This window comes from Triturus cristatus, chromosome 1_2 (assembly GCF_964204655.1).
Source record: "Triturus cristatus chromosome 1_2, aTriCri1.1, whole genome shotgun sequence".
Lineage (NCBI taxonomy): Eukaryota > Metazoa > Chordata > Amphibia > Caudata > Salamandridae > Triturus > Triturus cristatus.
The window spans coordinates 353,397,106-353,541,284 of NC_140580.1; the positions used below are offsets into that span (position 1 = coordinate 353,397,106).

At 45.8% G+C, this 144,179-nt stretch overlaps 5 protein-coding genes across 5 annotated transcripts; all 5 read left to right on the forward strand.

Annotated features, from left to right (window-relative positions):
• The first annotated feature begins 16,015 nt into the window (after window positions 1-16,015).
• On the forward strand, window positions 16,016-19,112 carry LOC146867332 (transcription factor HES-5-like). The gene is made up of 3 exons (XM_085614937.1): window positions 16,016-16,120; window positions 16,392-16,572; window positions 16,897-19,112. Exons 1-3 carry the CDS (start codon window positions 16,061-16,063, stop codon window positions 17,109-17,111), a joined length of 456 nt encoding a protein of 151 aa, XP_085471063.1. The 5' UTR covers window positions 16,016-16,060; the 3' UTR covers window positions 17,112-19,112.
• A 33,992-nt stretch (window positions 19,113-53,104) lies between these two features.
• On the forward strand, window positions 53,105-56,245 carry LOC146867333 (transcription factor HES-5-like). The gene is made up of 3 exons (XM_085614938.1): window positions 53,105-53,209; window positions 53,482-53,662; window positions 54,003-56,245. Exons 1-3 carry the CDS (start codon window positions 53,147-53,149, stop codon window positions 54,221-54,223), a joined length of 465 nt encoding a protein of 154 aa, XP_085471064.1. The 5' UTR covers window positions 53,105-53,146; the 3' UTR covers window positions 54,224-56,245.
• An 11,666-nt stretch (window positions 56,246-67,911) lies between these two features.
• LOC146867334 (transcription factor HES-5-like) lies at window positions 67,912-71,074 on the forward strand. The gene is made up of 3 exons (XM_085614942.1): window positions 67,912-68,003; window positions 68,276-68,456; window positions 68,799-71,074. The coding sequence occupies exons 1-3, from the start codon at window positions 67,941-67,943 to the stop codon at window positions 69,017-69,019; spliced, it is 465 nt and encodes a 154-aa protein (XP_085471068.1). The 5' UTR covers window positions 67,912-67,940; the 3' UTR covers window positions 69,020-71,074.
• Window positions 71,075-97,459: 26,385 nt separating this feature from the next.
• On the forward strand, window positions 97,460-100,569 carry LOC146867335 (transcription factor HES-5-like). The gene is made up of 3 exons (XM_085604240.1): window positions 97,460-97,564; window positions 97,837-98,017; window positions 98,358-100,569. Exons 1-3 carry the CDS (start codon window positions 97,502-97,504, stop codon window positions 98,576-98,578), a joined length of 465 nt encoding a protein of 154 aa, XP_085460366.1. The 5' UTR covers window positions 97,460-97,501; the 3' UTR covers window positions 98,579-100,569.
• An 18,295-nt stretch (window positions 100,570-118,864) lies between these two features.
• Window positions 118,865-120,099, forward strand: LOC146867336 (transcription factor HES-5-like). Its single transcript, XM_085614944.1, has 3 exons — window positions 118,865-118,928; window positions 119,201-119,381; window positions 119,722-120,099. Exons 1-3 carry the CDS (start codon window positions 118,866-118,868, stop codon window positions 119,940-119,942), a joined length of 465 nt encoding a protein of 154 aa, XP_085471070.1. The 5' UTR covers window position 118,865; the 3' UTR covers window positions 119,943-120,099.
• The last annotated feature ends 24,080 nt before the right edge of the window (window positions 120,100-144,179 follow it).

Below are 144,179 nucleotides of genomic sequence, written 5' to 3' on the forward strand. Positions count from 1 at the left end.
GTTACCACATACATCCCCTCTCAAACTGTAAACTCACCTTTAAAATTAGTTAGTTGTGAAAGAAATGTGTCACTCAAACAGCAGATTATCAGAGCCAGGATCTCTGTTCTGTACACCTCTCTCCTCTCAGCAGAACCAGATAATGGCAAACTTTCCCTCTATTTTTCCACACATATACATGTAAGTTTCAAATCTCAGTGCTTCCCCCTTTTTTTCAAATGTAATGACACATTTCTATTGGTTGAAAACCAACCCTTTTCCAAAAGTACCCTGCCCCCAACTTGACTTCTGCCTAGTACCCTTCCCCCAACTTGACTTCTGCCTGCTACCATAGCAACAGCTCATGGAACACTGCTGTGTGCAGTTAGGTCAGAAGTTCGACACACAATGTTTCAATTCCACAGAGCAAGAGTGCTTGACTTTTCAATCCTAACTGCAAATCCATAGTACTGTTCTTTGGTTACACATTTTTTTGTACCAATACAAAACATGCTTCTATTAATTTTCACATACAGCCTAGTTTTTTTTCTAGAATGGTATGAAACAGCCAATCAGTTCTTTTTGTTTTGTAAAAAATATGTATGCCTCCATTTCCAAACTGTCTTTCTTTTCATATTGCCATTCTACTGAAAGACACCTCCTGAGTGCATCCAGTTCTCCTTTGAAGATGTTCACAGTGTGGATTGTAGGGCACAGCTATGTCTTCTGGAGTGAAAAGTTTGCAGAGAAAACAGATATGGTGAGAGACCTTGCTTTGCCAAATGTAGACATTAAATGGATTGGTCAGAGAGGGTTAAAGTGGCACCAATTGATGCCATTGGTGAAATCCTTCATGCAAATCCAACACCCTGACCTCATAATAGTGCACTGTGGTGGCAATGACCTAGGCACTTTGACTGGGGTAGGTCTGGAAATGCTTATGAAGGACACCTTTGCACAACTGTTTACACTTTTCCCTAAAACTGCCTTTGTGTTTTCCAACATATGCCAAAGGCAAAAATGGAACTGGTCCAATCATTTCTGTCCACAGATTGACAAAGCAAGAAAGCACGTCAACAAATCTGTTTCTGCTTTCCTCCGTGACTATGGTATGGGTGCCATTTACCACAACAACTTGCGTTACGACATGCAAGACATTTATAGAGGAGATGGTGTGCACTTCAATGATGAAGGGAACAGAGTCTTCCTCTTGAACGTTAGACTCTGCATCGGTACTTACTTGTAGGTACCACTAAAAAAATGACTCCATAAACACAACAGCTCTTTTTAGAGCTCCCTAATTTCTAAACTCTTAAATCTGATTTTCATTTATTTATTTTTATTTTTTTTACCGTACGCTTACCGTGAGCTTACCGTACGCGTACCCCGTGATTTTTTTTAAAATCAATAAATGTTTTTTTTGTACTTTTCTGTCCTTCTTTGACCCCCTTACAATTGTTAGGGGGTCTGTAACTCTCCTCATTGCCCCCTTTCCTTGTTTTCACTCTTTTTTTTCAGAGTGAAATACACAAAATGGCGGCCGCCGCTTCCTGGTTTCGGCCGATTCGAATGTTTACTAAGATCTAAGAGCCAATCAGAATCGCGCTCGCGCACGCCACCGTACGCTTACCGTAAGCGTACGGTAAGCGTACCGTAAGCTGGCTCAGATATATATATTGATTTAAAGGCTATTTTCTCAAAATCTACTGAACTGATTTACACCAAACCTACAAAAGGCACTTCCTTGACCTACGGACTACCTCTCTGCCAAATTTCTAGTAATTCTGTTCAGCCGTTCGGGCTGTAGGTCGTTCTAAAGGTCCTATGGAAAAATGCATGGGAAAAACGCGTTTTGGGACCCCCCTTTTATCTCAGCCCCCGCTTGACGGATCCCCCCGAGACTTTCAGGGTAGGAGCGGAGCGTAGCGCCCCACCTATTTTGAGAAATTCGCGAGGATTCGTCGACCGGCGCCAAAGTTATTCAAAATAGAATGTTGAGGTTTTCCTATGGAAACGTGGTCCTAACTATAACTACCTACTGGCGACCGCCAGTAGGTAATATATATATATATATATATATATATATACACACACACACACATTTCCTTAAAACCCAACAACCCATACCCACCCTAAAATCAAAATTTACCCTTGCCACCCCAACACCTCTACCTACCATTAACCCTAAATGACCCTTGGCACCCCAGACCACCCTGAACCCTAAAATTAGACTTGGTACCCCAAAACCCATACCTGCCCTGAACCTTAATATTACACATGACACCCCAAAACCATTACCCACCTTGAATCCTAAAATTACCCTTGCCACACCAAAACCCATACCCACTCTGAACCCTAAAATTACCATTGCCACCCTAAAACCCCAAACCCATATCCACCCTGAACCCTAGAATTACCCCTGGCACCCCAAAACCCATACTCACCCTGTACCCTAAAATTACACTTGGTACCACAAAACCCATACCAACTCTGAATCCTAAAATTACCCCTGGCACCTTGCAACCCATACCAACCCTGAACCCTAAAATTACCCTTGGCACCCCAAAACCCCTACACACCCCGTACCCTAAAATTACCATTGGCACCCCAAAACCGATACCCATCCTGAACCCTAAAATTACCCCTGGCATGCCAAAACCCATACCCACCCTAAACCCTGAAAACCAAACCCATACTTACCTAATACATTTGAAACACATATCCCTTTACTATTCATGTCTTTACAACAAAATGTGTTGTAAAGGCATGCGTTGATAAGGCATATGCGTGGTCAAAATTTGTGTTGTGATGGTCATCCTTTATAACAGCATTTGTGTTGTTACAACTGGATTGTAATGATAACGTGTTATAGTGGTTGAATCCCCCAGGAATAAAGTGTATGTACACAAAACTGACATTTAAAAAATACTGTTTATCTGGTCGTATGATTTTCGTAGGTTACTCGCAAGAAAATATAACCACTATAAAATATGAAATACCATTGCAATCAGTTCAGAAATTTACATGTTACATATTACACTTCATGAGGCTACACTTGTCCCTTCGTGGAAACTCACTGCACATTTTTTGCCAGATGTAACCACCTTAATGCTTCATCCAGATGCATTCATAGGGAACATTACCTAGTTTTGCACCTATGTGGCCACACTGCCCTTAAGCATGAACTACTCTGCTAGATGGTTCCAGCCAATCAGCTCTAGACCTCCCAGCTTACACCCGGCCAAACTTTATTCTGTGGACCTCTAGGATTAGTTAGCGGGGGATCGGAAGCATACGCTTTTGTTCTGGGCCCAAAAAATATCAAGCCCAAAGCCCAACCCCAGCCTACACTGAAGCAAAAAGTTCTTCTGAAAGGCCTTTATCTTGACAAAATTTGACATGTGAAGTTCCCCAAGCAACTATTTAATATGAAATATTCTCACGCTACCATAGCTTTTTCAACCTAAAACTGCCCTGCCCATCAGAGACAAATCAAACTAGCAACTATCTAACTCTCCAACACACAAGTAATACAATCTCACTAAGAGAACAAGCACTAGTAAACTCATTAGGGCTGGTGTTGGCTGTCAACCTTTTGGCTTTGCCAGTGATTGATTTTTTTTTGCCATCGCTTTTGAAAAACTATAATGTTAGGGAGATCTCTGGCGATCCCCACCAAAATAAACAATAAACATTTACTCAAACCAAAAGTATCTTCCAGTCTCAAAAAGCACGTATAGTCATAATTCCTGGAACTGAGAGAAACTACTTTTTGTGCAACTATGGTCCATGTGAAAGCGCAGAATGCCACCACTCACAGTGAAGTTAGCTAGTGGCTGAACTGGGCTGACCCACTGCCTGTTGTAGTGAGTAAATAAAATATGTAAATGGCACTGCTGCAGACCAATGGATGAAGAGCGATGGCTAAAAGCCCCATGCATATGTATATTGCATATGTAATTTTAGTAAGATAAAAAGGTCTTGTCTAACGCCATACCTTAAGAAAAGGTAGGGTTGGTGGGAAACCATCTTTTGGTGTTGTGTATAAGGTGGGTTTAGATTGTCCATGAGTAAAAGAGGACCCTGCGTCAATACTAAATTTCAAATACTTGACAGCCCAACCGTCTCAGTTTCACACCTGTGAATGGGCGTCATATTGGGGTTGCAAGGAGCCACAGCTGTGGCCCCAGCTTGCCCCATGGTGACTCCTAGCACTGAGTCTTCGACCCCTGGTCTTAGAGGTACCAGAATCATTGCCAAGAACTCAGTAACAAAGGACTCATTCTTATGATCACCAGGGCTCCCTCTCCTTGCTAGCTGCCCATTTTTGTTATTACACTAATGGTGAATCATTATCTGTTATTCACTATTAGTGTGATAAAAAAATGGAGCAGAAGGAAGTTCAACAACCTTCTCTGGCAGCTGAGGTAGCTAAAATGCTTTTAAATATATGATGTATGTGTCCTTGCAGGTGAGCGTGCTTGTATGAATGACAGTGTGCATATGTGTGAGTGTGAATAAGTGAGTGCATGTAAGTATGAGTCAGTGAAAGTAAGACTGAATGTGAGTGATTTTGAATAAATGAGTCAGAGTGAGTGAGAATAAGTGAGAGTGAGTGAGAATGACAAGGGGGCAGTAAGAATGAATGTAATCGACTATGAGGAAAGAACATGGAAGGAGGGTGGGAGCACACTGCCTCACATCCCAAAACTCAATTTGCTCTAATGCATTATGGTAAATGCAGTGCATGAAAACTATCACTTCAGTAGTAGTCTTTAATGTTTCATCCTTGTTGGTGCAGCCTGTGCTGTGTAACTCTAGACCAGAGGTCTTCAAACAGGGGGGCGCTGCCCCCTGGGGGGGGGAACAGCTCTGGGGGGGGGGGGGGAGCAAGCTCCACAGAAAGATTTCCCCTTTTAATTGTTCATTCCATGTCTTTAGTATGTTTACTTCCGTTTCTTCTACAGAATCATGGTCATCACAAACAGGACTCTCTCTGATTGGAGGCAGCAGTCAGAGGAGCTGTAGTATGGGGCATTCGGTATCGCGCGCCGGGTATAGTGTTAGGCGCGCGATGCCGCTAGGTGATGTTGGTAAAGTATTGGTGTTCTTTTGAATACAGCTCGGGGCATGGCGTTCGACTCACGGGCGTTCCGATGGTATTAGGTCAGTTGCCGTCTGGACGTCTAAGTGAGCGGGCGCTCATGCTACGGGTGGAGTGTTTCTGTGAACTTAATAAACCTTAATAAGCTTACCGCGATACTGTGCTGCTTATTACATCTGGCGACGATCGGGATTTGCTCCACCCGCCGGACCACGCAGATTTTGGGGCGTCCTTCAGGAAACTCGACTTCGGAAGTTTGAGGACTGTTGAGATCACTGCCATCAATCCTACCTTCGACGTTTGCTGTGCCTTCGACGATTGCTGTGTCTTCAAAGGTTGCTGTGGTGAGGTACAGGCATACGGAGGTAAAGTGTTTGAGCGCTCCTCGCGCATGGCTGAGTGGGAGTATTTGAGTCCCCACGCATGCGCATAACTGTTCGCCGGACTTCTCATCCTCAAGGTGACGTCAGCGCGTGATTAACGCGATGCCATCTTTGTTTGGGATTGAAAGGCTTGCAACTCTACCGGTACAAAGGGTAAACCGGTCATTTACTGCCTGCGTGTCGGATTCGACGACACGCACGTCATTTTAAATATTGGTTTTGAAGATTCCTACTTACTTCGACGATACACACGTCATTTAATCCTCCCATACTGTGTGTTTCGGAGCCAGTCTGCGACGATACACACGTCATAGCTGGTAATATTGATTTAAAATCACTGCACATTCAGGGAGACTGTACTATTTTCATTTTACAACGATTTCGAGAATACTGGAAAGGCATACATTTATTTATTTATTTTTTTATTATTTAAAAAAAGAATATGTCTGCAAGCAACCAACAAAGTAATCTCAGCTTTACTCAACCACCACCCTTCCTAAGCAAACCTGGTAGCCCACCCATCATCTGGTTGGAATGGTTTAGACTTTTCGAAAACCATTTGGTAGCCATAGATGCCGACAGTTATTCCCCTGCACGCAAATTTGCTATACTTTTTGGTTGCCTGGGTCAAGCGGCACAAATAATTTTCATAGCATTGTTCCTATTCCTCCACCAGCCGCTCAATCTGGGGATAACCGTTGGAATGTATACGTGGAGGCTGTCGCTAGACTTAAAAAACAATTTGATGACGAGCCTAATATTATGCTGGAGCGACATAACTTTTATGCACGTAAACAAAAGGAAGAAGAAAAGGTGGAGGAGTACGTCTCCGCTCTCAGGGTGTTGGCTACCACCTGTGGTTTCGGACCGCTGTCCGATGATTATATAAGAGATCAATTTGTTTTTAATTGTGTATCTCATAAAATTAGACAAAGGATTTTGAGTTGTAAAAATCCTCCTTTGTCTGAGGTTATTGAGCTAGCCCTTAGCATTGAACGGTCAACAATCACAAGTAAGGTTATGCAGGCTGACGCCAAACTAGGTATCAACGCTATGGACTCGATCGAACCTGATCAAGAAAATTCTTTAGCGTTAGTCAATGTTAAGCCTAAGGGAACAAAATTTGTACAGAAAAAACAAAACATATTTTGTTACAGGTGTGGATCTAGAAACCACATCGGTAATTTTTCAGGATGCCCAGCAGTCTCAAGACGTTGTGTGATTTGCAAAAAAGTAGGCCATTTTCAAGGGGTTTGCAGAAATGTTAAGAAACCGATTAACATTCGATATTTACAGGCTGAAGTTGATGAGTGTACAAGTTCTTTGAACAATGTTATTGTAACTTTAGAATGTGGAACGTGTTGTATCAAAGGTCCTTTATGTTCAGCGGAAATTGATAATGTTTCCTTACAGGTCATGGCGGATTCAGGGTCGCCGATAACAACTTTTAGAGATACAACTTTTTATGAATGTTGGAAGAACAAAGATCTGCTTACGTCTGATGTACACCCCAAAGCCTTCGGGGAAAAGGATATAGATATGTTGGGGTACTTCACGGGCACGGTACAATGTCTAGGTAGAGAAACCATGACAAAAATGTATGTGGCAATAAAGGGCAAGAATCTAATCGGGTGGAAGGATTTAGCCCGAATGGGGTTGTATTTGGTTCCGGGCGATGAGAACCCGATTAAACTTGGAAAGATGCCCATTTGTGATATCAAAAAGGATAGAGACAGATAATGACAATGAGGTACAAGAGTTGCTCAAGGAATTCAAACTTGTTTTTAGAGAGATGGTAGGGAAAGTTAAGGGGGTGGAACACCACATTAAGCTTGTTCCGGGCTCACAACCCGTTTCCCATAAGGTTCGCTCGGTACCTATGAGCGTTCGTGAGGACCTTAAACTTATGTTGAAAAACTTATGTGAGCAGAATATTATAACCCCGACGGATTCTTCTCAGTGGCTGGCCCCCATCGTGGTCGCTCGAAAAAAATCGGGCGAAATTAGGCTTTGCGCTGACTTGCGCACCCTTAAAAAAAATATTGTGGTGGACTGCCACCCGCTGCCCAGAATTCACGAGTTACTGGCAAATCTAGGTGGTGCAAAGTGGTTTTCATTGATCGATCTTAGATCTGCGTACCACCAAGTGCCATTGTCAAAGGAATCTCAAGAGCTTACCACCTTTGTGACACCATTTGGGGCGTATAAATTCCTTCGTCTCCCGTTTGGGTTGGCATCTGCAGGGAGCGTTTTCCAAAAGTTAATGGATACCCTGTTCGAGGGGATTGTGGGGGTCCAGGCATACTTGGACGACATCTTAATTTATGCCAAGTCTCGTGTTGAGCACGATAAAATTTTGAGGGAGGTCCTGACCGTTCTTGAGTCCAGAGAAATGACCGTAAGGGCGGACAAATGCAAGTTCGCGGTACAAGAATTGGAATATTTAGGACACTTGGTATCTGAGAATGGAATTAAACCCAAGTTCTCTGTGATTAGGGCAATTGAGGAAGCAAGAGCTCCAAGCGACAAGGACGCTTTGCGTTCGTTTCTGGGGTTGGCAGAATACTACGCTAGGTTTGTGCCTAATTATGCGCAGTCGGTAGAGCCGATGCGTGAGTTGCTTAAAAAAGGGCGCAGTTTTAAATGGAATGATGACCTGGAATCAGCGTTTAAAAACGTTAAAAAGCTGATTGTATCTGCTCAGGCTTTGTTTGCTTTTAGGGACGATTGCGTGTCCCTTATAACCGTAGATGCCAGTATGTCTGGGTTAGGAGCAGTGCTGAGTCAGAGGGTAAACGGGCGTGAACAGACTGTGGCATTTGCTTCCCGGTCTTTGAAACAATGTGAAAGATTGTACAGCACAATAGAGAGGGAAGCGCTAGCGTGGGCCATACATAAGTTCAGAATGTATATTTGGGGACGGAAGTTCGAATTGATAACGGACCATAAGCCTTTGGTGTATATTTTTAACAATATCAATTCGTCCAGCATGTCTGCTAGGTTGATGCGTTTGGTTTCCAAAGTCCAAGAATTTAATTTCTCGGTTAAACATATCCCTGGTGGGAAGAATTTTAGAGCTGACTGTTTGTCTAGGCTGCCAATGGAGAGGGATGATGAAGATGTTGTGATGTTGGATGATGTGGAATGTGTGGCGGTGGTGGATGCGATTCAGGTGTGTGATTCGGTTTTGTCAGAGAGTGCGTGGAAAGACGCATGTGGCTCGGACGCAACACTTAGGAAGGTGGTTGAGTATTCATCAAGTACATGGCCTGACTCTAGGAGTTTAGTCGGAGATCTTAGGATTTTCGCTCAGGTGGCGAGTGAATTGTCAGTTGAAAATGGGGTTGTTCTGCGGGGTGACAAGTTTGTTCCTCCATGCGATTTGCGTCCTACGATTATAAGTAACGCCCATTCTGGTCATTTAGGGTCCACTAAAACTGCTATGAAGATTAAGCAGCATTATTGGTGGCCCGCAATAGACGCACAGGTGAAATCTACTATCGACAACTGCCCTGAGTGCTTATTGTCAGATAAGCATTGGCGTACGTTGAAAACCCCACTCCATCCTACTGAATTCCCGGGTGCCCCTTGGGAAAAAATTGGTCTGGATTTTTCTGGACCATACTCTGTGCTTAATCAAGATAAAAAATTCATTTTATTGGCAGTGGATTATTTTTCAAAATGGATGTATTATAGTTTCATTGAATCTCCAGATATGGAGTCAACTCTGACGTTTTTAAGGAACATTTTTTCGATCGAGGGTGCTCCAAAGGTTATTGTCACCGACAATGGCACACATTTTGTGTCGGAAAAGATGTGTAAATTTTTGAAACAGCTTGATGTAAAACATCTTAGGGTGGCACTGTATTCTCCAACTTCCAACGGATTGGTTGAAAGGGGGAATAAAATTGTAAAAGAGGGCATTCAGACTGCCCTGGCGGCAGGTTTGGATGTGAATGCATTTCTAGTGGAAAAATTGTGGAGCTATAATACCTCCCCTCACTGTACAACCGGAGTATCACCTTTTTCGTTGTTAAGAGGTAGAGAAGCTCACACATCTCTATTTCCGTTTTGGTTAAAAGAGAGGTCAGTTGAAAAAAGGATAGATATTAAGGATGTTGCCAAGAGGGTTTACTCTAAGCAGTTACTGATGAAGGAAAATTTTGAAAAAAGGGGACACCCAACCATAGAAGATGTAGTTGTGGGGGATTGGGTCCTAATCAGGAAACCAACTAGAGTGAAGAAAGGGGAATCAAGGTTTTTAAGACCAGAAAGAGTGTGCAATGTAAGTAAGGGGGCCGCTTTTGTAGGAAATAAAGGGTGGTGGAACAAAAGGCAGCTCGTTAAGATTTCTGACATACAAGCCAATATCTTGTTGAAAAGACAGGATAACGAGGGTGATGAACTTCACTGGGGGCATTGGTTAGAGCTGAATGAGCCCCAGTCTGGTACATGCGCTCTGTCTGATGAAGTTCAAAGTTCTCATGACATGGGTACGGGATCCATTGGGCAGGATTTGCGTTCTAGTGGGTATAAGAGTTCAGCGCAGTCTTATGGGGGCATGAGCAGTGTCCACACTTCTAGGGGACGCGTTTCTAGGATTCCCAGGAGACTTATGGATTTTGTCAAGTAATGTGGAAAGTTTGTTATTTTAGATATGAGTTGTCAAGTATTGTTTTAAGAGAGAAAAATTAGATATTTGAAATGATATTTGTACTGTAGAGATATTGTTTTTTGTAAGTTTTATTTTTCTTCGTTTTGTAAAAGGGGGAAGGTGATGTAGTATGGGGCATTCGGTATCGCGCGCCGGGTAGAGTGTTAGGCGCGCGATGCCGCTAGGTGATGTTGGTAAAGTATTGGTGTTCTTTTGAATACAGCTCGGGGCATGGCGTTCGACTCACGGGCGTTCCGATGGTATTAGGTCAGTTGCCGTCTGGACGTCTAAGTGAGCGGGCGCTCATGCTACGGGTGGAGTGTTTCTGTGAACTTAATAAACCTTAATAAGCTTACCGTGATACTGTGCTGCTTATTACAGGAGCCAATCACTATATGGAAGCGTCAACTCTGACATTCCTCCAATCAGAGGCAGAGCAGCATACAGGCAGAGCCACAGTTAGAAGAATGCATAGTGCCTTGGCTTATTGATTCAGACGAAATGTTTGTAGATCTACAGGAGAGGGGATACCCCCTGATTTAAGGACTGTTAAAACATACCACATTTTGAAATGAACAATGATGTCTGTTCTGAGCCTAAACATATTTTCACTGCCCCGTTTGCTGTGCTTGGAGTCCACTCCCGAAACTGAAGCTAATGCCGATGCTGCTCACAGGTCAGAGAGTGACATGAGGTGTACACCGTGTATCACTGGAATTTTAATGGGAGGCTAACTTACTATGAGTATGACTGTGTTTACAAGCAACAGTGACAATACTTGAGAGGCCGAGCAGCTGTACTCAGACATTTTACGGTGATCTGAGCCTAATAGCCCTATGCATATGTATATTACATATGGAATACTTACTATTGGCAATGGTTTCCTACCAAAGCTCTCTGATTGAGTGGGTGTTCTCTTTGTTGAATCCACTAATATTGCATGATTGCTCAGTGTGCTGAGGTAAGGGTAAAAAAACTACAGCTGCGGTCTGATTGTGAGGAAGGGGTGCTACTTTCCAGAGTCATGCATGGGTACTTTTCTCTGTCCCAGCACTGGGCCTGGCTTAAGTGCTGTACCACGCGCACAAACTACATAAAACCAGGAAAAAAATAGGTTTCTGATTGACCCTACCACTCTCTTTCTCTTTTGGACTTCTTATAGTACTGTTTCCAGTGCTATTTCCAGTACTTAATTTGAAAGCAAGTAAATAAATAAGTGTTGGGGCGCAATGGTTTTCTTAGAAGCAGCCACCAGTATTGCTGAATACCAGGGTGGCCAAATGCCAAAGCTGCTTACTCTTGATTACACCTCATGCATCTTCTTTTCACATCTGTGCACTTATCTCTCTTTCTCAGAATCTTGCACATTCTTTTTCATCCCTGCCTAATGAACCCAGTTCATAAGTGTGGCCACTTTTATGTTGGAGTCCAGGCCTATTTTCTAATCCAGTCTGACACTGAGTCTCCCAACACTTCTCCCTCTCCTTAACTCCCCTCTACTCTGAAACCTCCATTAAGCATTAGGTTTTGTTTCTCCCTTGTCAGTTAAAAAATGAGATCTGTTGTCTAGATGCTTTCAGTACTGCAGTTATGGTAAGTTGACACTCACTTGGGCCATGTGCCATAAAGTCCACTGTAGAACTGCAGGCTGGATGGCACTAGTCATGCTGGCCGAAGAGGCAGCAGTAGATGGGCTTGCTAAACAGATTTGTGTAGCATGAGCCAGTCATGTTTATTTCTTCTTGAACAGCTTCCTGGTTATCTGCACCCTGTATCTCAGCGTGATCTTCAGTGGTATGGTCACTCAGGTCCTTGAGAAGGTGTGCGTGGTCAGATTGGGCTCACACATATATTTAGGGCACCACACTCATGCTCCAGAATCTATTTATAGATGTTAAATCATGCCAACAACCACTATATGGTGGCAGATACTTGAGGGGCCTGCATTCTCTTCCATAAAGGCCATTTTATTAATTTACAAACAGGTGCTTCTGCGTCACCTCTGTTGCTCAAGGTCCAGGTGACACTGTTTTTGCTGAAAATATTTTCAAAAGGCAGAGGAACACCCGGATAACCAGACACAAAGGAACAATTAAATGAAAACAAGCTGAAAAAACAGAGCACTATGAGGTCCTACACAGGGCATAACTGTGCAGTGCAAATGCTGATGACCTAGTGTCCTTGCGCTTTGCTATCAAGTGGCCCCAGTTGAGAGTCTTATCTCTGAGAGTCCTGCCATTTTAGGAAACAGAAGTTTGGATTCTGCAAATCTGCTGTGATGCAGGTTTTTTTAGAACCTTAGCAAAATTACATTTTACCGTTTGTCATAGTATTTCCCTGTTATATTCCATATAGGTACCATAATATAGGCCTCGGTAACTTCATCACCCTTCACCTATATCCTTCCCTACATTATTACGCTTGTCACGGTTTACAGGGACTGACCTTTTACCTAGATACGACACTGCATTCAGAATGCAGGTTTTCCCTAGTTTGAAATCTCATACATTATGCATGAGGATTCTTGGAAGCACAGCAGGACTACTATCTACTGCATAATATCTATGTATAAAGTTCATACCCGACATCATCCTTAGGTCAACACAGTAATACAGCAAGGTAGGACCCCTGGGGAGGCCTATGGGTATATATACATCACTTCTTGCTAAGATAGTTAGAGGAGACCGAGACTTCCCGGCCGACACACTGACCAGAGACGCTGAGGTTCCTGCATGCAGACACTCCAGCTTGCAATGGTCTAAAAACATCCCTTGTGGGGTGTAAACTCGAGACCACGACGGGGTCTTACAGTCTCTCACTTCAGGTAATGGGGTTGACTAAATCCTAGAGGGATTCATGGCTTAACACCTACACCCAGGCTAGATACATTTAGGTACACCTAGTAAGGGATACATCATAGGAGTATGCATCTTTTATCATGTGTTTTATATACTCTAATGTATTCATGATTATTGTAAGATGGTAGAACTATACCATCTATTAACCTTTACAATACTGCTAATCATTTATATCTTCTACTGTCTAATAGTTATTGCAACTCATTTAATTTCCACCAGAATAACAACTGTTCAATAAATGCTTATTAAAAACGCCCAGCCTGTTTATTCTGTGTATATCTCTGAGACAAAGTAAGCACGAGTGACTGTGCGAAAGGTAGTATATTGTTTCCACAGTCCTGAGGGATCAGGGTTGTCATGTCCGATGGTTGCCAAGAACTATCCTCTCCTTGATAAGAGGAGATTCTAGTGGCACTGTGAGCTAGTTGGTACAAAAGGCTAACATACTCGGTAGGGGTGTTCAGAGTTAGTCTGACACCAATCCTACAGTGTATGTTGTCTAAACGCAGAGATGCTGTATACTTTCTATAGGAACTACACGACATCCCATAATAGCAAGGCGTTTTTAGGCCATTGATTGCAGTTTTGCACCACCTCCTGTTCATTTGAGCTAGTGGTGTCAAGTAACTGCCTGTAACAGCCTTAATTTAGATCTGGCTCATTAAACCCTGATAGTTGCTTTGTATGCAGTAGCGGTCCGTGGTGAGAGTGCTGCCGGGCGCTGACGTGGGGCGGGGGAGGGGCAGGGTGGGGGGTAGTAAACTACAGATTACGGCCGATTAGAGGTAAGTAAACATATAAATAAATAATCAAATTTTGTTGCGCGCGTTGCATTGCCAAATGCGATGCAGCGCGCGCAACAAAATTTGTTTTATTTATTTATATGTTTACTTACCTTCAATCGGACGTAATCCGTAGTTTACTACCCCCCACCCTGCCCCTCCCCCACCCCCGCCCCACGTCAGCGCCCGGCACCACTTCCACCAAGGGCCGCTATTGTTTGTATTCCAATCCTAGCTTTAGTCAAGAAGGTTAATTTTCATAGCTTGCACCATGGCCCATGGCATCTATAATTCTTTCGCGGGATAATACAAAAACATATATGGCAGTGGGAATTTCCATAGATTGAGTTGTATCTTCAGAGAAAAGACCTTGCCCACAGAATGATGTGGTTGGCAGGTCTGCCAACATTCTGATTGTTTGCTGGATCGGGCTGCACGGTACTAGATGGGGTCCTAAAAGGTGGGGGTGCATGAACTGACCTTGTGACAGTTTTCAATCAAAAGAAAGTGTCCCATCAAACGGTGTTGCATGAGTTCTGTGGTTTTGGCCCAGATTCACAATTGCTAAATCTTACATTTACAAAACACTGGTCATGTGTTTTGCTGTTGCGCAAATTAGTTGTCAGATAACACCTCTGGGTTAAAATGGTTGTCAAAGATGCTAAATTCCAACTTCCAGAAATGTTAGCGATAAAATACTGTTAGGGGGAAGGTGCTTGACCTAAAAAGGTTTGAAAACCTCTGCTCTAGATGTTAGTTTTCGGATCCATTCCTTCATCAGTAGAGAGCAACAAGCCATTTTGGGGGCGCTGGAAATGCTGCCCTAAGTCTTCTTAGGTCTCTGTACACTCACTGGGTGCAGCTGCATTGAAACAAGCTTTTCAACTCAATAGCTCAAGGGAACCTTTTCAAAACAGGAGGGTGGGAGCACGCTGCCTTTTACCCCAAATGCACTATGGTAACCTCGACTCGTGGTCTGCTTGAAGGGCTGTGATTCTAAGGCTGGACCTGGGGCCGGAGACTCCCAGAGGTTCCCACACTGAGGCCCATTCATCCCATTCAGAGGGTACAATAGAAGCGTGTCACAGCAGAGGCCTCCGGCTCCAGGGAATCCGACCCTCCCCTGGGTTAATCTGCAGCCGCCATCTGGGGAGCGGCCTGTGGCAGCGGTGAGGCCTCATGGCCGGTCTTGTCCGGACCCGAGAACTGGGCCAGGTTATTACTGGAGGGGGCTGCCACAGGGGTCCTATAATACCACACTGGGCTATAAACAACCACACACACACCCACGGGGCTCAATATATCACAAATGAAAATTTTAAATGCAGAATCCCGTGGGTAAATCTTCAAATACTTAGGCAAAGCGAAGCCGGGTGCGGAGGGCCTCTTAATGCAAAATTAGAAATTGAGACTTTACACAACGATGTGTTTACACATTAGTATCACACCTGGGGTGCACGTGAGGCTTTGTAGCAAAAGAACCAGGGCACGTGGAGATGGAAACCCAGGCTGAAGACCCATAATACATTAATCACAGTATTTTACCAACACTAGAAGTGCCTGGCATGGACTGGACGAGAAGTTTCTACAGTACTTCAACAAAAAATTCACCATATCGGGGCAGAGCTTTACCTACCTGCCTGAATCTAGTGCTGCGGCCAGTGTGGGCGCTTTCAGCACTGGACAGTTCCAAGCCGGTGCTGGTGCAGTGCGGGTGGTACACAAGTTTATTTCACCTCACCATCATGTACGCGAAACACTGAACTTTCACTGAACGCAGCATTCTCTTTTACTTTTACTAGTGACTGGTGGTAAATATTTTACAAAGCAAGGAAGACGTAATTGTGGGTGCTCTCCATAGCGCACCTCGACAGAATTGAGTAAAAATATATTTTCACTAAAACGATAGACATTAACGTGTTGAGTCATGGGCCCGTTTATTCAATCGTTCTCAGCGCAACGGCCACACCCGCCTGTATTTAGTATTATTGACACTGCTTAGCTCCTGGCAGATGTCAGCATTCAGATAACTTTAATGGGCAGCTCTTTCCCACACTCTGATCCTTTGTATCCGGCCCCTGATGTCCCCCACCCCTCCCGCCCTGTAATGTGCCACACTTCCATTGTCTCTGCTGCTCTCTGATTGGCTGCTGAGTGTGGGAACCTCTCTCCAGCCCCAGAACCACACATTACCCTGCAGGCGGAGGGGGATAAATAGGGCAGGAGGGCGCGAGCTCTTCAGACACCGATCACTGAGGGTTCACTGCAGAGACCCCGCTCTTCACCCCACACCGGGCAAGATGGCGCCTTTCAGCACCGAGAGGAAATATGAAGAGCGCGAAGAGAGAGACATTAGAAAGGTAAGAGCCAGGAAAATAATTTTTAAGCTATACTTATTCATAATTTTCATATAGACGTAATACCGGGTTTAAATGTGCCTATTACACTTTATACAGTACTTCAGCGCGGGATTTGGTTATTATTTTGTAAACGTTTCCATAGCTCTATATTAGCACTGTTAAGTTGAACTGTTGTATCATAAAGTTATACATATAAACGCTGCTATTGCCTTTTAAACACGTTCCCAATTTTTTTCCGATAAAATAACTAATCCACATTTTGTCCCTGCAGCTGAGGAAGCCAGCGGTGGAGAAGCTGAGGAGAGATCGCATCAACAGCAGCATCGAGCAGCTGAGGATGTTACTGCAGAGAGAGTTTGATGGACATGAACTTCCACCCACAGCAGAGAAAGCGGATATCCTGGAAATGGCCGTGACGTACCTGGCCCGGCGCGTGAAGACACCGGCACCAGGTGAGAGGCAGTAAACTAAAGGGTTAAAACTTCCTTGGCTGTTCTCTGCAGTTTTGTGTTTGTCTGCGTGTGGGGTTGACAGGGGGTTAGATAGTGCAGAGACGTAACTGGTAATAGTCGCATCGAGATGGTACTCGGGGCAAGCCTATTATGACTTTTAAATATTTAACTTAAACTCGTGCTTTGAGAGTATCAGAACTACCTGTAAACCAATTGCAGCAACCAGAGGAGAGCAATCTAGAGGGCTTGAATTGAATTTTTTAATGTGTGTTCACTTCCTGTTCTGTAAATGTACAAGCATTAACCCCTCGTCTCTCCCTGCAGCCGCGGCCTCCAGTGAAGGTTACTCCAGGTGCCTCCAGGACTCTCTGCACTTCCTCTCCCTCCACGGAGCCCCCACAGAGACCCGGATGAAGCTGCTGCGGGCCCTCCATAGACCTCCAGCAGAGGCGGTGTGTCCTTCTCGGCCTCCGTTCTGTCCCAGCAGCACTAAAGAGCCCGCCCAGGACAGCCCCAGAGCCCCGTGGAGACCCTGGTAATGCGGGGAGCGCGGCCTGGACTTCTCTTCGGACTTCTTTCGAGGCCTCGGTCCCCTCTGAGGGAGAATATTCATTCTCGTGTCTGGAGCGCGCCCTGCTGTGCAGGGGGGGGGGGGGGTTACTGCACTTCAACGAGCAGAGTGACAAGGGAGTGTATATCCTCATAGGATGGACAGTATGTGAATATTGTATCCTCCTGAGGAGGACACTATGTGACTGTATATCCTCACAAGATGGGCAAAGCGAATATTATATGCTCACAGGATCGACAATGAGTGAACATTCATCCCCACAGAAGGGACAGTGTGAATATTACATCCTCATAGGATAGACAGTCTGTATATTATACCCTTGCAGGAGGGACAGTGTGTGAATGTGATATCTTCATGTTATGGCCAATGTGTGACTATTATATCCTCATAGGATGAAGAGTGTGACAATGCTATTTCCTCATAAAATAGCGTGTGAGTATTATATCCACACAGCAGGGTGAGCAGTGGATTGATTACATCCTTACAGGATGGACAATGAGTAAAATTATATCCATGTAGGATGGACAGTGTATGAATGTTTAATCCACACACACGATGGACAGTGTGAATATTATATCCCTGTAGGATGGGCAGTGTATGAATTTTATATCCCAACGGGATGGGCAGTGCAGCTGTTACATCCTTAGAGGATGGACAGTGTGAATTTTATATCCGTTTAGGGTAAACGCTGGATGAATACTGTGTTGATTTCACAGTATATATTGTATGAACATAGATTTGTTGAGCATTGGATCTAGGTGTAAGCATCTATAATATAATACATTAATAAAGAGAATTAACTGAAGCAATTAATAGGATGTGCCTTCAGTTTCAGAATGTCTTAAACTGTTTCTTTACAAGAAATTCATACCTCATGTATAGTTCTTGCCTACAATAGGACCTACTTTTGTGAATTTTGATGCATATTTTGGAATATGGTATTCTCATTCCTGAGTTCTAGCGACGCTCTGGGATTTAACAATTTTACTTCATTTTAAGAAGTTGATTGACGTACAAATATGTTAATATCCCGAACGGATGGATATAGTGCACCTGTGATTCTGCAGATGAATGTGTCTGTGAGAATAATAGATGTGCTGTAATATGAGGGGTTCTGACTAGAGCCTTGTGCACGCTCAGTGTGTGTTTACCTTCTGTGTTTCTATGAAGTTACAAATTACGTAATTATCACTCATTGGCTGAAGTGAGTGATAAGGGGCTCCGGGCCTCCCTTGTATCAATTTTGATATGTAGTATTTTCTATTGAAAATGTGTCATAAAGTGCTGTGTAGACAAAGTGTTTCTGTACTTTCAGAAATTCTGGATTGTCTCTGAAAATTGAATGTGATGTATTTTATACATTCTCCAAGAGGCACATTAAATGCCTTTTAACTATCAGTGAGGATATATCTTTATTTTCAATTGGAAATTCATGAGTTAAAAGCCCTACCTTCTGTGAAGGTAAAGTGTGATTCACTTCTTTGAGAGGTTTGTGTATTATCCCTGCAAAGTGTATGTGACGAAGTGCACACATATTGTGTATTCTCCAAAGTGTAACATTCATTGTTGTTGATTGGAAGGAAGTAACAGTTTTCACTAGTGCCAAGTCTTCATTTTAGAAGCAGTCTTGGCGCTATTTGTGTGAGTTACACAATGCAGTGTTTCTCTTTTATAAAGAGAGTCTATGTAGTGAACTCCCTGCCATGGATTTGTATCTCAGTGACTGAGTATGTACTACTTCCGGGTCTTCTACAATGTTTGTAGGGCTGTGATTATCAGTGGGAACTCATTCATTTACAGAATGAAACCCAGGATTTAGGTCCTGTGATGAAGACATTCACTTTATTGGATGCAAGAATGTCTTGTGTTATCCTCTAGTCTCAGCTGTGACATTTCGGTGACATTGTGTATCTGTCACGTGATTATTCACTGTTGCAACCTATTGACCTGTGAACATGATTAAATAAAGATGCAGATCTGAATAAAATGAAATGTTCTCTGTTTTCCTTTCGATGGCTGAATTTTGCACTGAATAAATATGTTCCCCTCGTGGACTGCAAGGGGTGGGGACACTGTCAGCCATTTCTCTTAACCGCAATTCGAACTGAAACAGTGACTTTGCAGCTGACACAGGAACTGTCGAAAGGTGTGCCAATTGTGTTATTTCTGTCGGAATTATAAACAAGAATAATAAACTAAAGTTTTGGAAAGTAATCACTGGCGTCCAGATTACCATGGGGTCTAAACAGAGCACTCTGTAGTCAATATTTAAAATCTGTCCTTCTGTGAGGGGCAGAGCTGCCCGGGACATTACACCTGACGGCATGTGCAGGTGTGCTTCTAGGCACTAGAATGAAAGAGGGAGCTGTGTCACGTAAGTAGATCGCTATGACAAAATGTGAAATATGGCTTCACTCACTCGGTAGAGAGGGCGGGCTTAGACTTGTAGGTGTATAATGTGATAGAAAGTGTGTTTCACACACTCTGGGAGGTCTCACACATACCTGCTCCTTTCCGTGCTACTCTGAACCCAGCTTTCAAACACCATTAAATTCTGGCACCAAAGGAGGTGGGGCAGTGAGGATGAACAGAGCTGCCAGAAGAGTGGGTGGCACAAGACATACAGAGGAGTTTGTCATAGGCAGTGGGCCCAGCCATATAGTGTCGCAGCCATCTAGGAATAGGGACACAAAAACGACATTTTACAACAACAACAAAATCTGAGGTGTTTATTTCAGGGAATACTCACGTTAAATAGAAAGCAGAACCACCATCAATGAAAACATACTTAGGAACAGTTAACAAAAGTATTTATTACATGGTACAATCGAAAGGTAATCATTTCCCCAATTCGGTGCCCCATTGTCATGTGTCATTAACTAACCGCTCAACCTACATGCGTTCAAAGAAAAAATAAGTTTCCTTTTGTGGTAAGTGATCCGATGCCCTTAGGTCTCAATTCCCCTGGTAGATGGTTACAGGCAACCATTCCTGGTCGTCTTGGCTTACGCCTGCCCACCACTCATATTCATCTCCAGAACTGCGTGAACAGAAACTGCCAGCAGCCCCATGCCCGAGTTGCATTACCAGAGCCGTGTGACTACAAAGTGCCAGCAGCCCCGGGGGTGAGGTGCATCATCAGAGCTGTGTGAATATAAAGTGCCGGCAGCCCCGTGGATGAGGTGCATCACGAGAGTTGTGTCAAGTTAGATGGTTGGCGGCCCTGGGATGCCTGTACTTCATAAGAGCTGTGTGAACACAAAGTGCTGGCAGCCCCATACCCGAGATGCATCATCAAAGCAATGTGAATACAAAGTGCCGGCAGCCTTGTGCCTGAGGTGCATCGTCAGTGCTGAGAGAAAGGAAACTGCAGACAGTCCCATGGGTGAGGTGCATCGTCAGAGCTGTGTGAATACAAAACGCCGGCAGCCCTGTGCCTGAGGTGCATCACCAGAACTGTGACAATACAAAGTGTTGGCAGCCCCGTGCCCGAGGTGCATCATCAGAGCTGTGTGAATACAATGTGCCGGTAGCCCTGTGGGTGAGGTGCATCGTCAGAGCTGTGTGAATACAAAGTGCCGGCAGCCCCATGCCTGAGGTGCATCACCATCGCTGTGTGAATACAAAGTGTTGGCAGCCCCGTGCCTGAGGTGCATCATCAGAGCTGAGTGAATACAAAGTGCCGGCAGCCCTGTGCCTGAGGTGCATCACCAGAACTGTGACAATACAAAGTGTTGGCAGCCCCGTGCCCGAGGTGCATCATCAGAGCTGTGTGAATACAATGTTCCTGCAGCCCCGTGGGTGAGGTGCATCGTCAGAGCTGTGTGAATACAAAGTGTCAGTAGCCCTGTGCCTGAGGAGCATCACAAGAGCTGTGTCAAGGTAGATGGCTGTTGGCCTTGGCATGCAGGTACTTCATCAGAGCTGGGCGAATGCAAAGTGCTGGCAGCGCTATAATGAGGTTTAAAAGTAGACTGAGGAGCATCATCAGCTGGTGTGAATCTAGAGTGCTGCCAGCCCAGTGACTGAGGAGCATCATCAGCTGGTGTGAATCTAGAGTGCTACCAGCCAAGTGACTGAGGAGCATCATCAGCTGGTGTGAATCTGCAGTTCTGTCAGCCCAGTGACTGAGGAGCATCATCAGCTGGTGTGAATCTAGAGTGCTGCCAGCCCAGTGACTGAGGAGCATCATCAGCTGGTGTGAATCTACAGTGCTGTCAGCCCAGTGACTGAGGAACATCATCAGCTGGTGTGAATCTAGAGTGCTACCAGCCCAGTGACTGAGGAGCATCATCAGCTGGTGTGAATCTAGAGTGCTACCAGCCCAGTGACTGAGGAACATCATCAGCTGGTGTGAATCTACAGTGCTGTCAGCCCAGTGATTGAGGAGCATAATCAGCTGGTGTGAATCTACAGTTCTGGCAGCCCAGTGACTGAGGAGCATCATCAGAGCTGGTGTAATTGTGTACACTGCTGCAGCACACTGACCGGGCACCCGCAGGGCTGCTGTGGAGATGGAACAGTGGCAGAGTTGGGACTCGGGAGCCTCATCAGAGGAGCTAATGATAAGTGGGCTTCAGGGACACAATTAGACCCAAAATTGGGGGGGTAACATGTCAACTCTTGGGGCCAGGCTAACACTTCACAATGGGGCAGAGCTATCATAAGAACCAATTCAAGAAAATAAAGTGCTAAACTGCACATTTTAAACAAATTGGTCAAATCTTATAGATAACAATAAACATATTGTAGTGGATTTGAAAATGTTTATATTCTTCTAAAAAAGATCTTTAAAAAGGGCAATGAGTGATTTGACCACTAAAAAGCAGTTTTCATAGATTTCAATACGAAACACTTAAGAACCAGTTTTATCCAGGTTATTTAAAGGCATTGGCTCTTTCTGTGCAAGATTTTCTGAAAACGCCTTCTGCGAAATGACAGTTAGTCCACAAAGTATTTTTCATTCAATCCTCAGAAAGATCTCCATGTTGGACTGTTACCCAAAGGAATATTTTCAGTAATGTTGCAAGATATACTCATCTTAGGCCCACACATGTACAAGTATCAGAAAATTGAGTTTAGTGGGTTGAGGCACCTGATTTTAGGGTCTGTGAGTGGCCAGTCTCAGGTTTTATTCCTAATGAATTTACCATTTGCCTGGGATTGAATAAGTGAGTGACAATCAGATGGCAATATTAACCCCGGAAACTTCACTATTCTAAATCACAAGAAAATAGTACTTGTAGCACTCCACGTTGAGCTGGTCTCATATGAGATGAAGGACCTACAGCCACCAGGACTAAAGAAAAGGCAAAAGAGGTTGTACGTTGAAATAACTTAGCAACAAATGGTGTTCTTGCATGCAAAGGATGCAAATGTTCCTTCAAGATTCAAACACATATAATGTGTGACTGATGGGCACTGCTCTTAAAAAAAAAGTCCCTCCAACAAAAATCATGCTTCTTCATAGAATATGTTATAATAAAAATAACCATGCTTTTAATTTAGTTCTGAATCCTGCAGCACATTATGGGCCTCGTTAGATGTCCGTCAGACTCGCGTCCGCCCGACACCGTTGCGGACTCGGGACCAACCTACCTCCAGTCAGCGGTCCAGTCACTGCTATTACAATACGACCACACATGGTGCGGTCACATACTCCTATTTCTCTATGGGAGCTTGTACTGCGGCTGTAAACCATCTGCAGCACAAGCTCCCATAGAGAAATGGGAGTTTCTGTTAATCCCTGCACCGCTTGGCAAGCACCTCACTGGGCCTGCCACGCAGTGCAGGGATTAACAGGGGGATACCATAGGTGCCCCCTTGCACCCCTTTCAGTGGCTACAGGGAGAAGGGGGCCTTGCTAGGGGACCCCAAAATCACTTTCTGACAGGCTTTTAATGTTGGAAAGCTCAACATGGAAAGCCTGTGGGAAACTGACATCACAAACCCGACTGCGGAAACACCGTCTTGAAGGGATTACATGCCAGTTACGACAGGCCGACGGGCTCCTTGAGCCTGTCGGAAGCTTGCCGGAATGACCGGCTGGTTTCACTTCAGACCGCCGTCATTGTAATACAGCGGTCAAAAGTGAAACCTATGTTGTCGGAGCCTTTCCGACCGACATCAGAATAGGGCCCTAAGTGTCAAATCCACTAAAGAATCAATGTTGTTTTTAAATCCTGCAGCTGTAAAGTACCCTTTCTGTCCTCAGTCATAAAAACTCCCCTATATTTCTGAGCAGGCATTTGAGAGCAGAGTTAGTTACTACCCCTGGGGCACACAAGTTGAGGTATTCTGCCAGGCCAATCTGCACTGTCCTGGGATAGCTGGAGAGATTCACTGCCTCAATCTGGAGATCACTGAAGCTGGTTACTGGTGATATCTTCAAACTTCCTAGTTCCTGCAGATGTCTCCTTCAAAATGCAGATGACTCACACACAGCAATGATTTGAGACTTCGGTGCTTCTTCACGGATATACTTTCAAGTTTGCGGGTTTCATGCATGATTTCAAAGTATGTAAAAACAGAATTGTCTTGGTATGAGAATAGCAAAGCCAGAATATTGACGGGTCACAATATTGTGATCAGAATATCAAGAGACAAAATATTGAAAGGTACGTTTGTATAGATTTTTTGTATGTAACTCCATATAAATGTACGTTGGTGATATATGTGTAGATATTTCACACCTCCATTGACTCCCATGGGTGTCTAGTTTTCAGAAATGCCTGGGTTTCATATGTTTCCATAGATGGCTGCCGAGCCTGGGACCAAAAACACATGAGCACCCCTTGCATAACCAGGTTGTTTTGTGATAGATAATTTTGTTGTCTCCACAATACGTTTTGGGCCCTTCCCTGTTTTGGCCACTTGGCCCACTCACACAAAAGAGGCACCATTTTTCTAAGGAGACTTGGGGGAATGCTGGGTGGTAGGAATGTTTTGGCACCCTGTAGATTCCAGGACTTTTCCTCACAGAAATTGGAGGAAAATATGTTTTTTTAGGCAAAGTTTGAGCTTTGCAGGGTATTCTGGGTAAAATACCTGGCGAGAGCCACTCAAGTCACCCCACCCAGGACTTCCCTGGGTGTCTAGTTTACAAAAATGTGCTGGTTTTGTACGTTTCCCCAGGTGCCGGCGGAGCTAAGGTCCAAAATCCACAGCTACCCACATTGCAAAAAGCTCATCATTTTTCAATGGAAAAATGTGATGTGTCTACACTGCATTGGCACCCTTTCATGTCACGGGCACTTGGCCTACCGAAACACGTAAGGCATCATGTTTTTAAGAGACTTGGGAAAAACCTGGGTGGTAGTAAATTTGTGGCTGCTTGCAGATTCCAGGACTTTTCCTCACAGATTTAAATAGAAGGAAATGTGTTTTTTAGACAAGGTGTGAGCTTTGCAGGGGATTCTGAATGAATGAATGAATGAAAAAAATATTTAATAAAGCGCACTGCGGCCAAGCGGCTTCCTGGCACTGGGGACCTGGTCAGAGCTCACGGAAGGAATCCGAGGGACTTATGGGGAAAAAGCCTGAGTGAAAAGAAAAGTTTTAAGGGCTTTTCGAAAGTGGGTATAAATGGGGATGGAGCGAATATGAAGTGGAAGGCTGTTCCAGAATTGGGGGGCCAAAACGGAGAGGCGAGTGCCACCAGTTCTGAGTTTGCGAAAACGGGGGATGTGCAGAAGAGAAAGAGAAGAAGAACGGAGGGTTCGACTAGTGACGTGGGATGAAATAAGGGAGGTGATGTAGGGAGGGGCAGAGCGGGAGTGAGCTCGAAAAGCGAAGCAGGATAGTTTGAAAAGAGATCTGAAACGAATAGGGAGCCAGTGAAGAGATTTAAGAACAGGAGTAATGTGAGAGAATTTGGGAAGGGAGAAAATTAGGCCGGCAGCTTGATTTTGAATGGCCTGTAAACGTCGAGACTCGTAGGCAGGAATGCCCACGTACAGGCCATTCCCATAGTCGAGGCGAGAGATGACTAAAGCCAGGACTATGGTTTTAAGTGCATCAGTGGTGAAAAAGCGTGAGATTTTCCGGATGAGACGGAGGGAAAGAAAGCAGGAAGACACAACAGAGCTAATCTGACTATGCATTGTTAAGTCAGAACTAACTTTGATGCCGAGGGTGCGAACAGAGGGAGAGGGCGTAGGAGGGGGACCGAAAGAGAGGGGCCAGTGTGCTGGGGACCAGGGGTTAGATGAACCACCCGTGAGAACAAGTTCCGTCTTATCGGGGTTGAGCTTAAGATGGTTAGCGCTCATCCACTCGGAAATGAAGATTAAGGTGGAACTGAACTTAGGAAGAGAGTCAGGAGAAGAGGAAAGATCAAAGACGAGCTGGAAGTCATCTGCGTAGTTATACACAGAGACCCCCAGCTCAAGAAGAGAGGTGACAAGGGCACAGATGTAAAGATTAAAGAGAAGAGGGGAAAGAGAAGAACCCTGGGGAACACCACAGGTGACCGGACGGGGGGGGCAGAGAAGCCGGAAAGATGAACCGCCTGGTACCTATCCCGGAGGAAGGATGCCAGCCAGGAGAGGGCCGCACCCCGAATGCCCGCTGCGCTGACACGGGCGAGAAGAATGGAATGGTCAACCGTGTCAAACGCAGCGGACAGATCGAGAAGGACCAGGGCTTGGGGGAGGTTGGAATCATGAAGTAAAAAATTGTTTTCCTTTTCGAATGGAATATTTGCTAATTCATTCACACATTCTATTAATTACAACTACCAAAGTCAGGTATTCACAAAATCACTCATTGTAATGGAACACTTAAATGCAAGGCAACCTCAGTTTATATAAAATCAATCAAATGGTTTATTCGATTCACAAAGTTTCTTTCACCACAATATAATCATTATAAAAAATGCATTAAATTTTTAATAAAAACAAAAACACATTTAAATAGCAAATTGAATAAAAAAATACAGAGTAAGACAAAAAACAAATCAACAAGGAGATTTTTAAAAAAGACAGTCAATTTGTCATGAAACAGTTAATTCGGAAACCTTGTGGGCAACAATTGAATAAGGGTTGACTTCCTCATTTAACAAAGGTTTTGTATGCCCCTTCCAAATTTAACACAACGGTATTGCGTCGACGCGTTTCGGAGGCTATTCGTGGTTTATGACCTCCTTCTTCAGGACTATTAGAAATGGTATCTCCTTATCCATGAACGGTTGCCTAAGGCACAAATGGAAAACAATTTTTACTATCAGTGTACATAGTGTTTTCTTTCCTTTTTTTTAACAGAAGTCTAAATAACATCATGTCCTATGTTACTGGGACAGCTTCGGTTTCTAACTGTTCATTCTTTCATAGAGACAAAAAATACCCCCTCGAGAATATATAGCTATAATCCTATTGTCTCAATTCTTTGGTTTTATAAAACAACGTGACCCGCATCAAAAGTGTTTCCATTTAGTCACTCCATCAGTTACTCATCATTCATACTCTAACTACACACTAGTAGGAAGACTTAGTGATGTAATCTCATTGGGTTTTTGAGAAACTCACCTGTGCGACCAACGCACTAGGCTTGCTCATTGGTTTTGCTGCGCTCCTGCGGGAGTGATTTTTTCAATTCTGCACTTCCCTGGGCTGTCAAAGAAATGGTAAAAATAGCTTTTTTTATCTCCTTCATTAAGTTTCGAGAATACTCCATCCGTTCTTTTCCTATCGATATGAAGCTCCAAATGGAGTTCAAAAGTGGAGAGTTCTAACGCTAATTTCCCTCTTCAAATGCCCCCTCACTCAGTATAAAAATGTATAAAAATACCTTTCAAGGTTCTTCGTGGGTGTGGGCAAAGAACATCTTATTTAATCTCCTCACTGCGTGCTTCTTTGTTAATCACTTCGTTCCTACAAACAAGGGAACTCCATTTAATCCCGCTAGGGTTTAATAGGGAAAAAAACACTATGGCTAATCGGGGTAGTGTGCCCAATATTAGTCGCATCTTTTTTATATTTGTACAGTGGATTTGATTTATGGCTCACCTTTTGTTAAACGATTCTGAGCTGTAAGGAATTATTTTACTGCTCCGGGTACGATTAGTTCGTGGCTGTATACAAAAACGAGTATGAGGAAAGTGTATACACGTGTGTCTTAAATCTCTCGCTTTTAGCAATAATTAACCTAAAATGTTTTTAAACAAAGGAAAGAACATAGGCAAAAGAACCTAGCGGCATAGTTGCAGCCCTACTAGTAGAAGTTTAAACATAAACCACACTTGGGTGCATAGCGTTTTGTTTAAATGTAACGTGCCGGCCCGATATTTCGTTTTAAATCCACGAGATGTACTTAGGACGTGAATTAATCAAACTACTGGCAGCGTGTCTATGGCGCCTATTTATTAAGGTGAATTATTTCGGCGTGTTGCTCCCTGGTCGGTTTAAAACGTACCTGTTGAAGTCCGACGATCTACGTTCCCGGGCAGCTACTTCCGCGTCTTCCGATCGCGGGCAACATCAATAACGGACTATGTGGCTGGAACTGCCTTTTATTGGACGTCAGAGATAGACGTCATCGTGAAGAGCCGGCGAAAAATACCCGGCTCGATCTTTTTTTATTTTATTGTTTAGCATAGATCTTTATAAAGAGTCTTATTGAGCTATGTTAGACAACAGCGCATTATCGCTGGGTATCCTATTCTGTTCGTTTATTGTTTTTAAGATTACTGTTCGTTTTAGCCACAACATATATCGGTTGGCTTATATTAAAGACTACTCTATACTAGAAAGCATAACGTTATGATGTGCAAGCACCTCATGATCTTAAAGTCTCAAAAAAGGTTGAATCTGATAGGAACAAAGACATTATTGTATATATGCATATCAAGACCAGTGGGTCAAAAGGCTATATGAATCACACAGTGTTTAGTTAAATAGAAACCTTAGTATAATTCAGAAGAATTGAAGACGGACGTTTCTATGAACGGACTATCATCCACATATTAATTTGATTCTGAAAAAGAGGTATATTATTTGGTCGGATTTATCCCAACTGGACAGATACCGAGTGCATAAATCCTCCAGATTTACGGCTGTCAATTCATCGCGACAGTGCCAAGTTTTCACGGCATAATCATTCGTTTTGTGAGGAAATATAATCGGTAAATTTGTTTCAGTCGTTGTGTATTCAATCTCTATTTGAGCCACTGACCTTGTTATTAACTAATAAATCGTAACTCTTAGATCTGGTCTGTTAATCATTTAATCACGTTACTATTTTCATCCAATCCTCCTTAGTATTGAGGCCTTTATTGACTGTGTCTAAAACGGAAATGTACCATTGTTCTCTATTTTTACGTTTTATTTCAATATTGCCACCTCGTTTTGAGCAGCTAATCCTTTCAATAATGTACCATGAAAAGTCAGTATGTTTATGTTTGTATTTAGTGAAATGCTCAACCATGGGAGCATTATTTTTGTTGGTCTTGAGTGCAGATCTGTGTTCTAGCAGACGTGTTCTAAGTTCCCTGCCTGTTTCCCCCACATATGCTAGCCCGCAAGGACATAGGAGGAGGTAAACTAGGTTGCTGCTCCTGCAGTTGTTAAGCGTTTTGGCAGTCATGGTGTAGTTGTTGTAAGTGAAGGTTTTGGTTACAATGCAGTTATCGCAAATTGAGCAACTGCTGCATTTGTAGTTTCCTATTGCTTTGTTCCCTGTGAGCGTGATCTGATTGTTGTCATTGGTTTCTCTATATGTATGAACCAAATTGTGTCTGATGTTCTCATTACGTCGGAAGGCAAAAATTGGTTTAGGGATTTTGTCGAGTTTCCCGTCGTTTAAAATGTGCCAATTTGAATAAATCACATTCTTCAGTCTATTACTGATATTTGAAAACTGGCTTACAAATACCAGTTTGGAGTCAGTTGCTGATTGGGTTTCGGTGACTTTAGGTTCTGGATGTATCATACATTCCCTATTGTAAAATCGTGCTCTTTTGCAGGAATTTTTGATTAACTTCTTGGGGTATCCTCTGTTTATTAGTTTTTCAGTTAGGTTCCCTGCATGTTTAAGAAAGTCCTGCACATTGGAACAGTTTCTCCTGAGACGGAGAAATTGTCCAAAAGGGATATTATCCCGCTGCGATTTAGGGTGATAGCTATTGTAATGCAGGAGTGTGTTTTTGTCTGTGGGTTTGACATAAAGCTCTACTCCTAATGCTCCTTCCATATTTTTAATGGAGATGTCCAAGAAATTCACTACATTTTTGTCAAAGGCTGCTGTAAACTTGAGGTTCTCATCTCCCAAGTTGAGCCATTCGAGAAATTCTTCAAGAGTTTCAACCGTACCTTCCCAAATGAAGAAGATGTCATCAATGAAGCGGCGCCACAACTTGACATTCTCAAAGAAGGGCGCCGCCTCATTGAACACATGTCTATCCTCGAAGTGGGCCACATAAAGGCATGCCAGGCTCGGCGCACAGGTTGCGCCCATGCTCGTACCTTTGCACTGAAGGAAAAGGTCATTTTTGAACAGAAACATGTTGTTTTTTAAGACTAAAGTGATGCATTGTTTGACGAAATCTTTATTAGCCCCTCTCAGATCTGCGTTGTCAAGGATGTCACCAATAACCTCAATGGTGTTATCTTGAGGTATATTGGTGTACAGAGCCTCTATATCTAAGGTCACTAATATCTGTTCATTTTCATTGTAAGGCATGCCTTCTATCATTGAGATGATGTGGGCCGAATCGCGAACATACGATTTTTGTTTGCATACCAAAGGTTTCAAAAAGGTGTCAGCGTATTGACTTAAGGGTTCCAATAAAGAGCCAATGCAACTGACTATGGGTCTCATCGGAGGGTTTTTTAAACTTTTGTGTATTTTGGGTAGGCCGTATATTGCAGGTGTTCTAGCATTTTTATTGATTAAAAACTTGTGTTCAGCTTGACAAATCCAACCCTCCTCTAGGGCTGTATTAACAAGATTAGTGACTTGTAGGTTCAAGGCATTGAGCTTGGTGAAAGATGATTTTTGGTAGTGTTCTTGGATTTCTAACAATTCAAGCATCCTTCTGTCATAGTCGTCTGTATCAAAGACGACTACCCCTCCACCCTTATCAGCGGGCTTGATGGTGAGCTGTAGATTGTTTTTTAAATTGGTCATGGCTTTCCTTAGTTCTTTGCTCATATTATTTTTGTCAGGGTGAGAATCATTCATAATTTGTTTGACTTTAGATTCAACAGTTTTCTCGAAGGCTTCTATATTTTTGCCTACTTGTGTAATCGTGGGGGTAAAAGTGGATTTTTCCCGAAGACCGGAAATATTCGTGGGGCGGTTATATTCTTTATTTTCGAAAAACTCTCTCAGTCTGATTTTGCGAAAAAATGCCTTAAGATCTTTTTCTATGTTAAATTTATTGACATTTGCAGTTGGAGCAAAAGTAAAACCTCTTTCTAAAACCTCTATTTCTAACTTGGTGAGATTGTAGCTAGAGAGGTTAATTATGGGAAATTTGGAGCTTTTGGATCCTTCTAATGGCGATATCTTTGGCTCCTCGTGTTGGGATAATCTTGAGGGGCCTGGTTGTGATAAGTTGTTATCTGATCTCCCTGATGTTGTTGGTGCTGATTTCTCTGATATTGCCCTCTGTATTGATATGGGTTTCGATCTATCCTGCCACCTCTCTTTTGGCGGATTTCTAAAAAAGAGTGACCTCTGTTGGGTCCATCTATTTGTCCCATATTATCATTGGTATTGTCTTCTTCACCACTTGAACCCGAGGTGTCAGAGAAAGTAACACCTTTGTTGGGTCCTCTTTTGTAGATCGGTCTTGGTTCAAAGTTCCTCTCTTCCCTTGGTTGTTGGAAATAATCTTTCTTAGTGTACGGGTAAACCATCTCTAGACTAAATTTGTTAATGTCTTTTCTCAACTTTATAGTTTTTTTATTTATGAGATATTCTCTGTATTTATCAATGTCTAAATTTAAATCCTCCAAGCGTTTTTTTGCATCTTCTAGGCCTGACATTTCTAAGAGCGCTTTTTCAAGTTTTTCTATTTCTTGTTTTTCTATAATTACCCTTTCTTGTGCAGTCTCTATAATGAGTAAAATCCAATCTCTACTGCACCTGTTCGCAATATGGGTCCAGATTTCTAAAAAAATTTTATTGTCAATGAATAGACCTGGTTCATTTCGAACCTGGAGACCGATTGGTATGACCCCTGATTTAGCGTATTGGACCAGAAACTCCGCATGGAGTTCTGTCCGGATGGATTTCTTTTTTAAGTTCATAATATTGCCCCATTTATCGTTATTTCCTGAGATGACTACAATTTTATTGGAACTGTGAGACGAGGACCCAATTATCTTATTAAATTGGTCCTCAGTAAACCCAAAGGTCTTAAATTGGTCCATGATTCTAAGAGTTATACGGGAAAGTCACTAAAAAGTGATCAAGGTACCTCTCCAGCCACTTGGCTGTACTGTGTATTTAAAACAAGGTAAGAGAGGGGCTCTGTATTTTCAAAAAGGAAATAGAGCACCGACAAACTATGAAGTAAAAAATTGTTTTCCTTTTCGAATGGAATATTTGCTAATTCATTCACACATTCTATTAATTACAACTACCAAAGTCAGGTAGGAATCAGCCTTCCCCTTGAGTTCATCCAGAACCGCGAGAACCACTGCCTCCGTTGAGTGACCTGAGCGAAAGCCCGCCTGATGGGAAGCGAGAAGGCCGTTATCCTCGATATATGAGGAGAGGCAAGAGGTGACATGGGTCTCGAGGATTTTAGCTAAATAGGGGAGAAGGGAGATGGGTCGGAAATGAGCAGGGAGGGAGGGATCCAGACCAGGTTTTTTTAGAATGGGGAGAACAACGGCGGATTTAAATGATAAAGGAACAGAACCAGAGGCCAAAGAAGAATTACGTAGAGTGAGCGGGGGGACAGGAGAGTCAGTAAAAAGAGTTTTAAGGATGCGCGCCGGGGCACAGTCTGCCGGGGAACCAGATTTAACCTTGAGCAGGTAATTGTAGAATAGCTCAAGAGAAATAGGAGGGAAAGTGGCGAGGGAAGAAAGCGGGGAGGTAGCAAACCACATAGGGGTGGGTTGGGGTACAGTCGGAATGTTAGCTTTAATCTTCACAATCTTGTCTATAAAAAAGTCATTGAGTGACAAACAGAGGGACTGAGAGGGGACCAAACCGAGGGAAGAACGATCAGAGGTGGCAAGATTGTGAACCAGAGAAAAGATTTCACAGGATTTGTTTGCAGAGAGAGCTACTCTCTCAGTGAAATAGGAGGTTTTGGCAGCAAGGATAGCATGTTTGTAATCAGTGAGGAGTGATTTATATTTAGCGCGCAAAGGGGGAGAGTACTGCCGTCTCCAGAGACGTTCCGACCGCCTGAGCTCGAGTTTTAAAGCTTTAAGCTCTGGAGAAAACCATTTGTGTGCATCGTAAGGGCGAGCCGCCTTGATCTTTTTTAGCGGGGCCACTCGATCGCACGAGGAGGAAAGCCATGTACTGATGGCGTTGGCCTGGGACTCAAGGGGGAGGTTAGTAAGATCAGGAGCAGAGGAAACCAAAGAAAGTGAAAGAGAATCAAGGTCGGTCTGATTCCAATTACGGGCAAGGAGATTTTTGGGAAGAGAGGGCTTATCAACCACACCCAAGTGAATAGAAAAAGAAATAATATGGTGATCCGACCAAACACAAGGAGAAATAGAGGGAGGTGAAGCAAGGGGACGAGAAGACCAGATTTGGTCAAGGATATGACCTTGTACATGGGTAGATGCTGTGGCATGGGAAGTGAGATTCAAGCAGTGGAGAGTGGCTGAGAAGTCTTTGGAAGGGAGATCTTCCTTTGGATCTCCCGGCCAGAAGTTGAAATCTCCGAGAAATAGAACGGAGGAGTTGTTAACCACCAAGGTGGCTAGAAGATCCTGAATAGAAGCTACAAAGGAAGGCATTGATTGGGGGGGACGGTAAACAAGAACAACAGTGAGAGGAGAGGGGAGATTAAGGGAGCGGGCCACAAGGTAGTCCACGTTGGATATGAGGGAGTGAGAGAGGAGTTGAAATTTAAGTGTCGACCGGACGATCATCGCCACCCCTCCACCGGCCCTACCATCCGAGCGATCAGCTCGGAGGGCATAGTAGGTGTCGGGGAGGATGGCTAAAAGATCAGGGAGAGAATCGGCAGTGAACCAAGTTTCAGTCAGAAATAAAAAGTTAGGAGAGTCAGTAGTCAAAAGATTAAAGAGTGCTGTCTGGTGTTTGACTGCAGACCGGGTATTAAGTAAATAGGCAGATGCTACAGTGGGAACAGGGGGAGGACGAGAAACCGGAGATAGTGTAGTGGGACAAAAAGGAGAGTTGACAGAGGGTGGTAACGAGTGAGGCAAAGGGGAGGAAAGAATACCAAGTGAGTGTAGATGATGTAAGGGAAAAAAGGGGGGAGAAGGAGAGGCTGATAGTGCTATAAGCTGAGCGGAGGAATAGACCAAGTGAGGAGCAGGGTGTGTGGCCCCTGGTCCCGGCCCGTCGCGGACGGGCGCAGACGGGCTTAACTTAGGCGCAACTTCGGCGCGCCTTCGTCGCGCCCGCTGCGCTCGTCCGCTGCGCTGCCGGAAGACAGGAGCCGTTATATAGGGATGACACATGGGAAAGGAGGGTCAAAGGGGCGTGGCGGGGGGGGAGGAGCCAAAGAGCTGCAGTGCCGAGGCCAGACCCGCCCAAGATGTAGGAGCCGCCCGTCCCTCTCCGAGCGTCAGGCGAGGAGGGGGCGATCAGCGGAGGCGGTCTGGTCGCGTGCAGGAGAGAGGGCAGCCAGTGAGGATCAGGGCACCGGATCCGAGGCGCTTTGAGGCAGTGCAGGTAGGCGGCAAGTAAAAAGTCTAGAGACACGAGTCAAGAGCTCTTAATAAAAATCACGTTGCTCCCGGAGAAGCCTCGGGAGATCTGGCGACAGGTCAGGTAGTATGAGCAGGTGTGCGCCTTAAGTGTCAGCCGGGGGGGGAGGAGCCAAAGAGCTGCAGCGCCGAGGCCAGACCCGCCCAAGATGGAGGAGCCGCCCGTCCCTCTCCGAGCGTCAGGCGAGGAGGGGGCGATCAGCGGAGGCGGTCTGGTCGCGTGCAGGAGAGAGGGCAGCCAGGGAGGATCAGGGCGCCGGATCCGAGGCGCTTTGAGGCAGTGCAGGTAGGCGGCAAGTAAAAAGTCTAGAGACAAGAGTCAAGAGCTCTTAATAAAAATCACGTTGCTCCATGAGAGCCATGCAAGTCACCTCACCCTGGAATCCCCTGGATTTCTAGTTTTCAAACATGTGCTAGTTTTTGTGGGTTTCTCTAGGTGTCGGTTAAGCTGGGGCCCAAAATCCACAGCTACCCACATTGCAAAAAAAACCATATTGTTTTCAGGGGGAAAATGTGATGCCTCTAAGTTGCAAGTTCCTTTTGTTTCACGGGGACTCGGCCTACCCACACACATGAGGCGCCATTTTTATCTGGAGACTTCAGGGAATGCTGGGTGGTAGGAAATTTGTGGCTACCTGCTGATTCCAGGACTTTTCCTCACAGAAATACAAGGGAATGTGTTTTTTGTGGGCAAAGTTTGAGCTTTGCATGGGATTCTGTGTAACAAAACCTGGTGAAAGCCATGCAAGTCACCCCACCCTGGACTCCCCCAGGTGTCTAGTTTTCAAAGATGTGCTGGTTTGGAAGGATTCTTGTTGGAAGCTTGATTATTAGTAGTGGTAAGAATGCACCTACCACTAGCAACAAGGCCACCAACTCAATATAAGCAGGGCCGACTGGGAACCCAAAGTAGCCCTGGCAAATTCAGTCAGACGAGCTCCCATACAGTGCATAGCAAGCGAGCCTGACCACTGCTAAGGGTCGTTTAGGGGAGTTCTCCCCCCAAGAAACGTTTGGAGAAAGACAAACCAAAATGGTGCATTTTACATTTTACATTTTTCATTACATATATAATTGTAGTAACGTTTAAGGTTTTTATGCAGTTTAACGAAGACACTTTAGTCAATCCTGGTTTTTCCAATCCAATCCAATCCAAAAACAGCTTTATTCGACATTTGCCATAAAAGCAATAGAACGAGTACGAAAACAACATGAATACAAGTCATAATCATTAAAAATCCCTAAAAACAACTTGATTAACATTTAAGTTTAAAAAAGCAATCCTTAAAATATATACATGGGTTAAAAAATTTACATTACAACAAACTTACAGTAAATACTACTTCATATCCAGGGACCGCTAACACATTAGTCACAGATGCTGCATTTTCTTATAATCCAGGCCCATCCTAGAAACTTTGCCACAGCTACAACAATAACCGATGATGTGCTAGTACATAGGATCCTCCTTGCCTCACCACTTAACCTAGTGCCCAATTGCTTGCAGATTGGTCTCAACCACACCCTCCTAGGAGATAAATATGCGGGACATACAAAAAGCATATGGCTTATTGTTTCATCTTGAGTCATGCACAATGGGCATAAGTTAACTTGGCTCATGGGGGCTTTAGACCACCGAGCAGTAAAAGAGTTTAAGGGCAAAGATCCCACCCGCATCTGAAAATTAACCCCGGGCGTAGCACTACGCTTCGCCCACGTAGTGTACGTAGCGCTGCCTGCTTCGCACTTTCCGAAGTAGGCGAAGCAGGGCAGCGCTACGCACACGCCGAGGGCGAAGCGTAGCTGCTTGCCACCCGCCACCCACCTCCCGCCCGCCCTTCTTTTAAATAATATAAGCATTGAAAAATAAATTAAAATAAGTCGACTTACCCGTAAGCGCGGCGTCTCCGGGGCTCCTTCTTTCTGTTTCTAATTTCTTCTGGCAAATGCGCATGCGCGGACACCCGCGCATGCGCATTTCTCGCGAGAAATGCGCATGCGCGGGCGTCCGCGCATGCGCATTTGCCAGAAGAAATTAGAAACAGAAAGAGGGAGCCCCGGAGACGCCGCGCTTACGGGTAAGTCGACTTATTTTAATTTATTTTTCAATGCTTATATTATTTAAAAGAAGGGCGGGCGGGAGGTGGGTGGCACGTAGTGGGGCTACGCGAAGCGCGTAGTGTGCGTAGATTTGGGCACACTACGTGCTGCTTCACGTAGCCCCACTACGCCCACTACGCCCACCCTTACTGAAAATACAACTTTCTGTCTAATACTTTGGTAACAAAGTCCCAAAAGTTCTCCAGCCCTGGGACAGATTTTATATTCAGAAAGTCATCAGTTAAAGAAGGGGTTTTACAATCGATCATTATCTTTGTATTAATCATCTCCCAGTATTTTTCTTTCAAAAAAAGATTTTGACGGAAAAGAAACAACCAAGGGCTTTTTCCATAGATCACTCATACCCAGCGCCTCGAGGGTTTTTCGAAGATCCTTAAACCACCCAATATTACGAGTTCCAACCATGGACAGAACATCCATAAAACCCGCTGCATACTGGGATACTGCCGGGGTAGTCCACAGTCTACGCCAGTATAAAATTGGTCTTAATCTAGCTACATCAGCAATAGAACTCTTTCCAAAATCATGTCTTAGAGGGACCAGAGGCGTACTCTGGGGAAGTGATGTAATGCCTCGAAAGAATCTGTTCTCCGAGATGGTTAACGAGGACAGACCCTCGAAGCCCCACAATTCAGCTCCGTATAATGATGCGCTAACTGCTTTAGCACTATAAACCTGGAGTACAGGCTTGATTGGTTTAGTTAATGATTTCTTAAATTCGCCACTTATTACTCCAGTGAGCTGTCTATGTTTTAGAGCTGCCAATTCCTTCTGTTTGGTCCACTTCAGATTATTTTGGATATTAACCCCTAGATAAGTAAAAGTCTGTGATTGGTTAAATAATGAAAACAAATTTTTAAAATGCCGGTGAGGATTAAAAGCCATGAACTTGGTTTTCTTGACATTTACTTCAAGTCCCCGTTCCTCACAAAAACTCTCAAAAATACCTAACGCTCGCTGTAGACCGCTTGGAGACTTAGCAATTAAAAGCGTGTCATCCGCGAACATTAGAATCGGGATTTTATCACCTGCAAGAGAAGGAGCATCAATATTTTCTGCTAAAAGACGATCGGCGATGCCATTAATGTATAGAGAAAATAAAGCAGGAGCCATTGCACACCCTTGACGAACCCCCCTTTCTACCGGGAAAGCCTCCGTTATCTCGCCCTGCCCTCCCCACCTTATTCTAGCGGAATTATCCACGTGGAGCCTCTGTATTAAAGATAGCAGTCCTGGATGAAGTCCCAGATCTTTCAAAACCTTCCATAATTTAAGGCGAGGGACTAAATCGAAGGCTGCCCTTAGGTCCACAAAGACCGCATAAAGACTCCCCTTACCCATAATCACAATCTTCCAGTATAGGAGGACAAAGCGAAATACCTGGTCAACTGTACTTATATGCTCACGAAAACCCGCTTGAAATGGAGACAAAATATTGTTTGAGGCTACCCACAGATGGACACGGTTTAAAATCAGCCTGCCTACAATCTTCTGGGTAGCATCAATCAGGCTAATTGGCCTGTAATTTTCCGGCAGCGATCGATCCCCCTTTTTGAAGACCGGAATTATGTCTGTCAATTTCGACGCACTGGGAATGGGAGCACCATACACCAAGGCATTTACAACCAATTGGATATATCTCCCCCACTTAACTTTATCACTCAAGAGGAGGTCTGCAGGAACCCCCTCTGGACCAGGGGCTTTTCCTGGAGCTACACCTGCAAGAGCCAGAGTCACTTCCGCAGTACTAAATTCAGGTATTAAGGAAATCACAGCAGCAGTGTCTACACTAGCTGCTATAACCTGGTGGGAAGCATATTGAGGTTTAAAATACTCTACCCACTGCTCCGGAGCAACATTGTTCTGCGGTCTCTCTGGTTGGCCACCATAACCCCACTTCACAATACCCCAAAACAATTTACTATTATTCTTAGTGCTTGCTTCCAATAAATCCAACCACTTGAGTTCATCCCATTGACGTTTAGCTCTAATAATACTGACTTTATAGTTATTTCTACTAACGCGCACAGCGCCTACATCGCCTTCCTTTAAAGCTTACCCCAGCAGTAGTCGTGACTGTCTGCAGTCCTCATTATACCAATTGACTCGCATCAAGGGCGCTTTTGGGCCAGGAATCCTTTTCTTTATAAAATAAGATCTTAAGGAAGCAAAAAGACTTGTATGAATAATTGTTATGTCCCCTATCTCCCCATTTAAGGAAAAAATCTGTTCCATTTCTTGAATAGAACTATTAACCTCTCTAGAAATGCTCTGGAGAGTAATAGAATTCTCGAGTATACAAGACCACCTCAGGCGTCGCACATCATTAGATAGCACGATATTCGAGGCGGACAACTCTCCAGCCGCCCGAGCAGCAGAATCTCCCTTCCACCACTTATGGGATAGACAAAGGGGGTTATGGTCACTTTCGTGCATTTCAAAACCTTCATGTCAACAAGAGTATGCCATAAACTCACAGCCGCAAGTATATAATCAATTCGACTCCTATTTTGTCCATTATTAAATGTGTATGCTCCATCACGATCACTAGGCATCCTGCCATTCAGTGCCCTCAAACTCTTTTCCATACAGAAAGAGTTGATCTGAATTATTATTTCCGTCCATCTTTTTACAGGAGGCAATTCTAATGTGGGGATTCCCCAAAATGCGTCTTCGTTCTCAAAATCGTCTCCCGCAATCAAAGGTAACATTAAAATCACCTACTACTATCACCTGGGAACCAGTTGAATAAAGATCAAGCAACCGCAATAGCTCATCAAAAACTGGGGATCTTGCCCCACCCAAACCCCTAGCATAGATATTATAAATATCAATTGTACCCTCAGTTGCTAGTTCTAATCTAAGCAATTGTATATCAGAGCACCCAGTAGGGATAGACTTACTCTTTAAATTTAGAGCTTGTCGAAGCCATATCGTTAAACCCCCCGATGGACGGCCATGGGCCCCTTTTATAGCTGGAATATGGTAGTTTATATAACCTACACAAAACCTAGGTTCCAGCAACCAAGTCTCCTGGAATAAGCAAATATCCATATTATTAACAAATGCAACCCATTCTTCAATGGACAATTTAGCATTTAATCCCGCTATATTCCAGGATAATAATGAACCATCCTCCACTGATAAAAATGTATTAATAGGAGTAGAGGGTGGGGGGGCAAATCTAGCAGTATTCGTCGGAAAAATAAGGTCCAAGGTCTGGTCTGGAACCATAGTTGGGGAGCAGATATTAGAACCTGAAACTATATCTGGGGCAGAGAAATTGCAAGACCCAGTACCAGAGCTATTAGTACTGTGCCAAAGTGTCCCATCCACTAATTCCCATGGGGTAGGGCAACAAGAATCTGTATCTCCCAAGGCATTCAGTCAATCAACACTGTCCAGTGCAGACCCAGCCTCTCTGTTATGGCTACTCTGTTGATCCCACTTTGCCCAACCTGAGCCATACGGAATAGATTTCCTTAACTGGATAGGAGAGCCATTAGGGGGACACGTCCTAAACTCAAGGGTAAAAAGATTCTCCACAAGGTCGGTAGTGTTTAACCTTAATTCAATACAATCAGTAGAAGACACTGGGGAGGACAATCTAGTTGCTCTAATAATATGGTCTCTAATAACAGAGCGGCAACCTCTGACGTGCCTGAGCCAATGGATCGCCTTGTTTTTCAACGAGTCAGCATTCTCATAGCCCTGATTATGACACAATTTCGGGACATTGGTCATAAAAATGTTATTGTTTGTACAGCTGCTATCAGTAATCGTGGGCTGCTCGTCACACAACTCTCTTTCTACAGCGGTCTCTGGGGGTTATTATTAGGGACCCCTCTCATGTCTGCATTTTTCATATGATTCGAATTAAACTGTGGAGCATCAGCAAGCCTACCCTCAGGGCGACGTGCATTCCCCCCCCCCTAACCACATCACTGTACAATACCTCCTTTCTCCCTTGATTGCCTGTATTTAACAATCCCAAGGAAGTACCCGGGGGGTGAAACCTGGCATCCCCGGTTGGCCTAAAAACTTTCTTAGGGATAGAAGGAAGAGGAGGTTGCTCTAAAGTACATTTCCCCACAGCAACAGTCAGAGTATTAATCACAACTTTGAAGGCGCTCACTTCCTCCTGAAGTGAATAGACTAACTGCACAAGAGTTTGAAGCGGATCATCATACACTTTAACATTGTTACATGAGGGGCTAGGTAATGCGGATAAAGAAGAGGCAATAGGATCAACATTAATCTCCCCTAGCTCATTTAGTAATGGTGCAAACCTATTGGAGCACAACACCGCAGGAACAGCATCCACAGAATAGATAGAGACCCCAGAAGGGGGATCTACCACTTCACCAGTTACGACACCCTCTTCAGCACAACTTTGAGCCCTGGTAAAATTTTTCGGTTTAATGCGAAACATAGCCGGTATAGATGGGGTTAAGCTGGGATTAGTATGCACCGGAGCATCTACAGACTCTCCAGGTAGAGCTCCAGCTATTTCCTCATCTGACCCCAGGATATTTTCACACTCCCTCACCAACGAGCTAATTCGATCCAATGCCCCCTCAGGATCGGGGGCTTTAGCAGCCCGCCTGGCTCTCTTCCTTTTGCGAACTTTTGATGCAGTGCTACCCTCACTCCCCCCTCCATGGCTCTCAACAATCTTCCGTTTTGCCATAACAACAAGTAGTGGAACAATAAGCACAAAATGAGATAACCACAAGGGACAACACTCCTATGGTTTAAAGCACCAACTCGGCTCACAAGTCAAAAAGAAAGGGGGTGGTCCAGTCCAGCCTCCTTCTGCCCCCGATGGCCACAGACGGCCCGCCCTTTGTCCGGGCTTCATCCGGCGCGCCCACTCGCGTCCCGCGTAGCTGGGCGTGCTACGTAATATATAACGTTATGGGCGGTGTTTCAATCAGCATCCAGGTGAGTGAGCCCCTCTGACCTCTGGGAGAGTGAGTCCAGCGATATTCAGCCCCCTGCTTGCGACGCGTTTCCCGCGAAGCAGGAAGCGCTAGGTTCTTTAGAAGGGGATATGGGCGGTGTTTCAAACAGCATCCAGGTGAGTGAGCCCCTCTGACCTCTGGGAGAGTGAGTCCAGCGATATTCAGCCCCCTGCTTGCGACGTGTTTCCAGCGAAGCGGGAAGCGCTAGGTTCTTTAGAAGGCGATATGGGCGGTGTTTCAAACAGCATCCACGTGAGTGAGCCCCTCTGACCTCTGGGAGAGTGAGTCCAGCGATATTCAGCCCCCTGCTTGCGACGCGTTTCCCGCGAAGCGGGAAGTGCTAGGTTCTTTAGAAGGCGATATGGGCGGTGTTTCAAACAGCATCCAGGTGAGTGAGCCCCTCTGACCTCTGGGAGAGTGAGTCCAGCGATATTCAGCCCCCTGCTTGCGACGCGTTTCCTGGTTTTTCAGAAAACAGCATTTTTCAGGAAACGACTTTTAATCTCCTACTTACATTGCTTAAATATTGAATTTCCAATCCAAATCAGCTTATGAAGTTATAATGTCACAAATTGCCATGGCCCCTGGCAGCTATGATCAATGATGGAAGGGGTCACAGCTGAGTGTGAATAAGAGCAGACCAGCACATGCACAACAGGAAACAAAAGGCACAGGCTAGTGTGAATAACTGAAGTGGAGGGCTCACTTGTAGGAGGATACTGCCTGTTACAGAGATGGCACAAGAGAAGTATTCATTTTGACGTGCAGCCGGGGTCTGCACCAGCTCATATTCACATCAAGTCCTAGATATGCGTTGAGTTGAATGCACTGGGATTTTCTCTGCTTCCCCTCGCCTACCTATGCACACACATAAATACAGGCTTAACAAATATATTAGGCAAAATCCTACAATGCCCCAGAGATAACACCTTTTTGTACTCATCCGCTGTCCTGTGCCAGACCTGATGCTACTTTTGGTGGGTGTGCCAAGATGCCAACTTTTTAAAGCTTTAATGTTCTATTCAAAACACAGCCGTATTGTTTTTTCTTTGCAACATTATACATAATTGCCATTTTATAGGGTCACAAGGAAAAGGTTAACATTTTATGAAAATAAATAGGAAAACAAGACCAAACTGAAGGTTGAGCGCCTAATATTTCAGTTTTAGCTCCTTTGGGAGCTGCCAATGGGATGACTGTGGTAGAGCTGCTCTCTATGCCATCTGTGCACGAGCACCACAAGCCGGTTATTTATTTTTTACAAGTCTCTCACTACACAGGGCCTGCCAACCACAAACTAAAATGTGGGCTACAGCTGAGAAGGAGTTGGGATGCTATGGCTCTGAGAACCTACACCAGCAAGTTCACGCAGCACGAGCACGACAGCTCCCATTCTGAACGTGCAAGGAGATTCCCAAACTAAGTTGTGAATAAGTAAGACACAGGGAGAAGAAGATGGGGTTCAACAAGTCCATTTCACACACCTCATAAACCGGGTTCAAGCAGTTGTTCGGGCCATTGTCCGTTTGAAATCCTGCTCCATGTTTCCTGGAAGCTGTGGGCCGGTGTAGGAGGAGACGGAGGGCTTTCAGAGTGTTTTTCTTGCTTAGATAGCCAATCAGATCATTCCCGGAGGTGCGCTGAAGGGCCGAGTGCAACCAGGCTTGCACTACTGCTTCTGTCACATGTAAAGCGTGCAGGCTGCAACAATGTGCTGGCGTGGCCGGGAGGGAGAGGCTGGCACCATTGGCTTAGTGCAGACTGTCACCGTGGGCTTCTGATTTTGATACTTGGGGCCGGTTTTGCTCCAACAAATTGCTCCCAAGCAACAAAACCAGCCCCCTGTGGAAAAAAAGGTTCCACACCTTCCAGCTTCTTGCGGAATCACACGGAATCACCAGCCTGGCCCTTGCTAAAACCCTGGTTGCTGGTGACAAGCAGGCAGGCTTAGCTTAGGAGACAGTTGTGCAAAGCATTTAAAAACATCAATACATCAGTAAGTATGACACAACACAAAATAAAAATCCGACACTAATTTATAAACATAGGAAATATTTGCAAAATTAAAATGACACCAAACCACCAAAAAGCTAAAGCAGGGAACCGGAGATATGATTTTTTAAAGAATAAACACTTTACAGTGCTAAAGAACCAATAGCCCCAAATTGAGACATCTGGTCGCGTTTGACCGGGACAAAGTCCAAGTTTGAGGCTGACTGTGATGGAGCATTGGCTGGATTAACTAAGTAGGAGGACTCTGTTAAAAGGTTACTTTCGCACTTAGAAACTTTTCTGGAGGATTTTCCCTCGACGTGGATCGGGCCTCTCTAGGCTGGATTCGCAGCATCCATGCCAGCTTAGTTCTGCGGGAGCCCCCGGTCAACTCCTTGACGTTTTGAGCTACGGAGCTTTCAGCAGGATGAACCATAAATTCAGGCCAAGTCGCGGTGCGAGGTAGTCGGCTAACTCTCGCCATAGGGTCGGTCACTTATGGAGTTTTTTCCAAAAGTTGCTCCAACATTTCAGGAACTTCATCCTGAAATTCCTCTTGTGGCTTCAACGTGTCAAAAACACTTATCCAAGGTTCCAGACTCTCTGGGTGGCTCCTTGGAAGTTGAAACTACAGTTTCCAACATGCACCTGGCCAAATCCTTTAAATCCAGCTGAAGTTGCTCAGTTGGCTTCCTCTTGCCTTGCTAAAGATGATGCAGGTGAAGCTCTTTTAACCTGCTGCTTACAGTGATACCACTCCTTCTCTTTTTGAAGCAAGGCAAAGTCCTTAGAACTGTAGTTCCTTGGTGTGCAGCAGGTATAGTCATTTGGAGTGCAGTCCTCTTAGTGCAGGCCAGGGTTCCAACAGAGCAGTCCTTCTTCTTCTTGTAGTTTCAGACAGTAGCTCTGAGTTACTAGGCAGCTTTCACATATTTATCCAGTGTTTTTGGGGCAACAAGTAGGGGGTACCCCTGTCAAATGGGGTGCAGGGCACCACCCAAAAGCATGACCTCTTGCTCTAAAGTGTGGTATACTGTTGTCCCACTAAGCACTGCACTTTCAAATTCAAAATGGAGTGTTTTTCACCATGGACCTTCTGCCAATTCTATTCCTGATGGCCCCATCATGCTGGGGGTACAAGACGAGGGGCTAGGCCTGGCTTGCATTCTTAATGCCCTACTCTCTTTCAAGATCCGTTTGACTAGCCAGCCCACTTCCTGGCCTGTTCTGTGCACCTGCAGATCTCCCCCACCAGATAACCTCTGTCTCTATGCAGGTCGCTTATGACCTCATCAAAGCAGTTTGGCTAAGCCTGGTATGGGTTGGCCAATCAGGAGAGGTTACTATAAAGCTGGATTTTGGCTTAGAGAAAATAAAGTTTCATAACCTCTTTTCTGTACTAGTTATGATAAATTAAATCATGGTAAGTTGTTGGATTTATCATTACTAAAAATGTATGTCCTTGAAATATGGCTTTACCTCCCTTCTATCAGTTACACTTTATTAAAGTATTCCCATGTTAGCCTACGGAGCTAAAAGGCTACATTGGGAAAAATGAAATTGGTTGTTTATTTCTTCACCAGGGCATATAAAACATCTTTTAAAATGTCCCTGATTGTTTTTACAAGGCACACTACCCTAGGGACACCTGGGGTAGACCTCAGGGGTGACTTACATGCCAAAATGATGTTGTTTTATACTTTGGTAGTACCTTTAAATCCAAAGTTGAATTTTCATATAATTTCAGCTTAAAGCAGCTTGCAAAGAAGGGCTGACTTTTAAAAATAAAAAGCAAAAACAACAGATGATGGACAGAATGCTGAACAATGCAAACATTCACTCTCAGTCAACAGATCTTGGCTCAATCCATCATTGTTTTGCCCCAGTTTGGACCCAGCCTTATGCAAATCAGTCTTGAACCTGCTCCTCATGGGAACAGTCCAGCCCGAACTGCCAAGCCAGGTCGTCTCTGGAGCAGAAACAAGCATCCTGACACCGGTTTCAGGGTATCACCAATCATCAGCTAGGCTAGCTTGAATCAAGTGGAGAAGTTAGCACTGGACCCATGTCTGGGCATACCCTTACCACTTAGGTCGAAAAAAGCAAAAAGAACAGATAATGGATGGAATGCTGAACAATGCAAACATTCACCCCCAGTCAAATGGTCTGGATTTAATCCAGCGTGACTTTTAAAAATGACAGCAGGCTACACAGCAGGGCACACTTGAGTGCCGGAGATCTGATGGACCTCTAAATATACATGCCCTATCATACACTAGAGACTCACAGGTAGGTAGTAAGTGCCAATTGTAATTATACCTAATTACCATATACCTTTTTAATCTGAGCACTGGGCCAGGTTAGCAGAGCCCAAAGCGCAGTCAGAGTCAGTTACCACCAGTAGCAGTCAAATATGGGGGTAATCATGGCAAAAAGGGTGACTTTCTCACATTTCCTTAGGTGCCTGCTGAGATGAGGCTGAAAAGCCACAGCTAGCCACCTTATAAAAAAAACATGCATTCTGCTGGATGAAACAGGACGTCGCCTAGATCACATTTTTAGGTGTTTAGTGTTGCAGGCGCAAGGCCCAGTCACACAAGTGTGCTACCATTTTTATGAGGAGACATGTGGGAATACTGCATAGTAGAACATTTTCTATTACCAATTGAATGTCTCTATGATTGTGCCTTTCAAAAGTAGACAAGTGTGTATCACAGAAGACATTTCACAAATGACCTCTACAACACAAGCCAGTATGGGTATCGATAAACTCAGAGATGTGCAAACAAACACTCCTCCTAAACTCAGCATCTGGTGTACATTTGAGAAATATTGAGTTTTTCTTCAGAACCTTTCTCTATGTGTTACAATGTTGCCATATGAATTACTGTATAGTCGATCCGCAATGAACAAGCATTGGCAAAGCCAGTAGGTCTCGCTTTTGGGACCTTATAAGTATTTAGTTATGCAGCACAATATCCTATAACTGTTGCAGGCGGGTGCCCATGCAATGGGGAGCCAGAGTAGATGTCAGAGCATGGGGTGCGCTGAGAGGGGCCATCAGTTAAATACAATAGGTACCTTGAGGATTTATTTAGTAACAAATTAATTATTTATTCAGGAAGTCACAAAGTGATCTTAATTTCCTAGGACTCAAGCAAAGACGGGGAGAACTCATATAGTGCATTAATACAAAAAATGACCCCAGTTCATTCAAAGTTTTTTTACCAAAAATAAATTTATATTTTCAGTTTCTGAAGTCGTGAAACAATACACTTTACATTTCATGTATGGCAACATAAAACTACTGTCTTATTTGCAATCTAATTAGCAGTAGTTACTGACATTTCTTACATATACAACAGAGCCAACCAATTGTTTGGCCAGGCGATGAACTAAATTCATACAAACTTAAAGAATTTTCTAGGCTACCAATGCCTCTTAGTTATGTAAGAAAATGTCGCAGCGTCGACGTTTCGGTCTCACTCTTGAAGAACAATCACAGAGACCATCCTCAGGACCGAAGTTGCACCATGAATCTATTAAAATATATACATACAATCTATTAATATACTTGAGTTCACAAATTTGTAGTGAATATACACAGAAGGAAAACAGGTGTGATCTGTTTAAACCACCTATAGTGTGGTTGTAATTATGAATTGGAAGTGGTAGTAGAACAGAGCCCAACACCTATGCACCACACCAGCCTAGTCTCCAAAGAGAAGTGCAAACCATAACCACCATAAGTCCGCTAGTGACAAAATCAAAATCCAAAACACTCACTGCAATATGAAAATCAGCCTGTTCTAGAGCTTTAGAGCAGCGTATGTACAGTGTTCCTTGAGAAACAATCCTATCATCAAAAAAGTCATCAGGCCCTGGCTCTGGTTTAGATTGGAGAGATTCCGGTGAGGGCCGGTAGAGACGAGATTGGAGCGATGGGCCCCTCTTCTGGGACTGCTTTGGAGTCTGTTTTTGGGTCTGCCGAGAACTGGTGAGGAATTATGACACTAATTTTAATTCAAAGAGCCAAGAAAACGGAGAGCGCTACCATGAATCACAGCAATCATGAAAAACACAATTAAATTTGCACACTGACCAAAGTTTACATAATGTGCTCAGGAGCCGACATTTAAATGTTAAGGTGAAGCCCATAAATTTGCACGGGGAACAAATTCGCATTGTAACTACTGCACTGGAAAAAAAACTGCACGTTTAATGAGAGAGGATCTGTTTATGAAAAACAAATGCGTCATGATAAAGATTCGAACACACAAGGTGTGGTGAACTCTGAACTTAGATCTACATTGTGAGAAACGGAATCAACGTCAGGAAAGGGGAAAGAAGAAGAGAAGAAGCGAAAAGATGCGTGCAAAATAAATACTGGGACGCGGTACTATGAATACACCCTAGTCATCAAAGAAAGAAAACTCAAGGGCAAAAAGTATGGAAAACAGGTCAAGAAACACGCAAGGGGACACAGATTGAGAACAGGCAGTTTAAAGAGAAGGAAAACAAGACAAGCAGGAAGTGGGATAAGGGAGGGGGTGGCAAATGGCGTGTACATTTCGCGGGCGCTTTGATGTTTGCAGTGGCCGCGCGGCTCACTGAGAACATCAAAGCGCCCGCGAAATGTACACGCAGGCTGCCAAATGGTGCGCGCGCCCGGCGCACATCCACTGTGTGAAAGTGATCGCGATCAAACATCAAAGCGGCCGTGCGGCCCGCGAAAGTGAAAGCAAAGGGTGTGCAGGCTGCCAAATGGTGCGCGCGCCTGGCGCACATGCACTGTATTTGGAGGCCTGAAAGCACTCGTGTGCACTTCCAGATCCCCCATTTACAAAAGCTCTCGCGAGTGCAGCGCTATAGCGCTGTCTCAGGCGAGACCTAAAAACCATTGTACGGTGCAGCTCGGCTGTTGCCTCTGAGTATCCCAGGTTCTTGGAAAACCTACAAGTCCTATATGTCCCCAAGACTAGAAGGGTCTAGCGGTCACAATGGTATATTGCTTTGGAAAATGTGCCATAGTAAGAAGAAGTTACAAAGGAAAACTTAGGCACAAATTTCTGTTTTTTTCAACTCAATTTCAATATTTTTTTATTTTAGCTGTTACTTTTTATAGGAAAAACCATGATGGATCCACACAAATGACCATTTGTTGAATTAACAATTTTGACTAGTTTTCAGAAATATATGGCTTTCCAGGATCCACCATGGGTTTCACGCTCATTTCCACCACAAACCGGAAGGAGGTGGAAAGCACAAAAATAGGAAAAATGGGCCCAGTAAAATGCTGAAACTGTGTTAAAAAATGTGGTTTTCTAAATCAAGTCTGCCAGTTCCTGAAAGCTGGGAGGATGGTGAGTTTTGCACCATAAACCTTTTGCTGATGCCATTTCCAGGAATATAAACAAACTCTTTCCCCTGCAGCACTCCCCCACCCTCCAAGAATCAACATTTCACCATATTTTGACAAATTTCTCAGTCCCCTCCATGGAAATCCCCAAAGCCTGAGTACCTTTAGAATCCCCAGGATGATGTAAAAAAAAACGGGCAAATTTGGTGTGCATGCCTTATGTGGAAAAAAAAGTTATGGAGCCCTAAGAGTGAACTACCCCAAATTGCCAAAAAAAGACTCAGCACTGGGGGTGTCCAGCAGCTAAGGGGTTAACAACATTTATGTAGAGCTCTATCCTGAGGGGAGTCTTGTTGCTGCTTCCACCCACCCCATGAGTGTTGCAGGTAACCACCTCTCTATCCCCTGGAGAAGTGTAGCTCACTGGTTAGAGGAGGCATACCCTGAAGCAGAGATCAGACCCGGGACCTGGGTTCGATTCCCGACGCGGCAGGGTCCAGAACCCAATTGTCCACGGACTTGATAATTCTCGCTTCGGTGCCCACTCTAAGCACGAGTTCACACTATGCAGCTCTGGGCAACAAGCCTGCTTAATCTCCACAACGGCCCCCCGCGGCGGGATGCCTGGCTTTCACCTTGGGGATGCCCAGTACGGGTTATCTTACAGGGAAAAACCAGGACGGGTTCCCAATGCAAGCGCCAAGATGCCCGTAGGGTGATAGCTGCGCTCTATAAGTACCTCAATCAATCAATCAATCAATCTATCCCCCCATCCTCTCGAGCTCTGTCAGCAGTCACCTGCAGCAAGAGGCAGTTGAGGTGTGACGGGCAGAGGTTGATCCTCTCTCGGCTCAAAGCCCCCGCGCCCCCACCACCCGCCCCTCACATGTATTCTAGACCCTTGGTCTGCTGGAGGGACTGTGATTCTGGGGCCAGAGACTCGCGGAGGTTCCCACACTGTCGCCCATTCATCCCATTCAGAGGGTACAATAGAAGCGTGTCACACCAGAGGCCTCCGGCTCCAGGGAATCCGACCCTCCCCTTGGTTAATCTGCAGCCGCCATCTGGGGAGCAGCCTGTGGCAGCGGTGAGGCCTCAATGCGCCGGTCCTGCCGGGACCCGAGAACTGGGCCCGGTTATTACTACCAGAGGGGCTGGCACTGGGGCTATTTAATGTCACACTGGGGCATAAACAACCACAAAAAACCCCAGAGCTCCAAAATATTAAAAACGGGTGTTAGATCTGGGGGTCTCTAGTTGGCAGGGTAGGTACCACTGTCCAAGTAGGGACCCTTGCTTCTAGTCAGGGAAAGGGGGATACACTGTTAAGATAACCCCTGCTCACCCTCTAGGTAGCTTGGCCTGAGCAGTCTAGGCTATCAAAGGCAATGTGTAAAGTATTTGTACCAACACTCACAGTAACACAGTGAAAACACCACAGATTTACTCCACACCAGTTTTAGAAAAATAATGTATCTTTACTAAAAACTTCACAAGACCAAATATTACAGACAAACCAACATATAATTCAAAAAGGTTACTTTAAGGATAGTTCAAGAGTTTGCAGAAAGTACTCCAGGATGTCAAAGTCAGTGTCCTGCACAATGCGACTCTCAATGCACAAAATGCGACACTTTCGTGCCCAACAGTACCTGTAGTTGCGATAAGGTTCCCAAAAGCTATGACAAGGAAGATGGCAAAGGCGATGCGATGCTCCTGAGATCCTGGGGAGGCTTTGCAGCAGCCCTGCTTCACGCAGCAGAGGTGGATGCGCCGGCTCCGATCTGTAGGGGGAGGATGCGATACCTTTGGCTTTCGTTGCGTAGGTTTCTTAGGGGGAAGCTTCACGCACAGGTTTGATGCGACACTCTTCGATGTGGTGCGATGCGTGGCGCAGCGTTGCCTTCCGGCGCCGCAACTCTCGATGCGCCACGGAACGGGACTCTGCGTCGACGCACGCAGCGATTGGAGACTTTTCACGCACCGGCAGTGGTGCGGCCCGCAAACTGGTTCTGCGACAACCCTCGCAATGGCAGGAAGCTTCACGCTTCGGGACGATGCTCGACGCACTCGGCGATGCGGAGACCCTGCGTGTTGCGATGGTGCCGCGATGAAATTTTCCACGCACTCTCGTCTTGCGACACGCAATCGGATGATGCGTTGGGTACCAGTCACTCTTGTTCACGCTTCTGCTTCCCAGCTCCCTCAACACAGCAAAACGACCTCCTGAAGCCCCAAGACTGGGCAAGCACTCCAAGGCAGGTCAGAACTCTCTCAGCAGAGTTCCAGGGGTGCTGGTGGGGAAGTCCTTTTGTTCCTGGGACTTCTTAACAGGGAGCCAGCTCTTCTCAGGCCCTTGGAGATCAGAATCAAAAGAAGGGGACACAGCAAAGTCCTTCCCCTCTCCTTGGCAGCAAAGCAAAACAGCAAGCAGGCAGTCTTCTCCTCTTCAGTTTCTTCCAGCTTTCTCCTTGGCAGAGGTTTCTTCTTAGTTCCAAAGTGATCTAAAGTTTTAGGTGTCTGGGGTCCTCTTCTTATACCCCTCCAAGTCTTTGTCTCTTGTGTTTCAGTGGGGGATTCCCCTGCTCAAACCGGTTCCTGGGTGTGCTCTGCTCTGGAGCACCTGGTTCCTTTCAGAGTGAGGGGCAGGGTCGTTAGACGCTCAGCAGGAGGTGGAGCCTTCTTTGTGCCAGCAGAGGCAGAGTCCTCAGCCTGGCCAGCAGGGGGTGGAGCCAGCTTTGTGTTTGTCAGGGGCAGCCCTATTCAGACCCAGGGACTACTCCTCCCACCCATCTAAAGCAGATCTCCCTATTCACCCTGCTGCTGACTCATCCAGGCTCCTGGAGCCACCTAGCACATCACCTGACACCAGTCAGCCAACCAGCACACAGGCACACAGGAAGGTTAAACAGGAGAATAGCTACTTTCTAAAAAGTGCTATTCCCACACAGTGAATTTAAAAACCATCTTGCTAAAAAGATGTATAATTAAATTCTGAACACAGAGATACCAAACTTGGATTTTCTATCTTGCCCCTATGGGAAGATAGGCATGTAAACAGCCTTCCCCATTCTATCCTATGGGCAAGATAGCCTCTCAGCAGTGAAAAACGAAAATGGCTGTAATTCACTACCAGGGCATGTTACACACCTCAGTACATGCCCTACCTTTCAGATACACTGCACCCAGCCCAGGGGGGTACCTAGGGCCACCATAGGGATGCCTGACATGTACAGAAAGGGAAGGATAAGGCCTGGTCAGTAGGTGCACTGGCCAGGTCGACATGGCAGTCCTGGACTGCACATAGGCACTGCAAGCAGGCCTAAGACATCATCTTAGCGCTACTCCTGTGGGTGGCACAATCAGTGCTGCAGCCCACTAGTAGCATTTGAATCACCAGCCCTGGCACACGCAGTGCACTTTACTAGGGGCTAACAGGTGAAACAAATATACCAATCATGGATAACCAATCAATACAACAATTTACCAAGGGAGCACTTGCACTTTGACACTGATCAGCAGTGGCAAAGTGCCCAAAGCATCTAAACCAGCAAAATCGAAATCCAGCATAGCATCAAAAAACACAGGAGGTAGAGGCAAAAAGTCAGGGGTAACCACGCCAAAGATGCCAGGTCTAACAACGGGAATTTAAAAAACACAGTTCCATGGTTCAGTCTTCAGATACTTTAGCAAAGTGACGACTGGTGCGGAAAATCTCTCAATCCCAAATTAGAAATGGAGACATTACACAAAAAGGTGTTTGTTTACACGTGTGGATCACACCTAGGGTGCACGTGAAGCTTTGTAGAAAAAGAACCAAGGCACGTGGGAAGGGAAACCCAGTCGGAAGACCAACAAAATATGAATCTCATTATTTCACACACAACGTAAGAGGTGACTGCCATGGACCAGACAACGGAGCTACTACACTACATCCCCGAAAAATACACCACATCAATGCAGTGCTTTACCTGCCTGTCTGAATCTAGTGCTGCGGCCAGGGTGGGCGCTTTCAGCACTGGACAGCTCCGCGCAGGTGCTGGAGCAGACGGGTGTTACCCACGTCATTGGCTGACGCATGGTTTATTTTACTCACGCTCAGAATACGCTCCACATTGAACTTTCCTTTCCAGCCACCGGGGGAGTCAAATTCAAGTTTTGAAAGCGGGGTTTCGTTTCCTTAGACTAAACCTAATGATTGTTGGTAAATGTTTTACAAAATAGAAAAACATTCCCCTCTGCTTGCTATAGTGCACATCGATAAAATTGAATAGAAATAAACTTTCACTAAACTAAATGATGGGCATTAATGAGATCCTTCATGGGCCCGCCCATTCATACTTTTTCAGCGCTGCGGACACACCCGCCCGTATTTAATGCTATTGACACTGTTCAGCTCCTGGCAGATGTCAGGACTCATATCACTTTATTAGACAGGTCTTTCCCACACGCTGATCCTTTGTGTCCGGGTCCCAGATGTCCCCCCACCCTCCCATCTTGTAATGTGCCACACTTCCATTGTCCCTGCTGCTCTCTGATTGGCTGCTGAGTGTGGGAACCTCTCTCCAGCCCCAGACCCACACATTACCCTGCAGGCGGAGGGGGATAAATAGGGCAGGAGGGAGCGAGCTCTTTAGATACCGATCACTGAGGGTTCACTGCAGAGACTCCCGCTGTTCACCCAACACCGGGCAAGATGGCGCCTTTCAGCACCGAGAGGAAATATGAAGAGGAGCGCGAGGAGAGACACATTAGAAAGGTAAGTGTCTGGACATTAATATTTAAGAAGCATATTTAGGTTTTTCGAATATACAAAAAGTACACGTGTAAAATGAACTCCCAATATATTTTATCAACAGTGGCTGTATTTATTGATCTTTTAATATCACCCTAGTTCTAAATTAACATTATTTAATTGAGCTGTTTATCACACTGGAGTAACTATAAGTTTTGCTATTACCTTTTATGGACTTTAGACACCTTTATACGTTTGTTTCAATACAATAACAAATCCATATTTTGTCTCTGCAGCTGAGGAAGCCAGCGGTGGAGAAGCTGAGGAGGGATCGCATCAACAGCAGCATCGACCAGCTCAGGATGTTACTACAGAGAGAGTTTGAGGAACATGAACTTCCGCCCAAAGCTGAGAAAGCGGATATCCTGGAAATGGCCGTGACGTACCTGGCCCGGCGCGTGCAGACACCGGCACCAGGTGAGAGGCAGTACTTTGAAGGGTTAAAACTTCATTGGGTGTTCTCTGCAGTTTTGTGTTTGTCCGCGTGTGGGGGTGGCTGGGGTTAGATAGTGCAGAGACGTAACTGGTAATAGTCGCATCGAGATGGTACTCGGGGCAAGCTTATTATGACTTAAATATGTCAATTTCCAGCGCCATTTAACTTAAACCCGTGTTTTAAGAGTATCAGAACTACCTGTAAACTAATTGTAGCAACCAGAGGAAAGCATTCTAGAGAGCTGTAACTGGATTTTTTTTATGTGTGTTTACTCCCTGGTGTGTAAATGTACAGATATTAACCCCTCGTCTCTCCCTGCAGCCGCGGCCTCCAGTGAAGGTTACTCCAGGTGCCTCCAGGACTCTCTGCACTTCCTCTCCCTCCACGAAGCCCCCACAGAGACCCGGATGAAGCTGCTGCGGGCCCTCCATAGACCTGCGGCTGCAGCAGAGGCGGTGTGTCCTTCTCGGCCTCCGTCCTGTCCCAGCAGCACTAAAGAGCCCGCCCGGGACAGTCCCAGAGCCCCGTGGAGACCCTGGTAATGCGGGGGCCGCGGCCTGGACTTTTCTTCGGACTTCTTTCGAGGCCTCGGTCCTCTCTGAGGGAGAATATTCATTCTCGTGTCTGGAGCACCGCCCCCTGCTGTGCAGGGGGGAGTTTACTGCACTTCAAGGAGCGGAGTGAAGAGTGACTGTATATCCTCATAGGATGAACAGTATGTGAATATTATATCCTGCTGAGGAGGACAGTACGTGACTGTATATCCTCACATGATGGACAAAGCGAATATTATATGCTCACAGGATCGACAGTGAGTGAACATTCATCCCCACAGAAGGGACAGTGTGAATATTACATCCTCATAGGATAGACAGTCTGTATATTATACCCTTGCAGGAGGGACAGTGTGTGAATGTGATATCTTCATGTTATGGCCAATGTGTGACTATTGTATCCTCATAGGATGAAGAGTGTGAGAATGCTATTTCCTCATAAAACAACGTGCGAGTATTATATCCACACAGCAGGGTGGGCAGTGGATCGATGACATGGACAATGAGTAAAATTATATCCATTTAGGATTGACAGTGCTTGAATGTTTAATCCACACACACGATGGACAGTGTGAATATTATATCCCTGTAGGATGGGCAGTGTATGAATTTTATATCCCCACAGGATGGGCAGTGCAGCTATTACATCCTTAGAGGATGGACAGTGTGAATTGTACATCCCCACAGGATGGGCAGTGCAGCTATTACATCCTTAGAGGATGGACAGTGTGAATTTTATATCCGTTTAGGGTAAACGCTGGATGAATACTGTGGTGATTTCACAGTATATATTGTATGAATATAGATTTGTTGAGCACTGGATCTAGGTGTAAGCATCTATAATATAATACATTAATGAAGAGAATGAACTAAAGCAATTAATAGGATGTGCCTTCAGTTTCAGAATGTTTTAAACTGTTTCTTTACAAGAAATTCATACGTCATGTAGAGTTCTTGCCTCCAATAGGACCGACTTTTGTGAATTTTGATGCATATTTTGGAATACGTTATTTTCATTCCTGAGTTCTAGCGGCGCTCTGGAATTTTCCAATTTTACTTCATTTTAAGAAGTTGATTGACGTACAAATATGTTAATATCCTGAAAGGATGGATATAGTGCACCGTGTGATTCTGCACATGAATGTGTCTGTGAGAATAATAGATGTGCTTGCAATCTGAGGGATTCGGATTAGAGCCTTGTGCACGTGCAGTGTGTGTTTACCTTCTGTGTTTCTATGAAGTTACAAATTACGTAATTATCACTCATTGGCTGAAGTGAGTGATGAGGGGCTCCGGGCCTCCCTTGTATCAATTTTGATATTTAGTATTTTCTATTGAAAATGAATCATAAAGTGCTGTGTAGACAAAGTGTTTCTGTACTTTCAGAAATTCCGAATTGTCTCTGAAAATTGAATGTGATGTATTTTATACATTCCCCAAGAGGCACATTAAATGCCTTTTAACTATTAGTGATGATATATCTGTATTTTCAAATGGAAATTCATGATTTAAAAGCCCTGCCTTCTGTGAAGGTAAAGTGTGTTTCTCTTCTTTGAGAGGTTTGTGTATTATCCCTGCAAAGTGTATGTGATGATGTGCACACATATTGTGTATTCTCCAAAGTGTAACATTCATTGTTGTTGATTGGAAGGGAGTAACAGTTATCGTTAGTGCCAAGTCTTCATTTTAGAAGTAGTCTTGGCGCTATTTGTGTGAGTTCCACAATGCAGTGTTTCTCTTTTATAAAGAGAGTCTATGTAGTGAACTCCCTGCCATGGATTTGTATCTCAGTGACTGAGTATGTACTACTTCCGGGTCTTCTACAATGTTTGTAGGGCTGTGATTATCAGTGGGAACTCATTCATTTACAGAATGAAACCCAGGATTTAGGTCCTGTGATGAAGACATTCACTTTATTGGATGCAAGAATGTCTTGTGTTATCCTCTAGTCTCAGCTGTGACATTTCGGTGACATTGTGTATCTGTCACGTGATTCTTCACTGTTGCAACCTATTGACCTGTGAACATGATTAAATAAAGATGCAGATCTGAATAAAATGAAATGTTCTCTGTTTTCGATGTCTGAATTTTGCACTGAATAAATATGTTCCCCTCGTGGACTGCAAGGGGTGGGGACACTGTCAGCCATTTCCATTAACCGCAATTCGAACTGAAACAGTGACTTTGCAGCTGACACAGGAACTGTCGAAAGGTGTGCCAATTGTGTTATTTCTGTCGGAATTATAAACAAGAATAATAAACTAAAGTTTTAGAAAGTAATCACTGGCGTCCAGATTACCATGGGGTCTAAACAGAGCACTCTGTAGTCAATATTTAAAATCTGTCCTTCTGTGAGGGGCAGAGCTGCCCGGGACATTACACCTGACGGCATGTGCAGGCGTGCTTCTAGGCACTAGAATGAAAGAGGGAGCTGTGTCACGTAAGTAGATCTCTATGACAAAATGTGAAATATGGCTTCACTCACTCGGTAGAGAGGGCGGGCTTAGACTTGTAGGTGTATAATGTGATAGAGAGAAAGTGTGTTTCACACAATCTGGGAGGTCTCACACATACCTGCTCCTTTCCGTGCTACTCTGAACCCAGCTTTAAACACCATTACATTCTGGCACCAGAGGAGGAGGGGCAGTGCGGATGAACAGAGCTGCCAGAAGAGTGAGAGGCACAAGACATACAGAGGAGTTTGTCATAGGCAGTGGGCCCAGCGATATAGTGACGCAGCCATATAGGAATAGGGACACAAAAACAACATTTTACAACAACAAATTCAGAGGAGTTTATTGCAGGGAATACTCACGTTAAAATATAAAGCAGAACCACCATCAATGAAAAAATTATTAGGATCAGTTAACAAAAGTATTTATTACATAGTACAATCGAAAATGTAATCATTTCCCCAATACGGTGTCCCATTGTCATGTGTCATTAACTAACCGCTCAACCTACATGTGTTCAAATAAAAAATGAGTTTATTTCTGTGACAATTGATCACACTGCCCATAAGTATCAATTCCCTTGGGAGATGGTCGCCTTGGCTTACGCCTGCCCATCACTCATTTTCATCACCAGAACTGCATGAACAGAAACTGCCGGCAGCCCCATGCCCGAGCTGCATTACCAGAGCTGTGTGAGTACAAAGTGCGGGCAGCCCCGGGGGTGAGGTACATCATCAAAGCTGTGTGAATACAAAGTGCCGGCAACCCATGGGTGATGTGCATCATCAGAGCTGAGTGAAAGGAAACTGCCGACAGCCACATGGGGGAGGAGCATCGTCAGAGCTGCGTGAATAGAAAGTGCCGGCAGCCCTGTGCCTGAGGTGCATCGTCAGAGCTGTGTGAATACAAAGTGCCGACAGCCCCATGCCTGAGGTGCATCACCGGCGCTGTGTGAATACAAAGTGCTGGCAGCCCTGTGCCCTAGGTGCATCATCAGAGATGTGTAAATACAAAGTGCTGGTAGCCCCGTGGGTGAGGTGCATCGTCAGAGCAGTGTGAACACTTAGTGCCTGCAGCCCCGTGGGTGAGGTGCATCATCAGAGCTGTGTGAATACAAAGTGCCAGCAGCCCCATGGGTGAGATGCCTCACCAGAGCTGTGTGAATACAAAGTGCTGGTAGCCCCGTGTCCGAGGTGCATCGTCAGAGCTGTGTGAATACAAAGTGCCGACAGCCCCATGCCTGAGGTGCATCACCGGCGCTGTGTGAATACAAAGTGCTGGCAGCCCTGTGCCCTAGGTGCATCATCAGAGATGTGTAAATACAAAGTGCTGGTAGCCCCGTGGGTGAGGTGCATCGTCAGAGCAGTGTGAACACTTAGTGCCTGCAGCCCCGTGGGTGAGGTGCATCATCAGAGCTGTGTGAATACAAAGTGCCAGCAGCCCCATGGGTGAGATGCCTCACCAGAGCTGTGTGAATACAAAGTGCTGGTAGCCCCGTGTCCGAGGTGCATCGTCAGAGCTGTGTGAATACAAAGTGCCGACAGCCCCATGCCTGAGGTGCATCACCGGCGCTGTGTGAATACAAAGTGCTGGCAGCCCTGTGCCCTAGGTGCATCATCAGAGATGTGTAAATACAAAGTGCCTGCAGCCCCGTGGGTGAGGTGCATCATCAGAGCTGTGTGAATACAAAGTGCCAGCAGCCCAGAGGGTGAGGTGCATCGTCAGAGCTGTGTGAATACAAAGTGTCAGCAGACCAGTGGCTGAGGTGCATCACCAGCGCTGTGTGAATAAAACGTGCCGGCAGCCCCGTGCCTGAGGTGCATCATTAGAGCTGTGTGAATAAAAAGTGCCGGCAGCCCTGTGCCTGAGGTGCATCATCAGAGCTGTGTGAATACAAAGTGCCGGCAACCCCGTGGGTGAGGTGCATCATCAGAGCTGTGTGAATACAAAGTGCCGGCAGCCCCATGGGTGAGATGCCTCACCAGAGCTGTGTGAATACAAAGTGCTGGTAGCCCAGTGTCCGAGGTGCATCATCAGAGCTGTGTGAATACAAAGTACCGGCAGCCCCGTGCCTGAGGTGCATCACCAGCGCTGTGTGAATACAAAGTGCAGGCAGCCCTGTGCCCAAGGTGCATCATCAGAGCTGTGTGAATACAAAGTGCCAGCAGCCCCATGCCCGAGGTGCATCATCAGAGCTGTGTGAATACGACGTGCCGGCAGCCTGGGCCTGAGGTGCATCATCAGACCTGTGAGAATACAAAGTGCTGGCAGCCCCATGCCTGAGGTGCATCATCAGAGCTGAGTGAATACAAAGTGCCGGCAGCCCCATGCCTGAGGTGCATCACCAGTGCTGTGTGAATACACAGTGCCGGCAGCCCCGTGCCCGAGCTGCATCATCAAAGCTGTGTGAATACAAAGTGCTGGCAGCCCCGTGGGTGAGGTGCATCATCAGAGGTGTGTGAATACAAAGTGCTGGCAGCCCCGTGGGTGAGGTGCATCATCAGAGCTGTGTGAATACAAAGTGCTGGCACCCCCATTGGTGAGGTGCTGTAGGAAGGTGGAATCTGACTAATGGTTGCCCCCAACTTTTTGCCTGGTATTTGAGTGGTTTTTGACTAGTCTGGCTGGGATCCTGCTATCCAGGACCCCAGCCTATCTGCTTTCTCCCTAAAACTAATGTGAAGTACCCTAGGTACAAACTAATTGGATGCTGAGGATGCCCTGACAGTCCCTTGTAGATGGTACCCTAGGTACCCAGGGCATGGGTCCCTCAGTAGGCCTACCAGGGCTGCAGCACTTATTGTGCCACCCTGGGACAGCCATACAAACTGACACCACCAGACCACTACTGTAGTCTGGGTTAGGTGGTGCTAGCACCCCTTACAGGAATATAGGTACCCTATATCCCACCCCATTATTACAACACAGATACTCTCATAGGTCACCCCTAGAGCAGGCCTTGGTAATCCTACAAGGCAGGGTGCTGAGGTATTTCTGAGGGGGGACCCCTACATGAGTAGGGCCTCTCTGCAACCTTCGTAAAATCATTGCTGGGTTGTTTGTAGTGTAGCCATACCATATACTCTTAGCCGCATTATAAGTCTATCGCGATAGCGTGATAACTTGAGAATGGCTACACAGAACCATATCGTGTTTGGTGTTTTTTATACTCATCCGCTGTCCTGTGCCAGACCTGATACTACTTTTGATGGATGTGCCAATATGCCAACTATTTAAAGCTTTAATGTTCTATTTAAAATACAGCCGTATTGTTTTTTGTGTGCAACATTATACATAATTGCCATTTTATAGGGTCACAAGGAAAAGGTTAACATTTTATGAAAATAAATAGGAAAACAAGACCAAAATGAAGATTGAGCACCTAATATTTCAGTTTTAGCTCCTATGGGAGCTGCCAATGGGATGACTGTGGTAGAGCTGCTCTCTATGCCATCTGTGGACTTTACTGGATTGATGATGGCTTCAGTTGTGGACCCAGTTGTCGATGCACGAGCACCACAAGCCGTTTATTTATTTTTTACAAGCATCTCACTACTCAGGGCCCACCATGCACAAACTAAAATGTGGGCTACAGCTGAGAAGGAGTTGGGATGCTATGGCTCTGAGAACCTACACCAGCAAGTTCACGCAGCACGAGCACGACAGCTCCCATTCTGAACGTGCAAGGAGATTCCCAAACTAAGTTGTGAATAAGTAAGACACAGGGAGAAGAAGATGGGGTTCAACAAGTCCATTTCACACACCTCATAAAACCGGGTTCAAGCAGTTGTCCGGGCTATTATCTTTTTGAAATCCTGCTCCATGGTTCCCGGAGGCTGTGGGCCGGTGTAGGAGGAGACAGAGGGCTTTCAGAGTGTTTTTCATGCTTAGATAGCCAATCAGATCATTCCCGGAGGTGAGCTGAAGGGCCGGGTGCAACCAGCCTCGCACTACTGCTTCTGTCACAAGTAAAGCGTGCAGCCTGCAACAATGTGCGGGCGTGGCCGGGAGGGAGAGGCTGGTACCATTGGCTTAGTGCAGATTGTCACCGTGGGCTTCTGATTTTGATACTTGGGGCCGGTTTTGCTCCAAAAAATTGCTCCCAAGCAACAAAACCAGCCTCCTGTGGAAGAAAAGGTCCCCAACCTTCCAGCTTCCTGCGGAATCACCCGGTATCACCAGTCTGGCCCTTGCTAAAACCCTGGGTGCTGGTGACAAGCAGGCAGGCTTAACTTAGGAGACAGTTTTGTAAAGCATTTAAAAACATCATTACATTCGTAAGTATGACACAACACAAAATAAAAATCCAACACTAATTTATAAACATAGGAAATATTTGTATATTTAAAATGACACCAAACCGACAAAAAGCCAATGCAGGGAACCAGAGATATGAGTTTTTTAAAGAATAAACACTTTACAGTACTTAAGAACAAATATCCCCAAATTGGGACATCTGGTCGCGCTTGACCGGGACAAAGTCCTAGGTTGAGGCTGACTGTGATGGAGCATTGGCTGGATAAACTAAGTAGGAGGACTCTGTTAAAAGGTTACTTTCGCACTTAGAAACTTTTCTGGAGGATTTTCTCTCGACGTTGATCGAGTCTCTCTAGGCTGGATTCGCAGCATCTTTGCCGGCTTAATTCTACGGGAGCCCCCAGTCAACTCATTGACGTTTTGAGCTATGGAGCTTTCAGCAGGATGAACCATAAATTCAAGCCAAGTCGCGGTGCGAGGTAGTCGGCTAACTCTCGCCATAGGGTCGGTCACTTATGGAGTTTTTTCCAAAAGTTGCTCCAACATTTCAGGAACTTCATCCTGAAATTCCTCTTGTGGCTTCAACGTGTCAAAAACACTAATCCAAGGTTCCAGACTCTCTGGGTGGCTCCTTGGAAGTTGAAACTACAGTTTCCAACATGCACCTGGCCAAATCCTTTAATTCCAGCTGAAGTTGCTCAGTTGGCTTCCTCTTGCCTTGCTAAAGATGATGCAGGTGAAGCTCTTTTAACCTGCTGCTTACAGTGAGTCCACTCCTTCTCTTTTTGAAGCAAGGCAAAGTCCTTAGAACTGTAGTTCCTTGGTGTGCAGCAGGTATAGTCATTTGGAGTGCAGTCCTCTTAGTGCAGGCCAGGGTTCCAACAGGGCAGTCCTTCTTCTTCTTGTAGCTTCAGACAGTAGCTCTGAGTTACTAGGCAGCTTTCACATATTTATCCAGTGTTTTTGGGGCAACAAGTAGGGGGTACCCCTGTCAAATGGGGTGCAGGGCACCACCCAAAAGCATGACCTCTTCCTCTAAAGTGTGGTATACTGTTGTCCCACTAAGCACTGCACTTTCAAATTCAAAATGGAGTGTTTTTCACCATGGACCTTCTGCCAATTCTATTCCTGATGGCCCCATCATGCTGGGGGTACAAGACGAGGGGGTAGGCCTGGCTTGCATTCTTACTGCCCTACTCTCTTTCAAGATCAGTTTGACTAGCCAGCCCACTTCCTGGCATTTTCTCTGCACCTGCAGATCTCCCCCACCAGATAACCTCTGTCTCTATGCAGGTCGCTTATGACCTCATCAAAGCAGTTTGGCTAAGCCTGTTATGGGTTGGCCAATCAGGAGAGGCTACTATAAAGCTGGATTTTGGCTTAGAGAAAATAAAGTTTCATAACCTCTTTTCTGTACTAGTTATGATAAATTAAATCATGGTAAGTTGTTGGATTTATCATTACTAAAAATGTATGTCCTTGAAATATGGCTTTACCTCCCTTCTATCAGTTACACTTTATTAAAGTATTACCATGTTAGCCTACAGAGCTAAAAGGCTACATTGGGAAAAATGAAATTGGTTGTTTATTTCTTCACCAGGGCATATAAAACATCTTTTAAAATGTCCATGATTGTTTTTACAAGGCACACTACCCTGGGGACACCTGGGGTAGACCTCAGGGGTGACTTACATGTCAAAATGATGTTGTTTTATACTTTGGTAGTACCTTTAAATCCAAAGTTGAATTTTCATATAATTTCAGCTTAAAGCAGTTTGCAAAGAAGGGCTGACTTTTAAAAATAAAAAGCAAAAACAACAGATGATGGACAGAATGCTGAACAATGCAAACATTCACTCTCAGTCAACAGATCTTGGCTCAATCCATCATTGTTTTGCCCCAGTTTGGACCCAGCCTTATGCAAATCAGTCTTGAACCTGCTCCTCATGGGAACAGTCCAGCCCGAACTGCCAAGCCAGGTCCTCTCTGGAGCAGAAACAAGCATCCTGACACCGGTTTCAGGGTATCACCAATCATCAGCTAGGCTAGCTTGAATCAAGTGGAGAAGTTAGCACTGGACCCATGTCTGGGCATACCCTTACCACTTAGGTCGACAAAAGCAAAAAGAACAGATAATGGATGGAATGCTGAACAATGCAAACATTCACCCCCAGTCAAATGGTCTGGGTTTAATCCAGCGTGACTTTTAAAAATGACAGCAGGCTACATAGCAGCGCACACTTGAGTGCTGGAGATCTGATGGGCTCCTAAATATACATGCCCTATCATACACTAGAGACTCACAGGTAGGTAGTAAGGACCAATTGCAATTATACCTAATTACCATATACCTTTTTAATCTGAGCACTGGGCCAGGTTAGCAGAGCCCCAAAGCGCAGTCAGAGTCAGTTACCACCAGTAGCAGTCAAATATGGGGGTAATCATGGCAAAAAGGGTGACTTTCTCACATTTCCTTAGGTGCCTGCTGAGATGGGGCTGAAAAGCCACAGCTAGCCACCTTATAAAAAAAACATGTGAAACAGGACGTCGCCTTGATCACATTTTTAGGTGTTTAGTGTTGCAGGCGCAAGGCCCAGTCACACAAGTGTGCTACCATTTTTATGAGGAGACATGTGGGAATACTGCATAGTAGAACATTTTCTATTACCAATTGAATGTCTCTATGATTGTGCCTTTCAAAGGTAGACAAGTGTGTATCACAGAAGACATTTCACAAATGACCTCTAAAACACATGTCAGTATGGGTATCGATAAACTCAGAGATGTGCAAACAAACACTCCTCCTAAACTTAGCATCTGGTGTACATTTGAGAAATATTGAGTTTTTCTTCAGAACCTTTCTCTATGTGTTACAATGTTGCCATATGAATTACTGTATAGTCGATCCGCAATGAACAAGCATTGGCAAAGCCAGTAGGTCTGGCTTTTGGGACCTTATAAGTATTTAGTTATGCAGCACAATATCCTATAACTGTTGCAGGCGGGTGGCCATGCAATGGGGAGCCAGAGTAGATGTCAGAGCATGGGGTGCGCTGAGAGGGGCCATCAGGCCCTGGCTCTGGTGTAGATCGGAGAGATTCCGGTGAGGGCCAGTAGAGACGAGATTGGAGCGATGGGCCCCTCTTCTGGGACTGCTTTGGAGTCTGTTTTTGGGTCTGCCGCGAACTGGTGAGGGTTGTCGTGCTGCGGACTGTGTTTGTGACCACCCACAGCCAGCCCTGAATAGAGCGAGTCTGAAAGCCCCAGAAGGCCTGAGTGTTGAGGGGGTCTGATGGGCGGCTGAGTTTGGCCTTTGCCCCGTGTCTGTATGACTACTGTAGTTGTGGTAAAAGCTAGAGCAGGATGGAGTCCCTCCTGTCCAGGTGCTGAGACTGGAGGCTCTGGCTGCTCTAAACTGCGATCGCGCGCCGTGAGGCAGAAATGTACGGTGCTAGGTCGGCTCGATGTTCTGTCTGCTGTGCAGTCTGGAGTTGATTGCATAGGGGTGTTCCTGTTCCCTATGCTATGCCAACATTGAAAGCGGTAAAGGTCCCTGAGTGAAGACCGATTAATGCTCCCGGGAACACACACCTTGAATGAATTTTCTAATTTGACCCCATTGTACTTACAAAATTACGAGACAGCAATTGTGCTTTTTACTACGATGCAAATCACCACTCTTGTCATTTCTCCCACTGTTCAGGAATTATGACACTAATTTTAATTCAAAGAGCCAAGAAAACGGAGAGCGCTACCATGAATCACAGCAATCATGAAAAACACAATTAAATTTGCACACTGACCAAAGTTTACATAACGTGCTCAGGAGCCGACATTTAAATGTTAAGGTGAAGCCCATGAATTTGCACGGGAACAAATTCGCATTGTAACTACTGCACTGGAAAAAGAACTGCACGTTTAATGAGAGAGGATCTGTTTATGAAAAACAAATGCGTCATGATAAAGATTCGAACACACAAGGTGTGGTGAACTCTGAACTTAGATCTACATTGTGAGAAACGGAATCAACGTCAGGAAAGGGGAAAGAAGAAGAGAAGAAGCGAAAAGATGCGTGCGAAATAAATACTGGGACGCGGTACTATGAATACACCCTAGTCATCAAAGAAAGAAAACTCACGGGCAAAAAGTATGGAAAACAGGTCAAGAAACACGCAAGGGGACACAGATTGAGAACAGGCAGTTTAAAGAGAAGGAAAACAAGACAAGCAGCAAGTGGGATGAGGGAGGGGGTGGCAAATGGCGTGTACATTTCGCGGGCGCTTTGATGTTTGCAGTGGCCGCGCGGCTCACTGAGAACATCAAAGCGCCCGCGAAATGTACACGCAGGCTGCCAAATGGTGCGAGCGCCCGGCGCACATCCACTGTGTGAAAGTGATCGCGATCAAACATCAAAGCGGCCGTGCGGCCCGCGAAAGTGAAAGCAAAGGGTGTGCAGGCTGCCAAATGGTGCGCACGCCTGGCGCACATGCACTGTATTTGGAGGCCTGAAAGCACTCGTGTGCACTTCCAGATCCCCCATTTACAAAAGCTCTCGCGAGGGCAGCGCTATAGCGCTGTCTCAGGCGAGACCTAAAAACCATTGTACGGTGCAGCTCGGCTGTTGCCTCTGAGTATCCCAGGTTCTTGGAAAACCTACAAGTCCTATATGTCCCCAAGACTAGAAGGGTCTAGCGGTCACAATGGTATATTGCTTTGGAAAATGTGCCATAGTAAGAAGAGGTTACAAAGGAAAACTTAGGCACAAATTTCTGTTTTTTTCAACTCAATTTCAATATTTTTTTATTTTAGCTGTTACTTTTTATAGGAAAAACCATGAAGGATCCACACAAATGACCATTTGTTGAATTAACAATTTTGACTAGTTTTCAGAAATATATGGCTTTCCAGGATCCACCATGGGTTTCACGCTCATTTCCACCACAAACCGGAAGGAGGTGGAAAGCACAAAAATAGGAAAAATGGGCCCAGTAAAATGCTGAAACTGTGTTAAAAAATGTGGTTTTCTAAATCAAGTCTGCCAGTTCCTGAAAGCTGGGAGGATGGTGAGTTTTGCACCATAAACCTTTTGCTGATGCCATTTCCAGGAATATAAACAAACTCTTTCCTCTTCAGCACTCCCCCACCCTCCAAGAATCAACATTTCACCATATTTTGACAAATTTCTCAGTCCCCTCCATGGAAATCCCCAAAGCCTGAGTACCTTTAGAATCCCCAGGATGATGTAAAAAAAAACGGGCAAATTTGGTGTGCATGCCTTATGTGGAAAAAAAAGTTATGGAGCCCTAAGAGTGAACTACCCCAAATTGCCAAAAAAAGACTCAGCACTGGGGGTGTCCAGCAGCTAAGGGGTTAACAACATTTATGTAGAGCTCTATCCTGAGGGGAGTCTTGTTGCTGCTTCCACCCACCCCGTGTGTGTTGCAGGTAACCACCTCTATATCCACCCGTCCTCTCGAGCTCTCTCAGGATTCACCTGCAGCAAGAGGCAGGTGAGGTGTGGGGCAGAGGTTGATCCTCTCTCGGCTCCAAGCCCCCGCGCCCCCACCACCCGCCCCTCACATGTATTCTAGACCCTTGGTCTGCTGGAGGGCTGTGATTCTGAGGCTGGGGCCGGAGACTCGCGGAGGTTCCCACACTGAGGCCCATTCATCCCATTCAGAGGGTACAATAGAAGCGTGTCACACCAGAGGCCTCCGGCTCCAGGGAATCCGACCCTCCCCTGGGTTAATCTGCAGCCGCCATCTGGGGAGCAGCCAGTGGCAGCGGTGGGGCCTCAATGTGCCGGTCCGGTCAGGACCCGAGAACTGGGACAGGATATTACTACCGGAGGGGCTGGCACTGGGGCTATTTAATGTCACACTGGGGCATAAACAACCACAAAAAAACCACAGGGCTCCAAAATATTAAAAACGGGAATTTAAAAAACACAGTTCCATGGTTCAGTCTTCAGATACTTTAGCAAAGTGACGACTGGTGCGGAAAATCTCTCAATCCCAAATTAGAAATGGAGACATTACACAAAAAGGTGTTTGTTTACACGTGTGGATCACACCTGGGGTGCACGTGAAGCTTTGTAGAAAAAGAACCAAGGCACGTGGGAAGGGAAACCCAGTCGGAAGACCAACAAAATATGAATCTCATTATTTCACACACAACGTAAGAGGTGACTGCCATGGACCAGACAACGGAGCTACTACACTACATCCCCGAAAAATACACCACATCAATGCAGTGCTTTACCTGCCTGTCTGAATCTATTGCTGCGGCCAGGGTGGGCGCTTTCAGCACTGGACAGCTCCGCGCAGGTGCTGGAGCAGACGGGTGTTACCAACGTCATTGGTTGACGCATGGTTTATTTTACCTCACGCTCAGAATACGCTCCACATTGAACTTTCCTTTCCAGCCACCGGGGGAGTCAAATTCAAGTTTTGAAAGCGGGGTTTCGTTTCCTTAGACTAAACCTAATGATTGTTGGTAAATGTTTTACAAAATAGAAAAACATTCCCCTCTGCTTGCTATAGTGCACATCGATAAAATTGAATAGAAATAAACTTTCACTAAACTAAAAAAAAAAATGATGGGCATTAATGAGATCCTTCATGGGCCCGCCCATTCATACTTTTTCAGCGCTGCGGACACACCCGCCCGCATTTAATGCTATTGACACTGTTTAGCTCCTGGCAGATGTCAGGACTCATATCACTTTATTAGACAGGTCTTTCCCACACGCTGATCCTTTGTGTCCGGGTCCCAGATGTCCCCCCACCCTCCCATCTTGTAATGTGCCACACTTCCATTGTCCCTGCTGCTCTATGATTGGCTGCTGAGTGTGGGAACCTCTCTCCAGCCCCAGACCCACACATTACCCTGCAGGCGGAGGGGGATAAATAGGGCAGGAGGGAGAGAGCTCTTCAGATACAGCTCACTGTGGGTTCACTGAAGAGACTCCCGCTGTTCACCCAACACCGGGCAAGATGGCGCCTTTCAGCACCGAGAGGAAATATGAAGAGGAGCGCGAGGAGAGACACATTAGAAAGGTAAGTGTCTGGACGTTAATATTTAAAAAGCATATTTAGGTTTTTCGTATATACAAAAAGTACACGTTTAAAATGAACTCCCAATATATTTTATCAACAGTGGCTGTATTTATTGATCTTTTAATATCACCCTAGTTCTAAATTAACATTATTTAATTGAGCTGTTTATCACACTGGAGTAACTATAAGTTTTGCTATTACCTTTTATGGACTTTTGACACCTTTATACGTTTGTTTCAATACAATAACAAATCCATATTTTGTCTCTGCAGCTGAGGAAGCCAGCGGTGGAGAAGCTGAGGAGAGATCGCATCAACAGCAGCATCGAGCAGCTGAGGATGTTACTGCAGAGAGAGTTTGAGGAACATGAACTTCCGCCCAAAGCAGAGAAAGCGGATATCCTGGAAATGGCCGTGACGTACCTGGCCCGGCGCGTGCAGACACCGGCACCAGGTGAGAGGCAGTACTTTGAAGGGTTAAAACTTCATTGGGTGTTCTCTGCAGTTTTGTGTTTGTCCGCGTGTGGGGGTGGCTGGGGTTAGATAGTGCAGAGACGTAACTGGTAATAGTCGCATCGAGATGGTACTCGGGGCAAGCTTATTATGACTTAAATATGTCAATTTCCAGCGCCATTTAACTTAAACCCGTGTTTTAAGAGTATCAGAACTACCTGTAAACTAATTGTAGCAACCAGAGGAAAGCATTCTAGAGAGCTGTAACTGGATTTTTTTTGTATGTGTGTTTACTCCCTGGTGTGTAAATGTACAGATATTAACCCCTCGTCTCTCCCTGCAGCCGCGGCCTCCAGTGAAGGTTACTCCAGGTGCCTCCAGGACTCTCTGCACTTCCTCTCCCTCCACGGAGCCCCCACAGAGACCCGGATGAAGCTGCTGCGGGCCCTCCATAGACCTGCGGCTGCAGCAGAGGCGGTGTGTCCTTCTCGGCCTCCGTCCTGTCCCAGCAGCACTAAAGAGCCCGCCCAGGACAGCTCCAGAGCCCCGTGGAGACCCTGGTAATGCGGGGGCCGCGGCCTGGACTTTTCTTCGGACTTCTTTGGAGGCCTCGGTCCCCTCTGAGGGAGAATATTCATTCTCGTGTCTGGAGCGCCCCCTGCTGTGCAGGGGGGAGTTTACTGCACTTCAAGGAGCGGAGTAAAGAGTGACTGTATATCCTCATAGGATGAACAGTATGTGAATATTATATCCTCCTGAGGAGGACAGTAAGTGACTGTATATCCTCACATGATGGACAAAGCGAATATTATATGCTCACAGGATCGACAGTGAGTGAACATTCATCCCCATAGAAGGGACAGTGTGAATATTACATCCTCAAAGGATAGACAGTCTGTATATTATACCCTTGCAGGAGGGACAGTGTGTGAATGTGATATCTTCATGTTATGGCCAATGTGTGACTATTGTATCCTCATAGGATGAAGAGTGTGAGAATGCTATTTCCTCATAAAACAGCGTGTGAGTATTATATCCACACAGCAGGGTGGGCAGTGGATCGATTACATCCTTACAGGATGGACAATGAGTACAATTATATCCATTTAGGATGGACAGTGCTTGAATGTTTAATCCACACACACGATGGACAGTGTGAATAAAATATCCCTGTAGGATGGGCAGTGTATGAATTTTATATCCCCACAGGATGGGCAGTGCAGCTATTACATCCTTAGAGGATGGACAGTGTGATTTTTATATCCCCACAGGATGGGCAGTGCAGCTATTACATCCTTAGAGGATGGACAGTGTGAATTTTATATCCGTTTAGGGTAAACGCTGGATGAATACTGTGTTGATTTCACAGTATATATTGTATGAATATAGATTTGTTGAGCACTGGATCTAGGTGTAAGCATCTATAATATAATACATTAATGAAGAGAATGAACTAAAGCAATTAATAGGATGTGCCTTCAGTTTCAGAATGTTTTAAACTGTTTCTTTACAAGAAATTCATACGTCATGTAGAGTTCTTGCCTCCAATAGGACCTACTTTTGTGAATTTTGATGCATATTTTGGAATACGTTATTTTCATTCCTGAGTTCTAGCGACGCTCTGGGATTTTCCAATTTTACTTCATTTTAAGAAGTTGATTGACGTACAAATATGTTAATATCCTGAAAGGATGGATATAGTGCACCGTGTGATTCTGCAGATGAATGTGTCTGTGAGAATAATAGATGTGCTTGTAATCTGAGGGATTCGGATTAGAGCCTTGTGCACGTGCAGTGTGTGTTTACCTTCTGTGTTTCTATGAAGTTACAAATTACGTAATTATCACTCATTGGCTGAAGTGAGTGATGAGGGGCTCCGGGCCTCCCTTGTATCAATTTTGATATTTAGTATTTTCTATTGAAAATGAATCATAAAGTGCTGTGTAGACAAAGTGTTTCTGTACTTTCAGAAATTCCGAATTGTCTCTGAAAATTGAATGTGATGTATTTTATACATTCCCCAAGAGGCACATTAAATGCCTTTTAACTATTAGTGAGGATATATCTGTATTTTCAAATGGAAATTCATGAGTTAAAAGCCCTGCCTTCTGTGAAGGTAAAGTGTGTTTCTCTTCTTTGAGAGGTTTGTGTATTATCTCTGAATAGTGTATGTGACGATGTGCACACATATTGTGTATTCTCCAAAGTGTAACATTCATTGTTGTTGATTGGAAGGGAGTAACAGTTTCCACTAGTGCCAAGTCTTCATTTTAGAAGCAGTCTTGGCGCTATTTGTGTGAGTTACACAATGCAGAGTTTCTCTTTTATAAAGAGATTCTCTGTAGTGAACTCCCTGCCATGGATTTGTATCTCAGTGACTGAGTATGTACTACTTCCGGGTCTTCTACAATATTTGTAGGGCTGTGATTATCTGTGGGAACTCATTCAGTTACAGAATGAAACCCAGTATTTAGGTCCTGTGATGAAGACATTCACTTTATTGGATGTAAGAATGTCTTGTGTTATCCTCTAGTCTCAGCTGTGACATTTCGGTGACATTGTGTATCTGTCACGTGATTCTTCACTGTTGCAACCTATTGACCTGTGAACATGATTAAATAAAGATGCAGATCTGAATAAAATGAAACGTTCTCTCTTTTCCTTTCGATGGCTGAATTTTGCTCTGAATAAATATGTTTCCCTCGTGGACTGCAAGGGGTGGGGACACTGTCAGCCATTTCTCTTAACCACAATTCGAACTGAAACAGTGACTTTGCAGCTGGCACAGGAACTGTCGAAAGGTGTGCCAATTGTGTTATTTCTGTCGGAATTATAAACAAGAATAATAAACTAAAGTTTTAGAAAGTAATCACTGGCGTCCAGATTACCATGGGGTCTAAACAGAGCACTCTGTAGTCAATATTTAAAATCTGTCCTTCTGTGAGGGGCAGAGCTGCCCGGGACATTACACCTGACGGCATGTGCAGGCGTGCTTCTAGGCACTAGAATGAAAGAGGGAGCCATGTCACGTAAATAGATCTCTATGACAAAATGTGAAATATGGCTTCACTCACTCGGTAGAGAGGGCGGGCTTAGACTTGTAGGTGTATAATGTGATAGAGAGAAAGTGTGTTTCACACATTCTGGGAGGTCTCACACATACCTGCTCCATTCCGTGCTACTCTGAACCCAGCTTTAAACACCATTACATTCTGGCACCAGAGGAGGAGGGGCAGTGAAGATTATCAGAGCTGCCAGAAGAGTGGGTGGCACAAGACATACAGAGGAGTTTGTCATAGGCAGTGGGCCCAGCCATATAGTGACGCAGCCATATAGGAATAGGGACACAAAAACGACATTTTACAACAACAACAAAATCAGAGGTGTTTATTGCAGGGAATACTCACGTTAAAATATAAAGCACAACCACCATCAATGAAAAAATTATTAGGATCAGTTAACAAAAGTATACATTACATAGTACAATCGAAGAGGTAACCATTTCCCCAATACGGTGTCCCATTGTCATGTGTCATTAACTAACCGCTCAACCTACATGCGTTCAAATAAAAAATGAGTTTATTTCTGTGACAATTGATCACACTGCCCTTAAGTATCAATTCCCTTGGGAGATGGTCGCCTTGGCTTACGCCTGCCCATCACTCATTTTCATCACCAGAACTGCATGAACAGAAACTGCCGGCAGCCCCATGCCCGAGCTGCATTACCAGAGCTGTGTGAGTACAAAGTGCGGGCAGCCCCGGGGGTGAGGTGCATCATCAAAGCTGTGTGAATACAAAGTGCCGGCAACCCATGGGTGAGGTGCATCACCAGAGCTGAGTGAAAGGAAACTGCCGACAGCCACATGGGGAGGAGCATCGTCAGAGCTGCGTGAATAGAAAGTGCCGGCAGCCCTGTGCCTGAGGTGCATCTTCAGAGCTGTGTGAATACAAAGTGCCGACAGCCCCATGCCTGAGGTGCATCACCGGCGCTGTGTGAATACAAAGTGCTGGCAGCCCTGTGCCCTAGGTGCATCATCAGAGATGTGTAAATACAAAGTGCCGGTAGCCCCGTGGGTGAGGTGCATCGTCAGAGCTGTGTGAACACTTAGTGCCTGCAGCCCCGTGGGTGAGGTGCATCATCAGAGCTGTGTGAATACAAAGTACCAGCAGCCCAGAGGGTGAGGTGCATCGTCAGAGCTGTGTGAATCCAAAGTGTCAGCAGACCAGTGGCTGAGGTGCATCACCAGCGCTGTGTGAATAAAAAGTGCCGGCAGCCCCGTGCCTGAGGTGCATCATCAGAGCTGTGTGAATACAAAGTGCCGGCAACCCCGTGGGTGAGGTGCATCATCAGAGCTGTGTGAATACAAAGTGCCGGCAGCCCCATGGGTGAGATGCCTCACCAGAGCTGTGTGAATACAAAGTGCTGGTAGCCCCGTGTCCGAGGTGCATCATCAGAGCTGTGTGAATACAAAGTACCGGCAGCCCCGTGCCTGAGGTGCATCACCAGCGCTGTGTGAATACAAAGTGCAGGCAGCCCTGTGCCCAAGGTGCATCATCAGAGCTGTGTGAATACAAAGTTCCAGCAGCCCCATGCCCGAGGTGCATCATCAGAGCTGTGTGAATACGAAGTGCCGGCAGCCTGGGCCTGAGGTGCATCATCAGACCTGTGAGAATACAAAGTGCTGGCAGCCCCATGCCTGAGGTGCATCATCAGAGCTGTGTGAATACGAAGTGCCGGCAGCCTGGGCCTGAGGTGCATCATCAGACCTGTGAGAATACAAAGTGCTGGCAGCCCCATGCCTGAGGTGCATCATCAGAGCTGTGTGAATACGAAGTGCCGGCAGCCTGGGCCTGAGGTGCATCATCAGACCTGTGAGAATACAAAGTGCTGGCAGCCCCATGCCCGAGGTGCATCATCAGAGCTGTGTGAATACGAAGTGCCGGCAGCCTGGGCCTGAGGTGCATCATCAGACCTGTGAGAATACAAAGTGCTGGCAGACCCATGTCCGAGGTGCATTATCACAGCTGTGTGAATACAAAGTGCCGGCATCCCGGGCCTGAGGTGCATCATCAGAGCTGAGTGAATACAAAGTGCCGGCAGCCCCATGCCTGAGGTGTATCACCAGTGCTGTGTGAATACACAGTGCCGGCAGCCCCGTGCCCGAGCTGCATCATCAAAGCTGTGTGAATACAAAGTGCTGGCAGCCCCGTGGGTGAGGTGCATCATCAGAGGTGTGTGAATACAAAGTGCTGGCAGCCCCGTGGGTGAGGTGCATCATCAGAGCTGTGTGAATACAAAGTGCCGGCAACCCCGTGGGTGAGGTGCATCATCAGAGCTGTGTGAATACAAAGTGCCGGTAGCCCCTTGGGTGAGATGCATCACCAGAGCTGTGTGAATACAAAGTGCTGGTAGCCCCATGACCGAGGTGCATCATCAGAGCTGTGTGAATACAAAGTACCGGCAGCCCCGTGCCTGAGGTGCATCACCAGCGCTGTGTGAATACAAAGTGCAGGCAGCCCTGTGCCCAAGGTGCATCATCAGAGCTGTGTGAATACAAAGTGCCAGCAGCCCCATGCCCGAGGTGCATCATCAGAGCTGTGTGAATACGAAGTGCCGGCAGCCTGGGCCTGAGGTGCATCATCAGACCTGTGAGAATACAAAGTACTGGCAGCCCCATGCCTGAGGTGCATCATCAGAGCTATGTGAATACAAAGTGCTGGCAGACCCATGCCCGAGGTGCATTATCACAGCTGTGTGAATACAAAGTGCCGGCATCCCGGGCCTGAGGTGCATCATCAGATCTGAGTGAATACAAAGTGCCGGCAGCCCCATGCCCGAGGTGCATCATCAGAGCTGTGTGAATACAAAGTGCTGGCAGCCCCGTGGGTGAGGTGCATCATCAGAGGTGTGTGAATACAAAGTGCTGGCAGCCCCGTGGGTGAGGTGCATCGTCAGAGCTGTGTGAATACAAACTGCTGGCAGCCTCGTTGGTGAGATGCATCACCAGAGCTGTGTGAATACAAAGTGCCAGTAGCCCCGTGTCTGAGGTGCATCATCAGAGCTGTGTGAATATAAAGTGCCGGCAGCCCAATGGGTGAGGTCTATCACCAGCACTGTGTGAATACAAAGTGCAGGTAGCCCTGTGCCCGAGGTGCATCATCAGAGCTGTGTGAATACAAAGTGCTGGCACCCCCGTTGGTGAGGTGCTGTAGGAAGGTGGAATCTGACTAATGGTTGCCCCCAACTTTTTGCCTGGTATTTGAGTGGTTTTTGACTAGTCTGGCTGGGATCCTGCTATCCAGGACCCCAGCCTATCTGCTTTCTCCCTAAAACTAATGTGAAGTACCCTAGGTACAAACTAATTGGATGCTGAGGATGCCCTGACAGTCCCTTGTAGATGGTACCCTAGGTACCCAGGGCATGGGTCCCTCAGTAGGCCTTCCAGGGCTGCAGCACTTATTGTGCCACCCTGGGACAGCCATACAAACTGACACCACCAGACCACTACTGTAGTCTGGGTAAGGTGGTGCTAGCACCCCTTACAGGGATATAGGTACCCTATATCCCACCCCATTACAACACATATACTCTCATAGGTCACCCCTATAGCAGGCCTTGGTAATCCTACAAGGCAGGGTGCTGAGGTATGTGTGAGGGGGGACCCCTACATGAGTAGGGCCTCTCTGCAACCTTCGTAAAATCATTGCTGGGTTGTTTGTAGTGTAGCCATACCATATACTCTTAGCCGCATTATTAGTCTATCGCGATAGCGTGATAACTTGAGAATGGCTACACAGAACCATATCGTGTTTGCTGTCAAACATGTAGGAATCAAACCCCCAGTCCAGCCATGGGCATGAGGGTACGATTCCCCCCTGCTAGAGGGGCGATATGGGAAAAGCAGCAGAATTTAGACACCAATTTAAAAGTGCACAAGCAGTACAAAATGGCTACTATCCGCCACCTACACGACCATGGCTGGCTGTTGCTGGGGAAAACCCCAGCCTCGCCAGCTGGACAATAGGGCTCCTGTGGCAGGGAGGTGCTAGCATCTCCCCAGACAGGATAATGTGGATTGGAACAGGGTGGGTGCACCAAAATTCCTTTCAGAGTTGCACGTAGGCAGCTGCAGAAGCCTCATTCTGCACATCGCTTGGAACCGGTTCAGGGGCATCCTGCCCCTCGCCCAGGTGGGAAACACACAAAGGGGAGAGGGTGTAGCCATCCTTTCCCGCCTCACCTACCATTGGTGGACGCTACCCTGGACACTCCCCTAATCTTGGGGATAAAGGTGAATAACGTGGCCCCAGAACCTCAGATTAATCTTGAACTTTACAGTCTTGACCTTCAACTTGCTGCTGCCCAGCTGACAGAAGAAATCTCCCTTGGGCTAAAGGAGTTATCCCCCTGCTTGGCAGGCACCTGAAACACTGCAAGTGACCCGGTTGGAACTTTGCTGCTCTCACGAGCTTCAACGACTTCCAGAAACCTTGAGGTGGGTTTCCAGCGCATCCCAGAGGCCAGTGAGTGTGCTCAACGAGTTTGGGCACCGTGGACCGGGTGGGTCCCGAGATCCCCGATACCCCAGGACACCGGCCACCTCTTGCGTAGCACACGACCCTGACCAGTAGGGAAGTTGTGCTTTGGCCCGTTTACGAGCCAACCACTCTACAGCAATTGTGCCAAAAACCAGTGCCCTAGCCCCCTCCGGTGGCCCGTGGGTGCCCTTTTACGCACTCCATATTGCCGCCTCCCGCGGTCCCTTGTCTCTCAACTTGTGGGCCCTAGCAGAGGTCTATCTTTACAATCAAGAGTTCCCCTGGTTGCTCTAGGCCTGCTCTACAGTCTCCTTGAAGGAGACCTTTCCCAGACCTCGTGGGTCTGCACTGTAGCAGATTTGTTTATTCTTTGTGGGTTGCGGTTGCCAAGGCTTAGTGGATCCAATCCGGACACTAACACAGCAGCGACCCTCATCCAACATGGGACAGTTGCCCTCCTGAAGCTGGCCTTCCTTGAAGCCTCCCGGAGCCCATGGCTGCAGATCCAAGCTATACCACTTTCCACCTGAAGCACCCGACATCGACGGGCTCTTTGCTTTGAGCCTCCTGGTCACTTTGCCGTGACCCAGACTCTGTCCCCTCTGCTTTCAGGTTCTTCTCTACAATCTTCACATCTTTGATCTTCACGGCATCATCAACGCTTTTGGCTAGCAGAACTTTTGACTATTTTCCCATTGAAAATCAGCCCGCGACCCGACAGCAGAAACGACCTATGAACCTGGCTTCCCTGGGGCAGGTAACAGTGGTACCTCGGTACTCTCGTGGTAGTGGGCTCTTCAAAAGCTTAAGTCTGAAGTTTTAACTTTGTACTCCGGCTAGAAGTATTTTTAAACTGTTTATTTCCAACCGCGACATTCTCCATAGGCTGTAATAGAGATCCCGATAGCAGCTACTTGCACTGCACGCGCCTCCCGTGGGTCCCCTTCCTCATAACCTGGGGTGGATTCTTAAGGGGCCAGCGATCCTGAATGCCCTAGGCATTGCCTATAGAATTGTCGTGGTTCTTATACCACTTATTTAGTATATGGTTTGGTCCCCCCCGGGGCCCAATGTTAATAGTGCTATTTATTGTGTCTATCAATGCTTGTTTGATATTGTAACTTTGCCACAGCTTCATAAAGAGACTGTGGGATTCTGTATAGAATAAATACATATATTTTATATATATACCTGTGTGGGCTACTCTTTCATTTGGTTATTCAAGAGGTTATTATGGTAAAACAATAAGCTTAACACTCCTTCAAGACTTAGCCTGAAGGCTGCTCTCCACAGCTACCACTAGGATAGCTTTCTTTAAAGGTTGTCTTAAACCTATCATCAATAAGAGTCGAATTGGACTGGTGCAAGGTGTCCCTATAACTAGGAGACAGCATATGCCTGGCCAACTTCTCATAGGTGCATTGTCAGAGCTGTGTGAATACAAAGTGCTGGCAGCCCCGTGGGTGAGGTGCATTATCAAGGCTGTGTGAATACAAAGTGCTGGCAGCCCAGTGGGTGCGGTGCATCGTCAGAGCTGTGTGAATACAAAGTGCTGACAGGAGGTGGGACTCAGGAGCCTCATCTGAAGAGCTAATAGTGAGTGGGCTTCAGGGACACAATTAGACCCAAAATTTGGGGGGGAGGCGTAACACGTCAACTCTTAGGGGCCAGGCTAACACTTCACAATGGGGCGGAGCTATCCTAAGAACCAATTCAAGAAAATAAAGTGCTAAAATGCACATTTTAAATAAATTAGTCAAATCTGATAGGATAACAATAAACATATTGTAGTGGATTTGAAAATGTTATATACAAAGATCTTTAAAAAGGGAAATGAGTGATTTTACCACTAAACAGCAGTTTCCATAGAATTCAATACAAAACACTTAAGAATCAGTTTTCGCCATGTAATTTGAAGGCATTGGCTCTTTCTATGCAAGATTTTCTGAAAACTCCTTCTGTGAAATGACAGTGAGTCCATGAAATATTTTTCATTCAATCCTCAGAAAGACCCCCCTGTTGGACAGTTACACAAAGGAATATTTTCAGTAATGTTGCAAGATATGCTCATCTTAGGCCCACACATATACAAGTATCAGAAAATTGAGTTTAGTGGGTTGAGGCACCTGATTTTAGGATCTGTGAGTGGCCAGTGTCAGGTTTTATTCCTAATGGATTTTCCCTTTGCCTGGCATTGAATAAGTGAGTGACAATCAGATGGCAATATTAACCCCGGAAACTGCACTATTCTAAATCACGAGAAAATAGTAGTTGTAGCACTCCACATTGAGCTGGTCTCATATGAGATGAAGGAGCTACAGCCACCAGGACTAAAGAAAAGGCAAAAGAGGTTGTGCGTTGAAATAACTTTGCAACAAATGGTGTTCTTGCATGAAAAGGATGCAAATATTCCTTCAAGATTCAAACACATATAATGTGTAACTGATGGGCAATGCCCTTAAAAAAAAGTCCCTCCACCAAAAATGATGCTTCTTAATAGAATATGTTATAATAAAAACAACTATGCTTTTCATTTAGTTCTGAATCCAGCAGCACATTATGGGCCTCGTTAGATGTACAGCGGACTCGGAACCAATCTACCTGCGGTCAGCAGTCCAGACACTGCTATAACAATGCGACAACACATGGTGCAGTCACCTACTCCTATTTCTCTATGGGAGCTTGTACTGCGGCCGTAAACCATCCGCAGCACAAGCTCCCAATAAGAAATGGGAGTTTCTGTTAATCCCTGCACCACATGGCAGGCTCCTCAAGGGGTCTAACATTGCAGTGCAGGGATTAACAGGGGGATAACATAGGTGCCCCCGTGGACCCCATCCGGAGGCTGCAGGGAGAAGGGCGCCTCGCTAGGGGACCCCAAAGTCACTTTCTGACAGGCTTTCCATTTAGAAAGCTTGACATGGAAAGCCTGTGGGAAACCAACATCATAAACCCGAATGCAGAAATACTGTCTTGAAGGGATTACAGGCCGGTTACGAAAGGCCGACGGGCTCCTTGAGCCTGTCGGAAGCCAGCCGGAATGACCGTCTGCATTCGCTTCAGACCGCCGTTATTGTAATACAGCAGTCGAAAGTGAAACCAATGATGTTGGAGCCTTTCTGACCGACATCATAATAGGGCCCTATGTGTCAAATCCACTAAAGCATCAATATTGTTTTTAAATCTTGAAGCTGCCATATGCCCTTTCTGTCCTCAGTCATTAAAATTCCCCTATATTTCCGAGCATGCATTTGTGAACAGAGTTAGTTACTACCACTGGGGCACACATGTTGAGGTATTCTGCCAGGCCAATGTGCACTGTCCTGGGATATCTGGAGAGATTCATTGCCTCCATCTGGAGATCACTGAAGCTGGTTACTGGTGATATCCTCTAGCTCCTGCAGATGTCTCCTTCAAAATGCAGATGACTCACACGCAATGATTTGAGACTTCGGTGCTTCTTCAAGGGTATACTTTCATGTTTGCAGTTTTCATGCATGCTTTCAAGTATGTAAAAACAGAGTTGGCTTGGTATGAGAATTGAAAAGCCAGAATATTAACAGGTCACAATATTGTGATCAGAATATCGAGGGACAAAATATTGAAAGGTAAGTTTGTATAGATTATTTATATGTAACTCCACTTAAAAGTACCTTGGTGATATATGCATAGATATGTCTTTAGAGTACATAGATGTGAAGTTAAGTTTAGTAAATCAATACCTTTCTCTGTACACTTACTCTTCAACATTTTGCTTCAAGCAGGCATAAGGAGTGAAGCATTGTAGTGGGAATCGGCCTCAAAATACATTGCTGGAGTTGCGATGTGCTTGCGACATGACTCCAGCAATGTGTGACTTTTGCCCCAACAGATGCATCATAATTTGTGACGCATCTGTCAATCCTTGCGCCATGGTACTCCGTATTGTAAATATAGCGCATCCATGGTGGCGCAAGGGTTTCCCAGGGTGGCGCAGGGAAAGCGACGCATCTCTACAGATGCGTCACTTTCTTCTAAATCTGCTCCCCCATTTGTAGTCTACGCTTTTCTGAGGTAAGAAATGCTTCATCAAACTTCCCTTCAACTTGGAATATGTCTCGGAATATGTGCCATAGAGTTCAGAAACAATAACTTGAGTTCCTACTCCCATGCAATGCACCAGAAGGCCTTCCATTCTAGGCCTGGGTGGTGAGCTTTGTTCCGTTTGCGGAGTTTCCTGCACTCCGCGGAGCTCGTGGAGTGCAGAAAACTCCACTTCGCGATGTGCAGCAGAGTTTTTTCCCCGCTCGCGATTGCGAATGGTAAGTTCGCGAATAGTAAGTTCGTGAGCACGAGCTGCTGCTGTGGTATAATTTCTACCCGAGCTGCAGCAATACCAGCACAAACTGCAATTCGCACTACACTCCGCCACTCGCAGAACTTCGTGGAGTTTTTTTTGTAACTTTGCAAAGTTCTGCTTAGCAAAACTCAGTGAACTGCGCCTTCTCCTCAATGGCATTTATGAAAATCTCAAATCATGAACTCCCCCCAGCCCACATTGGTCCCAGGTTTATGGAAGCAACAATGATGAATTCTAGCAGCATTGACAAGGAATATGCGCCTACTGTCCCACACCCACAAAACAGCCACTCTGTGATTCAATTTTTAAGGGACTGCCAATCAATGACCCACCATGAGGGACATTTGATGTCTCCACAATACGTTTTGGGCCCTTCCCTTTTAGGGGTTCTTGGCCCACCGACACAAGTTAGGTAGCATTTTCATAGGAAGACCTGGGGGGAATGCTAGGTGGTAGGAACAGTGTGATCCCACAACTTTACCACACAGACATGTGAGGACATTGTGACTTTTTAGATAAATTTGAGGTTTGCAGGAGATTCTGGGTAAGACAAAGTTGGCCGATCCACTCAAGCCACACCTCCCTGGACTCCCATGGGTGTCTAGTTTTCAGAAATGTCTGGGTTTTGTATGTTGTCATTGATGGCTGCCGAGCCTTGGACCAAAAACACAGGAGCACCCCTTGCAAAAGCAAGTTGTTTTGTGATAGATAATTGTGATGTTGCCACAATACGTTTTGGGCCCTTCCTTGTCGTGGCCACTTGGCCCACTCACACAAGTGAGGCACCATTTTTCTATGGCGACTTAGAGGAATGCTAGGTGGTAGGAATGTTTTGGCCCTCTGTAGATTCCAAGACTTTTACTCACAGAAATGGAAGGAAAATATGATTTTTTAGGCAAAGTTTGAGCTTTACAGGGTATTCTGGGTAAAATACCCGGTGAGAGCCGCTTAAGTCACCTCACCCAGGATTCCCCCGGGTGTCTAGTTTTCAAAAATGTGCTGGTTTGGTAGGTTTCCCTAGGTGCCGGCAGAGCTGAGGTCCAAAATCCACAGCTACTAACATTGAAAAAAGCACATAATTTTTCAGTGGAAAATGTGATGTGTCTACGTTGCATTGGCACCCTTTTATGTCGCGGGCACTTAGCCTACCCAAACACATGAGGCATCATTTTTTTAAGATACTTGGGAAAAACGTGGGAGGTAGTACATTTGTGGCTGCTTGCAGACTCCAGGACTTTTCCTCACAGATTTAAATAGAAGGAAAATTTGTTTTTTTAGACAAAGTGTGAGCTTTTCAAGGGATTCTGGGTAAAAAAAACTGTTGAGAGCCACGCAAGTCACCTCACCCTGAAATCCCCTGGATGTTTAGTTTTAAAAAATTTGCTAGTTTTTGTGGGTTTCCCTAGGTGTCGGTTGAGCTGGGACCCAAAATCTACAGTTACCCACATTGCAAAAAACCCACTTTGTTTTCAGGGGAAAAATGTGATGTCTCTACGATGCATTTGGCGCCCTTTCGTGTCACGGGGACTTGGCCTACCCAAACACATGAGGAACCGTTTTTCTCTGGAGACTTCAGGGAATGCTGGGTGGTAGGAAATGTGTGGCTGCCTGCTGATTCCAGGACTTTTCCTCATAGAAATGCAAGGAATGTGTTTTTTGTGGGCAAAGTTTGAGCTTTGCACAGGATTATGTGTAACAAAACCTGGTGAGAGCCACGCAAGTCACCCCACCCTGGACTCCCCCAGGTGTCTAGTTTTCAAACATGTGCTGGTTTGGTAGGATTCTTGTTGGAAGCTTGATTATTAGTAGTGGTAAGAATGCACCTACCACTAGCAATAAGGCCACCAACTCAATATAAGCAGGGCTGGACTGAGAACCCAAAGCAGCCCTGGCAAATTCTGTCAGACGAGCTCCCATACAGTGCATAGCAAGCGAGCACAGCAAGTGAGCCTGAGCACTGCTAGGGTCGTTTAGGGGAGTTCTCCCCCCAAGAAACGTTTGGAGAAAGACAGACCAAAACAGTGCATTTTACAACACATTTTTTCATTACATATATAATTATAGTTACTTTTAAGGCATAGTAAAATGATTACCTTAACAATCACCAGGATACCCTGTCATATGTACTTATAAACATTCACAGAAAACACCAAAAATAGACACGAGAAACACCCAGGCCAGTAATTGTGGAAATGTCACACATAAGCACCCAAGTCAGAAAGCATGGAAATGTCACACATAAGCACCAAAGTCAGAAAGTATGGAAATGTCACACATAAGCACTCAAGTCAGAAAGTATGGAAATGTCGCTCATAAGCACCCATGCCAGTAATCAAGGAAATATCACACGTAAGGACCCACGCCCGAAACTGTGGAAATGTCACACATAAGCACCAGGCCATAAGCGTGGGAATGTCGCACATCAGCACCCAGGCAGAAATCATGGAGATGTCACACATTAAGGTCGGACAATGCAAACTCAGTAGCTATGGCCATACCCATCAGCAGTCTACTCTGCCAGTGACGCTCTCTATCTTTGTGGCTCGACACTGTAGAAAGACCATCAGTCTCCCTCCCATCTGTCTCTTACTGCACAGGTGCCTAAAGAAAGGTGAAGCCTATATCAAAGCACAGTGTCAGTCAAAAACTCGAGCTCACTCTGCCTCCAGGGAGCCCTGCGCATGTCTGCAAGGCAAGGGGCAGCCAGCAAGGGTTTACATACCCCCTACTCTTCCTCTGACTTTGCAGAGGTGTGACTAGTAGTGTGAGTCTCGGCAAATGGCCTTTGAAGTGGACGATGGACAGAGTTTAGTCCCCCACCCCCAGGCACGGGAAGGATCACCACCATACGGCCTCATACAGCACTGCTCTGCTCTGGCTGATGTCATGTCCATGGGGGAAGCTCTTTTCATCCCTGTGTTACAGGAAGATTATAGGACCTGGGCTGGCCTCCCCCCAGGGCGCTGTACCCCCTTGCCAGGCCCTTTGAGCTCCACAAGGATGGTCCCGGGGCATCTGCATATTTCTGACTACCTAATGCTTTGCCCTGGCCAATCCTGGCAGTCCCCCGGCTCCAGCATTCAAAAGCTACACATCTAGTCGCATGAAAGTTGTTGTAAGAGGCAGTAAAATTGCTTGCCTGCTGCTTATGAACCTACAGCCTCGAGCAACTCGAGAAGCAGAAGCCAGCAGTTCCCACATGATGGCATGTGAGATGAGGACTGAGGGGGAGGTTTGAGGAGGTGACAGCAAGGGCAGGGAGCATGGTGGCATAGCAGTCCAACCACAACTAGGGCCTTCTTTGTAGCGCTCTCTCGCACTACTAGACTGAATGACTTCCCTATGTGAGAAGGGGTAGTGTTAATATTGCTTTTTAAAATGCAGTGCAGGCTTCAGCACGTGTAATGGCAATTGTAATTGAATTTATATTGCGTTTACTAGCCCTGATGAGGCATTGAACCATTTTCTGGCGAGTAACACGCTACTCAAGAACCCAAGGTTATGGTTAATCTAGTGGTTATTGTGATTAGCCATGTGCATGCATTTACATGTGTAGGCATTTATTCCAGGTAGTTTGTGATATATATATATGTGTGATCATTAGTGAGGCCTATGTGGTTTCAGGTGAATAGTTGGTGAGATAGGTTGGAGGAGATTAGCCAAGGCTAGATTACAGGGTAGGGTTTTAAAGAGGAGACGTTATGATATTTGAAAAGAGGTATCAGCCAATTGCAGAATTACAATAATAAGGATTCAGGCAGGCAGGCGTGAGAGTGAGAGTAGGCTATACTCAGAAATAGAAGGTATGCAGAGGATGGAAGGTAAGAAGAGGGTCACTCGAAAAAAAAAAAGAATGTCAAAGTCAATTTCCCATGCAGAGTTTTAGGAGTATAGTGGAAAGAGGCTTTTGCAGGTGTAGAGAGGTACATGAAAAGGAAGTCACACCAAACCAACTTTACCGCCTGCAGAATTATGAAAAAAATAGCACTTCCTAGACTTCAGAGGTTTGACGGAAAGCAGAGAGAGTTATGGTTTTATACAATTCAACGAAGACACTTTAGTCAATCCTGGTTTTTCAGAAAATGACATTTTTCAGGCAAATACTTTTAATCTCCTACTTACATTGCTTAAATATAGAATTTCCAGTCCAAATCAGCTTATGAAGTTATAACGTCACAAATTGTCTTGGCCCCTGGCAGCTATGATCAATGATGGAAGGGGTCACAGCTGAGTGTGAATAAGAGCAGACCAGCACATGCACAACAGGAAACAAAAGGCACAGGCTAGTGTAAATAACTGAAGTGGAGGGCTCACTTGTAGGAGGATACTTCCTGTTACCGAGATGGCACAAGAGAAGTATTCATTTTGACGTGCAGCCGGGGTCTGCACCAGCTCATATTCACACCAAGTCCCGGGTAGGCGGTGAATTGAATGCACTGGGATTTTCTCTGCTTCCCCTCGCCTACCTATGCACACACATAAATACAGGCTTAACAAACATATTAGGCAAAATCCTACAATGCCCCAGAGATAACACCTTTTTGTACTCATCCGCTGTCCTGTGCCAGACCTGATGCTACTTTTTGTGGGTGTGCCAAGATGACAACTTTTTAAAGCTTTAATGTTCTATTTAAAATACAGCTGTATTGTTTTTCTTTGCAACATTATACATGATTGCCATTTTGTAGGGTCACAAGGAAAAGGTTAACATTTTATGAAAATAAATAGGAAAAAGAGGCCAAAATGTAGGTTGAGAACCTAATATTTCAGTTTTAGCTCCTTTGGGAGATGCCAATGGGATGACTGTGGTAGAGTTGCTCTCTATGCCATCTGTGGACTTTACTGGCTTGCCGATGGCTTCAGTTGTGGACCCAGTTGTCGATGCACGAGCACCACAAGCCGTTTATTTATTTTTTACAAGCATCTCACTACTCAGGGCCCGCCATGCACAAACTAAAATGTGGGCTACAGCTGAGAAGGAGTTGGGATGCTATGGCTCTGAGAACCTACACCCGCAAGTTCACGCAGCACGAGCACGACAGCTCCCATTCTGAATGTGCAAGGAGATTCTCAAACTAAGTTGTGAATAAGTAAGACACAGGGAGAAGAAGATGGGGTTCAACAAGTCCATTTCAACACCTCATAAACCGGGTTCAAGCAGTTGTTCGGGCCATTGTCTTTTTGAAATCCTGTTCCATGGTTCCCGGAGGCTGTGGGTCGGTGTAGGAGGAGACGGAGGGCTTTCAGAGTGTTTTTCTTTCTTAGATAGCCAATCAGATTGTTCCCAGGGGTGCGCTGAAGGGCAGAGTGCAACCAACCATGCACTACTGCTTCAGTCACATGTAAAGCGTGCAGGCTGCAACAATGTGCTGGCGTGGCCGGGAGGGAGAGGCTGGCACCATTGGCTTAGTGCAGACTGTCACCGTGGGCTTCTGATTTTGATACTTGGGGCCGGTTTTGCTCCAACAAATTGCTCCCAAGCAACAAAACCAGCCCCCTGTGGAAAAAAAGGTTCCCAACCTTCCAGCTTCTTGTGGAATCACACGGAATCACCAGCCTGGCCCTTGCTAAAACCCTGGTTGCTGGTGACAAGCAGGCTGGCTTAGCTTAGGAGACAGTTGTGCAAAGCATTTAAAAACATCAATACATTAGTAAGTATGACACAACACAAAATAAAAATCCGACACTAATTTATAAACATAGGAAATATTTGCAAATTTAAAATGACACCAAACCGACAAAAAGCTAAAGCAGGGAACCGGAGATATGATTTTTTAAAGAATAAACACTTTACAGTGCTTAAGAACCAACAGCCCCAAATTGAGACATCTGGTCGCGCTTGACCGGGACAAAGTCCAAGTTTGAGGCTGACTGTGATGGAGCATTGGCTGGATTAACTAAGTAGGAGGACTCTGTTAAAAGGTTACTTTCGCACTTAGAAACTTTTCTGGAGGATTTTCCCTCGACGTCGATCGGGCCTCTCTAGGCTGGATTCGCAGCATCTATGCCAGCTTAGTTCTGCGGGAGCCCCCGGTCAACTCCTTGATGTTTTGAGCTACGGAGCTTTCAGCAGGATGAACCATAAATTCAGGCCAAGTCGCGGTGCGAGGTAGTCGGCTAACTCTCGCCATAGGGTCGGTCACTTATGGAGCTTTTTCCAAAAGTTGCTCCAAAATGTCAGGAACTTCATCCTGAAATTCCTCTTGTGGCTTCAACGTGTCAAAAACACTAATCCAAGGTTCCAGACTCTCTGGGTGGCTCCTTGGAAGTTGAAACTACAGTTTCCAACATGCACCTGGCCAAATCCTTTAAATCCAGCTGAAGTTGCTCAGTTGGCTTCCTCTTGCCTTGCTAAAGATGATGCAGGTGAAGCTCTTTTAACCTGCTGCTTACAGTGAGTCCACTCCTTCTCTTTTTGAAGCAAGGCAAAGTCCTTAGAACTGTAGTTCCTTGGTGTGCAGCAGGTATAGTCATTTGGAGTGCAGTCCTCTTAGTGCAGGCCAGGGTTCCAACAGGGCAGTCCTTCTTCTTCTTGTAGTTTCAGACAGTAGCTCTGAGTTACTAGGCAGCTTTCACATATTTATCCAGTGTTTTTGGGGCAACAAGTAGGGGGTACCCCTGTCAAATGGGGTGCAGGGCACCACCCAAAAGCATGACCTCTTCCTCTAAAGTGTGGTATACTGTTGTCCCACTAAGCACTGCACTTTCAAATTCAAAATGGAGTGTTTTTCACCATGGACCTTCTGCCAATTCTATTCCTGATGGCCCCATCATGCTGGGGGTACAAGACGAGGGGCTAGGCCTCGCTTGCATTCTTAATGCCCTACTCTCTTTCAAGATCAGTTTGACTAGCCAGCCCACTTCCCGGCATGTTCTCTGCACCTGCAGATCTCCCCCACCAGATAACCTCTGTCTCTATGCAGGTCGCTTATGACCTCATCAAAGCAGTTTGGCTAAGCCTGTTATGGGTTGGCCAATCAGGAGAGGCTACTATAAAGCTGGATTTTGGCTTAGAGAAAATAAAGTTTCATAACCTCTTTTCTGTACTAGTTATGATAAATTAAATCATGGTAAGTTGTTGGATTTATCATTACTAAAAATGTATGTCCTTGAAATATGGCTTTACCTCCCTTCTATCAGTTACACTTTATTAAAGTATTCCCATGTTAGCCTACGGAGCTAAAAGGCTACATTGGGAAAAATGAAATTGGTTGTTTATTTCTTCACCAGGGCATATAAAACATCTTTTAAAATGTCCCTGATTGTTTTTACAAGGCACACTACCCTGGGGACACCTGGGGTAGACATCAGGGGTGACTTACATGTCAAAATGATGTTGTTTTATACTTTGGTAGTACCTTTAAATCCAAAGTTGAATTTTCATATAATTTCAGCTTAAAGCAGCTTGCAAAGAAGGGCTGACTTTTAAAAATAAAAAGCAAAAACAACAGATGATGGACAGAATGCTGAACAATGCAAACATTCACTCTCAGTCAACAGATCTTGGCTCAATCCATCATTGTTTTGCCCCAGTTTGGACCCAGCCTTATGCAAATCAGTCTTGAACCTGCTCCTCATGGGAACAGTCCAGCCCGAACTGCCAAGCCAGGTCCTCTCTGGAGCAGAAACAAGCATCCTGACACCGGTTTCAGGGTATCACCAATCATCAGCTAGGCTAGCTTGAATCAAGTGGAGAAGTTAGCACTGGACCCATGTCTGGGCATACCCTTACCACTTAGGTCGAAAAAAGCAAAAAGAACAGATAATGGATGGAATTCTGAACAATGCAAACATTCACCCCCAGTCAAATGGTCTGGGTTTAATCCAGCGTGACTTTTAAAAATGACAGCAGGCTACATAGCAGTGCACACTTGAGTGCTGGAGATCTGCTGGGCCTCTAAATATACATGCCCTATCATACACTAGAGACTCACAGGTAGGTAGTAAGGACCAATTGCAATTATACCTAATTACCATATACCTTTTTAATCCGAGCACTGTGCCAGGTTAGCAGAGCCCGAGGCGCAGTCAGAGTCAGTTACCACCAGTAGCAGTCAGGTTCAGGTTTTAAGGTCTTTATTTCGATAATAAAATCATAAAAGACAGCAAAATCTGCGCATACAGTTTGGACCATGCTTTACCACCATATACTGTCCAGTTTACAAGTATTTATTTACACACAATAAAAACAATACATTAAAAAAACCCTTGTTAAACATCCCATTTATATTTAGACAACCCGTCTCTGTATTTTTTTAAAAGTATAAAAACAGTAGATAAAACCGTCTTAAACACTATACAATATCCATCATTAGATAAAATATTTTAAATACAATTCAGATGAGCAATCCTTTCTACCTGTTTTTTAGCTCTGATAATCCAAACCCAGCCAAGACATTTCGCAGTGTTCACCACAAATAACAACACCAGTAGCGGTCAAATATGGGGGTAATCATGGCAAAAAGGGTGACTTTCTCACATTTCCTTAGGTGCCTGCTGAGATGGGGCTGAAAAGACAATAGCTAGTCACCTTATAAAAAAAACATGCATTCTGCTGTATGAAACAGGACGTCGCCTAGATCACATTTTGAGGTGTTTAGTGTTGCAGGCGCAAGGCCCAGTCACACAAGTGTGCTACCATTTTTATGAGGAGACATGTGGGAATACTGCATAGTAGAACATTTTCTATTACCAATTGAATGTCTCTATGATTGTGCCTTTCAAAAGTAGACAAGTGTGTATCACAGAAGACATTTCACAAATGACCTCTAAAACACAAGCCAGTATGGGTATCGATAAACTCAGAGATGTGCAAACAAACACTCCTCCTAAACTCAGCATCTGGTGTACATTTGAGAAATATTGAGTTTTTCTTCAGAACCTTTCTCTATGTGTTACAATGTTGCCATATGAATTACTGTATAGTCGATCCGCAATGAACAAGCATTGGCAAAGCCAGTAGGTCTCGCTTTTGGGACCTTATAAGTATTTAGTTATGCTGCACAATATCCTATAACTGTTGCAGGCGGGTGGCCATGCAATGGGGAGCCAGAGTAGATGTCAGAGCATGGGGTGCGCTGAGAGGGGCCATCAGGCCCTGGCTCTGGTGTAGATCGGAGAGATTCCGGTGAGGGCCGGTAGAGACGAGATTGGAGCGATGGGCCCCTCTTCTGGGACTGCTTTGGAGTCTGTTTTTGGGTCTGCCGAGAACTGGTGAGGGTTGTCGTGCTGCGGACTGTGTTTGTGACCACCCACAGCCAGCCCTGAATAGAGCGAGTCTGAAAGCCCCAGAAGGCCTGAGTGTTGAGGGGGTCTGATAGGCGGCTGAGTTTGGCCTTTGCCCCGTGTCTGTATGACTACTGTAGTTGTGGTAAAAGCTAGAGCAGGATGGAGTCCCTCCTGTCAAGGTGCTGAGACTGGAGGCTCTGGCTGCTCTAAACTGCGATCGCGCGCCGTGAGGCAGAAATGTACGGTGCTAGGTCGGGTCGATGTTCTGTCTGCTGTGCAGTCTGGAGTTGGTTGCATAGGGGTGTTCCCTATGCTATGCCAACATTGAAAGCGGTAAAGGTCCCTGAGTGAAGACCGATTAATGCTCCCGGGAACACACACCTTGAATGAATTTTCTAATTTGACCCCATTGTACTTACAAAATTACGAGACAGCAATTGTGCTTTTTACTACGATGCAAATCACCACTCTTGTCATTTCTCCCACTGTTCAGGAATTATGACACTAATTTTAATTCAAAGAGCCAAGAAAACGGAGAGCGCTACCATGAATCACAGCAATCATGAAAAACACAATTAAATTTGCACACTGACCAAAGTTTACATAATGTGCTCAGGAGCCGACATTTAAATGTTAAGGTGAAGCCCATGAATTTGCACGGGGAACAAATTCGCATTGTAACTACTGCACTGGAAAAAGAACTGCACGTTTAATGAGAGAGGATCTGTTTATGAAAAACAAATGCGTCATGATAAAGATTCGAACACACAAGGTGTTGTGAACTCTGAACTTAGATCTACATTGTGAGAAACGGAATCAACGTCAGGAAAGGGGAAAGAAGAAGAGAAGAAGCGAAAAGATGCGTGCGAAATAAATACTGGGACGCGGTACTATGAATACACCCTAGTCATCAAAGAAAGAAAACTCAAGGGCAAAAAGTATGGAAAACAGGTCAAGAAACACGCAAGGGGACACAGATTGAGAACAGGCAGTTTAAAGAGAAGGAAAACAAGACAAGCAGGAAGTGGGATAAGGGAGGGGGTGGCAAATGGCGTGTACATTTCACGGGCGCTTTGGCTCTAAACTGCGATCGCGCGCCGTGAGGCAGAAATGTACGGTGCTAGGTCGGCTCGATGTTCTGTCTGCTGTGCAGTCTGGAGTTGGTTGCATAGGGGTGTTTCCTATGCTATGCCAACACTGAAAGCGGTAAAGGTCCCCGAGTGAAGACCGATTAATGCACCCGGGAACACACACCTTGAATGAATTTTCTAATTTGACCCCATTGTACTTACAAAATTACGAGACAGCAATTGTGCTTTTTACTATGATGCAAATCACCACTCTTGTCATTTCTCCCACTGTTCAGGAATTATGACACTAATTTTAATTCAAAGAGCCAAGAAAACGGTGAGCGCTACCATGAATCACAGCAATCATGAAAAACACAATTAATTTTGCACACTGACCAAAGTTTACATAATGTGCTCAGGAGCCAACATTTAAATGTTAAGGTGAAGCCCGTGAATTTGCACGGGGAACAAATTTGCATTGTAACTACTGCACTGGAAAAAGAACTGCACGTTTAATGAGAGAGGATCTGTTTATGAAAAACAAATGCGTCATGATAAAGATTCGAACACACAAGGTGTGGTGAACTCTGAACTTAGATCTACATTGTGAGAAACGGAATCAACGTCAGGAAAGGGGAAAGAAGAAGAGAAGAAGCGAAAAGATGCGTGCGAAATAAATACTGGGACGCGGTACTATGAATACACCCTAGTCATCAAAGAAAGAAAACTCACGGGCAAAAAGTATGGAAAACAGGTCAAGAAACACGCAAGGGGACACAGATTGAGAACAGGCAGTTTAAAGAGAAGGAAAACAAGACAAGCAGGAAGTGGGATAAGGGAGGGGGTGGCAAATGGTGTGTACATTTCACGGGCGCTTTGGCTCTAAACTGCGATTGCGCGCCGTGAGGCAGAAATGTACGGTGCTAGGTTGGCTCAATGTTCTGTCTGCTGTGCAGTCTGGAGTTGGTTGCATAGGGGTGTTTCCTATGCTATGCCAACACTGAAAGCGGTAAAGGTCCCCGAGTGAAGACCGATTAATGCTCCCGGGAACACACACCTTGAATGAATTTTCTAATTTGACCCCATTGTACTTACAAAATTACGAGACAGCAATTGTGCTTTTTACTATGATGCAAATCACCACTCTTGTCATTTCTCCCACTGTTCAGGAATTATGACACTATTTTTAATTCAAAGAGCCAAGAAAATGGAGAGCGCTACCATGAATCACAGCAATCATGAAAAACACAATTAATTTTGCACACTGACCAAAGTTTACATAATGTGCTCAGGAGCCAACATTTAAATGTGAAGGTGAAGCCCGTGAATTTGCACGGGGAACAAATTCGCATTGTAACTACTGCACTGGAAAAAGAACTGCACGTTTAATGAGAGAGGATCTGTTTATGAAAAACAAATGCGTCATGATAAAGATTCGAACACACAAGGTGTGGTGAACTCTGAACTTAGATCTACATTGTGAGAAACGGAATCAACGTCAGGAAAGGGGAAAGAAGAAGAGAAGAAGCGAAAAGATGCGTGCAAAATAAATACTGGGACGCGGTACTATGAATACACCCTAGTCATCAAAGAAAGAAAACTCACGGGCAAAAAGTATGGAAAACAGGTCAAGAAACACGCAAGGGGACACAGATTGAGAACAGCAAAAACAACAATTGATGGACAGAATGCAGAACAATGTCATACATTCACCCCAGTACAGAGATCTGGGCCTAAATCCATCGTTTTTTTGCTCACCATGCCATTCCAGTTTGAACCCAGCCATATGCAAATCAGTCTTGACCCTGTGCCCCATGGGAACAGTCCAGCCCGAACTGCCAAGCCAGGTCCTCCCTGGACTGGAAACAAGCATCCTAGGACCGGTTTCGGGCTTTCAGCCCTCGTCAGCCAGGATAGCTTGATTCCAGTGGCATGGAGAGCAAGGGACTCACGTCTGAGCATACCCTTCCCACTCGGGGTGACAAATGCAAAAACAACAATTGATGGACAGAATGCAGAACAATGTCATACATTCACCCCAGTACAGAGATCTGGGCCTAAATCCATCGTTTTTTTGCTCACCATGCCATTCCAGTTTGAACCCAGCCATATGCAAATCAGTCTTGACCCTGTGCCCCATGGGAACAGTCCAGCCCGAACTGCCAAGCCAGGTCCTCCCTGGACTGGAAACAAGCATCCTAGGACCGGTTTCGGGCTTTCAGCCCTCGTCAGCCAGGATAGCTTGATTCCAGTGGCATGGAGAGCAAGGGACTCACGTCTGAGCATACCCTTCCCACTCGGGGTGACAAATGCAAAAACAACAATTGATGGACAGAATGCAGAACAATGTCATACATTCACCCCAGTACAGAGATCTGGGCCTAAATCCTACCTTTTGTACCGCTTTGTTCGCCATAAGTTGGCAGGGTATGCTCAGACGTGAGTCCCTTGCTCACTTTGCCACTGGATTCAAGCAAGCCTGGCTGAAGACGGCTGAAATGCCAGAAACCGGTCCTAGGAAGCTTGTTTCCGGTCCAGGGAAGGCATGGCTTGGCAGTTCGGGCTGGACTGTTCCCATGAGGCACAGGGTCAGACTGATTTGCATATGGCCATGTCTGAACTGGGGTGGCAGAGTGGGCTAAAGAACGGTGATGGATTAAACCCAGATCTGTTGACTGGGTGTGAGTGTTTGATTGGTTCTGATGCTCCGTCCATCACCACTACCTTTTGTACCGCTTTGTTCGCCATAAGTTGGCAGGGTATGCTCAGACGTGAGTCCCTTGCTCACTTTGCCACTGGATTCAAGCAAGCCTGGCTGAAGACGGCTGAAATGCCAGAAACCGGTCCTAGGAAGCTTGTTTCCGGTCCAGGGAAGGCATGGCTTGGCAGTTCGGGCTGGACTGTTCCCATGAGGCACAGGGTCAGACTGATTTGCATATGGCCATGTCTGAACTGGGGTGGCAGAGTGGGCTAAAGAACGGTGATGGATTAAACCCAGATCTGTTGACTGGGTGTGAGTGTTTGATTGGTTCTGATGCTCCGTCCATCACCACTACCTTTTGTACCGCTTTGTTCGCCATAAGTTGGCAGGGTATGCTCAGACGTGAGTCCCTTGCTCACTTTGCCACTGGATTCAAGCAAGCCTGGCTGAAGACGGCTGAAATGCCAGAAACCGGTCCTAGGAAGCTTGTTTCCGGTCCAGGGAAGGCATGGCTTGGCAGTTCGGGCTGGACTGTTCCCATGAGGCACAGGGTCAGACTGATTTGCATATGGCCATGTCTGAACTGGGGTGGCAGAGTGGGCTAAAGAACGGTGATGGATTAAACCCAGATCTGTTGACTGGGTGTGAGTGTTTGATTGGTTCTGATGCTCCGTCCATCACCACTACCTTTTGTACCGCTTTGTTCGCCATAAGTTGGCAGGGTATGCTCAGACGTGAGTCCCTTGCTCACTTTGCCACTGGATTCAAGCAAGCCTGGCTGAAGACGGCTGAAATGCCAGAAACCGGTCCTAGGAAGCTTGTTTCCGGTCCAGGGAAGGCATGGCTTGGCAGTTCGGGCTGGACTGTTCCCATGAGGCACAGGGTCAGACTGATTTGCATATGGCCATGTCTGAACTGGGGTGGCAGAGTGGGCTAAAGAACGGTGATGGATTAAACCCAGATCTGTTGACTGGGTGTGAGTGTTTGATTGGTTCTGATGCTCCGTCCATCACCACTACCTTTTGTACCGCTTTGTTCGCCATAAGTTGGCAGGGTATGCTCAGACGTGAGTCCCTTGCTCACTTTGCCACTGGATTCAAGCAAGCCTGGCTGAAGACGGCTGAAATGCCAGAAACCGGTCCTAGGAAGCTTGTTTCCGGTCCAGGGAAGGCATGGCTTGGCAGTTCGGGCTGGACTGTTCCCATGAGGCACAGGGTCAGACTGATTTGCATATGGCCATGTCTGAACTGGGGTGGCAGAGTGGGCTAAAGAACGGTGATGGATTAAACCCAGATCTGTTGACTGGGTGTGAGTGTTTGATTGGTTCTGATGCTCCGTCCATCACCACTACCTTTTGTACAGATTGAGAACAGGCAGTTTAAAGAGAAGGAAAACAAGACAAGCAGGAAGTGGGATAAGGGAGGGGGTGGCAAATGGCGTGTACATTTCGCGGGCGCTTTGATGTTTGCAGTGGCCGCGCGGCTCACTGAGAACATCAAAGCGCCCGCGAAATGTACACGCAGGCTGCCAAATGGTGCGCGCGACCGGCGCACATCCACTGTGTGAAAGTGATCGCGATCAAACATCAAAGCGGCCGTGCGGCCCGCGAAAGTGAAAGCAAAGGGTGTGCAGGCTGCCAAATGGTGCGCACGCCTGGCGCACATGCACTGTATTTGGAGGCCTGAAAGCACTCGTGTGCACTTCCAGATCCCCCATTTACAAAAGCTCTCGCGAGGGCAGCGCTATAGCGCTGTCTCAGGCGAGACCTAAAAACCATTGTACGGTGCAGCTCGGCTGTTGCCTCTGAGTATCCCAGGTTCTTGGAAAACCTACAAGTCCTATATGTCCCCAAGACTAGAAGGGTCTAGCGGTCAAAATGGTATATTGCTTTGGAAAATGTGCCATAGTAAGAAGAAGTTACAAAGGAAAACTTAGGCACAAATTTCTGTTTTTTTCAACTCAATTTCAATATTTTTTTATTTTAGCTGTTACTTTTTATAGGAAAAACCATGAAGGATCCACACAAATGACCATTTGTTGAATTAACAATTTTGACTAGTTTTCAGAAATATATGGTTTTCCAGGATCCACCATGGGTTTCACGCTCATTTCCACCACAAACCGGAAGGAGGTGGAAAGCACAAAAATAGGAAAAATGGGCCCAGTAAAATGCTGAAACTGTGTTAAAAAATGTGGTTTTCTAAATCAAGTCTGCCAGTTCCTGAAAGCTGGGAGGATGGTGAGTTTTGCACCATAAACCTTTTGCTGATGCCATTTCCAGGAATATAAACAAACTCTTTCCTCTGCAGCACTCCCCCACCCTCCAAGAATCAACATTTCACCATATTTTGACAAATTTCTCAGTCCCCTCCATGGAAATCCCCAAAGCCTGAGTACCTTTAGAATCCCAAGGATGATGTAAAAAAAAACGGGCAAATTTGGTGTGCATGCCTTATGTGGAAAAAAAAGTTATGGAGCCCTAAGAGTGAACTACCCCAAATTGCCAAAAAAAGACTCAGCACTGGGGGTGTCCAGCAGCTAAGGGGTTAACAACATTTATGTAGAGCTCTATCCTGAGGGGAGTCTTGTTGCTGCTTCCACCCACCCCGTGAGTGTTGCAGGTAACCACCTCTATATCCCCCCATCCTCTCGAGCTCTCTCAGGATTCACCTGCAGCACGAGGCAGGTGAGGTGTGGGGCAGAGGTTGATCCTCTCTCGGCTCCATGTCCCCGCGCCCCCACCACCCGCCCCTCACATGTGTCCTAGACCCGTGGTCTGCTGGAGGGCTGTGATTCTGATTCTGGGCCCGGAGACTCTCGGAGGTTCCCACACTGAGGTCCATTCATCCCATTCAGAGGGTACAATAGAAGCGTGTCACACCAGAGGCCTCCGGCTCCAGGGAATCCGACCCTCCACTGGGTTAATCTGCAGCCGCCATCTGGGGAGCGGCCTGGGACAGCGGTGAAGCCTCAATGGCTGGTCCTGTCCGCACCTGAGAACTGGGACAGGATATTACTACCGGGGGGCTGGCACTGGGGCTATTTAATTTCACACTGGGGCATAAACAACCACAAAAAACCCCAGGGCTCCAAAATATTAAAAACGGGAATTTAAAAAACACAGTTCCATGGTTCAGTCTTCAGATACTTTAGCAAAGTGACGACTGGTGCGGAAAATCTCTCAATCCCAAATTAGAAATGGAGACATTACACAAAAAGGTGTTTGTTTACACGTGTGGATCACACCTGGGGTGCACGTGAAGCTTTGTAGAAAAAGAACCAAGGCACGTGGGAAGGGAAACCCAGTCGGAAGACCAACAAAATATGAATCTCATTATTTCACACACAACGTAAGAGGTGACTGCCATGGACCAGACAACGGAGCTACTACACTACATCCCCGAAAAATACACCACATCAATGCAGTGCTTTACCTGCCTGTCTGAATCTAGTGCTGCGGCCAGGGTGGGCGCTTTCAGCACTGGACAGCTCCGCGCAGGTGCTGGAGCAGACAGGTGTTACCCACGTCATTGGCTGACGCATGGTTTATTTTACCTCACGCTCAGAATACGCTCCACATTGAACTTTCCTTTCCAGCCACCGGGGGAGTCAAATTCAAGTTTTGAAAGCGGGGTTTCGTTTCCTTAGACTAAACCTAATGATTGTTGGTAAATGTTTTACAAAATAGAAAAACATTCCCCTCTGCTTGCTATAGTGCACATCGATAAAATTGAATAGAAATAAACTTTCACTAAACTAAAAAAAAAATGATGGGCATTAATGAGATCCTTCATGGGCCCGCCCATTCATACTTTTTCAGCGCTGCGGACACACCCGCCCGCATTTAATGCTATTGACACTGTTTAGCTCCTGGCAGATGTCAGGACTCATATCACTTTAGTAGACAGGTCTTTCCCACACGCTGATCCTTTGTATGCGGGTCCCAGATGTCCCCCCACCCTCCCATCTTGTAATGTGCCACACTTCTATTGTCCCTGCTGCTCTCTGATTGGCTGCTGAGTGTGGGAACCTCTCTCCAGCCCCAGACCCACACATTACCCTGCAGGCGGAGGGGGATAAATAGGGCAGGAGGGAGCGAGCTCTTCAGATACCGATCACTGAGGGTTCACTGCAGAGACTCCCGCTGTTCACCCAACACCGGGCAAGATGGCGCCTTTCAGCACCGAGAGGAAATATGAAGAGGAGCGCGAGGAGAGACACATTAGAAAGGTAAGTGTCTGGACATTAATATTTAAAAAGCATATTTAGGTATTTCGAATATACAAAAAGTACACGTTTAAAATGAACTCCCAATATATTTTATCAACAGTGGCTGTATTTATTGATCTTTTAATATCACCCTAGTTCTAAATTAACATTATTTAATTGAGCTGTTTATCACACTGGAGTAACTATAAGTTTTGCTATTACCTTTTATGGACTTTAGACACCTTTATACGTTTGTTTCAATACAATAACAAATCCATATTTTGTCTCTGCAGCTGAGGAAGCCAGCGGTGGAGAAGCTGAGGAGAGATCGCATCAACAGCAGCATCGAGCAGCTGAGGATGTTACTGCAGAGAGAGTTTGAGGAACATGAACTTCCGCCCAAAGCAGAGAAAGCGGATATCCTGGAAATGGCCGTGACGTACCTGGCCCAGCGCGTGCAGACACCGGCACCAGGTGAGAGGCAGTACTTTGAAGGGTTAAAATTTCAGTGGGTGTTCTCTGCAGTTTTGTGTTTGTCCGCGTGTGGGGGTGGCTGGGGTTAGATAGTGCAGAGACGTAACTGGTAATAGTCGCATCGAGATGGTACTCGGGGCAAGCTTATTATGACTTAAATATGTCAATTTCCAGCGCCATATAACTTAAACTCGTGTTTTAAGAGTATCAGAACTACCTGTAAACCAATTGTAGCAACCAGAGGAAAGCATTCTAGAGAGCTGTAACTGGATTTTTTTTATGTATGTTTACTCCCTGGTGTGTAAATGTACAGATATTAACCCCTCGTCTCTCCCTGCAGCCGCGGCCTCCAGTGAAGGTTACTCCAGGTGCCTCCAGGACTCTCTGCACTTCCTCTCCCTCCACGGAGCCCCCACAGAGACCCGGACGAAGCTGCTGCGGGCCCTCCATAGACCTGCGGCTGCAGCAGAGGCGGTGTGTCCTTCTCGGCCTCCGTCCTGTCCCAGCAGCACTAAAGAGCCCGCCCAGGACAGCCCCAGAGCCCCGTGGAGACCCTGGTAATGCGGGGGCCGCGGCCTGGACTCTTCTTCGGACTTCTTTCGAGGCCTTGGTCCCCTCTGAGGGGAGAATATTCATTCTCGTGTCTGGAGCACCGCCCCCTGCTGTGCAGGGGGGAGTTTACTGCACTTCAAGGAGCGGAGTGACTGTATATCCTCATAGGATGAACAGTATGTGAATATTATATCCTGCTGAGGAGGACAGTACGTGACTATATATCCTCACATGATGGACAAAGCGAATATTATATGCTCACAGGATCGACAGTGAGTGAACATTCATCCCCATAGAAGGGACAGTGTGAATATTACATCCTCAAAGGATAGACAGTCTGTATATTATACCCTTGCAGGAGGGACAGTGTGTGAATGTGATATCTTCATGTTATGGCCAATGTGTGACTATTGTATCCTCATAGGATGAAGAGTGTGAGAATGCTATTTCCTCATAAAAAGTGTGTGAATATTATATCCACACAGCAGGGTGGGCAGTGGATCGATTACATCCTTACAGGATGGACAATGAGTAAGATTATATCCATGTAGGATGGACAGTGTATTAATGTTTAATCCACACACACGATGGACAGTGTGAATATTATATCCCTGTAGGATGGGAAGTGTATGAGTTTTATATCCCCGCAGGATGGGCAGTGCAGCTGTTACATCCTTAGAGGATGGACAGTGTGAATTTTATATCCGTTTAGGGTAAACGCTGGATGAATACTGTGTTGATTTCACAGTATATATTGTATGAATATAGATTTGTTGAGCACTGGATCTAGGTGTAAGCATCTATAATATAATACATTAATGAAGAGAATGAACTAAAGCAATTAATAGGATGTGCCTTCAGTTTCAGAATGTTTTAAACTGTTTCTTTACAAGAAATTCATACGTCATGTAGAGTTCTTGCCTCCAATAGGACCTACTTTTGTGAATTTTGATGCATATTTTGGAATACGTTATTTTCATTCCTGAGTTCTAGCGGCGCTCTGGAATTTTCCAATTTTACTTCATTTTAAGAAGTTGATTGACGTACAAATATGTTAATATCCTGAAAGGATGGATATAGTGCACCGTGTGATTCTGCAGATGAATGTGTCTGTGAGAATAATAGATGTGCTTGTAATCTGAGGGATTCGGATTAGAGCCTTGTGCACGTGCAGTGTGTGTTTACCTTCTGTGTTTCTATGAAGTTACAAATTACGTAATTATCACTCATTGGCTGAAGTGAGTGATGAGGGGCTCCGGGCCTCCCTTGTATCAATTTTGATATTTAGTATTTTCTATTGAAAATGAATCATAAAGTGCTGTGTAGACAAAGTGTTTCTGTACTTTCAGAAATTCCAAATTGTCTCTGAAAATTGAATGTGATGTATTTTATACATTCCCCAAGAGGCACATTAAATGCCTTTTAACTATCAGTGAGGATATATCTGTATTTTCAAATGGAAATTCATGATTTAAAAGCCCTACCTTCTGTGAAGGTAAAGTGTGTTTCTCTTCTTTGAGAGGTTTGTGTATTATCCCTGCAAAGTGAATGTGATGATGTGCACACATATTGTGTATTCTCCAAAGTGTAACATTCATTGTTGTTGATTGGAAGGGAGTAACAGTTTTCACTAGTGCCAAGTCTTCATTTTAGAAGCAGTCTTGGCGCTATTTGTGTGAGTTCCACAATGCAGTGTTTCTCTTTTATAAAGAGAGTCTATGTAGTGAACTCCCTGCCATGGATTTGTATCTCAGTGACTGAGTATGTACTCCTTCCGGGTCTTCTACAATATTTGTAGGGCTGTGATTATCAGTGGGAACTCATTCAGCTACAGAATGAAGCCCAGGATTTAGGTCCTGTGACGAAGACATTCACTTTGGTGGATGCAAGACTGTCTTGTGTTATCCTCTAGTCTCAGCTGTGACATTTCGGTGACATTGTGTATCTGTCACGTGATTCTTCACTGTTGCAACCTATTGACCTGTGAACATGATTAAATAAAGATGCAGATCTGAATAAAATGAAATGTTCTTTGTTTTCCTTTCGATGGCTGAATTTTGCACTGAATAAATATGTTTGGGGCGGGGATACTGTCAGCCATTTCTCTTAACCACAATTCGAACTGAAACAGTGACTTTGCAGCTGGCACAGGAACTGTCGAAAGGTGTGCCAATTGTGTTATTTCTGTCGGAATTATAAACAAGAATAATAAACTAAAGTTTTAGAAAGTAATCACTGGCGTCCAGATTACCATGGGGTCTAAACAGAGCACTCTGTAGTCAATATTTAAAATCTGTCCTGTGAGGGGCAGAGCTGCCCGGGACATTACACCTGACGGCATGTGCAGGCGTGCTTCTAGGCACTAGAATAAAAGAGGGAGCCGTGTCACGTAAATAGATCTCTATGACAAAATGTGAAATATGGCTTCACTCACTTGGTAGAGAGGGCGGGCTTAGACTTGTAGATGTATATTGTGATAGAAAGTGTGTTTCACACAATCTGGGCGGTCTCACACATACCTGCTCCTTTCCGTGCTACTCTGAACCCAGCTTTAAACACCATTACATTCTGGCACCAGAGGAGGAGGGGCAGTGCGGATGATCAGAGCTGCCAGAAGAGTGAGAGGCACAAGACATACAGAGGAGTTTGTCATAGGCAGTGGGCCCAGCGATATAGTGACCCAGCCATATAGGAATAGGGACACAAAAACAACATTTTACAACAACAAATTCAGAGGAGTTTATTGCAGGGAATACTCACGTTAAAATAGAAAGCAGAACCACCATCAATGAAAACATTATTAGGATCAGTTAACAAAAGTATTTATTACATAGTACAATCGAAAATGTAATCATTTCCCCAATACGGTGTCCCATTGTCATGTGTCATTAACTAACCGCTCAACCCACATGCGTTCAAATAAAAAATGAGTTTATTTCTGTGACAATTGATCACACTGCCCTTAAGTATCAATTCCCTTGGGAGATGGTCGCCTTGGCTTACGCCTGCCCATCACTCATTTTCATCACCAGAACTGCGTGAACAGAAACTGCCGGCAGTTTCATTACCAGAGCTGTGTGAGTACAAAGTGCGGGCAGCCCCGGGGGTGAGGTGCATCATCAAAGCTGTGTGAATACAAAGTGCCGGCAACCCATGGGTGATGTGCATCATCAGAGCTGAGTGAAAGGAAACTGCCGACAGCCACATGGGGGAGGAGCATCGTCAGAGCTGCGTGAATAGAAAGAGCCGGCAGCCCTGTGCCTGAGGTGCATCGTCAGAGCTGTGTGAATACAAAGTGCTGGCAGCCCTGTGCCCTAGGTGCATCATCAGAGATGTGTAAATACAAAGTGCCGGTAGCCCCGTGGGTGAGGTGCATCGTCAGAGCAGTGTGAACACTTAGTGCCTGCAGCCCCGTGGGTGAGGTGCATCATCAGAGCTATGTGAATACAAAGTGCCAGCAGCCCAGAGGGTGAGGTGCATCGTCAGAGCTGTGTGAATACAAAGTGTCAGCAGACCAGTGGCTGAGGTGCATCACCAGCGCTGTGTGAATAAAAAGTGCCGGCAGCCCCGTGCCTGAGGTGCATCATCAGAGCTGTGTGAATACAAAGTGCCGGCAACCCCGTGGGTGAGGTGCATCATCAGAGCTGTGTGAATACAAAGTGCCGGCAGCCCCATGGGTGAGATGCCTCACCAGAGCTGTGTGAATACAAAGTGCTGGTAGCCCCGTGTCTGAGGTGCATCGTCAGAGCTGTGTGAATACAAAGTGCCGACAGCCCCATGCCTGAGGTGCATCACCGGCTCTGTGTGAATACAAAGTGCTGGCAGCCCTGTGCCCTAGGTGCATCATCAGAGATGTGTAAATACAAAGTGTCGGTAGCCCCTTGGGTGAGGTGCATCGTCAGAGCAGTGTGAACACTTAGTGCCTGCAGCCCCGTGGGTGAGGTGCATCATCAGAGCTGTGTGAATACAAAGTGCCAGCAGCCCAGAGGGTGAGGTGCATCGTCAGAGCTGTGTGAATACAAAGTGTCAGCAGACCAGTGGCTGAGGTGCATCACCAGCGCTGTGTGAATAAAAAGTGCCGGCAGCCCCATGCCTGAGGTGCATCATCAGAGCTGTGTGAATAAAAAGTGCCGGCAGCCCTGTGCCTGAGGTGCATCATCAGAGCTGTGTGAATACAAAGTGCCGGCAACCCCGTGGGTGAGGTGCATCATCAGAGCTGTGTGAATACAAAGTGCCGGCAGCCCCATGGGTGAGATGCCTCTCCAGAGCTGTGTGAATACAAAGTGCTGGTAGCCCCGTGTCCGAGGTGCATCATCAGAGCTGTGTGAATACAAAGTACCGGCAGCCCCGTGCCTGAGGTGCATCACCAGCGCTGTGTGAATACAAAGTGCAGGCAGCCCTGTGCCCAAGGTGCATCATCAGAGCTGTGTGAATACAAAGTGCCAGCAGCCCCATGCCCGAGGTGCATCATCAGAGCTGTGTGAATACGACGTGCCGGCAGCCTGGGCCTGAGGTGCATCATCAGACCTGTGAGAATACAAAGTGCTGGCAGCCCCCTGCCTGAGGTGCATCATCAGAGCTATGTGAATACAAAGTGCTGGCAGACCCATGCCCGAGGTGCATTATCACAGCTGTGTGAATACAAAGTACCGGCATCCCGGGCCTGAGGTGCATCATCAGAGCTGAGTGAATACAAAGTGCCGGCAGCCCCATGCCTGAGGTGCATCACCAGTGCTGTGTGAATACACAGTGCCGGCAGCCCCGTGCCCGAGCTGCATCATCAAAGCTGTGTGAATACAAAGTGCTGGCAGCCCCGTGGGTGAGGTGCATCATCAGAGGTGTGTGAATACAAAGTGCTGGCAGCCCCGTGGGTGAGGTGCATCATCAGAGCTGTGTGAATACAAAGTGCTGGCACCCCCATTGGTGAGGTGCTGTAGGAAGGTGGAATCTGACTAATGGTTGCCCCCAACTTTTTGCCTGGTATTTGAGTGGTTTTTGACTAGTCTGGCTGGGATCCTGCTATCCAGGACCCCAGCCTATCTGCTTTCTCCCTAAAACTAATGTGAAGTACCCTAGGTACAAACTAATTGGATGCTGAGGATGCCCTGACAGTCCCTTGTAGATGGTACCCTAGGTACCCAGGGCATGGGTCCCTCAGTAGGCCTACCAGGGCTGCAGCACTTATTGTGCCACCCTGGGACAGCCATACAAACTGACACCACCAGACCACTACTGTAGTCTGGGTAAGGTGGTGCTAGCACCCCTTACAGGAATATAGGTACCCTATATCCCACCCCATTACAACACAGATACTCTCATAGGTCACCCCTAGAGCAGGCCTTGGTAATCCTACAAGGCAGGGTGCTGAGGTATTTGTGAGGGGGGACCCCTACATGAGTAGGGCCTCTCTGCAACCTTCGTAAAATCATTGCTGGGTTGTTTGTAGTGTAGCCATACCATATACTCTTAGCCGCATTATAAGTCTATCGCGATAGCGTGATAACTTGAGAATGGCTACACAGAACCATATCGTGTTTGGTGTTTTTTTTACTCATCCGCTGTCCTGTGCCAGACCTGATACTACTTTTGATGGGTGTGCCAATATGCCAACTTTTTAAAGCTTTAATGTTCTATTTAAAATACAGCCGTATTGTTTTTTGTGTGCAACATTATACATAATTGCCATTTTATAGGGTCACAAGGAAAAGGTTAACATTTTATGAAAATAAATAGGAAAACAAGACCAAAATGAAGATTGAGCACCTAATATTTCAGTTTTAGCTCCTTTGGGAGATGCCAATGGGATGACTGTGGTAGAGCTGCTCTCTATGCCATCTGTGGACTTTACTGGATTGATGATGGCATCAGTTGTGGACCCAGTTGTCGATGCACGAGCACCACAAGCCGTTTATTTATTTTTTACAAGCATCTCACTACTCAGGGCCCACCATGCACAAACTAAAATGTGGGCTACAGCTGAGAAGGAGTTGGGATGCTATGGCTCTGAGAACCTACACCCGCAAGTTCACGCAGCACGAGCACGACAGCTCCCATTCTGAATGTGCAAAGAGATTCCCAAACTAAGTTGTGAATAAGTAAGACACAGGGAGAAGAAGATGGAGTTCAACAAGTCCATTTCACACACCTCATAAAACCGGGTTCAAGCAGTTGTCCGGGCTATTATCTTTTTGAAATCCTGCTGCATGGTTCCCGGAGGCTGTGGGCCGGTGTAGGAGGAGACAGAGGGCTTTCAGAGTGTTTTTCTTGCTTAGATAGCCAATCAGATCATTCCCGGAGGTGAGCTGAAGGGCCGAGTGCAACCAGCCTCGCACTACTGCTTCTGTCACATGTAAAGCGTGCAGCCTGCAACAATGTGCGGGCGTGGCCGGGAGGGAGAGGCTGGTACCATTGGCTTAGTGCAGACTGTCACCGTGGGCTTCTGATTTTGATACTTGGGGCCGGTTTTGCTCCAAAAAATTGCTCCCAAGCAACAAAACCAGCCTCCTGTGGAAGAAAAGGTCCACAACCTTCCAGCTTCCTGCGGAATCACCCGGTATCACCAGTCTGGCCCTTGCTAAAACCCTGGGTGCTGGTGACAAGCAGGCAGGCTTAACTTAGGAGACAGTTGTGTAAAGCATTTAAAAACATCATTACATTCGTAAGTATGACACAACACAAAATAAAAATCCAACACTAATTTATAAACATAGGAAATATTTGTATATTTAAAATGACACCAAACCGACAAAAAGCCAATGCAGGGAACCAGAGATATGAGTTTTTTAAAGAATAAACACTTTACAGTACTTAAGAACCAATATCCCCAAATTGGGACATCTGGTCGCGCTTGACCGGGACAAAGTCCTAGGTTGAGGCTGACTGTGATGGAGCATTGGCTGGATAAACTAAGTAGGAGGACTCTGTTAAAAGGTTACTTTCGCACTTAGAAACTTTTCTGGAGGATTTTCTCTCGACGTTGATCGAGTCTCTCTAGGCTGGATTCGCAGCATCTTTGCCGGCTTAATTCTACGGGAGCCCCCAGTCAACTCCTTGACGTTTTGAGCTATGGAGCTTTCAGCAGGATGAACCTTAAATTCAGGCCAAGTCGCGGTGCGAGGTAGTCGGCTAACTCTCGCCATAGGGTCGGTCACTTATGGAGTTTTTTCCAAAAGTTGCTCCAAAATTTCAGGAACTTCTTCCTGAAATTCCTCTTGTGTGTTCAACGTGTCAAAAACACTAATCCAAGGTTCCAGACTCTCTGGGTGGCTCCTTGGAAGTTGAAACTACAGTTTCCAACATGCACCTGGCCAAATCCTTTAAATCCAGCTGAAGTTGCTCAGTTGGCTTCCTCTTTCCTTGCTAAAGATGATGCAGGTGAAGCTCTTTTAACCTGTTGCCTACAGTGAGTCCACTCCTTCTCTTTTTGAAGCAAGGCAAAGTCCTTAAAACTGTAGTTCCTTGGTGTGCAGCAGGTATAGTCATTTGGAGTGCAGTCCTCTTGGTGCAGGCCAGGGTTCCAACAGGGCAGTCCTTCTTCTTCTTGTAGTTTCAGACAGTAGGTCTGAGTTACTAGGCAGCTTTCACATATTTATCCAGTGTTTTGGGGGCAACAAGTAGGGGGCACCCCTGTCAAATGGGGTGCAGGGCAGCACCCAAAAGCATGACCTCTTCCTCTAAAGTGTGGTATACTGTTGTCCCACTAAGCACTGCACTTTCAAATTCAAAATGGAGAGTTTGTCACCATGGAGTGAAGACATGGCTAAGCCAACCTACTGGTGTGGCTCATTTATCTTAACACTCCCCCTTCCAGACCTTCTGCCAATTCTATGTCTGAGGGCCCCATCTAGCTGGGGGGTACAGGACGAGGGGGTAGGCCTGGCTTGCATTCTTAATGCCCTACACTCTTTGAAGATCAGTTTCACAAGCCATCCCACTTCCTGGCCTGTTCTGTGCACCTGTAGAGCTCCCCCACCAGATAACCTCTGTCTTTATGCAGGTCACTTATGACCTCATCAAAGCAGTTTGGCTAAGCCTCTTATGGGTTGGCCAATCAGGAGAGGCTACTATAAGGCTGGATTTTGGCTTAGAGAAAATAAAGTTTCATAACCTCTTTTCTGTACTAGTTATGATAAATTAAACCATGGTAAGTTGTTCGATTTATCCTTACCAAAATGTTATATCCTTGAAATAAGGCTTTACCTCCCTTCTATCAGTTACACTTTATTAAAGTATTCCCATGTTAGCCTATGGAGCTAAAAGGCTACATTGGGAAAAATTAAATTGGTTGTTTATTTCTTCACCAGGGCATATAAAACATCTTTTAAAATGTCCCTGATTGTTTTTACAAGGCACACTACCCTGGGGACACCTAGGGTAGACCTCAGGGGTGACTTACATGTCAATATAATGTTGTTTTATACTTTGGTAGTACCTTTAAATCCAAAGTTGAATTTTCATATAATTTCAGCTTAAAGCAGCTTGCAAAGAAGGGCTGACATTAAAATAAAAAGCAAAAAGAACAGATGATGGACAGAATGCTGAACAATGCAAACATTCACTCTCAGTCAACAGATCTTGGCTCAATCCATCATTGTTTTGCCCCAGTTTGGAACCAGCCTTATGCAAATCAGTCTTGAACCTGCTCCTCATGGGAACAGTCCAGCCCGAACTGCCAAGCCAGGTCCTCTCTGGAGCAGAAACAAGCATCCTGACACCGGTTTCAGGGTATCACCAATCATCAGCTAGGCTAGCTTGAATCAAGTGGAGAAGTTAGCACTGGACCCATGTCTGGGCATACCCTTACCACTTAGGTCGACAAAAGCAAAAAGAACAGATAATGGACGGAATGCTGAACAATGCAAACATTCACCCCCAGTCTAAGGGTCTGGGTTTAATCCGGCGTGACTTTTAAAAATGACAGCAGGCTACACAGCAGTGCAGGAGATCTGCTGGGCCTCTAAATATACATGCCCTATCATACACTAGAGACTCACAGGTAGGTAGTAAGTGCCAATTGTAATTATACCTAATTACCATATACCTTTTAAATCCGAGAACTGGGCCAGGTTAGCAGAGCCCAAGGTGCAGTCAGAGTCAGTTACCACCAGTAGCAGTCAAAAATGGGGGTAATCATGGCAAAAAGGGTGACTTTCTCACATTTCCTTAGGTGCCTGCTGAGATAGGGCTGAAAAGCCACAGCTAGCCACCTTATAAAAAAAACATGTGAAACAGGACGTCGCCTAGATCACATTTTGGGGTTTTTAGTCTTGCAGGCACAAGGCCCAGTCACACAAGTGTGCTACCATTTTTATGAGGAGACATGTGGCAATACTGCATAGTAGAACATTTTCTATTACCAATTGAATATATCTGCGCTTGTGCCTTTCAAAAGTAGACAAGTGTGTATCACAGAAGACACTTTACAAATGCCCTCTAAAACACATGCCAGTATAGGTGTCAATAAACTCAGAGATTTGCAAACAAACACTCCTCCCAAACTCAGCATCTGGTGTACATATGAGAAATATTGAGTTTTTCTTCAGAACCTTTTTCTATGTGTTACAATTTTGCCATATGAATTGCTGTATAGTCGATCCACAATGTAAAACCATTGTACGGTGCAGCTCGGCTGTTGCCTCTGAGTACCCCAGGTTCTTGGAGAACCTACAAGTCCTATATGTCGCCAAGACTAGAAGGGTCTAGTGGTCACAATGGTATATTGCTTTGGAAAATGTGCCATAGTAAGAAGAAGTTACAAATGAAAACATAGGCACAAATTTCTGTTTTTTTAACTCAATTTCAATATTTTTTTATTTTAGCTGTTACTTTTTATAGGAAAACCATGTAGGATCCACACAAATGACCACTTGTTGAATTAACAATTTTGATTAGTTTTCAGAAATATATGGCTTTCCAGGATCCACCATGGGTTTCACGCTCATTTCCACCCAAACCGGAAGGAGGTGGATAGTAGAAAAATGGGATATCACACAGTAAAATGCTGAAACTGCGTTAAAAAATGTGGTTTTCTAAATCAAGTCTGCCAGTTCCTGAAAGCTGGGAGGATGGTGATTTTTACACCATAAACCTTTTGCTGATGCCATTTCCAGGAAAATAAACAAACTCTTTCCTCTGCAGCACTCCCCCACCCTCCAAGAATCAACATTTCGCCATATTTTGACAAATTTCTCAGTCCCCTCCATGGAAATCCCCAAAGCCTGAGTACCTTTAGAATCCCCAGGATGATGTAAAAAAAAAACGGGCAAATTTGGTGTGCATGCCTTATGTGGAAAAAAAAGTTATGGAGCCCTAAGAGTGAACTACCCCAAATAGCCAAAAAAGACTCAGCACTGGGGGTGTCCAACAGCTAAGGGGTTAACAACATTTATGTAGAGCTCTATCCTGAGGGGAGTCTTGTTGCTGCTTCCACCCACCCCGTGAGTGTTGCAGGTAACCACCTCTATATCCCCCCATCCTCTCGAGCTCTCTCAGGATTCACCTGCAGCACGAGGCAGGTGAGGTGTGGGGCAGAGGTTGATCCTCTCTCGGCTCCAAGCCCCCGCGCCCCCACCACCCGCCCCTCACATGTATTCTAGACCCTTGGTCTGCTGGAGGGCTTTGATTCTGATTCTGGGGCCGGAGCCTCGCGGAGGTTCCCACACTGTCGCCCATTCATCCCATTCAGAGGGTACAATAGAAGCGTGTCACACCAGAGGCCTCCGGCTCCAGGGAATCCGACCCTCCCCTGGGTTAATCTGCAGCCGCCATCTGGGGAGCGGCCTGTGGCAGCGGTGAAGCCTCAATGGCTGGTCCTGTCCGGACCCGAGAACTGGGACAGGATATTACTACCGGAGGGGCTGGCACTGGGGCTATTTAATGTCACACTGGGGTATAAACAACCACAAAAAACCCAGGGCTCCAAAATATTAAAAACGGGAATTTAAAAAACACAGTTCCATGGTTCAGTCTTCAGATACTTTAGCAAAGTGACGACTGGTGCGGAAAATCTCTCAATCCCAAATTAGAAATGGAGACATTACACAAAAAGGTGTTTGTTTACACGTGTGGATCACACCTGGGGTGCACGTGAAGCTTTGTAGAAAAAGAACCAAGGCACGTGGGAAGGGAAACCCAGTCGGAAGACCAACAAAATATGAATCTCATTATTTCACACACAACGTAAGAGGTGACTGCCATGGACCAGACAACGGAGCTACTACACTACATCCCCGAAAAATACACCACATCAATGCAGTGCTTTACCTGCCTGTCTGAATCTAGTGCTGCGGCCAGGGTGGGCGCTTTCAGCACTGGACAGCTCCGCGCAGGTGCTGGAGCAAACGGGTGTTACCCACGTCATTGGCTGACGCATTGTTTATTTTACCTCACGCTCAGAATACGCTCCACATTGAACTTTCCTTTCCAGCCACCGGGGGAGTCAAATTCAAGTTTTGAAAGCGGGGTTTCGTTTCCTTAGACTAAACCTAATGATTGTTGGTAAATGTTTTACAAAATAGAAAAACGTTCCCCTCTGCTTGCTATAGTGCACATCGATAAAATTGAATAGAAATAAACTTTCACTAAACTAAATGATGGGCATTAATGAGATCTTTCATGGGCCCGCCCATTCATACTTTTTCAGCGCTGCGGACACACCCGCCCGCATTTAATGCTATTGACACTGTTTAGCTCCTGGCAGATGTCAGGACTCATATCACTTTAGTAGACAGGTCTTTCCCACACGCTGATCCTTTGTGTCCGGGTCCCAGATGTCCCCCTGTTAAATGGTAGCGGCAGTTTCAGTCGATAATCTTTCAAGTATTTGCCCGGCGGTAATCGCCTCTCATACCACTCGATAATTTACCAATGAAAGAGGCAGGCGCCGGAGACTGGAAGGCAGGAAACAAAGTTTTATTCCGTCGGAGCAGAACACATCAGATCAGACAGCAAGGTATCGTCACGAGGTGCTCTAACCGCATCTCTGAGACCTGGTCTCTTATACACCGGTTTATTGCTTTATTACACATAGTACGTTCTTGAGATTCTCTTGATGCATGAAAGAACATCCCCTGAAGCCCCGGCTCAGATCCGATTCCACACATAGTTACAGTAGAGGTTCCCACCCTACCCGCAGTGGGAGATGGCTATCGCGCAGCAGGGAATTCCGCTAATTCCCGGGGGTGTGTGCAACCGGCCGGGTCTCAGGGGGTAGGGGCTTTGATCTACTGTAATCCCTTTGATGCGGGGTGTTTCCCTTACAGTAGGGGCAATAAACTGCATCCGCAGGGCTAGGTGATGGCCTGGGACCAGTTCGGAAAATGGGGCGCAGAGGAAGGGGGTTATCAAAGGAGAGGCATGACCATGTATGGGATGTCGGTCGGATGTGGTTCCGTAGCAGGGTCGTGCAGAAGGAGAGGGTTTATGGCCCGTGTATGAGAGAGCGGGGGTGGCCGGCGCGCGGGGGGATGTTCGCAGCACCAGGGGGAAGCGCTGGTGATCGAGAATGAGCGGGGAGAGAGTGGGGTGCCTAAAATGGCGGCCGTGCATTCGCTGTGCGTGGCGCTGGGGAGAGGCAAGATGGCGCAGATAATGTTCAGTTTGCACGCTAAATTTCCACAGTCCTCCCTTTTAACATATCTCGCCAGCTTGCCTGGCCGTCATTTATCTTCGTTAACCTTCAGCTATAATATCGTTAATGTCTTTCGTACATTTCTTAAAGATACAGAGTTTTTAGGGCATACAGGAGTAATCTGACACATTTGCTTATAGTTACTTACAGGTGATAAAGTAGGCGAGGAGGTAGTACATACAGAGTTACAGTATAGTCGTGTACATGGCTGGTGTTGTATGGATGTTACTATACAAAGTTACATTTTCTTAACTTCTCAGTGTACAGTCGGAAGTGATTGATGCAACATCATGAAAACTTGATAATGAAGATAGTTAGTATAAAAAGGTGGTTGGGAGAGGATTTTCGACTTTGACATGGGTTCTTCTTTCCAGTGTCCTTTTTATAAAGAGCTATCACTGGTAAGCTCTCATTGTTGTTCTTCTTTCGTTGGCACTGTTGAGCACCGGCGGTGGAGCTAAGGTCCAGCTCAAATCCAATTTCTCACGTTGCAGGGTGTGATCATTCATTGTTCTCCGATCACAGCCCTGTTCCTTAACACAGTTCACCATAGGTACTTTGAGACAGGGTACCTGCCTTTTGTTCTTCTGTGGGTAGGTCAGATTCATAATCCATATAAAAGATGGTGAGAGAGAGAAGGGTGTGACGTGCTTCGGGACGCCGAGGGAAGAGGGGGTGGAGTGGGATCAGATCAAAAATGTGGACCAAGGGGAGCAGAATCTTCCAGCACTGGGCCCATCAATCGGGCCCGACGGGTTGAGACTTCAGGCACGCTGGTCGGTGAGCAGGGGGCCTCGATGTAGCCCTTCGCGCTTATCATCCTGAAAATGGTGTCTCGTCCCACGCCCTTTTTGCTTCGTAGCCTCCCCCTTGGTCGATGTCATAGATGTTCCAAGGTCTGCAGCCAGGCTGTGCGTCACGTCCGACCCCTCCCTTCCGATGGCAGCACGTTATCTTTAAATGGGTACAAGAAACAAAAGTCTTAGAGAGTTGGCAGGGAAGACATTTACATACTTCATCCTCTCTCCCAACCACCGAGTAGTTGCGGACATGTTTTTATCGGTTGCTGCATGATTGGTGTCTTTTAACTCTGATGTTAGTGTGTGCGTTACTAATCTATTAATTATTGTTGTGGTGCAAGTTTCTGTGGGTGTCCCTGTCCATCGTCTGGCCCCCTAGGTGCCGATTCCTGTGCCCGATACTGGTTGCAGGAAGCCTGACATCTGTCAACCTTCTAGTCTATTAAAAATTCGAACCGGCTTCTCCGGCAGAGGCTCGTTCATCTCAACACAAGTTTTGTTATTACATATTTCCTTCCGAGGATTGCTAAGTTTATAAAAAGAAAGTGCGAGGTGCTACTGTCACGTGTTCATGAGTATCCATTTCGGGGAGGAACATAAGCCAAGCATTATTTTTGCGGGCGACAATAGATAACCCTTTATCAGTTTAGGCGATGCATTATTAGTGAATGAGGTCATCTGCTGTTTCGTTCGAAATACTCGGAGGCGGCTAGTATAGGGCTGGGGTTATCTTGGGAGAACGGGGTGTTTTAGACATTCTATTCCGGGGCAATTGGGCGGGGGTAATTCTGGGCGGTGGAGATGGTGTTGTTAAAGCTCTGAAAGACGGAAACCACTGACATATAGTCCCCGTGATGAGGGCCAAATTGGGAGACATCAGTCGTCTTACCTGTCCTTTCTTTTCTCAGCCAATTAAGCTCAATATTTGTAGCTAGGAGAGGTAGTAACGTGGCAAAGTACGGTCGTTTTGTTTCAGTCAGTTTGTTCGAACACCACCGTGCTCCAAGCCAATTATACACTTACCGAGGAGGTATGTGTCGTTAATTTATTCAAACAGAAAAGAGGGTAAGAAGGCTTTTTAGTGAGGGAGGGAGTGAGAGAGAGAGAGAGAGAGAGAGAGAGAGAGAGAGAGAGAGAGAGAGAGAGAGAGAGAGAGAGAGAGAGATAGGTGTGCATCAAGTAGGCTATTTGGCATACATATGAAGATAATAGGCTACTTGGTGCACACACAACATGGAGTAGTATGGGTCTGTTCCATGCAAGAAAACACAAGTGGGGAAAAGACATAAATTCGGTGATCACGTACACACAAATGCTAGATTGGGTGTGACAGTACATGCATCAAGCGCAGAAACTTAAGATGGAGACTCAGGGCTACGTTGAGCATCGGGACCTCTCCTTTCCTGTCCTCCTTTCCTATGCATGCTGCGTACTTTCAGTATTTTGTAGTTTGTCCTAGGGGGTGTCGGACCCTTTTATTCTCCTCCCTTTGATCGACGGGCGAGCACTTCAATCATACAGTGACGCCTTCTTCAAGTGACCTAAGCATGAGATGCACACATATTCATACCGTGTAATCATAGCACACACGCACAATCATGCCATACAGTTTCTTATGTTCTCAATGGTGGTCTGCCCTTCACGCACTATCTCACAACGTTTGTCTAAATTTTCTCTGATATTGAACTCGGTACGGTCCATGTCCGCTTCAATCTTCAGTCGGATCTTCGCCGTGACCTATAGAGGGGAAAAAGAGGGGAGGGGATGTGCAGCATTCAAAGTACCCCAGCGCGCGCAGACACGAAAAAGTTCTACTTACCACGTACCAGGCTAGTCGCAGGAATGGGTGATACCACAGACCTATTATTTTTTATTATATATTTTTTTTTTTGAGACAAAGATGCTCTAATTTATTTTCGTTTCCTAAATTCGCGTTCCCTTGTCATACATGCATTTCTCAATCGATCGTGTATTAAGGTGCAAGATACCATACCGTGCGTTCGGCATATACCCTGGGCTATGGTTGACCATTGTTTAACAACTCTTGGAAAAGTTAGATGTGGTGGGTACAAATTCCGTTAATCAAAAAGATTCAGGCAAGTGGGGACTGCATTATCTGTTTTCTATTGCTTGGGAGTAACAATCGTTTATTCAAATGAAGAAATCTTTATCAACCTATGTGATTAGTCATGGCACTGATTCCGTAATTTTTTTTTTTTCAAGACACCCTTTATTTAAAACAATGTCAGCATACAAGATACGGGCCTACAACCGTTCAGGCCGGCCACGTGGTGGGAGGCGTCGAGTGTCATGAGTAACGATACTATGGCATAAATTCGGTTCCCTTCCTGCCCCTCCCCGACCATCATGTGTGGAAGCATCGCATATATATATATATATCTTTTTAACACAAATGTTACGTGACTGGGACGCCACAAGGGTGTATAGGCCTCTCCTATATCGGCGCCATCTTGGGGCGAGGTCGGGCCAGAGTACAGTCTAAGTCTTTCCATGAATTAGCTGTTGGACCAGAATCCCTTTCAGTAGTTCGAGAACTTTCGTTAGGGTCAATTTTGCGTCAGCATGGCGTCACTGCGACCCCGTAGAAATGCCATGGTTCGTTCTTGGGGCGGGGCAGGAGGCGGGTTCTTCCGCCGACGCTTCGAACCAGTCTTTCTCACTGCACCAAGCGGAGGCAAGGTGGCTGCCGTCCGGGGCAAAGAGCAATGGCGGCGGTTTTGTCCTTACCGGAAGTCCGCGGGAGTCGAGTGTCAAATGACTCCAGCCGATTCTGCAAGGCTGAGGGGAGCATTTTGTCAAGGGTGGGGCCCACGCCCAAGCAGACAAGCTTTCGAGTCCAGAATTGTCTCACGGTGGGCTTTAGGCCTGGATCCGGAGGAGTCGACCGCCGGAGTTCAAGGGCAGCAGTAGCAGCAGCTCTTCGGTACAGTCACCGGAGAGGAGCCAGCAGCAGTAACAGCGGCAATTCGGATGGTACTGCCACCGGGGTGATTCCAGTAGCAGTGACGACAGCAGTTTGGATGGTATCACCACCGGGGTGGGTCCCCGATTACCTGGCTGCGGGGGCCCACTCCTCACGTCGGGTGCTAGCGGCAGTCCTGGTGAACCCGGTGCTTGGGTGGTTGCCTGGCGGCCGCGTGCAGGGGCGCCGGCTCAGCCGAACGGCGAATGAAGTGGCAGGGCGCAACTCAGCTGGCTGACGTGTGAAAGATGCGGTTGGGGTGCCCTCATCTGCTGGTGAGCCTCCACCTGGGGAGGCGGGGGAGGCCCGTCCGCGTCGCTTCCCCCCGCCAGGGCATCAGCCCTTATTGAAGAAAGAAGAGAGAAAGCGGGAAGATCCGCACAGCGTGCCAGGGTGAAATTCAGCAGGCCGATGAAAAAGATGGCTGGGGCGTCCTCATCTGCTGGTGAGCCTCCACCTGGGGAGGTGGGGGAGGCCCGTCTGCGTCGCCTCCCCCCCGCCAGGGTATCAGCCCTCATTAAAGAAAGAAGAAGGGAAAACGGAAAGGCCCGTACAGCGTGGCGGGCTCCACCTTGGGGTTGCCAGAACTTCGGCGCTTCGTATAGCCTCCGGTCTATTCGCACAGTCGTCCGCCACTGATGTCAATGGATTTTTGCATGGCTTTTATAGCCCAAAGCCGACTAAAAGAACCGTCCAAAACAGGCCAATGTTGCAATTTCGAGGAAGGAGAGGCGAGGACGGTGTCACGTGGACGTTAAGGCTTTGGGATGGAGGTTGCAGCAGACTGTCATGTAAATAGTTGTTTTAAAACGTGTTTTAACCTGGTTACCCTGTTGGTGTGTTCGTTATATCTTATAAGTTATTAAAATGTTATAACTATACTACTTCGTTGGAGTGTTTGTACCTATTTGCAATTTGATGACGAGCACAAGGAGGTTACTGTGCAATCGGAAAAATAACAGAGACCAATTGCGCGCGATTCTAGCCCTAGTTTGGTGACGTCGGTGGTGAGTGTCAGCAGGCTTCCGTTTGTGCGGGATCTTGTCATGCTTATTGGGCGGGGTGGGCAGTAGGGCAGACAGGTTTAGGTAGCGAGAGTAATGGAGTCGGGCTACCTCGTGGCCGTCTCGACCGTGAGCTTGACTCCTTCCCTTGGTTTCATATGTCCCACAAAGGGCTAACTCCTAGCGTTACTTTAGTTTTTGTAAGGTCAAAAAGGATCCTACCAGTGCCTTTACTATCTTGTCGATTCCTGTTTGTTCATCCTTCGCTAGCCGATTCATTCTGGTGGACTCTTTCTTTCTCATCTCTGGGTCGTCTAACGTTATAGCCGACGTTGTGTTCAGCACAGGAGGCTCGGCCGGCGCGGAGGCCGTGAGGACCGAGGCCCCTGTACTGCTTTCGCTCGTGTTCGGGGATTGTGGGTGTTGCACTACTGACTGGGAGGGTGCATATGGAGGGGGCATGTAAATGATCGGGGGACCTAACAGTAATTCATCATTCGTTCGCTGCTTGGAGGACAACTCAGGGTAGAGCAAAGAAGGGGTCCTAACAGCGTACTGGCCTGAGGTTTCGGGCTCCTGTCTTAGTTTAGTTTCCCTTCTCTCCTTTATGTCTTCTTCTAACCTTCTAGCGGCAAGGTGAGCTGCCTTTCGTAATTCCTTTTCTGCTTTTACTTCTTCCCTCTTTTTCCGTTGCGTTGCTTCTTTGCGCCACATGCCGATACTGTCAAGCATAGTAGGCGTCGTCTTATTGCTACGCAGAGCTACTTCTAGCGCTTCTATCTTATGGTCGTCGAAGGATCCCATCAGTGGCCACTGACTCTCGGGGTCCTTCTTTGTATATTTATGCCATAGCTTGGTATAAGCTACGGCGACTAGTCCATATTTAGTGAACATGTCCTTATTAGGGGTGCCCTCCAGTGGAGCCGGATGGTTCACCTCTAATAAGCGGTCCGGGCAGAACCAACTACCAATCAGTGGGGAGAAGATAGGCATGACGGGTTTCAACGGGGACAAAAGTCAGCACTACCTATCTTTTCACTGCTTGCAAAGACTAGACAGAATATCTCTATTCTTCGTTATTTGTAAGCAGAGAATACCTCCAAAGAACCAATATCGAACAACTAGTGTTCGGACAATCAATCAATCAATCAATCAATGGGAGATAAAGATAGGCATGACGGGTTTCAACGGGGACAAAAGTCAGCATTACCTACCCTTCACTATTTGCAAAGACTAGACAGAATATTCCTATTCTACGTTATTTGCAAACAGAGAATATCTCAAAAAGCACTATTCTCCAAAACAATCAATGTTCGGACAATCAATCAATGGGGAGATAAAGATAGGCACGACGGGTTTCAACGGGGACAAAAGTCTGCGTTACCTACCCTTCACTATCTGCAAAGGGAGAGAGAGAGAGATATTTCTACTCCTCCCCGTTTGTAGACAGCGAATATCTCAAAAAGAACAATCAATGAGCAATACTAGTATTTCCAAAGCTTTAAACAATCAATCAATTATTTCGCATTTTGTCGTGTATCACGACCTTACCCGGACCGCGTGGACAGTTTCTCGTCTTCCGCCTCCAGCGCCCGATCGTCCTCTACTCTCCGTATTTGCCGCGGCACTCCTGATGGTTCCCAGTCAGGACCGTAGATCACTCGAGAGAGGTCTGCTCGGAACCAGTGAAGTTCGGATGATCGGCTGCCAGACGAGGGTCTATTGGGCAGGAGCTCTCCCGATCGTTGCAGTCATTCACTCTGTCGTCGGGACCTCTCCCACTGGATCCACGTGTCGCTGATGGGCCCCACGTTTGGGACGCCAATTGTTAAATGGTAGCGGCAGTTTCAGTCGATAATCTTTCAAGTATTTGCCCGGCGGTAATCGCCTCTCATACCACTCGATAATTTACCAATGAAAGAGGCACGCGCCGGAGACTGGAAGGCAGGAAACAAAGTTTTATTCCGTCGGAGCAGAACACATCAGATCAGACAGCAAGGTATCGTCACGAGGTGCTCTAACCGCATCTCTGAGACCTGGTCTCTTATACACCGGTTTATTGCTTTATTACACATAGTACATTCTTGAGATTCTCTTGATGCATGAAAGAACATCCCCTGAAGCCCCGGCTCAGATCCGATCCCACACATAGTTACAGTAGAGGTTCCCACCCTACCCGCAGTGGGAGATGGCTATCGCGCAGCAGGGAATTCCGCTAATTCCCGGGGGTGTGTGCAACCGGCCGGGTCTCAGGGGGTAGGGGCTTTGATCTACTGTAATCCCTTTGATGCGGGGTGTTTCCCTTACAGTAGGGGCAATAAACTGCATCCGCAGGGCTAGGTGATGGCTTGGGACCAGTTCGGACAATGGGGCGCAGAGGAAGGGGGTTATCAAAGGAGAGGCATGACCATGTATGGGATGTCGGTCGGATGTGGTTCCGTAGCAGGGTCGCGCAGAAGGAGAGGGTTTATGGCCCGTGTATGAGAGAGCGGGGGTGGCCGGCGCACGGGGGGATGTTCGCAGCGCCAGGGGGAAGCGCTGGTGATCGAGAATGAGCGGGGAGAGAGTGGGGTGCCTAAAATGGCGGCCGTGCATTCGCTGTGCGTGGCGCTGGGGAGAGGCAAGATGGCGCAGATAATGTTCAGTTTGCACGCTAAATTTCCACACCCCCACCCTCCCATCTTGTAATGTGCCACACTTCCATTGTCCCTGCTGCTCTCTGATTGGCTGCTGAGTGTGGGAACCTCTCTCCAGCCCCAGACCCACACATTACCCTGCAGGCGGAGGGGGATAAATAGGGCAGGAGGGAGCGAGCTCTTCAGATACCGATCACTGAGGGTTCACTGCAGAGACTCCCGCTGCTCACCCAACACCGGGCAAGATGGCGCCTTTCAGCACCGAGAGGAAATATGAAGAGGAGCGCGAGGAGAGACACATTAGAAAGGTAAGTGTCTGGACATTAATATTTAAAAAGCATATTTAGGTTTTTCGAATATACAAAAAGTACACGTGTAAAATGAACTCCCAATATATTTTATCAACAGTGGCTGTATTTATTGATCTTTTAATATCACCCTAGTTCTAAATTAACATTATTTAATTGAGCTGTTTATCACACTGGAGTAACTAAAAGTTTTGCTATTACCTTTTATGGACTTTAGACACCTTTATACGTTTGTTTCAATACAATAACAAATCCATATTTTGTCTCTGCAGCTGAGGAAGCCAGCGGTGGAGAAGCTGAGGAGAGATCGCATCAACAGCAGCATCGAGCAGCTGAGGATGTTACTGCAGAGAGAGTTTGAGGAACATGAACTTCCGCCCAAAGCAGAGAAAGCGGATATCCTGGAAATGGCCGTGACGTACCTGGCCCGGCGCGTGCAGACACCGGCACCAGGTGAGAGGCAGTAAACTAAAGGGTTAAAACTTCAGTGGGTGTTCTCTGCAGTTTTGTGTTTGTCCGCGTGTGGGGGTGGCGGGGGTTAGATAGTGCAGAGACGTAACTGGTAATAATCGCATCGAGATGGTACTCGGGGCAAGCTTATTATGACTTAAATATGTCAATTTCCAGCGCCATTTAACTTAAACTCGTGTTTTAAGAGTATCAGAACTACCTGTAACTTAATTGTAGCAACCAGAGGAAAGCATTCTAGAGAGCTGTAACTGGATTTTTTTTATGTGTGTTTACTCCCTGGTGTGTAAATGTACAGATATTAACCCCTCGTCTCTCCCTGCAGCCGCGGCCTCCAGTGAAGGTTACTCCAGGTGCCTCCAGGACTCTCTGCACTTCTTCTCCCTCCACGGAGCCCCCACAGAGACCCGGATGAAGCTGCTGCGGGCCCTCCATAGACCTGCGGCTGCAGCAGAGGCGGTGTGTCCTTCTCGGCCTCCTGTCTGTCCCAGCAGCACTAAAGAGCCCGCCCAGGACAGCCCCAGAGCCCCGTGGAGACCCTGGTAATGCGGGGAGCGCGGCCTGGACTCTTCTTCGGACTTCTTTAGAGGCCTCGGTCCTCTCTGAGGGAGAATATTCATTCTCGTGCCTGGAGCGCGCCCTGCTGTGCAGGGGGAGTTTACTGCACTTCAAGGAGCGGAGTGAAGAGTGACTGTATATCCTCATAGGATGAACAGTATGTGAATATTATATCCTGCTGAGGAGGACAGTACGTGACTGTATATCCTCACATGATGGACAAAGTGAATATTATATGCTCACAGGATCGACAGTGAGTGAACATTCATCCCCATAGAAGGGACAGTGTGAATATTACATCCTCATAGGATAGACAGTCTGTATATTATACCCTTGCAGGAGGGACAGTGTGTGAATGTGATATCTTCATGTTATGGCCAATGTGTGACTATTGTATCCTCATAGGATGAAGAGTGTGAGAATGCTATTTCCTCATAAAACAGTGTGCGAGTATTATATCCACACAGCAGGGTGGGCAGTGGATCGATGACATCCTTACAGGATGGACAATGAGTAAAATTATATCCATTTAGGATGGACAGTGTATGAATGTTTAATCCACACACACGATGGACAGTGTGAATATTATATCCCTGTAGGATGGGAAGTGTATGAGTTTTATATCCCCGCAGGATGGGCAGTGCAGCTGTTACATCCTTAGAGGATGGACAGTGTGAATTTTATATCCGTTTAGGGTAAACGCTGGATGAATACTGTGATTTCACAGTATATATTGTATGAATATAGATTTGTTGAGCACTGGATCTAGGTGTAAGCATCTATAATATAATACATTAATGAAGAGAATGAACTAAAGCAATTAATAGGATGTGCCTTCAGTTTCAGAATGTTTTAAACTGTTTCTTTACAAGAAATTCATATGTCATGTAGAGTTCTTGCCTCCAATAGGACCTACTTTTGTGAATTTTGATGCATATTTTGGAATACGTTATTTTCATTCCTGAGTTCTAGCGGCGCTCTGGAATTTTCCAATTTTACTTCATTTTAAGAAGTTGATTGACGTACAAATATGTTAATATCCTGAAAGGATGGATATAGTGCACCGTGTGATTCTGCAGATGAATGTGTCTGTGAGAATAATAGATGTGTCCCTTAACCAACCCTCAACAGACTCTGGCGAGATCTGCTTATCCTCCTCATAGATTACTTGAAAGTAATCTCTGAAGGCTGCCCCGATGTCCTCATCTGAAGAAAAGATGATGTTATCTACCATTATTGCAGCGATGTTATTCCGCACCAGATCAGTTTTGGTTTTCCAGGCCAGTAATTTCCCGGCACCTTCAGTGTATTCAAAATGGGCCAACTTACTGACTTCCCATCTTTGTTGAAGTCGAAGATTTAATAAAGAACTCAGACTACCCTTCAAAGTCACTAATTGATTATGGAGATTGGGCAGATCTAAACCGGAATCCATACAGTTGGAATCTATTTCTTGTTGTATTTGAGATATCTGATCTTCAATAGAAGTGACTTCCTCTCTATGCAACTTCCTACGGTATGAAACTTTCCCAATGATAACCCCTCTCAAGAAGGCTTTAAACGAGTCCCAGATTATCCTAGACGTAGCTGAGCCACTGTTGGAGATCAAAAAATTATGGGTTTCTGATTTAAGAAAAGTAATATCCTCTACTGATGAGAGAAGAGACCGGTCAAAAGACCATGAGGTGGAACTCTTTTTAATCAAACTGGCAATCTCCATTACTACCGCTGCATGGTCCGACAGATGTGATGGGAGGTAGCTAATACTCTTAACGGAATCCACCAGCCTCAGACTTATTAAGATGAAATCTATTCTGGACTGGTGGTGATATTTATAGTTCCTAAAAGAGACCCCTTGTTGTTGCCCCGACCTCGCTCTCCAGATATCAACATACCCATATTGCTTCATGGCGCTTTGGAGCAGGGCCCTCGTTTTAGAAAAAACAGAGGATCGAGTATTGGGTGATTTGTCCAACAGAGGATCCAGTACGATATTAAAATCGCCTGCCAAGATAATGGGTTCAGGGAAGGTAATCAAATGTGAGAATATAGATTCCAAAATGGAGGGATCGTCCTGATTCGGACCATAATATCCTAAGATTGTACTTTGTTTACCAGATATAACAACTGACACTATGGCCCATCTGCCACCTGGGTCAACTGCCTGTGATATCAGCCTAGCTTTAACTCCTTTTTTAAATACAATTGAGACCCCTCTTGTATTAGATGTTTGGGTAGTCGAAACTGCAAAGTCTATCCAGTTGTTTTTCTTAATAAGGGTAAGCATTTCCGTGTGAGTTAGGTGTGTCTCCTGGAGCACCAAGACCTGCGCATCCAAATCCCGCAAATATTGCATGATTCTATTAGCTCTGGGCTTGGTGCGGAGGCCATTAACATTCCAGGAGATATATTTTACACTACCCATACTTAAAGGGAAAAAACTGTAAAAACAAAGCCAAGATTACCGTTTGTTGCATTGGTTCCTGAATCAATATATGCCTACTTCCATCTTTAATAGAACTGCTTCGAGCTATGAGGACCATTTTATATTTTTGCCACCCCCAACCCCCCTCCTACCCCCGTGAAACATCTCCCAGCTACCCCACCCCCCTTGGAAAACCCTTGTGTTATCTAGCCGGAAAATGATCCGGTAGAAGCACCCCTTGACAAGGCTCCCGTCAAAGAGAATCCCCTCCCTTCCAGCGATGGAAAATAAGATATGAAAAATATACGTCGATGATGTAAGCCCCCACCCATGAGGCAGTAGAAAAAAAAAAAGTAACCAAAACATAACTTTGGCCAATTTAGCTACATGGAGATCGGAAGAGAAAAAGACATTTTTTGTGTTATAAAAAAAAAAAAATATGGCATAAAGTAAGGAGGCTAGACCTATACAGACCTATATGTTAAAGATGAACGCGGTCCATAAGGCTTATCAGGAGAGAGACACCAAGGTTATAACGATGCATATTTAGACTATTTATGCTCCTTGCCTAGAATCAACAAAAGCTCATCGGCTTCCTGAACTGACCTGATGTTATACATCCGATTATTATGCATAACTTTGATGGCTGCCGGAAACATAAGCTGAGCTGTTGCTCCTACTTTCCTAAAAGCGTCCAGTCTCCTCCCAAACTCCCATTGCTTCTCCAATGTAATTCTAGAGAGGTCAGACCTAACTAAGAAAGTAAACCCACTCCCCACAAGAGATTTTTGCTTTAATGCCAAATTTAGGATCTGCTCCTTCAGCACATACGTATGGAAGTTGACCAGAATCTTACGGGGCTTCGATCTCTGGGGATTCCGCCGAAAGGGATCTCTGTGGACTCGTTGTATGTCCATGGCTAACTCCTCTACTGAGTGCTCTAAGCCCAGGGACTCCTTTAACAAAACAGAAATAAAATGCTTTATATCAGAGCCCTCAGAACCTTCCGGAATATTGAGAATCCGTATATTCCCCCGCCTGGCATTATTTTCTAATGACTCCAATCTCTCGTTTAGACTTTGCTCCTCTCTAGTAAGCTTTTTTATATCATCCTTATGACTTGCTTCATATTAGTAGAGAGTGCTGCAGAGGTCTCTTCCAAAGCTCCTGTTCTGACATTCAACCCCACAATCTTATTGTCCAGAGCTTCACAGTGTTTCCTTATCTCTAACTGATTTGCAGAAGACTCAGAAAACCCCTTCCTAATCTCCATCGGGAGGGTTGGTTAAGGCACATCAATTTACCTTCACTATCTGCCGAGCAATCTCAATCTTTAGATAAAGCTATCACTGAGGATGAGGTAAGATCTGCCATTAAAAGAAGTAAGAAGGGGAAAGCGGCTGGACCTGACGGTCTGCCGGCAGAAATCTATAGAGCCCTTGAAATAGAATTAGTTCCATTCCTCACCGTTCTTTTTAACCAAATCCTACTGGAAGGTCAGCTCCCGCCAGATTCCTGGGATAATGCCTCAATCACCCTTATTCTGAAGCCAGGGAAACCAAAGACGGCTTGTGGTTCTTATAGGCCAATTTCAATCCTGAATGTGGATTACAAGATCTTTACCACAATCTTGGCATCTAGGTTGGCTGTGATTGCGCCTCTGGTTCTCCATCCGGACCAAAAGGGTTTCGTTAAGGGGCGACAATTATTCGAGCTAACCTATGATTTAATAGGTGCCATAGATATAGCATCGGCTCGGACCCTTCCTTTGGCCGCCCTCACGTTGGATGCGACCAAGGCCTTCGATAGAGTTAATTGGGTGTACCTGTCGGGGGCCTTGGCTAAGTTTGGCGTGGGGGATGGGATACGTAGGGCAATTGGCTTGTTATATCATAATCCTGTAGCACGCCTCTTGGTCAATGGAGATCTGTCTGACCCTGTTACCATCACTAGGGGGACACGGCAGGGCTGCCCACTTTCCCCCCTCTTGTTTGATTTTTATATCGAACCCTTTGCGCAACAACTGAGGGAGGAGACTTCTATTAAGCCATTCTCGTATAAAGGGTGGGTGAGGAAAGTAGCCCTATATGCTGACGACGTGCTTATTCTTACCTCAGATGTTGGCTCTGCACTCCCTATAATTTTAAGGATTGCTCGTTCATTTGGTCAAGTCTCCGGTTACGAAATTAATGATACTAAAACCGAGATGCTTGTTTGGAATCATGAAGGGCAAGCTATAGACTTACAAACGGGCTCCTCGATGAGATATTTGGGTCTACAGATAGGGAAGGACATAGAAAAAATAGCTCAAGTTAATTTAACATCGGTAGCTAAAGAATGCCGTAGGTTACTACACTCATGGTCTCATATCCCACTATCTTTAATTGGGAGGGTCAACTTAATCAAGATGTCGATCCTTCCTAAAATTTCGTTTTTGTTTTGTACCATTCCCTTGCACTTTGATTATTCTTGTTTAGTTAAATTGCAGTCAGACATAACATCTTTTATCTGGAACAACAAACAGGCAAGGATTTCATGGAAAAAGCTTAGAAGGCGAAGGGACAAAGGGGGCTTGGCAGCCCCGGACTTGAAATTATATGCTTGGGCCTTCCAGTTAACTCATTCCCGCATGTTGTTAAAAATACCTACAGACTACGGGGTGGGTCTAATGTTTTCAGCCATGTTAGAAGGGGAAGAAGCTAGTCAATCAGCCTTTCTATTTAAATTCGGCAACCCCAAGTACTTTAAAAAGATCAAACTGAAGGTACTACAAGGCTTGGCAAAATTATGGGCCGAAGTCACAAGATCGATAAAAGTAAGCTACTTTTGTGAAAGGACGCCGCTATGGGGTCTCCCTGAAAACCCTGTTTGGCTTGAAGACATTCTAGCGGCTCCAATAAGAGACGCAGGCTTAGAGGTCTGGGGAGACCTTTTTTTTGACGGGGAGCTGCTTCCATGGGAACATCTTCTGGCTAAGATCGGCCCTAATCTGTCAAGACTTAAATACCTTCAAATACATAGTTGGACTCAGGCCTACAAATCTCAAGCCTTAGAAAGAAATAAGTTTCCACTTGGAGGATATAGCCTGCTCATAAACAACTTGATGAACAACCCCGTGGGAAAAAAGGAGACCTCACAATGGTATAATCTTTTGTTGGAGGAAACGGATGGAGTCTTTGATCTGCCTGATTCACTTTGGAGCCCTTCAATCTCTGGCCCAAACTTACAAAATCTTTGGACAGACTCATTCGGCCTTTTGTGCAGCATAGTTAAGCCTTCTTGGTTACGGAGGAACCACTTGCTAACACTGCATAGGGCATATTATTCTCCTCTTAGACTATCTAAATTTTCCGAGGGTAACTCAATTGCTTGTTCCAGATGTGGTTTTCTGGCGGCTCCAGACACCCATATGTTTTTTGACTGCCCCAGTTTAGTGTCATACTGGGCAGCTATCAGTAACTTGCTAACTACCTCATTGGGTGTTAAAGTAAACATTGACTTACCTCTTGTGATCTTCGGGATTTTGGAAGGAGCTCAAGGTGCAGCCAAAAATTTAGTGTTCTATACGATTTTGTTGGCAAGAAGGGAGATCTGCAAGAAATGGAAGGACGTGTCCCCTCCTTCCTTCGGCAAATGGCAGGCCTCCGTCATATATACATCACGTATGGACCTGGCTAGGGCTGGTAATCAGAGCAAAAGAGCCTTTTGGTATTTGTTGCCATGGGTACACTGAATTACCCGGGGTTTTTTTTTTTTTTTTCCCCGGGTCCGATGATTACCCTATTATGGTGTTCTAGCCATTTGTACCATACCTGGTCCTAGCCCGGGCTGACTTGGTTGCCACTTACACCAAGGTGGTTTACAAGAAGGGAAATGCCTGGTTCTTCGCCTTCCAAGATTGAAACTGCAATTGCTGAGGGATATCTTCTACTCACTTCCTTGGTCATATATCCCTGCCAGTTCTTTTGAACTGAGACAGCTGACTGTAGGGTAATCTGGTATGGCACTGAAACCATGGTAGCAATGAGGACAAAAAAAAAAAAAAAAGAGAATAATAGATGTGCTTGTAATCTGAGGGATTCGGATTAGAGCCTTGTGCACGTGCAGTGTGTGTTTACCTTCTGTGTTTCTATGAAGTTACAAATTACGTAATTATCACTCATTGGCTGAAGTGAGTGATGAGGGGCTCCGGGCCTCCCTTGTATCAATTTTGATATTTAGTATTTTCTATTGAAAATGAATCGAAAAGGGCTGTGTAGACAAAGTGTTTCTGTACTTTCAGAAATTCCAAATTGTCTCTGAAAATTGAATGTGATGTATTTTATACATTCCCCAAGAGGCACATTAAATGCCTTTTAACTATTAGTGAGGATATATCTGTATTTTCAAATGGAAATTCATGATTTAAAAGCCCTACCTTCTGTGAAGGTAAAGTGTGTTTCTCTTCTTTGAGAGGTTTGTGTATTATCCCTGCAAAGTGAATGTGATGATGTGCACACATATTGTGTATTCTCCAAAGTGTAACATTCATTGTTGTTGATTGGAAGGAAGTAACAGTTTTCACTAGTGCCAAGTCTTCATTTTAGAAGCAGTCTTGGCGCTATTTGTGTGAGTTACACAATGCAGTGTTTCTCTTTTATAAAGAGAGTCTATGTAGTGAACTCCCTGCCATGGATTTGTATCTCAGTGACTGAGTATGTACTCCTTCCGGGTCTTCTACAATATTTGTAGGGCTGTGATTATCAGTGGGAACTCATTCAGCTACAGAATGAAACCCAGGATTTAGGTCCTGTGATGAAGACATTCACTTTGGTGGATGCAAGACTGTCTTGTGTTATCCTCTAGTCTCAGCTGTGACATTTCGGTGACATTGTGTATCTGTCGCGTGATTCTTCACTGTTGCAACCTATTGACCTGTGAACATGATTAAATAAAGATGCAGATCTGAATAAAATGAAACGTTCTCTGTTTTCCTTTCGATGGCTGAATTTTGCACTGAATAAATATGTTTGGGGCGGGGATACTGTCAGCCATTTCTCTTAACCACAATTCGAACTGAAACAGTGACTTTGCAGCTGGCACAGGAACTGTCGAAAGATGTGCCAATTGTGTTATTTCTGTCGGAATTATAAACAAGAATAATAAACTAAAGTTTTAGAAAGTAATCACTGGCGTCCAGATTACCATGGGGTCTAAACAGAGCACTCTGTAGTCAATATTTAAAATCTGTCCTTCTGTGAGGGGCAGAGCTGCCCGGGACATTACACCTGACGGCATGTGCAGGCGTGCTTCTAGGCACTAGAATGAAAGAGGGAGCCGTGTCACGTAAATAGATCTCTATGACAAAATGTGAAATATGGCTTCACTCACTCTGTAGAGAGGGCGGGCTTAGACTTGTAGGTGTATAATGTGATAGAGAGAAAGTGTGTTTCACACATTCTGGGAGGTCTCACACATACCTGCTCCTTTCCGTGCTACTCTGAACCCAGCTTTAAACACCATTACATTCTGGCACCAGAGGAGGAGGGGCAGTGCGGATGATCACAGATGCCAGAAGAGTGAGAGGCACAAGACATACAGAGGAGTTTGTCATAGGCAGTGGGCCCAGCGATATAGTGACCCAGCCATATAGGAATAGGGACACAAAAACAACATTTTACAACAACAAATTCAGAGGAGTTTCTTGCAGGGAATACTCACGTTAAAATAGAAAGCAGAACCACCATCAATGAAAACATTATTAGGATCAGTTAACAAAAGTATTTATTACATAGTACAATCGAAAATGTAATCATTTCCCCAATACGGTGTCCCATTGTCATGTGTCATTAACTAACCGCTCAACCCACATGCGTTCAAATAAAAAATGAGTTTATTTCTGTGACAATTGATCACACTGCCCTTAAGTATCAATTCCCTTGGGAGATGGTCGCCTTGGCTTACGCCTGCCCATCACTCATTTTCATCACCAGAACTGCGTGAACAGAAACTGCCGGCAGTTTCATTACCAGAGCTGTGTGAGTACAAAGTGCGGGCAGCCCCGGGGGTGAGGTGCATCATCAAAGCTGTGTGAATACAAAGTGCCGGCAACCCATGGGTGATGTGCATCATCAGAGCTGAGTGAAAGGAAACTGCCGACAGCCACATGGGGGAGGAGCATCGTCAGAGCTGCGTGAATAGAAAGAGCCGGCAGCCCTGTGCCTGAGGTGCATCGTCAGAGCTGTGTGAATACAAAGTGCTGGCAGCCCTGTGCCCTAGGTGCATCATCAGAGATGTGTAAATACAAAGTGCCGGTAGCCCCGTGGGTGAGGTGCATCGTCAGAGCAGTGTGAACACTTAGTGCCTGCAGCCCCGTGGGTGAGGTGCATCATCAGAGCTATGTGAATACAAAGTGCCAGCAGCCCAGAGGGTGAGGTGCATCGTCAGAGCTGTGTGAATACAAAGTGTCAGCAGACCAGTGGCTGAGGTGCATCACCAGCGCTGTGTGAATAAAAAGTGCCGGCAGCCCCGTGCCTGAGGTGCATCATCAGAGCTGTGTGAATACAAAGTGCCGGCAACCCCGTGGGTGAGGTGCATCATCAGAGCTGTGTGAATACAAAGTGCCGGCAGCCCCATGGGTGAGATGCCTCACCAGAGCTGTGTGAATACAAAGTGCTGGTAGCCCCGTGTCTGAGGTGCATCGTCAGAGCTGTGTGAATACAAAGTGCCGACAGCCCCATGCCTGAGCTGCATCACCGGCGCTGTGTGAATACAAAGTGCTGGCAGCCCTGTGCCCTAGGTGCATCATCAGAGATGTGTAAATACAAAGTGCCGGTAGCCCCGTGGGTGAGGTGCATCGTCAGAGCAGTGTGAACACTTAGTGCCTGCAGCCCCGTGGGTGAGGTGCATCATCAGAGCTATGTGAATACAAAGTGCCAGCAGCCCAGAGGGTGAGGTGCATCGTCAGAGCTGTGTGAATACAAAGTGTCAGCAGACCAGTGGCTGAGGTGCATCACCAGCGCTGTGTGAATAAAAAGTGCCGGCAGCCCCGTGCCTGAGGTGCATCATCAGAGCTGTGTGAATACAAAGTGCCGGCAACCCCGTGGGTGAGGTGCATCATCAGAGCTGTGTGAATACAAAGTGCCGGCAGCCCCATGGGTGAGATGCCTCACCAGAGCTGTGTGAATACAAAGTGCTGGTAGCCCCGTGTCTGAGGTGCATCGTCAGAGCTGTGTGAATACAAAGTGCCGACAGCCCCATGCCTGAGGTGCATCACCGGCGCTGTGTGAATACAAAGTGCTGGCAGCCCTGTGCCCTAGGTGCATCATCAGAGATGTGTAAATACAAAGTGCCGGTAGCCCCGTGGGTGAGGTGCATCGTCAGAGCAGTGTGAACACTTAGTGCCTGCAGCCCCGTGGGTGAGGTGCATCATCAGAGCTGTGTGAATACAAAGTGCCAGCAGCCCAGAGGGTGAGGTGCATCGTCAGAGCTGTGTGAATACAAAGTGTCAGCAGACCAGTGGCTGAGGTGCATCACCAGCGCTGTGTGAATAAAAAGTGCCGGCAGCCCCGTGCTTGAGGTGCATCATCAGAGCTGTGTGAATACAAAGTGCCGGCAACCCCGTGGGTGAGGTGCATCATCAGAGCTGTGTGAATACAAAGTGCCGGCAGCCCCATGGGTGAGATGCCTCACCAGAGCTGTGTGAATACAAAGTGCTGGTAGCCCCGTGTCCGAGGTGCATCGTCAGAGCTGTGTGAATACAAAGTGCCGACAGCCCCATGCCTGAGGTGCATCACCGGCGCTGTGTGAATACAAAGTGCTGGCAGCCCTGTGCCCTAGGTGCATCATCAGAGATGTGTAAATACAAAGTGCCGGTAGCCCCGTGGGTGAGGTGCATCGTCAGAGCAGTGTGAACACTTAGTGCCTGCAGCCCCGTGGGTGAGGTGCATCATCAGAGCTGTGTGAATACAAAGTGCCAGCAGCCCAGAGGGTGAGGTGCATCGTCAGAGCTGTGTGAATACAAAGTGTCAGCAGACCAGTGGCTGAGGTGCATCACCAGCGCTGTGTGAATAAAAAGTGCCGGCAGCCCCGTGCCTGAGGTGCATCATCAGAGCTGTGTGAATAAAAAGTGCCGGCAGCCCTGTGCCTGAGGTGCATCATCAGAGCTGTGTGAATACAAAGTGCCGGCAACCCCGTGGGTGAGGTGCATCATCAGAGCTGTGTGAATACAAAGTGCCGGCAGCCCCATGGGTGAGATGCCTCACCAGAGCTGTGTGAATACAAAGTGCTGGTAGCCCAGTGTCCGAGGTGCATCATCAGAGCTGTGTGAATACAAAGTACCGGCAGCCCCGTGCCTGAGGTGCATCACCAGCGCTGTGTGAATACAAAGTGCAGGCAGCCCTGTGCCCAAGGTGCATCATCAGAGCTGTGTGAATACAAAGTGCCAGCAGCCCCATGCCCGAGGTGCATCATCAGAGCTGTGTGAATACGACGTGCCGGCAGCCTGGGCCTGAGGTGCATCATCAGACCTGTGAGAATACAAAGCTCTGGCAGCCCCATGCCTGAGGTGCATCATCAGAGCTATGTGAATACAAAGTGCTGGCAGACCCATGCCCGAGGTGCATTATCACAACTGTGTGAATACAAAGTGCCGGCATCCCGGGCCTGAGGTGCATCATCAGAGCTGAGTGAATACAAAGTGCCGGCAGCCCCATGCCTGAGGTGCATCACCAGTGCTGTGTGAATACACAGTGCCGGCAGCCCCGTGCCCGAGCTGCATCATCAAAGCTGTGTGAATACAAAGTGCTGGCAGCCCCGTGGGTGAGGTGCATCATCAGAGGTGTGTGAATACAAAGTGCTGGCAGCCCCGTGGGTGAGGTGCATCATCAGAGCTGTGTGAATACAAAGTGCTGGCACCCCCATTGGTGAGGTGCTGTAGGAAGGTGGAATCTGACTAATGGTTGCCCCCAACTTTTTGCCTGGTATTTGAGTGGTTTTTGACTAGTCTGGCTGGGATCCTGCTATCCAGGACCCCAGCCTATCTGCTTTCTCCCTAAAACTAATGTGAAGTACCCTAGGTACAAACTAATTGGATGCTGAGGATGCCCTGACAGTCCCTTGTAGATGGTACCCTAGGTACCCAGGGCATGGGTCCCTCAGTAGGCCTACCAGGGCTGCAGCACTTATTGTGCCACCCTGGGACAGCCATACAAACTGACACCACCAGACCACTACTGTAGTCTGGGTAAGGTGGTGCTAGCACCCCTTACAGGAATATAGGTACCCTATATCCCACCCCATTACAACACAGATACTCTCATAGGTCACCCCTAGAGCAGGCCTTGGTAATCCTACAAGGCAGGGTGCTGAGGTATTTGTGAGGGGGGACCCCTACATGAGTAGGGCCTCTCTGCAACCTTCGTAAAATCATTGCTGGGTTGTTTGTAGTGTAGCCATACCATATACTCTTAGCCGCATTATAAGTCTATCGCGATAGCGTGATAACTTGAGAATGGCTACACAGAACCATATCGTGTTTGGTGTTTTTTTTACTCATCCGCTGTCCTGTGCCAGACCTGATACTACTTTTGATGGGTGTGCCAATATGCCAACTTTTTAAAGCTTTAATGTTCTATTTAAAATACAGCCGTATTGTTTTTTGTGTGCAACATTATACATAATTGCCATTTTATAGGGTCACAAGGAAAAGGTTAACATTTTATGAAAATAAATAGGAAAACAAGACCAAAATGAAGATTGAGCACCTAATATTTCAGTTTTAGCTCCTTTGGGAGATGCCAATGGGATGACTGTGGTAGAGCTGCTCTCTATGCCATCTGTGGACTTTACTGGATTGATGATGGCATCAGTTGTGGACCCAGTTGTCGATGCACGAGCACCACAAGCCGTTTATTTATTTTTTACAAGCATCTCACTACTCAGGGCCCACCATGCACAAACTAAAATGTGGGCTACAGCTGAGAAGGAGTTGGGATGCTATGGCTCTGAGAACCTACACCCGCAAGTTCACGCAGCACGAGCACGACAGCTCCCATTCTGAATGTGCAAAGAGATTCCCAAACTAAGTTGTGAATAAGTAAGACACAGGGAGAAGAAGATGGAGTTCAACAAGTCCATTTCACACACCTCATAAAACCGGGTTCAAGCAGTTGTCCGGGCTATTATCTTTTTGAAATCCTGCTCCATGGTTCCCGGAGGCTGTGGGCCGGTGTAGGAGGAGACAGAGGGCTTTCAGAGTGTTTTTCATGCTTAGATAGCCAATCAGATCATTCCCGGAGGTGAGCTGAAGGGCCGAGTGCAATCAGCCTTGCACTACTGCTTCTGTCACAAGTAAAGCGTGCAGCCTGCAACAATGTGCGGGCGTGGCCGGGAGGGAGAGGCTGGTACCATTGGCTTAGTGCAGACTGTCACCGTGGCCTTCTGATTTTGATACTTGGGGCCGGTTTTGCTCCAAAAAATTGCTCCCAAGCAACAAAACCAGCCTCCTGTGGAAGAAAAGGTCCCTAACCTTCCAGCTTCCTGCGGAATCACCCGGTATCACCAGTCTGGCCCTTGCTAAAACCCTGGGTGCTGGTGACAAGCAGGCAGGCTTAACTTAGGAGACAGTTGTGTAAAGCATTTAAAAACATCATTACATTCGTAAGTATGACACAACACAAAATAAAAATCCAACACTAATTTATAAACATAGGAAATATTTGTATATTTAAAATGACACCAAACCGACAAAAAGCCAATGCAGGGAACCAGAGATATGAGTTTTTTAAAGAATAAACACTTTACAGTACTTAAGAACCAATATCCCCAAATTGGGACATCTGGTCGCGCTTGATCGGGACAAAGTCCTAGTTTGAGGCTGACTGTGATGGAGCATTGGCTGGATAAACTAAGTAGGAGGACTCTGTTAAAAGGTTACTTTCGCACTTAGAAACTTTTCTGGAGGATTTTCTCTCGACGTTGATCGAGTCTCTCTTGGCTGGATTCGCAGCATCTTTGCCGGCTTAATTCTACGGGAGCCCCCAGTCAACTCATTGACGTTTTGAGCTATGGAGCTTTCAGCAGGATGAACCATAAATTCAAGCCAAGTCGCGGTGCGAGGTAGTCGGCTAACTCTCGCCATAGGGTCGGTCACTTATGGAGCTTTTTCCAAAAGTTGCTCCAAAATTTCAGGAACTTCATCCTGAAATTCCTCTTGTGGCTTCAACGTGTCAAAAACACTAATCCAAGGTTCCAGACTCTCTGGGTGGCTCCTTGGAAGTTGAAACTACAGTTTCCAACATGCACCTGGCCAAATCCTTTAAATCCAGCTGAAGTTGCTCAGTTGGCTTCCTCTTGCCTTGCTAAAGATGATGCAGGTGAAGCTCTTTTAACCTGCTGCTTACAGTGAGTCCACTCCTTCTCTTTTTGAAGCAAGGCAAAGTCCTTAGAACTGTAGTTCCTTGGAGTGCAGCAGGTATAGTCATTTGGAGTGCAGTCCTCTTAGTGCAGGCCAGGGTTCCAACAGGGCAGTCCTTCTTCTTCTTGTAGTTTCAGACAGTAGCTCTGAGTTACTAGGCAGCTTTCACATATTTATCCAGTGTTTTTGGGGCAACAAGTAGGGGGTACCCCTGTCAAATGGGGTGCAGGGCACCACCCAAAAGCATGACCTCTTCCTCTAAAGTGTGGTATACTGTTGTCCCACTAAGCACTGCACTTTCAAATTCAAAATGGAGTGTTTTTCACCATGGACCTTCTGACAATTCTATTCCTGATGGCCCCATCATGCTGGGGGTACAGGACGAGGGGCTAGGCCTGGCTTGCATTCTTAATGCCCTACTCTCTTTCAAGATCAGTTTGACTAGCCAGCCCACTTCCTGGCATTTTCTCTGCACCTGCAGATCTCCCCCACCAGATAACCTATGTCTCTATGCAGGTCGCTTATGACCTCATCAAAGCAGTTTGGCTAAGCCTGTTATGGGTTGGCCAATCAGGAGAGGCTACTATAAAGCTGGATTTTGTCTTAGAGAAAATAAAGTTTCATAACCTCTTTTCTGTACTAGTTATGATAAATTAAATCATGGTAAGTTGTTGGATTTATCATTACTAAAAATGTATGTCCTTGAAATATGGCTTTACCTCCCTTCTATCAGTTACACTTTATTAAAGTATTCCCATGTTAGCCTACGGAGCTAAAAGGCTACATTGGGAAAAATGAAATTGGTTGTTTATTTCTTCACCAGGGCATATAAAACATCTTTTAAAATGTCCCTGATTGTTTTTACAAGGCACACTACCCTGGGGACACCTGGGGTAGACATCAGGGGTGACTTACATGTCAAAATGATGTTGTTTTATACTTTGGTAGTACCTTTAAATCCAAAGTTGAATTTTCATATAATTTCAGCTTAAAGCAGCTTGCAAAGAAGGGCTGACTTTTAAAAATAAAAAGCAAAAACAACAGATGATGGACAGAATGCTGAACAATGCAAACATTCACTCTCAGTCAACAGATCTTGGCTCAATCCATCATTGTTTTGCCCCAGTTTGGACCCAGCCTTATGCAAATCAGTCTTGAACCTGCTCCTCATGGGAACAGTCCAGCCCGAACTGCCAAGCCAGGTCCTCTCTGGAGCAGAAACAAGCATCCTGACACCGGTTTCAGGGTATCACCAATCATCAGCTAGGCTAGCTTGAATCAAGTGGAGAAGTTAGCACTGGACCCATGTCTGGGCATACCCTTACCACTTAGGTCGAAAAAAGCAAAAAGAACAGATAATGGATGGAATTCTGAACAATGCAAACATTCACCCCCAGTCAAATGGTCTGGGTTTAATCCAGCGTGACTTTTAAAAATGACAGCAGGCTACATAGCAGTGCACACTTGAGTGCTGGAGATCTGCTGGGTCTCTAAATATACATGCCCTATCATACACTAGAGACTCACAGGTAGGTAGTAAGGATCAATTGCAATTATACCTAATTACCATATACCTTTTTAATCCGAGCACTGTGCCAGGTTAGCAGAGCCCGAGGCGCAGTCAGAGTCAGTTACCACCAGTAGAAGTCAGGTTCAGGTTTTAAGGTCTATAAAATCATAAAAGACAGCAAAATCTGCGCATACAGTTTGGACCATGCTTTACCACCATATACTGTCCAGTTTACAAGTATTTATTTACACACAATAAAAACAATACATTAAAAAACCCTTGTTAAACATCCCATTTATATTTAGACAACCCGTCTATGTATTTTTTTAAAAGTATAAAAACAGTAGATAAAACCGTCTTAAAAATTATACAATATCCATCATTAGATAAAATATTTTAAATACAATTCAGATGAGCAATCCTTTCTACCTGTTTTTTAGCTCTGATAATCCAAACCCAGCCAAGAAATTTCGCAGTGTTCACCACAAACAACAACACCAGTAGCGGTCAAATATGGGGGTAATCATGGCAAAAAGGGTGACTTTCTCACATTTCCTTAGGTGCCTGCTGAGATGGGGATGAAAAGACAATAGCTAGCCACCTTATAAAAAAAACATGCATTCTGCTGTATGAAACAGGACGTCGCCTAGATCACATTTTGAGGTGTTTAGTGTTGCAGGCGCAAGGCCCAGTCACACAAGTGTGCTACCATTTTTATGAGGAGACATGTGGGAATACTGCATAGTAGAACATTTTCTATTACCAATTGAATGTCTCTATGGGGGCCTGAAACTGCACTCACCTGACGCCGCCGACACCCTGTCACTTCTTGCTGCACCTCGCCTGGGCTGCTCTCGCTGCTGGTCTCTCCCGCCGCCATCGTTACTGCTGGCCGCTGTGGGGGGAGACTACAGCTCCCAGAGTTCCCGGTACCACTTCCGGGTGGAAACGAGCTGCGCGCCCGGAGGCGCATAAATTGCTGAGGCTCCCTCGGTGGAGTGGGGGCCTGAAACTGCACTCACCTGACGCCGCCGACACCCTGTCACTTCTTGCTGCACCTCGCCTGGGCTGCTCTCGCTGCTGGTCTCTCCCGCCGCCATCGTTACTGCTGGCCGCTGTGGGGGGAGACTACAGCTCCCAGAGTTCCCGGTACCACTTCCGGGTGGAAACGAGCAGCGCGCCCGGAGGCGCATAAATTGCTGAGGCTCCCTCCGCGTCGCGGGACGCGCGCGGGCGACGCCGGGAGAAGCCCGGGACAAGGGCGGGACCGTCTGTGGCCGTCCGGGGCCGGAGGAGGCCGGGCCGGGCCACAAATCTTGGTTCCTGAGCCATTTCCAGAACACTGTTATACCCTCAAGAGGACAAGGAGAGATAAGTAGCAGGGGGCAATCTTTGTGGCTACACATTTCTGGCGGACAAAACTTGTTGTTTCTGGTAATATTGGACTATGGTAAAACCGAAAAAACCCCAGAGTAGACCAGGGGGAGGAGCAAGGGGAACCCTGGACGCTTTTATAACACGGGCAGAATCCTTACTCTCACACGAAATATTATTGACCGAGCGGAGGCTATCTCTTGATTCCCTCCTGGCCCACAAACGATCGTCACTGGGAGCAATCGCTGAATGTGTCACACCTGGGGGGGGCACCCTTGAAGGTCAGAACACCTTAGCTAATAGCAATAGTAATATCCAGCTTGTGACTACAGCGTTAGTTCATACTCCAACGGTAGTCGAGGGGGAACAAGAGGTAATAAGCTTGGAGGGGTCTATAACCCCCCCATGTAAACATCATACTTCTCCATCAAGTTCAAATAGGGTGGTGTCACCAGCCCCGGGCATCAGGGAAAATAGAGCCGAAGTTCAAGCCGGGAACGCCACGGGGGTAGAGAGAGATCCTGACAGACCACTAGGGAGAGAAAGTGAAGTGATTACCCGATCGAAAAAAACATTATTAGGGACAGTCCCCATCCCAGTCTCTGGTCCTACTACGAATACCAAGTCCCTGCCAAATGTACACCGTAAAGGCACCGAAAAAGCCAGAAACGTTAATAAAACCAAAAAAGGTATACCTAGGAATGAGCCCATAGCCACCGAAGACACAAGATCGCAATTTACTTGCACACACTGTGAATCTTGTTCAACTGTAGTTAGAAAGGAATGGTTAACGGAAGCAATGAAAGTAATAGAGTCCAATATAGAAGCCCTTCTTGTCAAACACTTGGCCCCCTTAGTAGATCATATTAACAAAATAGAGGGGAAAATAATTAGACTATTGGACGCACAAAATAGGGATCAGCCGGTGGCCCGAATTAATGTAAGTCAGGAAGGGCCGAGGAAGGATCTGCGTCCAGACAGCGCCGACTTAAACAATAGTAGGCTGGCAGGGAGCAACACGAGAGCTGCCGCTATAGTGAATAAGGATAGAGTTACACCTCCCATCACTGCAACCCCTAGATCACAACAGGAGGGTAAGAACAGGGGGATGGTAACAGCTCACAGTCCTCCTGATGCACAGACCAAAAGTACCCCGGGTCTTCAGACATTGGACTTGCCCCCAGCCTCCTGCCCATACACAATAATCCTAGCGGGAGTTCCAGCCCAAAACCCCGACAGAGAAGAATCGACAAACTCCCTGATAAACAAAACTAAGCACTTGTTACTGAATAACGTTAGGGGAGTTAATACAAGTAACACTCATATTCTTATGGCTAGAAGGGTAGCTTGGGTAGGACCATCAGAGAAAAAATTTTCAGGAGATTGCGTGGTTGTTAATTTCAGAGACCCGCAAATGGTAAAAGAATTACTGGCTTTTAGTTGCGGACTCTTTGATGGTGGGTCGACAATTAAAATACTCCCACTTAATTTTTTCTATAGGGACTACCGAGCTGAGCAAAGACAAACGTACTGGAGAAGAAGGGAAAAGCCTACCACAAGAATTAATAGCCCGTGGGCTGGCCCCAATCGGTTCACCCCATTATGTGAGAGAACAGTGATGGATGAATTGGACTGACTGGCCCATGAAGAGCTTTTAGAGCCCCTTTCTCCCCTAGCCAATTTAGAGTACAGGGAAGGCTTGGATAGTACGGGAAACACTCTAGAACTATCCCTCAGGCGAATTGAAACCTCACCAACTCCTTTAGTTACCAGTGTGGTTATAGGAGAGACTCGTCTTGCAGGGTCCCTCGACCTAAATCAGCTCACCCTAGCAAGGAGGCCAACAAATCACGAGGGGGAGGAACTTAGGGTGGTTTCTTGGAACATCGCAGGATTATCTCCCAAGTTAAAAAATAAGGAGTGGTTGGATTTCAGCCAGAAATTCCATATCATCTGTTTGCAAGAGACATGGGAGACAGATAGTAGTACCGTACATCTAGAGGGATACAAAATGTTTTTTGTACCGGCCCGGAAATCTAATATGGGAAGAGCGAAAGGTGGACTAATCATTTATGTGTCTCTCAAACTACAAGGATCCTGGGAGGTTATGGGCTGGAGTTCGGATCATCTACAGGGTATTTCTTACCGCAGGAAGGGCTTAGGTTTTGTCTTATTAAATTTTTATAATGCAGCCCAACCAACGCATAGATTGAATGAGCTCGAGGATAGATTATCAGATTTACACGCTGGAGGATTCAACCCCCCAACCCTGATTCTGGCGGGCGACTTTAATTGTCACCAATGCCCACACTTAAAATGGGAAGGGGCTAAATGGGATTGTTGCCCCTCTACCAAGGACTGGCACCTAGAACACACACTAGAAGGTAGCAAACTTGGTAACATCTTGGGCTCATATGATCTGATCCCCACGATGGAGTTAATTAAGCTTACTCACTCTAATGTGATTAATCCGACGTTTAAAGGCAGAGGGAGGGACACCATCATAGATTTTATTTTTATATCAAATGATCTTAAACACAGGATTGTAGATTTTAGTATACAAATTAGTATTTTTAGTGACCATAACCCCCTGGTGCTGTTATTAAGGGTTGAGGATGGACCCGCTAAGGCAATGGCCAGTATGACAAGGGGCAAACTAGATGCAATCGATCAAGGCAGGCGCATACGTTGGTCGAATATAGATGGGGAAGTATTTTATAAAAATCTTATTGCAACCCCTGATAGTGGGATTTGGACGTGTCTAGACCCGGATGTGAAAGGAAAAAAATTGATAAATGCCTTCATAATTATGGCAAAGGAAATCGATAAGTTACTCAGGGCTAAAGCACCATCTACGGCCAACAGTCATCCGAAATGGTTTGATAAAGCTTGCTCTAGTGCCCAAAAAGAATTAAAACAGGCACTCAAAGAAGTACCGAAAGATAAAAGCAGGATCTCGGAATGTAGGGCCCAATACAAGCTGGCCATAAAAAGGAGGAAACAAACTATCCAATCTGAGGCTTGGGGGAATCTGAAGGAGGCAGGGGAGTTGAGAGACATGTCTAAATTCTGGAAGGTGATTAATGACCCAATTTTCCAGACATTAAATAGTGAGAAGATGGTCTGTAATATCCTCCCAGATGAATGGGTCTCTCATTTTAGCAAGCTATACAATCATGCCAGTGATTCAACCCAATCAGCCACAGATGTGGGGACTCTGCCAAATTCATGGGTAGAGTTCACAGTGGAGGAAGTCAAAAATGGAATTTGTGCCCTGACAAGAAATAAGGCCCCGGGGCCAGATGGGATTCCTCCAGATCTATTTTTATCGCAGGTCGAGCTGTGGGCACCTATATTAGTAAGAATTTTTAATACAGCCGTGGAAGAGGGACTGCCAAGGTCCTGGTCAACTGCCCATATCGTCCCCATATTTAAAAAGGGAAATAAGAGTAATCCACAATGTTATAGACCGATTTCCTTAATTGATGTGTCTGCAAAAGTGTTAGGGAAGGTGATATTAAACCGTCTCATGGACTGGGCAGAGGAAAAAGATATCGTCACAGACACCCAGTATGGCTTCAGAATGGGCCGCTCAACTACTGACCAATGCCTCAATTTATATAATCTGGTCGCTAAATACACGGTTGCTGGCGAAGGTACAGTCTTTTTAGCTTTTATGGACTTAACAGCAGCCTTCGACCGGGTTAATCGAGGGAAATTATGGGAGATTCTAGAGTTGCTAGGGGTAGATTCGAGCTTGTTATTTATTTTAAAATCATTGCACTTTAGTACCACAGCTCAGGTCAGGTATAGTAACGAGGGGAACCTAACGGACCACTTTTCTTGTACAGGGGGCGTGAGACAAGGTTGCATCTTGGCGCCTTTCTTGTTTACATTATACATAAACGGTTTGGACAAGGCCCTGTGCACATTGGGAGTGGACTGCCCGAGAGTCGCAAGTAGAAGTATCCCGGTCTTATTGTACGCAGATGATGCAGTACTCCTCTCGCGTACAGGGAGGGGTCTGCAATCTCTTATAGATGGCTTCTGCAAGTTTATGGCAAACTTAGATCTATCCCCTAACCTCACAAAATCCTACATTATGGAAGTAGGAAAAAGACCAACCAAGAATTTTATTTGTAAAATTGGGGGACACAAACTAGAGAAGGTCGAGGTTTTCAATTATTTAGGGATCACCTTCGACAAACATCTTAATTTTAGAGCACTAGCGACTGATAAATGCAAACAGCACGCGAGCATCATGGGCTCAATCATGAATCGTGCTACAAGACTAGGTAGATGGTCAGTGCTGGAAATATTGAACTTATATAACTCAATTTGTTGTTCTAAAATTATTTATGGGAGTGAGGTCTGGGGATTTAGAAATGTGGACTCTATACAACTAGAGGAAAACAAGTTCCTTAGGAGGATCTTGCAGGTTCCCCAAAGCACACCAGCCCATATTATTCACGAGGAGCTAGGGATCCCGTATATCTCTGACAGATTAAGCTTTAGGCCGTTATTGTGCTGGATCAAAATTTGGACCAACCCCGAAGCAAGCCTAAGCAGAGAAATAATAACAGACTGCATTAACAGGGAAAAAGGTCATAAAATTCCATGGCTTAAATATGTTCAGGATAAACTGGAGTGGCTGGGATGTGCAAAATATTTCAGGGACCCGTCAACATTAACACCTCAGTTAAAGGGCATTTTAAAGGCAGAATATATGAGGCGGATAGCCTGTGCCAGGGAAGATAGCGAAATTCTGAAAGGGTCAGTGAGGTCTCATATATTAACTAAATCCGTTGATGGTCTCGAACCTTACCTGGCACTAATCCATAACAAAAATGATAGATTTTTAATGACCAGATTTAGACTGGATCTTTTACATCACATTTTAGCAGTTCCCGCGGGGTACACGAAAGAAATTGGTACAAAGGGTCCCTGTGGCTGCGATCTAGGATCTCCACAGGATACCCTACATTTTGTATTCTTTTGCCCTTTTTATGAATATCCGCGGGCTCTTTTCTTAAAATCCATCCTAAGGGCGAATAAATTTACTCAGGTTAGAGTAGCCCTTTTATATTTAAAACTGGCTGTGGAACCCTTCACACTGTTCTGTATCGTAAATTTTTTAAGACTAGCAGCGAAACTGAGGAAATCTAGAGGGGAGATGTAAGTGAGTTTATTTGCCGGGCGCTGTAGGCATCCGGATTAAAAGGCCCCCCGCACGATAGTCTTACATTGTACACAGAACAGGAGATGATTTATGGAGATTACACAAAGGATGTACTGTAATGTTTACAGTACCTGGGATGTTATAAGATGTTTGTTTTAATTAGGCTACGGCTTATTTTTAATGTGATTGATCTTATATGAACTACGATCCTGCATTTTATTCACTGTCATAAGTTTGGTATTCCCTACCTGTATAGATGTCCTCGCACTGCACTTTATAACTTTTAACATGAAATTTAGTCTTAATCCTGAGCCTAACTGATATCCTGGAATGGTCCATTAGATATGTTTTCTTTTTTAACAGTTTTAGATGAAATGTTCAGATTACTATATGTGAAATGTGTAAATACATTGTTCTTGTATGGATGTTTTAATATCCGAATAAAGATAATTTTGATTGATTGAATGTCTCTATGATTGTGCCTTTCAAAAGTAGACAAGTGTGTATCACAGAAGACATTTCACAAATGACCTCTAAAACACAAGCCAGTATGGGTATCGATAAACTCAGAGATGTGCAAACAAACACTCCTCCTAAACTCAGCATCTGGTGTACATTTGAGAAATATTGAGTTATTCTTCAGAACCTTTCTCTATGTGTTACAATGTTGCCATATGAATTACTGTATAGTCGATCCGCAATGAACAAGCATTGGCAAAGCCAGTAGGTCTCACTTTTGGGACCTTATAAGTATTTAGTTATGCTGCACAATATCCTATAACTGTTGCAGGCGGGTGGCCATGCAATGGGGAGCCAGAGTAGATGTCAGAGCATGGGGTGCGCTGAGAGGGGCCATCAGGCCCTGGCTCTGGTGTAGATCGGAGAGATTCCGGTGAGGGCCGGTAGAGACGAGATTGGAGCGATGGGCCCCTCTTCTGGGACTGCTTTGGAGTCTGTTTTTGGGTCTGCCGAGAACTGGTGAGGGTTGTCGTGCTGCGGACTGTGTTTGTGACCACCCACAGCCAGCCCTGAATAGAGCGAGTCTGAAAGCCCCAGAAGGCCTGAGTGTTGAGGGGGTCTGATGGGCGGCTGAGTTTGGCCTTTGCCCCGTGTCTGTATGACTACTGTAGTTGTGGTAAAAGCTAGAGCAGGATGGAGTCCCTCCTGTCGAGGTGCTGAGACTGGAGGCTCTGGCTGCTCTAAACTGCGATCGCGCGCCGTGAGGCAGAAATGTAGGGTGCTAGGTCGGGTCGATGTTCTGTCTGCTGTGCAGTCTGGAGTTGGTTGCATAGGGGTGTTCCCTATGCTATGCCAACATTGAAAGCGGTAAAGGTCCCTGAGTGAAGACCGATTAATGCTCCCGGGAACACACACCTTGAATGAATTTTCTAATTTGACCCCATTGTACTTACAAAATTACGAGACAGCAATTGTGCTTTTTACTACGATGCAAATCACCACTCTTGTCATTTCTCCCACTGTTCAGGAATTATGACACTAATTTTAATTCAAAGAGCCAAGAAAACGGAGAGCGCTACCATGAATCACAGCAATCATGAAAAACACAATTAAATTTGCACACTGACCAAAGTTTACATAATGTGCTCAGGAGCCGACATTTAAATGTTAAGGTGAAGCCCATGAATTTGCACGGGGAACAAATTCGCATTGTAACTACTGCACTGGAAAAAGAACTGCACGTTTAATGAGAGAGGATCTGTTTATGAAAAACAAATGCGTCATGATAAAGATTCGAACACACAAGGTGTTGTGAACTCTGAACTTAGATCTACATTGTGAGAAACGGAATCAACGTCAGGAAAGGGGAAAGAAGAAGAGAAGAAGCGAAAAGATGCGTGCGAAATAAATACTGGGACGCGGTACTATGAATACACCCTAGTCATCAAAGAAAGAAAACTCAAGGGCAAAAAGTATGGAAAACGGGTCAAGAAACACGCAAGGGGACACAGATTGAGAACAGGCAGTTTAAAGAGAAGGAAAACAAGACAAGCAGGAAGTGGGATAAGGGAGGGGGTGGCAAATGGCGTGTACATTTCATGGGCGCTTTGGCTCTAAACTGCGATCGCGCGCCGTGAGGCAGAAATGTACGGTGCTAGGTCGGCTCGATGTTCTGTCTGCTGTGCAGTCTGGAGTTGGTTGCATAGGGGTGTTTCCTATGCTATGCCAACACTGAAAGCGGTAAAGGTCCCCGAGTGAAGACCGATTAATGCACCCGGGAACACACACCTTGAATGAATTTTCTAATTTGACCCCATTGTACTTACAAAATTACGAGACAGCAATTGTGCTTTTTACTATGATGCAAATCACCACTCTTGTCA

Bases quoted from the DNA above. Each gene is read 5' to 3' on its own strand.
- LOC146867334 (XM_085614942.1), top strand. From the start codon at position 67,941: ATGGCGCCTTTCAGCACCGAGAGGAAATATGAAGAGGAGCGCGAGGAG. The intron at 68,004-68,275 runs GTAAGTGTCTGG...TTGTCTCTGCAG, and splicing joins AGGAGAGACACATTAGAAAG to CTGAGGAAGCCAGCGGTGGA. The intron at 68,457-68,798 runs GTGAGAGGCAGT...CTCTCCCTGCAG, and splicing joins CGTGCAGACACCGGCACCAG to CCGCGGCCTCCAGTGAAGGT.
- LOC146867333 (XM_085614938.1), top strand. From the start codon at position 53,147: ATGGCGCCTTTCAGCACCGAGAGGAAATATGAAGAGGAGCGCGAGGAG. The intron at 53,210-53,481 runs GTAAGTGTCTGG...TTGTCTCTGCAG, and splicing joins AGGAGAGACACATTAGAAAG to CTGAGGAAGCCAGCGGTGGA. The intron at 53,663-54,002 runs GTGAGAGGCAGT...CTCTCCCTGCAG, and splicing joins CGTGCAGACACCGGCACCAG to CCGCGGCCTCCAGTGAAGGT.
- LOC146867332 (XM_085614937.1), top strand. From the start codon at position 16,061: ATGGCGCCTTTCAGCACCGAGAGGAAATATGAAGAGCGCGAAGAGAGA. The intron at 16,121-16,391 runs GTAAGAGCCAGG...TTGTCCCTGCAG, and splicing joins AAGAGAGAGACATTAGAAAG to CTGAGGAAGCCAGCGGTGGA. The intron at 16,573-16,896 runs GTGAGAGGCAGT...CTCTCCCTGCAG, and splicing joins CGTGAAGACACCGGCACCAG to CCGCGGCCTCCAGTGAAGGT.
- LOC146867336 (XM_085614944.1), top strand. From the start codon at position 118,866: ATGGCGCCTTTCAGCACCGAGAGGAAATATGAAGAGGAGCGCGAGGAG. The intron at 118,929-119,200 runs GTAAGTGTCTGG...TTGTCTCTGCAG, and splicing joins AGGAGAGACACATTAGAAAG to CTGAGGAAGCCAGCGGTGGA. The intron at 119,382-119,721 runs GTGAGAGGCAGT...CTCTCCCTGCAG, and splicing joins CGTGCAGACACCGGCACCAG to CCGCGGCCTCCAGTGAAGGT.
- LOC146867335 (XM_085604240.1), top strand. From the start codon at position 97,502: ATGGCGCCTTTCAGCACCGAGAGGAAATATGAAGAGGAGCGCGAGGAG. The intron at 97,565-97,836 runs GTAAGTGTCTGG...TTGTCTCTGCAG, and splicing joins AGGAGAGACACATTAGAAAG to CTGAGGAAGCCAGCGGTGGA. The intron at 98,018-98,357 runs GTGAGAGGCAGT...CTCTCCCTGCAG, and splicing joins CGTGCAGACACCGGCACCAG to CCGCGGCCTCCAGTGAAGGT.